At 41.8% G+C, this 144,179-nt stretch overlaps 1 protein-coding gene across 7 annotated transcripts; it reads right to left on the bottom strand.

The window, feature by feature from the left end:
• Nucleotides 1-68,001: 68,001 nt before the first annotated feature.
• On the bottom strand, nt 68,002-132,796 carry LOC147622086 (uncharacterized). 7 transcript variants are annotated; one of them, XM_086823190.1, is made up of 3 exons: nt 132,552-132,796; nt 132,376-132,471; nt 68,002-68,751 (listed from the first exon to the last, which is right to left on the bottom strand). In XM_086823190.1, the coding sequence occupies exons 1-3, from the start codon at nt 132,646-132,648 to the stop codon at nt 68,627-68,629; spliced, it is 318 nt and encodes a 105-aa protein (XP_086679316.1). In that variant the 5' UTR covers nt 132,649-132,796; the 3' UTR covers nt 68,002-68,626. The 7 variants fall into 7 exon arrangements, with proteins under 7 accessions (XP_086679316.1, XP_086679314.1, XP_086679313.1 ...); XM_086823188.1 differs by lacking the exon at nt 68,002-68,751 and adding an exon at nt 78,107-78,460 and having other exon boundaries at nt 132,552-132,795; XM_086823187.1 differs by lacking the exon at nt 68,002-68,751 and adding an exon at nt 105,007-105,286.
• Nucleotides 132,797-144,179: the final 11,383 nt, after the last annotated feature.

The following is a 144,179-nucleotide window of genomic DNA, read 5'->3' as shown; positions in this document are numbered from 1 at the left end:
GGAAAGGGGCAATGACAAGGGATGAGAGGATACCAAGTGTGGTGAAGAAGGATCGTAATTTTGGCAACAAAAAGAAGAGAAATAGACAAAGCAACCACACCACACCACAATATAAGGGAGTGGAAGAAAGTCAAATACAAGATTTTACCTAATATATGTAATAGATACAGTCAAAGAGGGTATTACACAAGAGATTGCTTTGTAGGAAAGCAACAGGACACTAGGTTTAAAAAACTCCCATGAAAGTTTCAACAAAGGAGTAGGAAAGTCAAGCTGGGATGAAAGGTGAACAAAAGGATCCACACATTGAGGCAGGGCATGTGGTTTCTCCAACTATATCAAAGGATTTTGAATTTGTGGAAGAACACGTTGAGGTGTAGGAGATGCTATTATGGGGCAATAACGGGGACCCGTAGTAAGAGACCTCGATAGAGGTCTTTTGGTTAGTGGTGCCTTGGAATTTGTATTGGTTTTGGAGGTTTTTTTTTTTTTTTTGCTCTTGTAATGATGGGGTTCTTTTTCTCCTAGATTTTGATTAATAAAGATGCTTAGGTTTATGAGTCTTTAAAAAATGAGGGGGGGAGTGGAAGTAGAAGCTTGTATGTCTTGCAATGGGAAATGAAGTCTAAAGTCAAAATCCTTGGATTTTATATATGATCTCTTACAAGAGATGAGCTAACCCTAATTCCACTACTACACCTATTCTCCAAATGGCCAATATAGGTCCAAATTGAGATCTGACTGTGGAAGTTTCTTCCTAGAATTAGGAATAATATAGAAGCCTTGACTGTTCTCCTATCTATTTTCAATAAATTTATTGTGCATATTTATGAGTGTTTTGGCATCTATACAAGACATGGTGCAAAAGTGTAAGTGGGGCCCACTCTTAAGCTAATGGGTTAACATGACCCCCTTCTTGATGAAGATTGAGTGCCTTGGACCTCTATTTGTATTGAAGGGCCTTCCAACCATTTGATTAGCTCATGTCATGCTAGGGCATGGGGATCTTTTTCAAAGATAACATAATGAGGGTTCCAAAACCAAGTCTCATGCATATCCCCATAGGAAAGTATATGGTAGGAGTGTACATTGCAAACTATGTATTATACCCTAACCATTTGCGTGAGAGTAGCACCTTTAATGTGATCGAAAATGACCTCAATGTCAATGAGATGTTTGATGTCCTCCTTGTTGGGTAATACAACACATAATGTCGTGGCTTGATGTTGAGTGTGCAAAAATGAAGCATTACTATAAGCACAAGATCACGTACCTTACGATATCAAGTACAAAATTATTCTAGTACTACAGAACATAGTTCGAGACATGATCTTTCTAATGGGATGCTTGAGACACCTTCCATAACCATTATCATGGCACCAACATGTACAAGGGATCCTCTTGACTACATACCAGTTGGTGCGTATAGAGCTTCTGTCCAAAGTAATTCATTATCCCACGTGTGACATCATTGGGGATGAATGCCCATGTCTGTTCTAGTTTGTGTGCCATTGGGTCAAGTGGTTTTCCTCCGCTACATGTTTGCCATGGGTGGGCCAATTCCATGCCCTGGTTTTTGCAAAAAGAAAAAAAGCATAAGGGATTGGGCATACCAAGGCAAACTTCCTAGATTCTCATTCTTACCCTTCCACTTTGATACGTGTGAAATCAAACTTCATGTTATTGAGGGTTGCATCATCCTCCAAAGTGTCTTCATTTGCCGGTAATGGGATGCGACCACTATTACGACTAGGGATGAGGTTGTTTCCAAGCTTGCAAGGGGTTTTTGAATCGTGACAATCATCGTAGGGAAGCTAGTGGTGCATGTTGTGGTTGTTGCATCAATGTGTTATCATTCATGGCATCAAGCAAATCTAGTTCAATTGTTCTTGGCTCCTCTATTGTGTTTGTAAAATTGTGTTAGAAGAGTGGATAGAAGAATGTGGAGGTGAGGTGTTGGGTGGTCCTCCCATCCTTAGAGTCATGGGATTTTTTGTCTTCAAGTAGTCATCATCTTAGAGGTTTTTGAGGTACGAAATGTGTGTGTGATAGTAAGAAAGTTGGAATCAATGGTCTAAACATCCTAGAGTACTTTGCACACTCAATTATATAGTACCAAAATTCCAACCGGGCAATATTCAATGGAATATAATATCTAAGATGCTAGCTTGTTTCCACTGTCATCTCCCTACCCTTTGTTTCACCTATTTTAATACAACAGCTAGAAGATTTAGGTGAATAGGTAATCTGGGGAGTGATTTTGGCATTCTAGTTCAATGAATTCAGAAGTATAAAACAGTTTGAAGATTTAGAGGGTCTAACACCATATACATAGGTTTAAGGCTGTAGGATGCATAGTTGAGTGATAGATATTAGTGAAGAGTTGGATGGTATGTTTATCAAGGCAAGGTGGGATTGGCCTTATGGGGAGGCCACATGAAAATCGTGGGGTTGGAGAATGGCAACTAGAGTGATGTCATGAGGGTGAAGGGTGAGTATGAGTGGTTGGAAGAAAAAGGAAAAGGATTGGGTGGGGTTACATGGACCCCTTCTTCTTGACATCATTCGCGACATGCAAACATCATTTGTTTAGGATCAAAGTATCCTAGACAGTGTCTCACCTTTTCAAAGGCAATAGAGTGGGATCAAAATAGTGGGCAACATCATCTAGCTTGCTCCTTGACTTTGAGAAGGTGCATGCTAGAATAGATTGGTCCTTCTTGGAGGGTACCTAACGACGACGTACTAATCCTACACTAATCACAATGCTAAACTAAGGTGGATAGAAATGAAAAAAACTCATAATGAGAGTGTTCAAATTAAGATGCACTCAAGTACAATTAGACACCAAGATGAATTAGCTTGGATACATAAAGACTTGAGATAAGTGCAAGTGATATATTTGCATTACTTGAAATGTCCTCCTTTTATATGAGGAGAGTACAACTTGGCTTTTCTCTTGCATGTGGAGCAGTGGATCACATGTGTCTCAACACTTTACATGACCACTACTAGTAGGTTCATCATTGGAGGGAGGATGGGGAAACATTTCAGCTTGGAGCGATATGTCAGGTAGGGTTGCCGGGTCACTCCCTATCTTTGCTATATTTTGCTAAGGAGATGGCCTACTTGCTTTGTACTCATGCCAGAAGACTTCTGGATGTCCGCCGACCTATTCGAGATGCCACAAAGCTTCACGATTTGGAGTATGTAGATGATACAACTTTATATGTGTAGGACAACAATACCATGCTTCCATGCTTGAGAGGATGCAAATGGCCTTTGATACTTTTGGCCTAGCAGCTAGCGAAATGATAAAATGGCATAAATTAGTTAGTTTTCTACAGACCCAAGTGCCACCTCACGGTGGGGAGTTTATATCAAATTTTGATGGTCCCCGAAGCAGATGACTCGGTATTTAGAATTCCCTATGGGCCTTGATTTGTCCCTAGCATTGTAGTTTCTCCTGTTCCTCAACTCCATCCATACAAAGCTAGAATTTTGTAGCAATTCTAAGCTTTCCTTTAGTAGGCCATGCTCTTGTGGTGAACCAAGCTCTTCTCGCCTATGGCCAAGTATGTGGCTTCATGTTGGTGCTTCTTGCAAAGCTTGTACAGTTACATGAATTGATCTGTAATTTTCTCTGGGCAAGTACCAATGGGATGAGAGATATGAGGGATTGAGTCACCTGGCATACCATCATTTAGCCTTAGGCTGCAAGGGGTCTAGGTATTATTGATCTCAAGCTACAAACCCAAGCCATAGTGAGCAAGCTCACTGTCCATGGTCTTGATCCCAAGAGGCTTGGGCATGCTCCCCGAGGCGTGGGGAGAGTGATAACCCTCTCTTTGTTGGATTTTCATGTTAGCACCCACCTTGCAGGCTTGTTCATATTATATGTGCAGCCTTCTCTCAATTTGTCAGTGCCTTTGGCACATTCTTTCTCAGGTTCCCTTCAACAACCATGAGGAGATCAAGAGGTTGCCTCTCCTTTGGAGCAATTGGGTGTTGGACAGTGAGGACCATCAACCTGGCAAGCACTCATACTTCCCTTACACAGTTTGGGTAGGCAGATCACTGCATTCCTTATGATCCTGCCATGATGTCTTCTACTAGATGGGCTTAGTGGTGTAAGTGGTGGTGGCTAGTGGCACTAGATGGACAACACCAAGAGAGGAGATAGAGGCTGCCATCATGGTAGTTTGGTTTGCTCCCCTCCTCTGACATAGAGGGAGACATAGCTTGGCAATGAGTGTTGGCTTAGATAAATTTCCTTGATGGGCATCTTGTTTATGGTAGTAGGGCTTCTAATGAACTCCTATGTCACTTAATTTGGGACACTACCACCATAGAGAGGTGTTCTCTTCCCTAGCAGTGCATTCACGTCATCGACCTACAAGGGGAGGAATGGAATGTGAATTCGATGATAGAGCTTGATCATTTGCAAACTTGGCGACTATGGCTTTGGGAGGAGTAGGTTCTTGTAGATTGCGCCAGATTTCCATTAAGACCCAAGCCATTGATAGTGACTCCTTGCCTAAGATATGCATGCAATGGGGCTTCCAAATGTGCCAACCCACAATACTGCCACAATAATGTCCCACACCAGTGTCTTTGTGAGGACCAACATTTGGCTCCACATACTATAGTGGATGTCCTCCAATCAACCCTAGGTACCCTAGGTGACATCATAAATGGGATCCTCAGGCTCAAAAGCTAGATGCCAGCCCTTACTGTGCTACACCAACAAAAGGCACCCCAGGTAAAAACACCTAACCTAGGGGCGCCCTTGCCACTATCTTGAAGGCGTTGCCCCAAATCTCCTAAGCCCAAATTCAACAGACAGTGATGTGCTGTCTCAATGTTATGGCTTTGATACTTTTGACACTCTCCCTCATTGTTGGGGGTAAAGGCTCATGTGCCTGAACCCATGTATACTGGGTTATGTAATACATACCCATCATGATATATATATATATATATATATATAAAGAAAAAAGTGAAGATTAGGCAGCTTGTAGCTGCCACCAGGCAGTCTTCTCTCTCTGGTGAGCCTCCAGTCCACAGAACTGGTATCAAAGCTCAAGAGGAACCCGATTTCATATCTCTAAGTGAAGCTCCCTCTCTTGCTGATGAATTAGTAGATGATCGCCCACCATGGATGCTTGCGCAGAGCTCAAATTTTGAGCTTAGAGAGAAGCTCCTGATGTTGTTCAAGCTTTTCTTGCTCTTCTTTCACATCGAATGCAACCACTTTCAAGTTTGCAAAGTTTCGTGGATTGAAGGCCAGATAGAGTGTCCCTCACATTAGCACCAGACCACGCAGCCAGTCAACATCCCAGACACCTGCTTTCCTCACCCACTTATTGGCTCTCCCACCGAACATTTCGTGGGAGATCTGCCCATGTACCTGTACCTGTCGGATCGTTCTACTGTTTCTCAATTGGAAAGGTGATAAGAGAGAGATGCCCAACAAATGATCAAAGTGGCACCCAGAGCAGCATGAATTGCAATAACAGTGCAGGGGATGGAACACGATCTGGGTTTGTCCACGATCAATCAACAGAGGCTGAACGACAGATTGTGCATTGCACTGCATTCGGGTATTGCTTGAGTAGGCTGTTCAGGGACTCAATGGCCTCATCATAAACACCTTCAGCGTGACCCATCTGGAAAAATTGTAGCAGAAGTTGCAGGGCAAAAGCATTCTACACAGACAGAGAACAGAATCGCATTTCGTAATATAAAGAACCACCAAAAGATTGTTGCCCCAAAAACGACGATTCTGTTTTGCCCCAACTCATTGTTTTACCATTTTCAATTGTGTGTGTTCCATTGGATTCGAGACGGTCCAAAACCTTTGCCTACAAGTTTTGATTATGTGAAGGCGTGGTGAATCTGTCTATAGTCGCCTGTTGCAGCTCATAATCACAGTCTTCACACATATGAATCTCCTTTTTTACAAACCTTTGATTCAATTTATCCAAAGGTTGTGGCAATAATAGGGAAGTTATTGGCCAAAAGTTACACAGGTCCTTTTTAACCCCTCTTTTGCAAGGATTTTAGTGCATTTTTTGGGGAGATTTCAAACACCATTTTTTCAAAGCAAACTGTTGGGCTGGAAACGCAAGTGCTACAGGCATATCTTGAGCAGAGTTTTGTCATTTTTGAAGTTGAAAAAGTGATGCTTTTGTGAGCCTCCGTTTAATGCAATTTGGGTGCAAAGTCAATGTCATTTGGGCCCCATTTGGATGCTGTATGCCATGATCAAACACTGCACTTGTTTGCAAAGTTTATGCAGTTACATGTGATGCTTTTGGCATTTGTTTTGAGAGCAGACTTGAGTTGATTTTTGGTCAGCAGCATTTCTCTTTCTAGTCAGTGGGATCATATCTCTTGCAGGTGGGTACATCAAATTGGTAGTGACACATGCGAGTGGATGTCAGCACACGTGCATGCATGACATGATAGTTTTATCAGAGTGCAGTCATCAGTACATGCTGTAGTGGTCTACACATTTGTGATTGGACACTTCAATACTGATTTTGCCACTTAGTTTGAGGTGGATATACTGAGGTTTTGTAGCAGAAACTCTATTTAATTTTTGTCAGGATTTGTGATCTTTGCTATTGGTGTTATGCATCATGTCTTTGTCGCATTCAGAGCGTGAATTGTACAACATAAATCTGAAGTTCAATGGCATGAACTTCTCACTCTGGAAAGAGCAGATTCAGGATGTGCTCATTCAAAAGAAGCAGTTCAAGCCCTTGAAGGGGATAATTGCGAAGCCAGAAGACATGGAAGATAATGATTGGAATGAGTTGGATGCATTCGCAAAGTCTACTATCAGACTTCATCTTGTTGAGTCAATCTATTTTACAATGGTCAATGAGAAGACTACGCATGAACTGTGGAACAAGCTATGTACCACATATGAGAAAGAGACTACGTCAAACAAAGTCTATCTCATGTAGCAATTATTTGAGCTACAGTTGAAAGAGGGTGGATCCATTGCATCACACCTGATTGAATTCAACATTATTTTGAATCAGCTTCAAGCACATAAGTTGATCTTTGAAGAGGAGGTTAAGGCAAATTTTCTCGTGTGTTTGTTGCCATCATCGCAGGATACATTCCGCACTACTATCAGTAACTTTGCACCTGGTGGCAGAGGACTGATCTTTGATGATGTCGTTGGAAGATTGGCTGCAAAAGAGATTAGGAAGAAGTCTATGGATCATGGCAAGCAAGATGTAGCTATAAATGTTGACCGTGGTAGAAGGCAGTTCAGGGGGAAGTCTCGTGATAGAGGCAACTCATGCAGTCGCAAGGATATCGAGTGCCATCATTGTGTCAAGAAGGGGCACATAAAACATGACCATTATGCATGGAAAAGAGATCAAAGGGAAAAGAAAAAGAATGCAAATAAGAATGAAGATGGACCAAAAGATACTGACCGGAAAGGCAAAGTGAAGATTGAGGAGATCAATGTGGCCACCATTGACAAAAACCATGAGATATTGTTTGTCTAGTCTACTGCAGAAGCACTTGCCACATCAGATGATGTATATTCACATGATTGGATCCTTGATTCCGGTGCTTCATTTCATGTCACTCCCATAGGGATTGGTTCACCACTTATGATAGTGGAATGCATGGTCGTGTTCATCTTGGAAACAACTATGCACGTGACAGTGGGAGTGGGTGACATCAAGTTCTCGTTTGCCAATGGTTCGTCATTTACTCCAAAGAATGTACATCATGTACCGAAGTTGACTAAGAGTCTCATCTCAACTGGTCAATTGGATGATAGTGGTTATCAGACCAACTTTGGATCTCAGAGTCAGAAGATTCAGAAAGGCTCTATGGTTTTGGCTAGAGGTGTGGGACGTTATATCCTTTGCATGTATTAGGTGCTTCTCATCATGTTATTACTATAACCGAGCAGCCAAGTACTTCTTTGTGGCATTGTCGGTTGGGCCATATGAGCCAGAATGGAATGAAACGCTTATGTCGTTTGGGTTATGTACCGAGTTTGAGCTTTTCAGATTTTGAATTTTGTGAACACCATGTGTATGGCAAGTAGTCTAAATTAGCCCACAAATGATAGGCTAAGAAAGATCTTGGCAAGTTAGATTTGGTTCATTCAGATGTATGTGGTCCTGTCCCTACATGATCATTAGGCAAGGCTGAATACTTTGTCACATTCATTGGATGATGCAACCAAGAAAGTTTGGACTTATCCTATGGCTCGTAAGAGCAATGCATTGCATAAATGGTCAACTACCTCTCCTCTAAATTCAGGTCCATTATCTGATAGTATCTCCAGAGGAATACCAAATATGCAGCATATATGTTCATACACAAAATCAGCCACCTCTTTACTATCCACTCTCTTTACTGCCTTCACTTCCGCCCATTTTGATAGGTAATCTACCGCAGTAAGCACATAACACTTTCCTCTGGCTGTTCTGGGAAATGGTCCAACTGCGTCCACTCCCCATCTTTAAAAAATGTCATATACCAGCATGATATTTCTTGGCTCCATTTTTAAGATCCTCTTCCCCATTCTCTGGCACTCATGGCAAGACCTGCACCAGTGTTGAATATCCTTCTGGATGGAAGGCCATACATAACCCTCCAGTAATATCTTCTGCAAGGTGATCTTAAATGCATAATGACCCCCACATGCTCCCTCATGATTTGAAGATAGAATATAATAAATCTCTTCTCTCCAGGGAATTCTCCTCAATACCTGATCAGCTCCCTCCATGTATAATTCATCCCCAATCATGACATAATGCTTACTTTTCCTGATAAAATGATACTTTTGGCCTTTTTTGAGCTCCTCAGGCAAGCGTCATGAGAGTAAATAATCCACCACTCTTGACAGGTATTCTCTCCCTCTGTACAATGGCTCTTCGATTTTTGCAATCACTGGATCCTGATTAATTGCCTCCTGAGCCAACTCATGTGCCATATGATTTTCCTCCCGCCGCACATGTTGAATACTCCATGCTGTAAATTGATGTAGCAGCTTTCTAACATCGGCCAGACATTCTTTTAATCTCGGATTCTTTGCTCGCCAGCTACCCAAGACCTGCTTTACTACTAATAGAGAATCTCCCTTTATGATTAGCTTCTGAATTTTCTGCTTTAAAGCAGCCTGCAACCCTTGAAACAATGATGTGTATTCAGCCTCATTATTACTTTCAGCTTTCAGAAGTATTCCATTCTTTAGAATCAGCACACCTTCTGAATCCTGGATTATATATCCCCCGGTGGCCTGATGTATACTCCTTTTATATGAACCATCAAAGAATAAAACATGAGCTCCAGGAATGATAATCTGTTCCTCTTTTTCTATCTTTGAATCCACTTCCTTCACCAGTATTATCGGGCCATCTTTGTATGTTAGAAGATCTGCCAGAGTTGCCTTACAAGTATCTTCAATCAAAAATGAGAAATCATACTCTTGAAGCTCCACTAACCATCGCATCATACCTTTTGTGAGTGAAGTACCATTCACCAGCTGAGGGAGTAAAGTATAATTTGTCAGCACCACAAATGGTTTCATCAGGAGATATGACCTGAATTTCCTGCAAGCATACACCAGACTTGACAAAACCAATTCAGCCTCAGTATATTTCCTCTCTGCTTCTGTCTTCACTCTACTTGCATAATACACAGGCTTCATATATCTGGATTCATCTCCTCTCTGCATTAAGATTGCTCCAACTACATCCGGGCCAAAAGATGGATTCACATAAAAGACCTGAGAGAAATCTGGAGCTTTCACACTGGAAATACCTCCCAATACCTCCTTTACTTTCTCAAATACTTCCTCGCATTCTTCATTCCATTGCAATGGTTCCTTCTTCATAGCCTGCTGAAGAGGATAAAGCAGTTGAGACATTAAAGGAACAAATCTTGCCATATATTTTACCTTTTGGACAAAAGTCTGCAGCAGCTGCCTGGATGTTGATGGTGCAGATAATAAGACAAGAGCTTTTATCTTCTCTGGATCAGATTCAATTCCATTCTGAGATATCATATGCCCCAATAGCTTCACCTTTGAATGTCCTAAATGACACTTCTTTGGATTGAGCTGTCCACCTACATCATCCATTTTAGAAAATACTTGCTCCAACTTATTACCATGCTCTTTTTGAGAACTATACACACATATATCATCCAAAAAAGCTCTCACAAAATGATCTGTAAGAGGTGCAAGTACTCTATCAGTGTTCCTCTGATACCACGAGGGTGCATTTTTCAAACCAAATGGTACTACTCGGTAACAGAAGCAACCCCACGGTGTAATGATTGTGGTTTTAGCCTGATCTTCCTCGGCAATTGAGATCTGAAAATATCCAGAGAAGCCATCGCATACACTATACCTCTCATATCCAGCTACCCTGTCCAAAATATCATCAATAAACGGCAGAGGATAATGATTGCTTTTTGTTGCAGCATTCAGAGGCTTGTAATCAATACAGACTCTCCAACCACCTGTATGCTTTGGAGTAAAGACCACTGGATTATCCTCCTCAGTTTCTGAAACACTGGCCTCACACCCTCTTTCAATACTATAGGCATTGGCTCACATTTGAATCCTCGGATCTCTTCATATGAAGTAATAAACAAATGAGGGAATTTATGTATTACCTTTGTATATTCTTCTTTCTCCACTGGCTGCAATTTAGGATTCAGCATGCCCTGTAACAGCTTCTCTTTCTCTGCACTGGGTGATGGAGGCTGCATCAGACTGTCCATATCTTCAAGTCTGCTTTCTTCTTCCTTCTTTAACTCCTCTTCACACATGCTCATTTTCTTCCTTCATTATAAATGATACCTGGCTCTCATCATCAGAAGTAGAACTCTCTTCTTCAGTTTCACTATCTGAATACCCATCAGCACTTGTTTCTTCAGGTTCACTCTTCATTTCCCGCTTACTACTCATGTTGAATTTCCTGGCTCTCCCTCTCCTATTATGTACTGTTATGGTTCCCCTTTTCCAGTTTTGGATGACACCCACCTGTCTGAGCCAAGGTCTGCCCAAAATCAGCGGATAAGCTCCCAAACCAGCCGGCATAATATGGCAATTTATATTGCAAACCACACCAAAAGCAGTCTCACTGGCACTTCTGTGCATATACCCAGACACTTCACTTTTGCATGATTTGCCAGACGGAGTCTAAAATCTGAATTAGCATTCAGTTTTAACCCCAATCTCTCCATACAGGACTGAGTCATCACACTGATTTGTGCACCGCCATCAACATATGCTTCTCCAACACTCACACTTCCACACCAGGCGGACAAATATCAGGAAGGTCTTCCACACACAGACATCAACTCCATTTCGCCTTGTGTGGGCTCCTGCTCATTTACTTTCCTCGGATTTGCCAACTTTTTCCACTCTCTCTTAAGCTTCGGACACAATCCAAGCAATTGGGCAAATGTTATATTGGCTACCCTTCCCTTTAAATCTCCCATCAATGTATACTCCTCTTGGCCTTGACCAATATGCAAATCTGAAGTTTTATAATGTTTTCTTGGTTTCCTCTTCTTCTTCTCTGGTTGAGGGCTTATATCAAATTGGACATGCTTACCTTTCTTAGAAGATGGTTCAGGCTCTGCCATTGTACTCCTCGTCCTCTTTGCCCCACAGGCATAATCTCTGGAATGGTCTCCACTCCTATCAAGCTGAGAGCCGGTCCCTTTCCTTTATCCTCCCATTTGATTCCACTGGTAGAGGGTTGATTCGGATATTTTACTTCAACACTATGATCCCCCGATCTATCATTAGTCCTCTACATCACAGGATATATTCCACCACCTACTCTGGGCAGCTTGTCACATTGAGGGCTGATATGTCCCCGCTCCCCACAGTTCCAGCATTGGACATTACTCAAATAGTAGCCCCGTCCTCTCCCTGTTCCTCCCATGTTCCCTTCACCTGTTGACATACTATCCCTTCTATTATTTGGTGCACCTCGGCTTCTTCCCTTTCCACCTGCTTCCATCCAATTCAAACTTAGAGACTTCATGAGCTCCACTGCATCATGTATGTCCCTCTTCAAAGTGTCTTCCTGTTCTGGAACAACAGCAGCTTCCCTTTCAGGATGTATAATCTCAATCTCTGGCATCTTCACAAACTTCTTTGGCTCTTCCTGTATTCCCATCTGCCTCAGACGTTTTACCTTCCACTCCTTCTCACGAGCTACTCTGACAGCCTCCTCAAAGCTATCCAGGTTCTTCAGCTCCACCTTCAGACGGAGGGTTGGCTCCAGACCAGCCACAAACCGGTCTCTCTTTATCATCTGCAGGGGTACTTCAGGAATCAGAGCCTCACACCATAGACTCCACAGTCTACCAAACTCTATCAGGTACTGATCCACATCCTGACCATCCTTCTGCTGAATGTTGCACAACTCCTTCCACACCTCATTTGGACTCCTCACTCGGGCAAACTGTGCCAAGAATGCAGCTTTGACTACACGGTACTCAGGATCCTGCTGATGAATGTTCTTGTGTGTAGTCACAAACATCTGTAACCATGTTTTTGCATCACCCTGCAAGCAATAAGCCAGAATCTGAGAAAGGATCTCCGGGGTTGCCCTATCTTTCATCAAGGCTATAAATTCCATCTTCTCCAGAAACCTGACTGCACTTTCCTGTGGCAATCCCCAATACTCTGGGAAATCTTGAGCCATCTTTCCAAATCTTGCTTCACACAGCCCCTATCCTCTTTCACAAACCAGAGGAAATCTGTTCCTCTGTGGAGGCACCAAAAAGTGATGGCACGGAAGCGGTAAAGCTGTCTACGCCCTTATAGCATGCCACACTTCCACTCACGCATGCAAACACACCAGAACACCAGACCAAAGAGCATGAACAAGACTCATATTTCAGAAAGAACCTTGACCTTTACAGAGTTGGTCAAAAAAAACAGTAGAGCCTAATCCGCCTTCAGTCACCCTCTTTCAATGTTAAAAGCAAGTGAACAACACTAACAGAAGGCAAAAGGCATTCAGTCAACATCCTAGCCTCTACACACCTCTTTATATAACTCATACTCTGGCCACTACCATTATTTCCCATAGTTCATCAACAACACTAGAGATGATGCAACCCGCCTTTCTTGCTCTGGTTAATGATGTTCATTACCAGGCATGCTTGATAGCCAAAGGCTTTGCAGTATAGTGTGAAACAATGTGCCCACTCTCCACAGCGACCACTTCTTGTCTCTAACAGCTTTGTTGTGTTATTGTAGCGAGGGAAGCGAGTAGTAGTATAGCACCTTTTACACCTATAAAGCTCAACACGACCTGCCCCATATTGAAGGTCCTCAGAAGTCGCCTTGCCTATTTTAGCACCAGCCGTTTCTGCTCCACAGAGAAAACAGGGTACTGCATTTATCCACCTTCCCGTTGCCAGCAGCTGCACTAATACCAAGAGCCAATTCTCTGCTGTCGTCCAAAGTTATCTCTTTTAGCTAGTAGCCACCATCAGCCATCCCAAGTAAAAGGCGACTCTTTAATCCTCTCTGCACACACCAGAAGCTACCAGCCCGTCAACCCAGACTACATCTTCAGACGGCATCGGGAGCAACACCAATCGCTACTGGCCTCAAGACTTCTTTAATCGCCAACTTCTGCGCCTACCAGCCACTGCAGCCAATTCTCTCTCTTCTTATGCTGTCCACCCGTCAGCTTGTCGGCCAATGCTTCCACGTCAGCCTATAATGTTAGCTCCTCCACGCGCCAGACCACTCTGTACCATCTTCTCTGCAAGCCCACTACCTCTACTTTTACACTGTTGTGGCTGCGCCTCACAAGGGAGTCCCCTAACCTTTACGCGATGGCCACACACCCTCTAGCGTCCCCCTCTGCTCATACACACAGCAACGCCTCCTTCTGCAATCACAGTTGTTGCACCTCAGAGCCTTCCTCTCCTAGTCGCCAGCATCTCCACACTTCTCCCCTGCGTTAGCCTCCCCCTTTTTGGTTCTCTCTTGCGCTACCTCCTAGAAGTCCCTCTCGATAACACAACGGCCTCTCTCCTTTTTCAGCAGCTCTCGCATCACCCGCCTTTTCCAAAATTTCGTATTTTCTGGACTCCTTTGTTGGCGGCAGCATCAACAGCCATGTGGCCACATCAATATTCTTATTATTTTTATTTTCCTCCTCTTCTAATGGATGGCCGCCCTTCCCTCCATTTTACATCAATCTAAAGGCCCACTTTATTATTAATTGCCTTTATGCTTTCCACACACATTCCAAAGCAACTTCCAATGCCCATTGTAATTCTTGGATGCCCTCACACCTCAAGACGACCGAACAGCTGAAATCAACCCCAGCGAACCTCTCACCGGACAGGCCTGTACATGCTCACATCAATATCATCTACTCTGTACACCTGACAATGCTCACAAAAGCAAAACTTCACACACGCCATGTACATGTATGTACACACTATCAGCCTCTATTTTTGTCCACACAACGCGCTATCGGATTTGATGTAGTACATTGTGAAACTCAATGACCTTTGACATGCTTATGATTAACATAGCAAGGAATTCAAGGGGTAAAAAATCAATGCAAAATTGTGAATAATGATGGAGTTCTTAATAGATCTTGCGAGATCTTTGCACATGGTAAAATTGTACATTTTCAAATTCTTCCATTCTAAAGGGAACCAGGATGCAAATAATCATTAACTATCATGTTTTGAGACCACATTAAAAAAGTCCCATCAATGTGGATTCCATTTTTTCAATCCGTTTTGGTTTTCAACAAGCCAAAAAAAAGTTATTGAGTGTGCACTCAAATGGATATGCAAAATTTTAGCATGATATTGGAGTCCCCTTAAACCATACCAGATGTTCTCAATTGGATGTGTCCATTTAGTATCTTGGACTTACTGTGACCCTCAAGTCTAAGGTACTAAATGGGAGTAAACAACTAGTTATTAGGTGGATAGTTAGGTTCACTAGCAATCTTGATCCATACCAAGCTAGAAGGGCATAACAATTCTCCTACTTTCCACATGTGCATGTGTGTATACGTATAAAACATAATATTTCTTTTATTCACATTCATCTGTAACATTTTACATATATGAAAAATAAAAATCTATTACTTTTGCAAAAATAACATGCAATGATGAGTTGACTCATCATTGCAAAAATAACATGCAATGATGAGTTGAAGCGTAAAATTGAAGAATTCAAATATATCAATGATACACTAACCTTAGGAGCTTGGGAAAAAATTTGAGGGAAAGATGGAAACATTGCCTATTCGTACAATGAGTTTAATAATGTATTTGTTGATTTGCAACAGCTTCAAGCTATGATTTTGTTTTATGGCCTTCTTGATCAATGTGAGGAAATGTAAAATGATGGTTCATCATCTTCAAATATTGTACTTTTGTGTTGCAAGGACTGACTAATCTTTTTTTCTTCACATGTTAGGTGAAAAAGTGAGTTTTGTTCTTAAGATGGATGAGTGTCAGCTTGTGAAGAATAAGAGATTAGAACGAATGAGTATTCCACTCATGAATGATGCAATGGCATATGCAAAGGTGTGAGACATCTACATTGATTGATGATACCATACAAGAAACTAGTCCCACATTTAGTGTTGAATCTGAGAAAGAGTTGTGGTGGATTGGAGCATTTCAGGTGCCAAAAGAGTCAAATGAGGTGCTTAGTTGGGTTTTTGATAGAACTCCTTGGATTACTAATGTCATGAAATCGCAAATTCAAGGGGAAAGATTGGAGGTGGAAGGATTGGGAACTTTTACAGTTGATTGGCATTTGGGAGGCGACTTGAAAACAATCAACTTGGTTGTGAACAAGGTGCTAACACTCTTAACCCTTGTCCATTTTGTATGAAAATGGTAAGAGAAAAAATCAAAGGGAGGTAAGCAAAGTAATCCTCAGAACCAAGGTGATAAGGACACAATAAATGGGGACACTGACAAATGGATTGGTGTGTTATTGTTGAGATATCAAGCTCTAGTGAGGCGGTGGACACTGATGACCCGCCTGGGGGATAGGCCCCACACTTACACCACTGGCATGGTTGGTGAGATCTTGGGTGATATGCGGCCAGTGGGATGACAGGCTGTGTGACAGCCATTCTAGAGACTGGCATAGTTATAGCGCCAGCTCATTTAGTCGGGTTCACACTATAGAGAACCCGTGTATGTATTGGTTGAGTACCTTTCATATTGTGTGTACTCTTATTCTTGTATATGGTGTGTTGAGTGTTGAGTAAAGAAGAAGAAGATTTTCAGCCTCTCACCTTGTGTGTTCTCTATTAGGGTTTTGTGAGTGTGTGTGTGTGCTTGCAAGAGCTCAAGCTCTCTTCCCCCTTGCATCTTTTCATGGTATCAGAGCCTGGTTCGTGCTAAGGGCTGAGCTGCAAGCAAGAGAACCACAGGAAGCGGTACGAGGGTAAGAGCTTCAACTACTCTTCCCTATTGTGTTGGTGACTACACCCTTGTCGGGAGCTCTACGGGAGGCACCGGCAACAAACGATCTCCGATTGAGGAGCTTTCTTCGCGAGAGTGAAGCTATCGGGCAACTATACAGTCCTACGGACTAAAATTCCCGGGCCGAAAACGCGTTTCGGGCGCGTCTGGACCTCCGTTTTTCAGAAAGCAAGCGATTTCGAGCACTGCGGGTAAGTCATCGATTCTCTGCAGAACTCTGTTTTAAGAACTGCAGGAAGACAGATTGACTGTGCAGACACTGTGGGTGCTGCAAAGAGGTCTACAGTTGCCATTGGGTGTATGTATGTGCATTGAAGTCACTGGTTGTGACATTTGAGAGTATTGCAGTACCGCTGTGCAGAAAATACAGCATTTGTGCAGAAAAACCAGAGTGCAGTTTCTGGTAAAGTTGTGTGTTTGGCAAGATGTCAAATGATGGGATAACTCAGATTGTGGCTGAGAAGCTGGATAAGAATAACTTCCATGCTTGGAGGTTCAGGTTGACGAATTTCCTGATGGGAAAAGGTTATTGGGACTACATAGAAGGTGAGCATGAAGAGGCACCGGAGATACCGGATATAAATCCGACTGCTGCAGATGTGAAAGAGTTTAAAGACTGGAACCAAGGAGCTAGGAAAGTAATGTATTGGCTTTCCATTAGTATACAGGACACCATGATTGGGCACATTCAGGATGCCAAGTCCCCCAAGGAGGCGTGGGACACCTTGGTAAAGCTTTATGAAACAAATACCAAGGCACGTAAGATACAGTTGAAGAATGAACTTCATACTGTGGAGAAAAAGAGCATGTCTGTGAATGACTATGCGTTGAAGATAAAGGGTATTGTGGAATCCCTTGCATCTATTGGTGTGTCAGTAGATGATGATGACAAGGTGGAAGTCTGTCTACGTGGTCTCAGGCCACAATACAAGGCGTTTAAGACGTCTATTCAGACTCGGGAAAACATTCCCAACTTTACAGATTTGGTGTCTATGCTGATTATCGAAGAGAAGAACTTGGGTGAAGACCAACAGTCTTCACAAAGCAAAAACAGTTCAGAGCAACAGGCCTTCTACACGAGTTCAGGAAGAGGACGAGGTAGAGGAGGCCGTGGACGCGGTCAAGGAGGTGGCCGAACAGGTAATCAGAATTATGGCCAGCAGCAACAACAACAGTCCCAGAATCAACAACAACAACAACACGCAGGTGGAAGAGGCAAATTCAGAGGAAGGGGGAGTCAAAGAGGCCGTGGAAATTGGCAAAGGCAGTACAATGATGCACGTGAATGCTATTATTGTGGTAAGCCTGGACATGTGCAGGCAGAATGTTATAAAAAGCAGGCTGACATGCAAAATGGGAAAGTGCAGCAAAACAACTATGCATCCTCAAGCAGAAATAATGAGGATAATGAAAGGTTGTTTGTTATGCAGCATGTCGTGAACGCCATGTCTGAAAATGTTGATGCAGCACAAAAAGATAATGTATGGTATGTGGATTCAGGCGCTTCGAACCACATGACAAGTCATGGGGAGTGGTTCAAGGAGATGAAAAACCCGGAAAGACCAGGTTTTGTGGAAACAGGGGATGACACTGCTCATCCAATTGCCCACGTTGGAGATGTGCCATTGTCTATGCAGGATGCCAAAGTGAAGTACCTTGCAGATGTACTTCATGTACCGAACATAACAAAGAATCTGGTTTCAGTTGGCCAGATGATTGAGCAGGGTTTGCAGGTTCGGTTTAATCCTGATGGATGTTATGTTGAAGATTTTAAAGACAAGTGCAGGTTGGTTGCAAAAGGCAACAGAGTGGGCAGAATGTTTACGTTGGATGTGGACATGCCTGAAATGAGTGCTGCAATGTTTGCAAATGGTTCAGGAGTTGTTGCAGACACAGACATATGGCATAAAAGGATTGGTCATGTGAATGTGTAGAGATTGAAGTCCATGCAGACAAAAGGAATTGTGACAGGGCTGCCAAAATTTAAAGTGGAAGGTATGCAGAAAATATGTGAAGCATGCCAATTTGGGAAGCAAACAAAGCATGTGTTTCCACGTAACAGATATGTGAGCAGAAATGCACTAGATCTTGTGCATTCAGATGTATGGGGTCCTACGAAGACCATATCTATGGGAGGCTGCAGGTACTATGTCACTTTTATTGATGACCACACAAGGAAAGTGTGGGTATATTTCATGAAGGAGAAGAGTGAGGTGTTCACTCACTTTCAGAATTTCAGGTTTTTGGTTGAAAAGCAAACAGGAAAATATGTAAAGTGCCTTAGGTCAGATGGAGGGGGAGAGTACTTCTCCAATGAGTTCTCTGAATATCTGAAGAAGAATGGTATTCGGAGACAGTATACATGCAGATACACTCCGCAGCAAAATGGAGTTGCTGAGCGGAAAAACAGGCACATTGCTGAGATTGCGCGAGCATTGATGGAAGAGAAGAATATGCCGCATTGCTATTGGGCTGAGGCTGTTTCTACAGCACTATACATCATGAACAGGACTCCAACTGCAGCCATACATGATGTAACTCCAGAGGAGAGGTTTACTGGCAGAAAACCAGATTTGTCTCATCTGAAAGTCTTTGGATGCATTGCATATGTGCATGTGCCAGATGACCTGAGAACTAAGCTGGATCCGAAAGCTGAAAAATGTGTGTTTATTGGATATTCCCTTGAGCAAAAGGGATACAGGTGTTATAACCCTACTACACGTGAGTTGAGGGTAAGCAGGGATGTTGTCTTTGATGAGATGAGCAGCTGGTATGCTGCTGAAAAAGAAGCTGTTGGGGCTGATGTGAGTGGAAGTGTGGTTGCACAGAATGCAGGTCAGCAATCACAGTCTTTGAGTGGACCAGGAGAGTCCTCATCTAGTGGGTCTGTTGATAGACCATGGAGTGGCAGGCTGCGTCATAATACCAGCCCTGCAAATGTGATTACTACATCACGTAAAGGAAAAGAGAAAGTGGTTGAGCCCCTTGGTATGCCTGACATTTCTGCAGGGCATTCTCATGTTGATGGAGAGTCTAGTGGCTCAGATATGAGCCTTGATGAGGAGCTTGGGATCCCAGCTATGAGAACACCTGGTGTAAAGAAGGCTATGGAAGCCATGAATGAAAAACTGCGAAGATCAGGGAGAGTGAAGAACCCTGTGCAAAGATTTACATATGATGGTTATGTGGCACATCACTATGCATATATGGCAAAGGTTGTGCAGGTTGTTGAGCCCACATGCATTGATGAGGCTGTTGGAAATGTGTGTTGGGAGAAAGCTATGGATGAGGAGATGGATGCACTATATGGAAATGAAACTTGGGATTTAGTGCAATTGCCTGAAGGCAAGAAAGCCATTGGATGCAAGTGGATGTACAAAGTTAAACATAACAGTGATGGAAGCATAAACAGGTACAAGGCTAGATTGGTAGCCAAAGGATATGCGCAGACATATGGGATTGATTATGAGGAAACTTTCAGCCCAGTTGCCAAGATGGCAACGGTGAGAGTTGTGATAGCAGTGGCTGCGTCAAAGCAATGGTCTTTACATCAGATGGATGTAAAGAATGCATTCTTGCATGGTGATTTGCAAGAAGAGGTGTATATGTTGCAGCCACCTGGTTATGAGGATGTGGGTCACCCCGAGCATGTTTGCAGGTTGAAGAAAGCCTTGTATGGCTTAAAGCAAGCACCAAGAGCATGGTCTGACAAGATTTCTGAATATCTTGTCACTATTGGCTTTCATGTAGCCAATGCAGATTTCTCGCTGTATGTGAGACATGGTGATAGAGGAGTTGTGCTTGTTGTCATCTATGTAGATGACTTGATCATTACGGGGGACCATGATGCAGAGATCTTCGATGTAAAGATCTTGCTTAGACAGAAGTTCGAGATGAAGGATCTGGGGGAGCTCAGATATTTCTTGGGCATTGAGGTGATTAGGTCACCACATGGTATTGGATTACTGCAGAGACAGTATGGCTTGGACATGTTGTCCAAGTATGGTATGACAGGCTGTAAGCCTATTTCCATGCCATTGGATCAGAATGGCAAGTTGAGTGCAGATTCAGGAGAGATCTTGGAGGATCCTACTATGTACAGACGCATAGTAGGAAGTTTGATCTACATGACGATCACCAGACCAGATTTGAGCTATGCTGTTGGGTTGGTGAGTCAGTTTATGCAGGTTCCACGGAAACCGCATTTGGATGCAGTGAGACGCATACTGAGGTATGTGAAGTCTACTTTGCATTGTGGACTATTCTATGAGACTGGGACAGAGATATGTGTACATGGGTACACAGATGCTGATTGGGCGGGTAGTATCTCAGATAGAAGATCTACCAGTGGATTCATGTTTTCTTTGGGGAGTGCTGCTGTGACTTGGAGCAGCAAGAAGCAGCCTACGGTTGCTCTATCAAGTACAGAGGCTGAGTACAAAGGAGCTGCTATGGCAGCATGTGAGGTAGCTTGGTTGAGAAAGCTACTTGGGGATTTGGGTCTATCAGTGGATAGACAAGTTGTCATTTTCTGTGACAACATTAGCAGTATACAGTTGGCCAGGAACCCAGTCTTTCATGCTCGTACGAAGCACATAGAGGTCCACTACCACTTCGTCAGAGAGAAGGTCTTGGCAGGAGACCTTGACCTTGTTTATGTCAGCACAGAGGATCAGGTAGCTGACATCTTCACCAAAGCATTGGGTATAGAGAAGCTCCGCAGATTCAGGGCTTCACTTGGTGTACATGAGATGGAGTTGAGCTCGAGGGGGAGTGTTGAGATATCGAGCTCTAGTGAGGCGGTGGACACTGATGACCCGCCTGGGGGATAGGCCCCACACTTACACCACTGGCATGGTTGGTGAGATCTTGGGTGATATGCGGCCAGTGGGATGACAGGCTGTGTGACAGCCATTCTAGAGACTGGCATAGTTATAGCGCCAGCTCATTTAGTCGGGTTCACACTATAGAGAACCCGTGTATGTATTGGTTGAGTACCTTTCATATTGTGTGTACTCTTATTCTTGTATATGGTGTGTTGAGTGTTGAGTAGAGAAGAAGAAGATTTTCAGCCTCTCACCTTGTGTGTTCTCTATTAGGGTTTTGTGAGTGTGTGTGTGTGCTTGCAAGAGCTCAAGCTCTCTTCCCCCTTGCATCTTTTCAGTTATGTCAGCCAATATGCTAGTTGAGCCTAACATGCATTTAATTGATAGAAATTGGAAACCCATTATTCCTTTTGAGTAAAAAAATGTTCACTTTTTCACTTTACATGCATTGATGCGAGTATTTGACTACCTATTGAAGTGTCACATTGATTATGCTTTTGTATTGCAAGGTAAAGAAAGACAACATGCAGCTTTTTGAAAGGTAGAGGATCTCCTAAACTCAATTGACTGCCATGGTGGAAATGTGTGGATTGTTACTAATAAGAAAGCCTTTGGAATGAGATATTAAATTGCACAAAAAGTATCGAAGAGAGGGATGCATGCATGGCAAAATCCTCTCTTCGCTCTGTGGGTGGAGAGAGAGTTTGGAGAGAGAGATCCGTCCATGGAAAAATCTAAAAAAGCTTATGAGGAGCAGAAACCTCATTGTGCTTTGGCATGCAAGGGCTAGTGGAAGGAAGTTTTGGAATTGTTTGCCATAGGCCTCATCAGTGAAAGAAGGTTCTAGGATATTGGATGTGTATTTTTTGCTACGTAGTTCATATAAATCCAAACATGGTCTTTGTGATGTTAAATTTGAGCAAACAAAAGGCCTTAGATTTTTAAATTTTCAAACAGAGAAAAAAATGTTTCTTTAACTCATTGCCCACCATGAAGCGAAGAGACAAATTCATTGAGAGCCAAGGGTCCTCTTTGCTTTGTGGGTAGAGAGATTAAGTTTGAAGAAGGGATTTCTTAATACCTATGCTCGTCTCCTTATAAAGACCACGGAGTGAAAATACATCCATTTCACTAGCTTCAGCCCTTATAAAAACCATTTCAATGTCTCATTGTCCATGGAGCGAAAAGAGAATTTCAATGGAAGCCAAGGTTCCTCTTCGCTCCATGAGCGGAAAAAATGTTTCTTTAACTCATTGCCCACGGAGCAAAGAGACAAATTCAATGAGACTGCAAGTCCATCTTCGCTCTATGGGCAGAAATAAAATGTTTCAAAAAAAAATGCTTCAATACTACATAGTTATTGTCAAGTCCTTAAAAACACATTTCTTTAATTCATTGCCCATGAAGCAAAGATACACATTCATTGAGAGCCAAGGGTCCTCTTCGCTCCATGGGCAGAGGAATAAAGTTTTGAGAAGAGATTTTTGAAAGTTTGAAAAAAGATTTATAAAAAGAGCCAATATCACAAGATCCCATGTAGAGACGACATCATACTTGTGTGGCAAAAGGAGACACCAAAGAGCAGGAAAGTGGGGAGCAACAAAAGAACAGGAAAGTCTTCAATAGCACGAGGCAATAAATAGATTTGGAAAGTGGGGAGCAACAAAAAAAAAGCGGACCACGAATAAGGCCTTTATATAGGACTCGAATGGAACGGTCATACATGTCATCATCAACGGTTATGCACTTGTTAGGCAACAATAGGAGCAAATCTAGGGCTGACATCATAAACATGTGTAACTAACCATTTTCCCATGTACGAGTGACATCAATAGCCATTTTTTTCCCACGTGCGATCTGTAAAAGGGCTTTCTGGGCTACATTTGTTGTTTTCTCTTTTGACTCCTGTATTCCTTGTCAGAGACCAGAAGTTCTCCCTTGTGACAAATCATCCCCAAATGCCTCCTTGTTGCCGACACCCAAGAAAGGTATACCATCTTTTACTCTCCTTCATGCACTCTTTCAATTGTCATATCGCCCATGAAGCGAAGAGGAGCCTTTGCCCTGATTCATTAAGCTTCATTGCTCCATGGGTGATATGACACATGGAGGTAAACATTTCTTAAGATAATGCTTCTTTTCACCCATGGAGTGAAGAAGCCATTTCTTTCAGGGCAAAAGCCCCTCTTCGCTCTGTGGGGTGATAAGGCCTACTTTTTGGAAGTAGGTGACTAAAATACTGTAATATAAGAGATGTGGTGTATTTTAGTTTCTAAATGTACTCACACTATCGTATTGCCCACAGAGCGAAGAGGGGCTTTTTCCCTGAAAGTAAAGGTCTCTTTGCTCCATGGGCAATAAGGCCAAATTTTCCTCATTTTTCTTTCCAATAATTTTTATTACCACTTATATTTGAAACATAATAATCTTTTTCAAGTGTTATCGCCCACCACGGAGCGAGAAAGGGCTTTTGTCTTGAAAGAAAAGTCCTCTTCGTTCTGTAGGCGATTAGGCATACTTTTGACTTGAAATTTGAAGCTATCATTTTTGCAAGCAAATGCAAAAGTTCTTAAGTGGATTCCAATTGTCTTATCACCCACAGAGCGAAGAGGGGATTTTTCCTAAAGGAAATGGCTTCATGGAGCTCTTGAGGATTTTCAATAAGTCACTCTTTTTGTCATTGCTTTTTAATTTTGAAGCTTATGCTTTTCCTCCAACAACTACAAATTTACAATAATACTCTTCTATCGCCCATGGAGTGAAGAGGGACTTTTGCCCTTAAATAAAAAGTCTCTTCACTTTGTGAGTGACAAAGCACATTGTTGCTCATTCTAAATCAAATATTTTTCCATTGTTGATGATATCTGAAGCACATGTTATTTCAATTTTGCAAAAGTCTTTTGCATGAGTTTTGAATATGCTTCCAAGTGTCTTATCCCTCACAGAGCGAAGAGAGGCTTTTGCCCTTAAATAAAAGGCCTCTTCGCTTTGTGGGAAATAAGAGTTGATTTAAGTAGTTCAATTTTGCACGTCTTATGTATGAGTTGTATATTTGCTTCCAAGTGTCTTATCACTCACTGAGTTGTATATTTGCTTCCAAGTGTCTTATCACTCACTGAGCGAAGAGGGGCCTTTGCCCTTAAAGAAAATGCCTCTTCGCTTCGTGGGCGATGGCACAATGTTGCTTCTTTCTTTTCCGATAGTTTCACATTTGTTTGAAGCACATATTTTTGCAATTAGATGAATTTTGTACAAGTGGTTTTGCATAGGGTCTTTTCACCAACAGAGCGAAGAGAGGCTTTTGCTTTGCCATGAAAGAAAAGTCTTTTTTGCTCCATGGGCCATCAGGTTCACAATTTTTTTCTTTGTATTGCAAGTTTTTATCATTTATATTTATTTATCTTTTTGTTTAACATATATGGCTCACACATAGCAGAGCATGTGACCAATGACTAACAATGAGAAAAATATTGCAAGAGCTAAATTGGAGGAGGAAGAAAAGAAAAAGCACAAGTCTCAAGAAAAAGAAAAGATGCAAGTTTCCATTGTGGCAAAAGCAAAATGAAAGCGAGATCCCACCTTTTGCGCAATAGAAATTATTCAGGAAGATTAGGGATGCACAGACAGCTTTGGACCTAGCTATTCCTAGGGCCCCTCTCATGAGGGTCATTAGAGACATTGCCCTAAGAGTCAGAGGCCAGGTTAGATGGCGAATTGGAGCTATTCTTTGTCTTCATGGAGCTCTTGAGGATTTTCTAATTGATTATTTGATTGATAGCAATATATGTGTGGCATATACTAGAAGGGTGACACTGATGGATAAGGATATGGTTGTGATTAGAAGGGTAAGATATAGATTTGACACTATTCCTAAGCCTTTACCAACCTTGAAAATCTTAAGTATCCCTCTTGCTTTAAAAAGGAAAAGAAGCACTGAAGTCAAAGTTGAGAATATAATAGAGAATATCCCAGCTCTTCAAAGTACATGAGGTTACAAACTGAAAGAGAAAAGAAAGTGACAGAGTCTTAGCTTGAAAAGAAGAAAGAAAAAGAGAAAGAATGCAAATCTCAAGAAGACATAATAAAAGATGAAATATTCACGTTGGAGAAAGAAAAAGAGAAAGAATTCAAATCTCAAGAAGACATAATAAAAGATGAAATATTCAGGTTGGAGAAGGAAAACAATGCGAGGATTGATAAGATTCCAAGTCAACTTATTTGTAAGTATCTTGTGGCTGGCATGTTGTAGCTAATGCATGGAAATATATATTATGCAAGTACAAGAATTATGATATTAATGTAAGTTAAATTCCAAAAATGTTTATAATTAAAGATATTGAGGGTTTGAGTATTTTGTAGTTGCAAGTATTTGGGTATTCTAAACTTACAAATGTATTGTGGTTGTAGGCATTTGGATCTACTAAAACATATGTGTGGAGTGTTTGTGCCAGATCTATAAATGGTAATTAGCCTTTCCTAATGACGATAATTAGCAATGAGCCAATAGGGTTGAAGGGATGTGCGCTTCTTGTCTCCTTGGAATATAGGAGCGGACTAGTATTGTTAAGCTTTGTTAGTCCTGTTGTTACCTAAAGGTGTCAACCCTCTACTCATAATTGCCAGTCCTCTACCTACATTGTTAGTCCTCTACCTATAAGTGTTAGCCCTGTACCACCTACAATGGTAGAGTGGACATCATGTTGGCTCTCAAAATTTGAAAATTTTCACTCATTTCCTATCGGCTCGAATCCCTTCCCTTTCCCTCTTTTCCCTACCCCTTTCCCTCTTTACCTATTCCCTTCCCTATTTCCCTACCCTCTTCTCTCATCCCTTCCCTTCTCATATGCATATGCATTTGCTTTCCTCGAGCTTTCCCTTACCTTCTCTCCCATCCCCATATGCATATGCATATGTTTTCCCCTCCCCTTTCCCTCTTTCTCCTACCTTCTTCCCTACCCCTTTCCCTCCTTACCTATTGCCTTCGCTCTTTCCCTACCCTCTTCCCTCCTCTTCTCATATGCATATGCATATAGAATAGGCAATACGAATTTGCATAGGCATTATGCATATGCTTTCCCCCCCTCACCTCTTCTATCCCCATATGCATATGAACAAGGGCATGCATAAGCACATGCATATGCTTTCCCCTCCTCTTTCCCAATTTTCCCTACCCCTTTCCCTCTTTCCCCACCCTTTTGCCTCTTCCCTTCCCTTCTTATATGCAAATGCATATGCATCATGAATTTGTATTATGCATATGCCATACACATACACTTCATCACCTTAACAAAATTCATTATAGGAGTGGTTTTCAAAACAATTTCGAAAAAATGAGTTTTAGTAAGGTTTATTAATTTGAAATTGAGGGAAATTTAACGAACTTACATTCATAGGAGGGGTTTTTTAAGTCAAATTTGAAAATGTCGTAAGTTTATAAAGAAAGAAGGCCATAAAAACCTGTTAAATAAGGGTTTCTTAACCCTTGAACGCATGCGATACATAGGGCTTCTTCGTAGTACACCCTTCGAGTATGTTGTCTAACATTTTCGATGGTGTATCAAGCTCGAAGTGTAATTTACTTTTTGAAAACCTTTTTTAACCCATCATTTCTCTAAAATGTTTCATGATATTTTACACGGTGCACCAAGCTTAAAGTCCTTTTTATTTTTTGTAAACTAGTTTGGACTACCTTTTGCTTGCTTTATATGGAACTTACTTTATTGATGTCAAAAGTAGTGCCCTAACATTAAATTTGAAAAGATTAATTGATAGAAGAGAAGAGTAGGAAAATTCAAAGTAGCACCACACTTTAAGAAAAACTAAATAGAAGTCACTTTTATCATGGAAACATTTATTATAGATGTGATTTGCAGAGCAAGCTCATATTCTCATGCTACGCTTTTTTCCCATTGACATGATTGTAAGATTTGGGTCACGATTGTCACATTGGGGGCCCCTACATTCAACCCATGCATTATTTCACCACCAATTGCATCAATGATTATGACATGACAACACACATGGGCCTCTCACAATTTGTCGAGACCAATAGTTCATCTCAAGTCCTTGTTGTTTCTTACGTATGGCACATGGTACTCCAAGGCTTCTTGACACGAGACCCATGAATCTACTTTGTAGGTGCATTGGCACACATACCAAACTGCTATTGGACATCGTACTAGTACTTCTTTAAAGCTTTTTAAAAAGTGTCATTACTATTGCATACATAGACCATTCCAATAGTTGGCATGTGGACCACCACATCAATGTCATTAGAGCTATTTACTATGTGATTACTACTCGATGTAACTACTACTAAATGTGCTATCAATAATAATTGACCATCATGTTCAAGGTGCTTCTTTCAAGATTTTTTTAAAAAAATTGGTGCGTCTTCCAAGCTTTATGTATATCTTTTTTTCACAAAAAGATATTTTTAAATAGCAACTAATTTGACTATATCCATGTACAAGGGACTAGTAAGACTTAGACTAACATTCATAGACCTAAAAAATTACATCCATATGACTAAAAAGACTAAGACACACAATAGTAGATGTATGTGTATTTGAGCTCGCTCTTATAGAGCTCAAAAACTTTGAGTATGGACTTCCACCCCATGATGCTAAATTGTACTTTCTATTAGTTTGGTAAAATTTTTCAATGTCATTATTGTTGAGTCCAGTATATATAGACCACCCAATAGCCCATGTTGACCACAATAGTGATTCTTCTTTAAAGCTAAGGTAAGTTGGATTTAATGTGCCATTCTGTAACAATAAATCATTGAACTAGTGCTTCTTTAAAGCTTTTTTGGTCTTACCAAGGGGTGGGTGATGTATTTGTTGGCCCTCCTAATAGAGTCTTACAATTATGTTGCACTTTTTTTTTTTGTGGGAGGCCCGATCTTCGAAAGAGAGTTCAAATAGTCAAACATCTGAAAGGTTGAATAGTCTAAATATAGGAACTTTGTATTTTCTAGCCTTTGCCTAATCTTTTTGTGCCATAAATTCCTGTTCAGGCCATGTAGTGATGGTATCATAGTCTACAACGACCTCTCGGATAGTTGCTTGCTTTATGTGCAGTGAGTGGAGCACGTCTTTAGTGGATTCTCCACCTTGACATATATTTCTTTTCATTTGTTTCTATTCAAGATGACATGTTAGAAAGTATGTTAGTGTATAATTGTGCATTAGTTTCTAATGGGCATTAAGGGTTGCCTTAGAGCTATTGCTTTAGTTAAAGCAAGACTTTTTTTTTTTTTTTTGTAAAAGCACTTCGAGTTTGAATGATATTTTTGGGCATGGGCTAACCCTCCCCGCTCTGGCCTTCGGGTGTAGATGAGGAAGGCTGTGTTGTGGCTTTAGGGGAGCTGCTCTCGCCACATTCAAGCGTGGTCTTTGCAGTAGCGGGCTTGCCCTCCCTCCTTTGTGCCAGCTGGTTCAAAATGTCCCACAAAAAAGAGTTTAGTGACCATGTATGTTTATAAACACACCTCTAAATCATAGCTCATAATTGCTAATAAGATGATGTGCTCTCACCCATTGCTGGACTTGCTGCATGTTAAATATCCATCTCACAACGTCGTCTTGTGTCCAAGAAGCCATCTAGAGTCATGTAATCTCTGAAGCTTGCATCCTATACTTGCTGCACTATATTAAGCTCCAAGCACATTCTCATTGTGCTTTGTTGTTCCAGTATTATCTACAACATAGAAGGAAAATTAGCAAACCTTAATAATGCAGACTATGCGAAGGGATTGCATGAAGCGCTCGTAAGTTTTTTTTTAAAGTTGAGTAAACGCGTCTATATGTGCACGTCTGTAGGTGCTTTGTATTGTTGTGAAAACTTGTTGAGGATGTATGGATGCAAAGTGGGAATGCCATCATAAATTGCACACATGGGTGAATGCTAAAGGTAAGATTATGGCGAGAAAGACGATGAGATTCTTCCCTGTCCGGAAAGACCTTTTGCAAGACTCCGTAAGATCTGTGACTCAATCAGCTTTACAAAAGGTACCATGAGATTGTTGCAAGAGGCTGCTGAAGTGAATACAGCTATACCACGAGATTATTGTTTGGGCTAGCTTCACTAGCGATCATGATGCTACAAAAACCCCGCTAGTCAAGTCTGTCATTCTGAATTTCTGCTTCCTGGCTAGGGAATTCTGATAGTAGATACCACAGGGTTTCCAATGGATCTCTCAGGAATCGTTGGCAAACATGTAATCTACATATACGGCAACGGATGGAAGTACGAGCTTTACTACAAGAACGAAAATACGGTGGATTATCGTGTTCATTCAGGACTCGTGGCAGGTCGATGGGTGAAGGATCAGCAAGTTTGCATCAGGCAAGTGAGCGAAGGAGAGCGCCGTTATCAAATCTCTTGGACGGAGCCTACGGGAACCTGTGTGTGCAAGCTTGTGGACATGGACAAGCGCGAGGTGCACACAACCATCTTCTTCCCAAGGTGGGTGTATGAAGAACCTAGCAAAACGGTATGCTTCCAGAACGAGAATCTAGAGAGCACGCAAGCTTACAGAGACGCTGGGCCGGCGTACCCAATACAGATGGTGATTGAATCAGCTCGCATTTTATTCATTGAGGATTGTGGCCCTAACAACGAGCAAGTGATCTGCTAATGCCATAGCCTTCAATGAAGGCCTAGAACAAGATGAAGTCGTGCGCAATACCTGCATTTGATTACGACAAACACTTCATCGATCGTCTACAGTTATGTTCTTGTGTTTACTACTATGGGCTTGTCTTAGCCACAGTATGCTAATTTGAGACGTCGCCTTGCAAACCAACAGAGCTTCTCTTCTAAAGATATGGGCTTCTTGAACTCTCTTGTTTTCGGAGCCCGGGCTTGTCTGATTTGCCAAACCCTCCCGTTTTTGCTTAAATAACTCGTGGACGTTATGATCTATGATTCTATCAATGTATGCACGGGGGGTGTGTGTGTGTGTGTGAGAGAGAGAGAGAGAGAGAGAGAGAGAGAGAGAGAGAGAAAGAAGAAGAAGAAGAAGAAGAAGAAGAAGAGTATTTTTAACGAAGTAGGAACTCCCCCCCCTCGTGTGTGTGTTTTGTGTGTGTATGTGTGAGAGAGAGAGAGTGTGTGTGTGTGTGTGTGTGTGTGTGTGTGTGTGTGTGAGAGAGAGAGAGAGAGAGAGAGAGAGAGTGTGTGTGAGTGAGTCAGTGAGTGAGAGAGAGAGAGAGAGAGATGTTTCAATTGAATTACTTCATTTTCAGAGTATTTTTAACACAGAAGGAACTTTCCCCCTGCATGTGTGTGTGTGAGAGAGAGAGAATAAGAAGAGTATTTTTAACGTAGTAGGAACTTTTTCCCTCGCACATGAGAGAGAGAGAGAGTGTGTGTGTGTGTGTGTGTGTGTGTGAGAGAGAGAGAGAGAGATGTTTCAATTGAATTACTTCATTTTCATAGTGTATCAAACAATATGTTCACAATTTAATATTAAATTATGTAATTTATTGTTCATTTTACATTTTGATCATTCATCATCAATGCTAACTTTGTACACAAAACTATTTCTCTTGTCAATCTGCATTTTATCATGTTTATGTAATTCACTTTCTGGTTTCCTTTATCCTTCCTTTAAAGTACATAGACTCTGATGTCAAAATCTTTTACTAAGATCATGGCAACATTTGCTTCATTCTTTTTTTATATGCATATATGTATTATGCATCAATATTATGTTTCGTACAATAGGTTCAAATCCCTTCCTTGGGGGCTCACATAGCTTAACTATGACTATCACATGGGTTTAACAGAAAGTCATCCTTAAATAATGTTTTCAACAATGGATTTAAAGAAAACCATTTAAAAAATATTTACAAACTTGTGAAGAAAAGAGGACCTTTTGATCATAAAATAATCAGTGATAAGGGATTTAAGAAATTAATTTTTAACGCATGCGGTATATAGGGTTTACAGGTAGTGAAACCCCCAAGCCATTCCCTAAGAGAATGATAAACCCTCTTGTTGTGCACTCTTTTCTATAATTTTCTATGCATAGAACTTTATCAACCATAATACTTCATGCACTTTTTGAAATTCTCTCCCTCAAGAACAAAGAGCTTTTGTTTCGTTGTAACCTCAACTTCCATAATCCATCTCATTTAACTTAAAGAGACAAGGAAGAGTCATGCATTAGAGCTTTGTGCTCTTTTTTTTGGTTTTGCAATGGGTTTTGTAATAAGTCCAAACTTTCATATAATTAGTCTTTGTTTGCAAAGAGCTTGAATTAAGCATATGATGTTACAATAATTTCAAAATTTACATCTATTGTGGAAATAGCATGAATTAAATACATTTGACCTTTTTTTTGCATGAGTAAATGTATGCTTGTTATAGCTTATAACGTCCGATCAACTCATGAATGAGTCATTGAAGTTCATAACTTGACACTAATAATCGAACACATGCTATAACGTATGATCTATGATTCTATCAACATACGCACAGGCGCATGTGTGTGTGTGTGTGTGTGTGTGAGAGAGAGAGAGAGAGAGAGAGGGGGGGGGAACGGGCCTTGTAAAATCTCTCTTTCTTGTCACAAAATAGCTGTCCTCCTCCTACGAGAAATTTACTAGAGCTTACCTACAAGCATTGAAGTAGACTAGAACTTTTAAGAGCAAGCATTGAAGTAGACATGAGCATCAATAAAAGAGAGCTAAACAAAGGAACAAGGTATTTCAGGGACCTATTCAAATCACATGTGCAATATATATGAGAGTCTACACACCTATAGCTTATTATTTTCCTCTATGGGTCATGTTTCTAAAGAATAGGAGTTTAGGAAATGGTTTGAGATTTAACTGAAGGTGTGATCTACCAGCATCTTGTTTCTATGGAAACTTCAAGGGTTTCCATTTGGCAATTGTAGAATCAAGTGTGGAACGAAATTGGATCGCGATGGATTAAGGGGAGATATTGTGTATTCTCTCCCATGATCTGCATCACTCTTTGTTGATGAAGGTTGGTTGTAAGCTAGGGGTGTCCACCTTTGTCTCGTTGCCCAAACTTTTGAGAGGCCAAAAACATGTCATCTTGGACACAAGTTTGGTAGTCTGACCTACTTTCCTAATGATTTACCTCTTGAAGTCTTCAGACCTTCAAACACAACATCAGACATAATTTTGTGCACACAATGGTATGGTCTATCAAAAATTAGAGATATGCATTAAAAAAATTCCCACGGCGCATTGTAGGGTCACCTACATTTTTGGTGTGGCTACTGGGATGCGAAATCTCCATGGCTAGCGGCACTGACAAAAAAAATTGCTCCACATGACCATAAAGTGCGAGACTACAACTATGATGAATTTCTTAGCTGAATTATGACTCGACAATTGCATTTTCATGGCCGTGTGAGGTGACTACGGCCATCGTACATGGGTTCGACTGTAATTTCACGATTGTGTGTCCGTGTGCGCACGGATGTGTTGTGTGCGACTGCGATTGCAGCTTTGTTCTGTGTGGTTGCAACTGTATGTCTGCGCATTCGTGGAGGGGAAAAGAATTATGTGCCCACATTCATACCTTTCGTGCCCCTTATCTTCTTCTCTTTCTCTTTCTTTTTCTCTTATCTCATCCTCTCCTCTCCTTTTATATACTGTAGGAGTGGGATTTGAAACCAAGACCTGTCACCTCCCTAATGGTAAAAAGCTCCCTTACCACTAGGCCAACTAGAGCAGTGATTTAATTATGAAGATATTGCTTATATGTTGAGGCTCTTGGAATCACAACTTTCTAACCGTGAAGAATTTTCTCATGCTATAAAAAACAAAAGTACTTTATTCTATGTGCTCTCTTTAAATATCAAAATAGATTTTGAAAATTTGCAAGATCACTCATTTAACGCACGCAACATGAGGAGAGTGAATATTTATGTCACTTTTCAATGAGTTCAAGGACTTGGTGCTTAGGCCCATAGAACCAATTGGCATGATCTATTCTTTGATCTCCACATCGATCTTCAACACATCATAATCGAGCACCTTTCTCAAGGAGATGATGAATGAGATTATTCATCTTGGATGGTTTAACTTGCGCCCTCATTGAGCTCCTTGCAGCATCCGACGTGATCAAAAGGTTAACCTTCTTCCAATGTTTGACTGACCCAGAATACTGGGGGGAGATCTTGTGCATTTGCTTGTTAATACTTGTGGACAAGCTCATTTTGAATGATTTCTTTTCAATTTCACTTCAACGGTTCTTAGGAATTGGCTATGGTTGGTTTTATTCCGTCTGAGAAATCCATATACCTAACCAACCTTTTCAACCGCATTTTGAGCTGCATGTTGTAATATTGTTTGGATTGAAGACTAATCACTAACAATGCATTGTTATCCTCTTTGGTGCCGAACGTCTTGCAGAGGACTTGAGATCTCCTCATCCTCTCCTTCTTCCCATCTTGGACTGTAGGAAAACTTGGGATGTCTGCATTTTGGTTTTGGTGTAATGGCATCTTGGATTTTGCAATTTGACGGAGCATACAAGTCCTCGACCAAGGTTGCTGGTGCAGGTGTAAAGCTCACTTTACTAGGGGGTGAGGTATATTGTTATAGCATGTCCATGCCTGCAAGCACTACCAAGCTGAGTACTCGACACTTATTTTTGGGTTGCAGAAAGCTCAAGAACATCACATCCAACAACTGCAAGTGCGAGGAGACTCTCAACTTGCGTGTGAACAAGTTAGTGGAAGGTGGAAAGTATGGAGTGAAGGCTTGATTTCACGACATCAACAAGCATTGGAACTTGCAAACAATTTGCTAAGGTAAAGATTCAATATATCCCTTAATCTCAAAATTTAGTTGCTGATTTCTTGGCACATGTTGCTGTACTTTAATCATGCATGAAATAAGTGGTAGCACTGCCTCAACAAAGCCACAAGCCATGAATGAGTGATCATTTGTAAGGAGTGCAGAGGTTGTGGTCATCGAGAAATAAAGAATTATGCATATTTGATGCGAGTTTACCGACTTCAAATGATCATCAAAAGAAGGATGCTAAATTGCACACCCCTTGAATAAATAGCCTGGCAGTTAGAAGAGTTGGAAGAAGTTGAAGGTGATGTGCAAGATCTCCAATTGTTGACACTTGTCATGGCATTTTTGTTCACTTTGATGAACAACCTCGTGCAATGTTGTGTTCCTAATCCTTGCCTATAAAGATCAGTTTTAGGATGAATGCAATATCATGCCTCGACCAATAAGATTTGATCCTAAGGTTGTTTATGAGCTAACCTATGCTGAAAATTCATATCAAATAGTGTACCACAATACGCCGATTACACCCTACCTTGCTTATGTGTGCATTGTGGATGTATCTTCACCTAGTTTTTAGTTAAAGCTACATCTTTCCATTATTCGACAATAAACCTCATCTCGCTACTCTTTGTTTTTCCCCATTTCCAATGGCAGACATCCCCATATTCTGTGGGAGGATGGATCAGAATCCAAAAGAGTACTTTGTTGCATTTTAACACAAATGTGTCTTTTTTACTTTCTTGAAAGAAGGCCATTGGTTAGTGATCCTACCAATCTTTCTAGAGGGCCTTGCATAAGTTTGGTATGAGAAGCAATCAAAGGCTACACAACAAAGTTGGCTGAGGCTATTTGTAGCAATGGTGGAACATTTCTAGACAGAGGTGGATTGTGAGTATGTTCATCAATTGGTGGAAAATTTAGGATAGTCAAAGGGAGAGTCAGTGTGATAGTATGTGGACTGGGCGATTGATCTACTTGATCTTCTCATTGCCATGCAATCGGATAATGAAGTGTTCCAATTAGGAATGACCACTTACTTGCTGAGTTGCTTGACCAATGGATCGTCAGATGCATTCCAATTGAAGTTGAAGTATGAAGAGCCTACGACTATGGCAGAGGCGCAAGAGATTGCTTAGAAGGTTGACAAGGTACTCTCCGACCCTGCTTCCAAGAAGAGCTTCATGCCACCTCTCCATCATCCACCTACTCATCCTTGTCCCCCTTCATCAGCTAGACCTTCTCACCATCCATCCCCTCCTTATTCCCAACTGCCCCATCAAGGTTTTCCTCCACCTGCAATGTAACCTCAATCCCAATTTCTTTTTCCCAAGCTCCAATACTTCCCATTCCTCCCCATCATGCATCCGAAGATCCAGCTATTAAGGAGATTGTTAAAGCTCTCAATGACTTACAATTGGAAGTAATAAACATGAAGAATCATGCTAATTGACCCCCACGGGATCGTGCCAATGTGGTTTGCCATGGATGCAATCAAAAAGTTCATTACAAGAATGAATGCCCAAATGGTCCACGATTGAATCTACTTGGTGAATTAGAAGCTAAAGATTCAGACATAGAGGTGCTAGACCTTGGAAAAAGAGCATGTGATGAGGATGTTAGATATCAATGCTCCACTCTCGTGTAACTACGCTACGCGAGAACTAGCTAACTCTACCTGTGAGCCCCTCAAATGAGGAGAAGGCATCAGAGTAGTTAGGTACCTGCTGCCGGTAGAACCTGGTTTAGACACCAGATGGAGGCCATGTGTGGCCTGATGCTGGACAGCGTTAGAAGGCATTCCATGACTGACCGCACTAAGGGTAGATGGAGCATTTCCTGGGGAAGCCCACCCTCAGGTTGCGGGGCTCGTTTGGAGCACTAGATGATCCCAGATGGCTCTAGCCCAGAAAAGGGTGTCGGCCATTTGACTGGGCCAGAAAAGCAAATCGGCCATTTGACTAGACTAGAAAAGGACGTCGGCCATTTTTGACATGGTAGACTGGGCTCTATATAAGAGCAAGCCCATAAGGTCCATATATCATCACTAGCTACAGTAACCCTGATTCCTTAGCATCTAGCCTCTATCCTCTACTGTTTCCAACACGCCATCAAAGCTTCTCACACAGGAGCGCACGGCTGGGAGGCAGCGCCATCTATTGTACCAGTTCTACAGTAATCAAATTTTTTATTCTCCATACTGTTAGCTTTTCTCTCTTGCATACCAGATCCTGTTATCTGTTGAGCACAGATGTTGCATTGTTTTCTTACATGGTATCAGAGCTTGGACTCTAGCAAGAAGATTTGGTAGTGTGTTTCTATTTGCAAGCAGATTGTGAGAGATGGCTCAGCCCGCAAGACTCTGAATCCCACCATTCGGCGAAAGCAGAAAGTTGGATGGCTCTAACTACCCACTTTGGAAGTTCAAGATGAAGGCCATCCTGAGCACATACGAGCTTTGGGATACTGCTACCGGGGTGGATGTGATGCCGGTCATGAGGCCGGATCCAGCCAATGCAGGACAATAGATAGTACCAATTTTGGATGAGATTCTCGCGTGGACAAGAAGAGATGCAGATGCGCTGTGTTCTATTGTCTGCAGTGTAAGCGATTCTATCATGTCTTTAATTCAACATGTCACCACAGCGGAGGAGGCATGGACGATCTTGAAAAATCAGTATGAGACCACAAATCAGATGTAGATTCAGAATCTAGACACTCAACTTACAAACGAGAAACTGTCTAAGTTTGAAACAACAGAGAAGTTCATCACCAGGACGAAGAGAGTGCGCGATCAAATGACTGCAATTGGCATCACCATCACTAGCGAGGATCTAGCAGGAAGGTGCATACGGATTCTCCCACCAAAGTACGATGGACTTGTTACGACGCTAAATACATAGAACAGAAATGCGCCCCTCAACTTTGAGGATTTCAGCGCGATGCTTTTGGAGGAGGAGATGCGTCAAAAGACGAGGACTGGAGAAGATTCAACTTTCTCGGCTAGATCAAAGAAAGGTAAGGGTAAGGATTCTAATAACCCATCTTCTTCAGAGGACAAAAGGAAAAAGAAGAAGATCAAGTGCTTCTATTGCAACAAGGCAGGGCACAAACAGAACGAGTGCTAGAAGAAGATTGCAGATGAGAAGAACGGAGTAAAGAAAGAGTCCAGCAACAGTGTGCAAGTAGTACCAGTAGAGCTGTTTGTAGCGATTGAGGAGATTTGCAATGGAGGCAAATTCATGTACCTATGAATGAACCTTGGATTATTGACAGTGGTGCATTGCGCCACATGACCAGTCGTAAGGATTGGTATACCTCTCTACATCCAGTAGGGAATGACATCCTGGTAGCAGTCTCGGCAATGATGCAAAATGTCTAGCAAAAGAAAAAGGTACAATTGCTCTCAAGTCAGATGGAGTTGTAAAACAGTTGTCTGATGATCTTTATGTGCCAGACATCAAGAGGAACTTGTCCGTTTCTGCGATCACGAATCGGGACCTCAAAGTTCACTTCGATAAGAATGGCGCACAAATTTTGGATCTTCAAGGGAAGGTTGTTGGTAAAGGTACACGGCGCAACAACATCTACGAACTCTCAGCTTTCAGTGCTCGAGCCAATGTGAGCAACAATAAGCTGTGGCATGAGAGGTTTGGTCATCTAAGCCTTAGTTCTTTAAAGGAGATGCATAAAAGTGAAATGATTGAAGACCTACCAAAAATTACAGATCTGTCCGATGTATGTGAATCTTGCATGATGGGCAAGCAGAATCAGCAGCCCTTTCCTAAAGAGGCCAGCAGGGCAACGGCTCCTCTAGAGCTCGTTCACACAGACCTCTGCGAAAAGATGGAGACGAAAGCTTTGGATGGTTCCTACTACTTCATGACGCTGATCGACTATACAGTAGAAGGATATGGATATACTTCCTAAAGACTAAAGATGAGGCCTTTGGTAAGTTCAAAGAATGGCATGTAATGGTCGAGAAAGAATTGGGGAGGAGGAAGTTGAAGAAGGTGAGATCAGACAGAGGTGGTGAGTTCACATCAGGTGAATTCGAAAGTTACTACAAAAGTCACAATCAAGAGGCAGAAACCCCCACCACATACACCACAAGCAAAATGTCTATTTTCTGCAAGACGGGTTCAAGGAGCCCATCTGATTCAAATTTGTATATCTACAAAGAAGGAGGTAGGTGTATGATCGTGGTCCTCTGTGGACGACCTTGTCATAATAGGGAACCATGAAGAGAAGATCTCGCAGACAAAGAAGATGCTAGGAAGAGAGTTTGAAATGACAGACCTCGGACTGATGCATTTCTGTTTGGGGATTGAAGTTTGGCAAGAGCCAAAATAGATCTTTATCTCACAAACAACTGAAGTATGCTGGAGAGATACTGAAGGCATTTGGCATGGTTGAGTGCAAGACAGTTGGCACCCCTAATAAGGTTGACGTGAAGCTCTCAAAAGAGGATTCATCACCACTGCTGGTGGATGAAGCGAACTACAGAAGGCTTGTGGTGGCAGTTTGATTTACTTCTACAACACGCGATCGGACATGAGTTTTGCGACTGGTATACTAAGCAGGTTTTCCAATAATCTTCGGGAGAATCATTGGAGGGCAGAGATGCGGGTGCTGAAATACATCAACACTTGATTATGGCATCACCTATACCAAGGGCAACACCTTGACCAGATTTTGTGACTTGGATTGGGTAGGAGACGTGGACAGCAGGAGATCAGTGAGACAGGTTACTGTTTCTCACTTGGATCTGGAGTGCTGTGTCATGGGTCAGCAAGAAGTAGCCTATAGTTGCTCTTTCTTCTATCGAGACTGAGTACAAATCAGCATGTTTTGCTTCTTGTAAGGTAGTGTGGTTGAGGAGGATTTTAGGGGACATGGGTGCAATGCAGAACAAGCCTACTTAATTATCATGTGACAATCAGAGTTGCATGGCAATTGCCAAGAACCATGGGTTCCACGCTCGCATAAAACACATTGAGATTCAATATCACTTTGTACGCAAGCTCATCATGGATGGAGAGGTCGACTTGGTGTATTGTCCGACTACAGAGAATGCTGCGGACATCTTCACAAGAAGGCTCTTGGAAGAGACTTGCTGGAGAGGCATCTTCATCAACTTGGCATTGGGCCAAAAAAGTAGTTCACTTGCGGGTGACATTGAGGGGGTGTGTTGTAACTACGCGGGAACTAGCTAACTCTACCTGTGAGCCCCCCAAATGAGGAGAAGGCATAGTCTAAACTTTGGTCTTGATTGGAGGCAAAACTTTGTTGGACATAGATTCTATCTAAATGTTACATACTTTTGTCTTTATATATATATATATATATATATATATGAATATTTTGATATGTAATCTTTTATTTTATATTTTAAATGCCAAAAATAGGATGCAAAAAAGAAGAATCAAGTCATAACAATAGCAATGGTGGTTGAGTTTGGTGATGGCTAGAGCAGAGTTGGAGTGATCATGACTCATGCATTATGACAAGGATGATGCTAGGTATTCTAGCCATAGATCCAATATAAGTGTAGTTTATCAAACATCCAAGTCTACAAGATATTTGATCATGTTGAAAAAGGTAATTAATTAGGTTTTAAAATTGTTTGAGTTGGTTGACAATCTACTTCTAAAGCTATTTCAGTAGGTTGAAAAATGAAGTGTAAACTATCAGGTAATAAGTATGTTAAGGATGATGAATGCTTTTTTGTTGACCAAATCAAAGGGAAACAATTTATTGCCAAGGACGAGTGCGATGAAATGCTTGTTTTACCTTGCTTTCCATCCTCCCAACAAGAACATGGGTAAGGATTTAGGGTTGACTTGGTGATGCACTACTTGTTCTACCTTGCTTGTTGTCCTCCCTACTTGTTCCCCCATGCTTGCAGTCTATCTCGAGAAATTGCATGTTATGGAACCTAAGCAAAAAAATAGGCACAAGGATAATTGAGCCCCAAGCAAACTCTATCTCTGCTCTTCAAGGTACCTCCTTCCTACAAACAATTGTTAATGTCTTCTCAAAGTTATCAAAACAGAATGGATAAAACAAGTGAATGCAAAGACATGGTTGTCGACGAACTTCAAAGTTTTCAATTTGATCCAACTGAAAGTCCTTTGGCAAGTCATTAATGTCATCACCATGGTCACAGTTTGGCTCAGACTTCTAATCAAGGTCATTCATAGCATCATTAGGGTTTGGCACATGCTCAACTTGCACCACGATATCAAGGGATAGTTCCATAGTCAGGGACAAGTTGACAAAGTATCATTGTTCTATACAATGTTTAGTTTCCATTCTTGGCATTCCTCCCCTAGAAAAAGTTGCACTCTTGCTTTCCTTTCTCCTTATATAAGTTTATATTGGTACTTCTTGTGTGCAGACATGATTTGCATGAAGAAAGTATTATTTTCCCAATAAAAGTTGTACTTGAAGCATAAAGAAACTATAATATTTAGTTATGCATGACAACTTTCTATAAAGTTTGATTGCATTGATGGCTTGCATGACAACATTATTCATTTTCTGCTCAAACCCATGAACTAGAGCATATTCCCCAAACCCGCATTCAAGACTATGTTGTTTTTACCTTGTGTGTGCTTGTCCTTGTACTCCATTTATGCGAAGACTTTTTGCATGAAAAAAATATTTACTTCTTGCTCAAACCCTTGAACCAAATCATATTCCCCCAAACTTGCTTTCTATACTACATTGGTTTCACCTTGTGCATGTTTGTCTTCATATTCCATGTGTACGGAGATGGTTTCCATGACAAAAATATTCATTTTGTACTTAAACCCTTGAACCTAAGCATATTCCCCCAAACTCATTCTTAGTATTGCATTATTTTTCCTTCAACAAGCATTTTCTTCATTTCCTACTCAAATGTCTACTCGAAGCATATTCACCCTGAGCCCGCTTTTAATATTGTGTTGCTTTCATCTCATGCAAGTTTGTCCTCATACTCCATGTGTGTTGAGATGGTTTGCATGACAATAATATTCATTTACTATATCAAACTCCTAAACTGGAGCACATTCCCCCAAACCCACTTTCACATTGTGCATAAGAGTTCTTGTTTTCTCTCACGTGTATGTTATGCCCAAAATGTGTCCTGCATCTCCCAAGTCCTTCATGTCAAATGCCTCATGCAACTTGGCCCGAATGCCATCCAACTCATAGCTATTCCTGCTAGCAGGTAGCATATCATCCACATAAATAATTAATATAACCAGACTGCCATCTACGCGACCTTCTTAGTGTAAAAACAATGATCTAACTCACTACGTCTGAAGCATTGAGAATCTCATCAATGCATTAAGCTTGTGATACCATTCCCTCACAGTGCCTGCTTAAGACCGTATAGGCTCTTCTTAAGCTTGCATACCAACTTCTCTCTGCCTTTCTACACAAAACCCTCAGGCTACTGCATGTAGATGTCCTCATGTAAGTCACCATGAAGAAAAATAGTTTTGACATCCATCTGCTTTAACTCCATGTCCTCAGGCTACTGCATGTAGATGTCCTCATGTAAGTCACCATGAAGAAAAGTAGTTTTGACATCCATCTGCTTTAACTCCATGTCCTCTTTCGCCACCAAAGCAAGCACACATCTGAGTGTAGTCATCTTCACGACGACTGTAAGAAGATTTCATCAAAGTCCACACCCTTTTGTTCCTTGAATCCCTTGGCAACTAACTGCATCTTATACTTAGGCACTGCATCACTTGTGACTTTCATCTTGAACACCCACTTGCATGGAAGTTCATGCTTCTTTCTTGGCAAAGAAACAAGATCCCATGTGTCATTCTTCCTGAACGAATCCATCTCTGACTGCATAGCAAGCTCCCACTTGCATGGAAGTGCATGCTTCTTTCTTGGCAAAGAAACAAGATCCCATGTGTCATTCTTCCTGAACGAATCCATCTCTGACTACATAGCAAGCTCCCACTTGCACTTGTCATCATGAAGCATAGCTTCCTTATAGCATGACGGTTCTCTAGAGTTAGTCAACATAACATAGTCTACACCTGGCACAAATCTATCTAGTGGCCTTGACATTCTAGTCAACCTTCTCAAAGGCATATCAACTTACTGTCCATCATGCATATCAGCCATATTCAGCTCATCATATCCATCGGCTAATGAACTATCATCTGCCCTTTGTTGTGAACCATTGTGAATATCTGGTTGTACCAATTGGGTGCAAGAACAACTTGCCTTCTACCATGATGTGCTGGTGGATTAACATCCTGAAAGGTGACCCTGCGCATTTCAACATGTTTGATGGGTGTCTTATGCATCTTCTTCTCATTGAAGACCACATCACAACTGTTGGGAAAAGTATAATAAGTGATAATGCAAGCTTAATGAGAGCATGGAGTGATGAAAGAGCTATGGAGGTTCAACATAAGACATGGTGGTCACATGAACAAAAGTGTAATTAATTAGTACTTAATCAAAGATTAAGAGAGCATAATGAAAGCACAATAAGGAGCATCACATAGCATATAAATTCGTGTATTTCTCATTAGGAGGGCCACCATTTTATAGGCAAAGTGTACATGCTTGAATGACATCATTGCTTACATCTCATCAAGCGCATCCAAGGCCATCTCCCCCCACATGGCTCCCTAGAATATAGCCTCCATGGAATCTTCTGAAACTCGCCTACTTCAAGTGGGGTTTGACCCTTACATTCACCTGGATTCTCTTCACATTACATGGTCCTTTTACATTTTATTGTGTGCTTTAACCTTAGACCATGACATTGATCATAAATTCCAACATATTCCAATACCCTCCCTTGATCATGGCATGGTATATTGCCCTCCCTTGATCCAAACATTACATGAAAGAAAAAGCTTAACTCATAAGGAGTATAGCTCTACAGTACATAAAAGAAATTAGCATCGCTCATAGGGAGCATAGCTTCTACATTGCGAAAAGAAAATGACATGACATGAAAACATTCCTACATGAAAACATTCCTCTCCCATACCCCATCATCATCATAGCATCATCATCATCATATCCATGGGCATCATCATATCCATGGGCATCATCATCATCATTTGTTGGTCATGGAGACCCAACTCCCCATCAATCCCCCCTTGAGGGCTACATGGCCTACTGAGAGATATTGTGGGCATCATAATAACACATAACCTACATCATCGGGGTGGTTAGAGGTGTCCATACATAAACATTTGGGTAAGAGAGGGCATAAACATTGTTGGCTTTAGAAAGCCCATTCTGTATCTACCGCTTCATCAAAAGAGGTAGTAACATTGTTGCATGCTTGAATTGCTTCTTCGGAATCATTCGAAGTGCTTACCATATTTGCCTGGTTGGTGTAACATTTGTCGGCGAGGTGACCTAGTTTTCCACATTTGGTGCATATTCGCTTTGGCTTGTCTTTGTGGTAGCAATTCTTGGCAAGATGTCCTGTCCTTCCACAATGTGTACATTGGAGTGATTTGCCGGTTTGCTTTTGAACAAGGTATGCCTGGTTTGAGACAAGATCAATGGCTCTTCCTTTCAACTTCTTCTCTTCTTCCAAGAGAACACTCTCTATTCCCTCCAAAGTGGGATCCTGCATGTACTTTAAGGTCAGCATGAGTGTATCATACTCGGATGGCATTGACTTTAGGAGGATGGCTATGGCATCACTCTCCTTGACTGGTTCATTGATGGCTTCGAGCTGGGCCATCAAGCTCTTCATGGTGTTGATGTGAGATGCAAGTGTCTCATCAATCTTGTACTCTAGACTGTAAAAGTCTACTTTGAGACTGATTTTGCTGTGGAGGCCTTGAGCACCAAAAGATTTATCCAGTGAATTCCAAGCAATTTGTGAAGATGTTCCATTACCAATGTAATGTATATAACTATCTTCAACTCCAAGGGCAATGAGAGCTAATGCTTTCTCATCCTTGGTTTGCCAAGAGATTTCTCCTTCTCGTGTGGCAGGTTTAGGTATAGTACCATTGACTATGCCCCAAACTCCTTCTTTCATTAGTAAAAATCTCATTTTGACTTGCCAAGTGTGGAAGTCATGACCGTTGAATTTCTTGATGAAAGAGGATGATATGTAAGTTGACTCCATGATTGAAACTGAACAATGCAATAGATTAAAAGCTAGAATCCCCCATCACCATATAGATGCATGAAATTACTCAAGAATTTCCCAAACCCATAAGCCTTTGCATAGTGATAATAACTGGGCCTAGACTTGATTTTCATCCTAGGTTTTCTAGTTTTGCTTTTGGGTTTTAATGATTTCTTGATATAATCTTCATTAGATGATTCAGCATCCGAATGCATGACTACAAAGAGATATTCAACTCAATATGCATATTAGAATGTCATCTCAATAGATAATTACTATTAATTATATGATGATTAGTGGAGATGATTAATTCAAAGAGGAAAAACTGCCCCCAAAAATAGAGTGAGCTTTGAGCAATTGAATGAAGCTCTTCCCAAATGAGAAACATAAAATGCTTTAAACCAAGTGAAAACCAAGGTATTGGCTCTAAGCTCAGCACTCAAACATGCCAAGATGTTGCTTCAATCTCTGTAAATCTGCTCTGCAACACAGCATGTACTGTCACTGATAAATTAGTTCAGCTACAGTGGACCATTGCTCATGAAAATCAATACGTGGGAGCTTCATAGCATCAATGTTATGCTCACAAGAGGAATTAGCAAACCATTCATTGTACGGCATCAATTTGATGAATTTTGCAGCGTAGAGGCGGGCTGTTTGCAGAGTTGATTTCGCCGCGTGTGCTTCGTGGGAGCTCAAATGGAGCTAGGTGTAGATTGCGCCGGCTGTTAGCTCTCTTTTGAATCAAAAAGCTTGAGATTTGATGTAGTATAGAGCTCATATGAAGCAAAAGACTAGCAAGGGGTGCAGTGAAGCTTTAATGGAAAGCTTGAAAAAATGAAAAACTAATCAATGTGGTTAATTACTATGCCTAGGGATAACCTGGCTCTGATACCATGTTGGGAAAAGTATAATAAGTGATAATGCAAGCTTAATGAGAGCATGGAGTGATGAAAGAGCTATGGAGGTTCAAGATAAGACATGGTGGTCACATGAACAAAAGTGTAATTAATTAGTACTTAATCAAAGATTAAGAGAGCATAATGAAAGCACAATAAGGAGCATCACATAGCATATAAATTTGTGTATTTCTCATTAGGAGGGCCACCATTTTATAGCCAATGTGTACATGATTGAATGACATTATTGCTTACATCTCATCAAGAGCATCCAAGGCCATCTCCCCCCACATGGCTCCCTAGAATATAGCCTCCATGGAATCTTCTGAAACTCGCCTACTTCAAGTGGGGTTTGACCCTTACATTCACCTGGATTCTCTTCACATTACATGGTCCTTTTACATTTTATTGTGTGCTTTAACCTTAGACCATGGCATTGATCATAAATTCCAACATATTCCAATAACAACTGCATAGGATCTTCTTGCCTTCTGGATCCTAGAGACAATATCCCATCTCTCCACTTTCACCATAACCCATAAAGATGCATTTCTTGGATTTCGAAGCTCTTTTGGCACATGTGCAAATGCCTCACACCCAAATATGCACAAGTGATTGTAAGAGGGCTTTTTGCCACTCCATGCCTCTTCAAGAACACCACCATCCAAATTCTTATTTGATGACCTGTTAATCACATGCGCTGCAATCTTCAGTGCCTCAGTCCAAAATCAACCCGACAAACTAGCATGAGAAAGCATATGACGCACCCTCTCCTGAATAGTCCGCTTTATTCTCTCTCTGCAACTCCATTCTGAGCTATAGTACGAGGAGTAGTAAGCTCCCTCTTTATGCCACGTGTGTCATAAAAATGACGGAACTCATCAGAGACATATTCTCCACCATTATCAGTCTGCAAGCATTCTCAGCCAAAGCCAACCATTTCTGAGACACATTGAATGCATTGCTCTTACGAGCCATAGGATAAGCCCAAACTTTCTTGGTTGCATCATCAATGAATGTGACAAAGTATTCAGCCCTGCCTAATGATCATGTAGGGACAGGACCACATACATCTGAATGAACCAAATCTAACTTGCCAAGATCTTTCTTAGCCTACCATTTGTGGGCTAATTTAGACTACTTGCCATACACATGGTGTTCACAAAATTCAAAATCTGAAAAGCTCAAACTCGGAACATAACCCAAACGGCATAAGCTTTTCATTCCATTCTGACTCATATGGCCCAACCGACAATGCCACAAAGAAGTACTTGGCTGCTCGATTATCGTAATAACATGATCAGAAGCACCTAAATACATGCAAAGGATATAACGTCCCACATTTGGCACCTCTAGCCAAAACCATAGAGCCTTTCTAAATATTCTCACTCTGAGATCCAAAGATGGTATGATAACCACTATCATCCAATTGACCAATTGAGATGAGACTCTTAGTCAGCTTGGGTACCTGATGTACATTCTTTGGAGTAAATGACGAACCATTGGCAAACGAGAACTTGATGTCACCCACTCCCACTATGTCACATGCATAGTTAAGTGGTGAACCAATCCCTATGGGGGCGACATGAAATGAAGCACCGGAATCAAGGATCCAATGCTGTGAATATACATCATCTGATGTGGCAAGTGCTTCTGCAAGTAGACAAACAATATCTCATGGTTTTTGTCAATGGTGGCCACATTGATCTCCTCAATCTTCACTTGGCCTTTCCGGTCAGTATCTTTTGGTCCATCTTCATTCTTATTTGCATTCTTTTTCTTTTCCCTTTGATCTTTTTTCCATGCATAATAGTCATGTTTTATGTGCCCCTTCTTGCCACAATGATGGCACTCGATATCCTTGTTGCGACTGCATGACTTGCCGCTATCACGAGACTTCCCCCTGAACTGCCTTCTACCATGGTCAACATTTATAGCTGCATCTTGCTTGCCATGATCCAGAGACTTCTTCCTAATCTCTTCTGCAGAGCCAATCTTCCAACGACATCATCAAAGATCAGTCCTCTGCTAGGTGCAAAGTTACTGATAGTAGTGCGGAATGTATCCCGCGATGATGGCAACAAACACAGGAGAAAAATTGCCTTAATCTCCTCTTCAAAGATCAACTTATGTGCTTGAAGCTGATTGAAAATAATGTTGAATTCAATCAGGTGTGATACAATGGATCTTTCAACTGCAACTCAAATAATTGCTACATGAGATAGACTTTGTTTGACGTAGTCTCTTTCTCATATGTGGTACATAGCTTGTTCCACAGTTCATGCGTATAGTCTTCTCATTGACCATTGTAAAATAGATTGACTCAACAAGATGAAGTCTGATAGTAGACTTTGCTAATGCATCCAACTCATTCCAATCATTATCTTCCATGTCTTTTGGCTTCGCAATTATCCCCTTCAAGGGCTTGAACTGCTTCTTTTGAATGAGCACATCCTGAATCTGCTCTTTCTAGAGTAAGAAGTTCATGCCCTTGGACTTGCAGTTGAGAGACATGCAAGACCTATTTGTTTATTAGGAGTTTGTTTGCAGTAGGAAGAGGTGTTTTGTATATGTTTTTTGGATAAAATAAGTGGAAAGAAGCGATAAATATTGGCTATATAAATCTGCAGTAAAGGAATCTAGTTCAGTTGCTTACAGAGGAAGAAGAATTGTGAAGCTTTCTCATGTATCTAGTGATAGAAGCTGACCCAAATGTACAGTTTCTGAGGTTTAACTAGGAGTTTCATTATGAAGTGATTCTGGATGTAAAAGATGATGTTATATAGCATGTAGTTTTGCATGTAGATGAGGAAGAGTGGATGAACTTTAACTTACCCAAAGATTGTGATTTGCTAGATGAAGTTTATTAATTCAACTTGTGTAAGAAGAGCTTGAATGAATGAATAAAGTTCGTACAGTTCTTTGGATGTCTGAGTTTGAATTCGTAAATGTTGTCTGCTATAAAGGTGTGAACTAGCTCTGCCACTTTTTTTGCATTCTCAACAGTCCTAGATAATAATAATTCAATGTATACATTAATCAATATGATTGATCAAAACAATCCCTTTTAATGCAAATTCATTCCCAACAAAATTAAACTTTTACATACTTCACTTTGGGGAAAACTAACCACGTGAGCTTGTATGGGGCGCAAAGATTTTTTGGCCATTTTTTTATGGAGGCCATAACTTTGTCATATTGCATTAGAACATACTCATGTTTATACTTGAATTTATCGGAATGATGGTGGTCTACAAGCTTACTTTTTAGGGACTGAATTTTCATTAAAAGAGGTTGTTTTGATCAATCATACTAATTAATGTATACACTCAATTATTTTTAGTGTTCATCAATCATAGTTAATAATGTATAAAGTCACTTATTTCTGGGTTTACAAAATTCTATTAACTTTATAGTGATGTCTTTACGCAATCACATTTTAACAATCTAAGACATCATATCATCAAGAAAAGCATTTAAAATTGTCTGTGTCATTAAAAGAGCGCTTCATGAGACAATTGAGTAATGCTAGCATTGTGTAATCTATTTATGAAGTGTGTGTGTGTGTGTGTGTGTGTGTGTACTAATAAGCTATTAGTTTGATTCAAAAAAATAAAATAAAGCTTTTTTTGTTTGCAAAAATATCTCCTAAAGGAGGACATCGATGCCCTAGCGCCACTTTTGCACAAAAAAAAGGACATTAGGGCTTCGTTAGGGTGCTTAGAGAGACAGAGAGATTAACAAGCAAGAGAGAGAGAGAGAGAGAGAGAGAGAGAGAGAGAGAGAGAGAATGTGTGTGTGTGTGTGTGGAATAACTGTACTAAGTGGAACAACGATTAGGTGCTTGTCGAAGAAAGCTCGCTCGAAAAACTCACTCCATGCACAGACTCATCCACCCCGATAGGTGCTTCTCTATTTGGAATCCTTGACATATGGTCAAGCAAGAACATGGGTTGTTCCCTTCCTGACTGCTACAATAAAATCAAATTCCTTAAGAATCAACAACCATCATGTGATGCGGCCTATGAGGGATGGCTTATTAATGAGGTACAATAATGCTTGATGATCCACAAAGAAAACAAACTCATTGGCCAATAGGTAGTGCCTAAATTTCTTCACAACATACACCATGGACAATCCTTCTCTTTCCATAGTGGCATAGTTTTTCTCCACCTTGTTTAGTTGTTTGTGGGCAAAGTAAATAGGATGATCTAATTTGTCATCGCCAGGTTGAGCTAACACACACCCAATAGCAAAAGTTGAGGTATCAATATGAACATGGAATTCAAGATCCCAATTTGGAGCCCTTAAGATTGGTGTCATAGCTAATGCTTTCCTCAAAGCATCGTGCAACTTTTGACACTCTTCTGTCCATTCAAACTCACTGAGTAATCTGTACAATGGATGTGCAATCTCAGCATACATGGAAATGATTCTTCTATAATATCCTATATGCCTAGTAAATCTTTTAACACCCTTAAAATTTATCGATGGGGGTAATTCCAAGATTAACTTTATTTTTCCATAATCCATTGAAATTCCATTTTTGGACACAACATGTCCAAGACAAACACCATGCTTAACCCAAAATTGACATTTAAGTGGCTTTATTGATATCCTATAGAGTCGACATCTATCAAAGACCATTTTCAAATAGATTAGATGCTTTATTTTTCCATAATCCATTGAAATTCCATTTTTGGACACAACATGTCCAAGGATAACACCATGCTTAACCCAAAATTAACATTTAAGTGGCTTTATTGATATCCTATAGAGTCGACATCTATCAAAGACCATTTTCAAATAGATTAGATGCTCCAACCATCAAGAATAAATGCACAAGCTGTCTAAGAAGATCTCAAGCCATATGCGCAAATACTCCCAAAATACTTTACTCATGAACCATTGAAACGTTGCTGGGGCATTAGTTAAATTGAACGGCATCTTTCCATACACAAACACTCCCCATGTGGTGGTAAAAGCTAATTTGTGTTGATCTTTAGGATTAATGGACATTGTATCCAGAGAACCCATCAAGAAAATGGTAAGCTTCATGGGTTGCCACTCTTTCAAGCACATGTTATGTAAATGGCAATGCATAATGATCCTTGATTGTGGCTGCATTGACCTTTTAAAGGTCCATGCATACATAAAACTTACTGTTATTTTTTGTTAAAAACACTATGGGCGACACCCATTCCATGTGCTCAATCTCATATATGAATCCTACATTGAGAAGTTTATCAATCTCCTCTTTCTGTTGGAATTAGGGTTGCAGGAAAGCACACAAAGCGTGGAGAAGAAGAAGCAAGAATGCACACAACACAAAGTGTATTAGATTGTGTCAATGTACAAAAGATAAGTTAGCCCTAGAGTGATGGGCGTATATACAAGCCGGGGGAAAAAACCTCCTAAAGAGGGAAAAAGTGCCCCGGCGGTCCTAAGTGTGCTCACACACATCACTGCCTATATATATATGGCAACAAATCCCCCCTGGGAGTGATGGTGTGAACGAGAGCTGGCACTCATGTATAGGGGAGTGCGATGCTCGAAGTAGATCAGTCCACAAAGGGGAGAAAGCCCAAAGCTTTGCGGAAAGCTTCGAACTTCTCACGAGGAAGCGCCTTTGTGAAAAGATCGGCGAGGTTGTCCTGTGTTGGCACATAGGCCAAGCTGATCTCTCCTGCTGAGAGTCTCTCCCTGACATAGAGATAATGCACCTCAATGTGCTTTGTGCGAGCATGAAAAACTGGGTTTCTCGCAACTGCCAATGCACTCTGACTATCAGTGAAGATAGAGATGGCAGACTCCTGTCCAACACCCAAGTCAGCCCCCATAAGCCGTCTGAGCCACACACACTCAACCGTAGCTGTGAAAGCTGCCCTGTACTCAGCTTCACAACTAGAAGTGGCCACAGTAGGTTGCTTCTTGCTCAACCAAGATATGCATGAGCTACCGAGCATGAAACAAAAACCACTTGTGGACACTCTTGTGTCATAGCAACCAGCCCAATCTGAGTCCGAAAAAGCATGTAAATCTGGCGGCAACGATCCCCATTTGGGATAAAACAACCCAAGATGTATGGTGCCACTCAAGTAGCAAAAGATGCATTTAACTGCCTTCCAATGCTGAGACCCTGGGCTATGCATAAGCCTGCTCACCTGTGAGACTGCAAATTGAATGTCCGGCCTCGTAATGCATACATAAATGAGGCAACCAACAGCTGTCTGATAAAGTGTGACATCAAAGTGATCTCCAGCATCATGAAGACTCAACTTCAAACCTGTCTTCATTGGAGTAGCAATAGGCTTGCAGTCTTCAAGGCCAAATCTCCGCAACAATGTCTCAATATACTTTGTCTGACACAAAGTAATACCTCCATCACACTGCTTAAATTATATCCCCAAATAATGATGCAAATGCCCCAAATCTGACATCTCAAAAGAGGCATTCAAATCAACCTTAAAATCAGCAATATGACTCTCATTTGGTCCTGTGAGCAGCATGTCATCGACATAGAGAGCAATGATTAGATGTACACCATCCACATGTTTAACGTACAAAGTGCTTTCTGTTGGACTATTCTGAAATCCATGTGCAGTCAAATATGCATGTATCTTTTCATACCAAGCTCGTGGAGCTTGCTTTAAACCATATAAAGCCTTTTTCAACCTGCACACTTTGTTTTCCTGCCCTCTTTGAACAAAACCACGAGGCTGCGATACATACACCTCCTCATGCAAATCTCCATTTAAGAACGCAGTCTTTATGTCCAGTTGATGTACATTCCAACCATTATGAGCTGCCAATGCAGAAATGCTACGAATGGTAGTCATACGGCAAGTGGGAGCAAAGGTCTCATCAAAATCAATGCCCTTTTCTTGAGCATAACCCTTTGCAACAAGTCTAGCCTTATAGCGATCAACACTGCCATCTGGCTTTCGTTTCAACTTAAAAATCCACTTACATCCAATGGCCTTTTTACCAATAGGCAAATCACACAAAGACCATGTACCATTCTTCATTATAGCATCATATTCACTTTGCATTGCAGCCAACCAATTTTCTGAATTTTGTGCCTCTTCAAATGAAAGAGGTTCTGCCTCTTCACACATACTAGACACAGCCAAAGCATAACAATCTGATGCATAAGAGGCATGCTGAAAACCTGAACGAGTACAACTAGTCATAGGTGCATCAATCTTACTATCACGCAAGGTTTGCACCGGCCATTTAGGCATACCTCTAGCCTGCTCATTTTCAGCCCTATCCTCATGAATTACATCCTGTAAATCTGCATCAGAAATAGGCTGATCTATGATGTCGTTTGAAATCTGCATAGGCTGAATATTTACCTCATTAGGACTTACATTTGAATTTCCACCTGTAAACAGAGGCAACAATGTATCAAATACATCCCGTGAGCTCACACCTGTCTCTTTGGTACATGATAACAAAGGCTGCACAGCATCTTCCACAAAAACAACATCTCGACTAATCAAGATACGCTTTGACTGCGGATGATACAATCTGTAACCCTTGCTCTCAGCACTATAACCAACAAAAATGCATTTGACAGCCTTATCATCCAATTTTCTACGTTGTTGCACAGGCACTAAAGCATAGGCCAAGCAACCAAAGACACGCAAGTGACTAATAGAAGGCTTCCTGCCATGCCAAGCTTCGTATGGAGTAATAGACTGCAAGGCCTTAGTGGGACACCTGTTGAGTACATATGCAGCACACATGACAGCCTCAAGCCAAAACGCATGTGGCAAAGCTTGGCTCTTGACCATACATCGTGCCATCTCCATAAGTGACCTGTTCTTCCTCTCAGCAACACCATTTTGCTGAGGGGTATACGGCACTGTACATTGGTGTTTTATCCCATGACTAGCCAGAAATGCATCAAACTCTTTGGACATGTACTCCCCCCCTCGTCGATCAGAACGGAGGGTGCCCACAGTACAATTGGATACATTTTCAACCATAAGAAAAAACTGTTTGAAGCACAAAAACACTTCGGACTTTGCCTTCAGTGGATATACCCATGCATGCCTTGAGTAATCATCAATGAAAGTCACGAAGTACAAATGTTTACCAAATGACGGAGTTTGCATAGGCCCACATACATCACTATGTACAAGCTACAATTTGCGAGTGGCCCGCACAAAACCATCCTTTGGAAACGCAGAACGCTGCATTTTGCCCAAAATACAGCCTTCACAAACATGTTTCAATGGTGCCTCAAGAGGAGGCAATGAAGCAACCATATCAAATTTCTGCAAACGCAGCAAACTAGCAAAGTTCAGATGACCAAAACGAGCATGCCATAGTTTTGCATCTGACACTACCATTTCATCAGAAACTGCATTTGCTGAATCTTCCACACACTTGTCATAAGAATTGAGCCTATACAGCCCACGAAATAAGGTGCCAGATACAATAATCGTATCACCAGAAGTCAAACAGTACATCTGTCATCCACAAATTTGACTACAAGTCCAAGTCTAGTAAGCGCAGAGACAGACAATAGATTCTTCTTTATCCCTGGCACATACAAAGCATCTGAAAGTGTGAAAACGTTGCCATTTGCAGTAGTAAGCATAATTTTACCAATGCCCTTCACTGGGTAAGAAGCATTATTGGCACATGTGATAGTATTCCCATTAGGGACAGCCTCAAGAGAAGTGAACATATCACGATGCGAGGTAATGTGCTTTGTAGCACCACTGTCAAAATACCATACATGAGAGTCAACAAAAACTGCCAAACATGCATCATGTACAGATGGGTCATACTGGCAATACACGCTAAACGTCCATTCTGTATCCTGCACAACATTTACAGAATCTACATTTGTAGAAGCATCCGCTATTGTGGCTGCATTTGACTCTTTCTTCTTTGCCTCTTTAGCCTTTAGCTTAGGGCAATTCTTAATGACATGATCATTTGTCTTACAATAGTTGCACCTGGTCTTTTTCTTGCCTTTATCAAGAGCCTTCTCAGACTTATTGTTGCTACCTGTGGAAGGAGAAGAAGTTGCAGACCTACTAATAGGAAAAGAAATAGTGGAAGAGGCTGCCTTACCACTTCTTCTCTGCTTCTGTTGGGCAGCAATAAATGCTTGATCAACTGCACGCTACCTGGCCCTGTTTTGCCTGGACTGCGCTTCTTGCAAGAGCTTGTTGACTAAAGTATCATACTTGACAGCATCAGGTCTGTCCTCATTAAGAAGTCTCCACGTGGAAGCAAAAGTCTGATATGTCTCAGGTAAAGCATCAAGAACAATCTGCACAAGAGAATGATCAGGAATAATCTCACCTGCAGAAATCAACTGTTCTTTAAGATCTTTAATCTCAGCAAGAAAAACATTCATGTCATCATCTTCTTGCATAATCTTCAATTCTACCTCTTTACGCAAGTAAGCGATTTTTGCCTCGTTACGACCTGCATATACAAACCAGCTAGAATATCCCAAGTCTGTTTTGCTATTTTAGCTGAACGAATATGTAGAGTGATGTTATGTTTGACAAAAAGTGCAATCAAGGCATGAGCCTGTGCATCTTTACCATCCCAACGAGCTTGTTCAGCAGTGGGTAAAACAGCAGCAACAGTAGAGCTGCTAGAACCTGCAACATCCTCAACAGATCCTACATCCACAGAACCTGGACATACATCCGTACCATGCACAATGTTCCACACTCCTTTTGCAACCAAAACATGCTGCATCATGTATGCCCAAAGTGGGTAGTTACTGTCTCCATCCAGTTTGTCTTTCAGCAGACAACATGCGAAATACATCATTGCTGTTATCAGCCATGGCCACTGACTGAAACTGATGCAAAAGCTACCTGTAATGAAGCAAAGACTGAACAGAAGACAACTTGTGCTATGTAGCACGGTCCACAATAGAACACGTATGCCTGTTTTGCAAAAAACTGCACTATCAAAATTTCTGCAGAAAATGACGAAAACACCTGTGCAGAACTTGAAATGCAAAAACGGAGCCCGAAACGACCTCAGATGCAAATTCTAAGAACGTGAGTCAGAGGGTACTGGCGGCAAGCGCTCGTGAAAACTCACCTCAATCGGAGAACGTGAGTCGGAGGGTGCTGGCGGCGTAGCCCTGGGAGCCGATGCCTGCTCTGATACCAATTGTTGGAATTAGGGTTGCAAGAAAGCACACAAAGCTTGGAGAAGAAGAAGCAAGAATTGTTACCACATTATAGTAGTGATGTGTGTGAACACACTTAGGACCGCCGGGGCACTTTTTCCCTCACTAGGAGGTTTTTTCCCCCGTGCATTGTATATACGCCCATTATCTTCTAGGGCTAGTTATCTTTCATTTTTGGCACTCATAATACACTACAGTGTTGTGCTCAAGCTTCCTCATCTTCTTGAAGTTGTGTGTGCATTCCTGCAACCCTAATTCCAACAATTGGTATCAGAGCAGGCTTCCTCCTCCCGGGCAGCATCACCGGCACCTGCCGCTTCATCTCCTCCGATTGCAACGAGGTTTCACGAGCGTCTGCAGGTTAGTATATGCCGTGGGAGGGCCCATAGGGCTCGTTCGTTTCAGAATTTTGATCTGAAGTCATTTCGCCCTCCGTTTTTGCATTCCAAGTACTGCGCAGGCAAAATCGTCCCACTGTGCAGATTTTCTGTCAAGATTAAAATCTGCAGGACAGGTGCCCATTCGTCTGTTTTGGGCTGTGCTACATAGCACAGGTCGATTTTATACAGGTTTACCTCTTACAGACAGCATTTACATCTAATAGTACAGTCATTGGCCATGGCTGACAACAATGATGTATTCCGCATGTTGGCTGCTGAGGATAAGTTGGATGGCACCAACTATCCATTGTGGGCATATATGATGCGACATGTATTGGTAGCAAAGGGGTTATGGAACATTGTGCAGGGTATTGATGCACGTCCTATTGTGGCTGGGAATGCTGCAAACACATCAGAAACAGGTACTGTTGATGATGGTGCAGGCACAAGTGCTGTAGCAGCTGTTCGAGAACCACCACTTTCAGCAGAGCAGATTCGTTGGGATGGTAGAGATGCGCAGGCTCATGCCTTGATTGCGCTGTCTGTCAAACGTACCATTATCCCACATATTCGCTCCTGCAGGACTTCTAAGGATGCTTGGGATGTACTTGCCACATTGTATCAGGCAAGAAATGAGGTTCGTGTTGCTTATCTCCGAAAATAGTTGGAGAGTGAGCATATGAACGAAGGTGATTCTATGGATAGCTTTTTGACAAAGATCAAGGATTTCAAAGAGCAGCTCATTTCTGCAGATGAAATCCTGTCAGACAGTTCACTTGTGCAGACTGTTTTGAATGGTCTACCAGATTCTTATCAGGGTTTTGCTTCCACTCTTCGCTTGATGATGAAAGGCAATCCCAATGCCTTATCATTTGAGGAGTTAGTTTCTGTTTTGCTGCAAGAAGACCAGTCAAGGCAAAACAGGAATATTATGCGTGTCGCAGATCAAGCTTTCGTTGCTAGTCAGAGAAGCGGGAAAGGTAAAGCTGGCTTTTCTTCTAGTAAGCAGAAATCTGCAAATGCTGCGCAACCAAAGAAGGAAGACAAAGATGAGAAGAAGGGTGACAAACAGAAGACATTTTGCAAGTACTGTAAGGGAAATGATCATGTCATCAAAGCGTGTCCTAAGCTGGCTGCGAAAGAGGCTAAGAAGAAAGAGGCTGGTATGGCTGTTGCAGATGCCTCTCCTTCTAACAATGAATCTGCTAATGTTGTGCTAGATACAGAATGGGCATTCAATGCGCAGTGCAGTTATGACCCATCTTTGCATGACACATGTATGTCTGCAGTAGATTCAGATGTATGGTACTTTGACAGTGGTGCCACTAAGCATATCACCTCGCAGCGCAGTTTATTCACTTTCCTTGAGTCTGCTCCCACAGGGAATACTGTCACTTGTGCCAATAACTCCTCTTATCCCGTTGAAGGAGTTGGACAGATTCTGCTGAATGTTGCAAATGGCAACACCTTTACACTTTTTGATGCATTGTATGTGCCAGGGATCAAAAAGAATCTGCTGTCAGTCTCCGCATTTGCCAAAACAGGTTTGGTTGTAAAATTTGTGGATGACAGATGTACTGTTCATGATCTCTCTTGTGGTGACATCATTGTAGCATCTGGTTCACTATGTCGAGGGCTGTATAAGCTCAATATGGATGGCAAATGTGTAGAGGATTCAGCATGTGCTATTATGGATACGCAGGCTATTTCAAATGCAAAACTGTGGCATGCACGTTTTGGTCATCTGAATTTTGCAAGTTTGCTGCGCCTGCAGAAATCTGAAATGGTGTCTTCTTTGCCTAAGCTTGAGGCACCTGTCAAGCATGTTTGTGAGGGCTGCATATTGGGTAAAATGCAGCGTGCTTCCTTTCCCAAAGATGGATCAGTGAGAGCTGAACGCAGATTGCAGCTTGTTCACAGTGATGTTTGTGGTCCCATGCAAACTCCATCATTTGGAAACTACCTTTACTTTGTGACTTTCATTGATGATTTTACCAGGCATGCATGGGTATATCCTTTGAAGGCAAAGTCCGAAGTGTTTTTGTGCTTCAAACAGTTTTTGGTTATGGCTGAAAATGTGTCAGAAAGTAAGATGGGCACCCTCCGTTCAGATCGAGGGGGGGAGTATATGTCTTCAGAATTTAATGCATTTCTGGCTGAGCGTGGGATAAAACACCAATGTACAGTGCCGTATACACCACAGCAAAATGGTGTGGCTGAGAGAAAAAACAGGTCTCTCATGGAAATGGCAAGATGTATGGTTAAGAGTCAAAGTCTACCACATGGTTTTTGGCTTGAGGCTGTCATGTGTGCCACTTATGTACTAAACAGGTGTCCCACCAAAGCATTACAGGTTGTCACTCCATATGAGGCTTGGCATAGCCGCAAGCCATCTGTTGGCCATTTACGTGTTTTTGGTTGCCTGGCATATGCATTAGTGCCTGTGCAACATCGCAGAAAATTGGATGACAAAGCTGTCAAATGTATTTTTGTTGGATATAGTGCTGAGAGCAAAGGCTATCGTTTGTATCATCCACAGACAAAGCGCATTTTGGTTAGCCGTGATGTTGTATTTGTGGAAGATGCAGTTCAGCCCTTGGTTTCATGTACTAAGGAGACAGATATCAGCTCACGTGATGTCTATGATACATTGTTGCCTCTTTTCAGTGGTGCACAGTCAAGTGCAATACCTCATGAGGCAGTTTTTCAGCCTATGCAGGTTTTAAATGATGGCACAGATCAGCCTATATCTGATGCAGATGTGCATGATGCACTTGAGGATGAGAGACAAGAGATTGAGGGCTCTAGGAATATGCCTAGATGACTGGTGCAGACTTTGCGTGACAGCAAGTTGGATGCCCCTTTGTCTAGTCGCACTCGTTCTGGCTCTCATGGTGCCTCTTATGCGTCAGATTGTTATGCATTGGCTGTTTCTAGTATGTGCGATGAAAGTGAGCCTGTTTCATTTGATGAGGCACAAAGTTCAGAAAATTGGATGGCTGCTATGCAAGCAGAATACGATGCTATTATGAAGAATGGTACATGGTCTTTATGTGACTTGCCCCCTGGCAAGAAGGCCATTGGCACTAAGTGGGTATACAAATTGAAGCGTAAGCCTGATGGCACAGTGGATCGCCATAAGGCTAGGCTTGTTGCAAAAGGTTATGCTCAAGAGAAGGGCATTGATTTTGATGAGACTTTTGCTCCCACATGTCGTATGACCACTGTTCGTAGCATCTGTGCATTAGCAGCTCATAATGGTTGGAATGTACATCAGCTGGACATAAAGACTGCGTTCTTAAATGGAGATTTGCATGAGGAGGTGTATGTATCGCAGCCTCGTGGTTTTGTTCAAAGAGGGCAGGAAAACAAAGTGTGCAGGTTAAAAAAGGCTTTATATGGTTTAAAGCAAGCTCCACGAGCTTGGTATGAAAAAATACATGCATATTTGACTGCACATGGGTTTCAGAATAGTCCAACAGAAAGCACTTTGTATGTTAAACGTGTGGATGGTGTACATCTAATCATTGCTCTCTATGTCGATGACATGCTGCTCACAGGACCAAATGAGAGTCATATTGCTGATTTTAAGGCTGATTTGAATGCCTCTTTTGAGATGTCAGATTTGGGGCATTTGCATCATTATTTGGGGATACAATTTAAGCAGTGTGATGGAGGTATTGCTTTGTGTCAGACAAAGTATATTGAAACATTGTTGCGGAGATTTGGCCTTGAAGACTGCAAGCCTATTGCTACTCCAATGGAGACAGGTTTGAAGTTGAGTCTTCATGATGCTGGAGATCACTTTGATGTCACACTCTATCAGACAGCTGTTGGTTGCCTCATTTATGTATGCATTACGAGGCCAGACATTCAGTTTGCAGTCTCACAGGTGAGCAGATTTATGCATAGCCCAGGCATTAAGCATTGGCAGGCAGTGAAGCGTATCTTTCGCTATTTGAGTGGTACTCGGCATCTTGGGTTGTTTTATCCCAAGGGGGGATCATTGCCGCCAGATTTACATGTTTTTTCAGATTCTGACTGGGCTGGTTGTTATGACACACGCGTGTCCACGAGTGGTTTTTGCTTCATGCTTGGAAGCTCATGCATATCATGGTTGAGCAAGAAGCAGCCTACTGTGGCCACTTCTAGTTGTGAAGCTGAGTACAGGGCAGCTTTCACAGCTACGGTTGAGTGTGTGTGGCTCAGACGCCTTATGGCTGATTTGGGTGTTGGGCAGCCATCTGCCACCACCATCTTCACTGACAGTCAGAGCGCATTGGCAGTTGCGCGGAACCCAGTGTTCCATGCTCGTACGAAGCACATTGAGGTGCACTACCATTATGTCAGGGAGAGACTCTCTGCAGGAGAGATCAGTTTGGCTTATGTGCCAACACAGGATAACCTTGCAGACCTTTTCACAAAGGCTCTGCCTCGTGAGAAGTTCGAAGCTTTTCGCAAAGCTTTGGGCTTACTCCCTTTTGTGGATTCGTCCACATAGCTAGACACTTCCCTATACATGAGTGCTAGCTCTTGTTCACCGCATCACTCCAGGGGGGATTTGTTACCATATTATAGTAGTGATGTGTGTGAACACACTTAGGACCGCCGGGGCACTTTTTCCCTCACTAGGAGGTTTTTTCCCCCGTGCATTGTATATACGCCCATTATCTTCTAGGGCTAGTTATCTTTCATTTTTGGCACTCATAATACACTACAGTGTTGTGCTCAAGCTTCCTCATCTTCTTGAAGTTGTGTGTGCATTCCTGCAACCCTAATTCCAACAAGAATGCACACAACACAAAGTGTATTAGATTGTGTCAATGTACAAAAGATGAGTTAGCCCTAGAGTGATGGACGTATATACAAGCCGAGGGAAAAAACCTCCTAAAGAGGAAAAAAGTGCCCCGGCAGTCCTAAGTGTGCTCACACATCACTGCCTATATATATATGGCAACACTTTCACTATAGTTTCATACTTTGGATTCATATCATATGGTCTCTATTGTTCTAGCTTTGTGTCAAATACCACTGCTAGTAGCACTCCTTTTATTTCCTCACATAAGACCAAGCAAAGCAGTCTTTGTAGTCCTTCAAGAGTGCTATCAGGTCACTCTCTTCTTCGTTTGTAAGGTCTACTGATACGAAAATTGGCTTTGGATTTTCTCTTGGTTCGGCTAGATTAACTTCTTTCACATTCACCGGCCCTTCATAGACTCTGTCATCATACATGCTGTTGTCCTTTTTGCCTTTTCACAAAATATATCCCGGTCGTCCTAGATGGAATAAGATTTGAAGTGCTTGGGCACATCCCTTAAGTCTCATCATCCACCACAGACTTGTCTGATTCCTTATCTGATGATGATAGTCTTGGTTCCTTATCTCCCTTGGACACTATATGTTCTAAATTCTTGGGCTTTTTTCCAGGTTATCTCTTAGGCAAGTTTCCAACTTTTTGGTTTGACCTTTTTAAGTGGCAGGTATCCTTATCCTCCGTTGCCTTATTTCCCTTCATTGAGTCTCATGATTTATCTTCAGCTTTCATTGATCCAACTAGAATCAAGATCTCCTTCATTCTTTTACCCTAGTCTGCCATGAACTTGTGATCAACCATGGTCTCATGTTTATCTGAACGTCCGATTCCACATATACAACCCAATCATCACTCATTTTGGGCTTCGTGTAAGGTAGGGTTGGTATAATGTTGTTTCTGAGCTTAACATGTTGCAAATTTAGCTTTACTAGCAGTGTACTGGTAAGCTTCTTCTCATGTTTTACTAAATTGATCATTCTTAGAGGGATAATTGTACCATCCGAGCCAATCTCATCTTGAACCAAACGAGTTCCACTTTTCTCAGGTATATCAATGGTTGCAAATAAATGCATCCAATTGTGCGAGTACAGTGGTTCTGGTAGAGGTGCATACCATGTTTTGTATGTCACCTCCTTGAACTCTCTCGTTTCTGGCTTCAAATTGATTTACTGGAGTTATTCTTACTATTGTTTTAGATTCAGTAGCAAATAAAACGCTACCTAATGGATGAGATTTCCATGTAGTTAAGTCCACTTTCGTCACTAAGTTATCCTTTGTGAGATATATTGTATTATTGAACATCCAATCGTGTACTATTCCAGCTGATCTCAGACATGGTCTTCCAAGGATTATATCATGAGTCAATTGGATTCCTAAAATCCATCACTACAAACCAAACATGGTAGGTGATTCTAAAGGCTTTGATCTTAAGATCTTTTACAACCCCTACTGGTCTTGTAGTATCTCCATCTGCCAATTTGACTATCTATGAGGTTTTCTCCATAGGCGGTCTTCCCCATTTTTTCCAACACTGTTTCGTCATAATACTCACTCCTTCTCCACCATCAAGGATAGCTTCCACTTTCCTGTGATGATAAGATATAGGAATGACTGTGTTATAATCATCACTTCCAAAATTTTGCCCCAACTTGTTGATAGGAACCATCGGTGTCTTCCTCCAAGTTTGGCCCTTCTTCATTTAGCTCTCCATCAGGAACATCTGTCATTGAATTTAGGTGTCCGTTCATCCAATTTGACAAGTAATGAAGCAATAGGCATATTAACTTCCATGGACAAGAAAGTTGCACATCCTGTGACATTCCTTGGTCCATCTGGCATTGTTATTCAATCAAATTGTCTGTCCATATTATCATGAAAGTTGTTCAAACCCTCATGTCTCAATTGTTCCATGACCAAACGTTCTTTGAACATATGATCCATCGACAAAGGACTTTCATTGGACAAAACATCCTTGTCTTTCTCTGCTATTATGGAAGGTACTTTGATAGCTTTGTTCTGGTTTGGGCATGACTGGTAATTTGGAAGCCTTGTGTCAAACTTAGCCTTGGTTTCAAACTATGCATCTTGACATTCCTCTACTAGAGCCTTGGCTTTAGCCAATCTCTTTTTCTCCTGGATAGGATTAGGGTACTCCTGGAGACCCTTTGGCGTGTTAGGTCTTGGTTCTCGCACATTCTGGTCAACATGACTATTCTTTTGACTACCTCTTTGGCTAAATTCCATCTTAGAACTCTCTGTTGTCCCTGAGGTTGCTACAGTAAGCTGTCTCTTCATCTAATCCACTTTGGACAATCACTTTATCATTTCCCTTACCCAACTTAATCACTTGCTTCTTTGGTGGGTTATTCGACTGTTTGGGAGCTTGCAAAGTTCTAGCTTGACCTTCCTTCTCTTCCTTGCACAATTCTTGTGATATCGCTTTCGCTTGCATGTGCATGATTGCATTCAATGATACTTGAGCAATGCATCCACGTTCAATCCCTAACAAGTTAAGACTTGTTGTTTTCGGATTGGCAACATCCATAAGTGCTGTTCTCATGGAATAATCCTTATAGAGATGGTCTATCCCGCAACCACTACACAATAGAACATTAGTAGCAACTATTGTGATGGTCCGTTGTTATGTCTGTATGGACAATCCTTGTAGTAACAAGGTACTGCACACCCGTAGCATTGGACAAGTTGTCTCGCTGGTGCTTTATGTGGACACTCGTTAGCCTTGTGTGGTCCATTGCATTTGTAGCATTGAATTGGTGGTCTTTGAGTCATGTTGTTCATATCCCTAGCCTTTGCATTGACTAGTGTTGTCTGATAGACAAGAATATGTTGATCACCTTGAACAACGTAATGGCTAAGGTAGCTCATGTATTTGTATTCCTCTTGATTGGGTAACAATTGTTTGGCGTATGTTTTTGTGATTCTAGGATTAGGTTCAAGCCAATCCTGGGGCATCTCTTCTACCATCACTTAATTCATTGGAGTGATTCTTGGTGGAGGCAGTTGAGGCCCTAAAATTGGTGGTAGTAATGGCACATTTCATGCTCAGTATGGTGTTGGATTAGAGTTTGTTGCTCCTTGCATCATTGGTGTCAATTAAATTGGTGGAGTGGGTTGCTAGTTGCGGTCTCGGTTGATATGATTGGGCTTGTGCTGGAGGCAACATTCTAGGATATCTACATTGAGATGTTTCATTGATCACCCCATCTTACACAATGTCCACACCACAAGGCTTGCTGCCTCGCACATAATCTAGGGCACTCGTTCGATGGATGATTTGATGCGCACACTCCACACCAAACCATGTCTCTTCTTGGATATAAATGTGTGTTACTTTGGGTATCTTTTTGAGTAGCACCTTTGGCTTGAGGATTCAATCTTACTACTATAAGGTTTCGGAGCTCTTCTACACTTATATCCTCCACATCCTTGGATGTTTCTTTTGAATTTTTGGATAAAACTACATCTGAATCTTTAGATCCCACAATCGAGGGAATTGATGTTATGCTAGTCTTGTCACCCTCTCTCCTGTTATCTCCCAATTTGAGTGCTTCCTTACTGCCTGCCTCAAACGACGTAATGTTCAACACTATAAGTTGATCATGCAGTTTAGGACTTCTTAACCCCAATAGGAACCGAGCTAAGAGTTGTTTGTCACTAAGCCTTTCATGGGGCTCGCATCTTGCATTTAGGTGTTTGATTTTTGCAATATAATCATGCAAGGAACACTTTTTCTGCTTCACTTAATTCAATTGGTTTATAGGACTCCACTTTAGACCACTTGGAGAATACTCCAAAGTAAATCCTCTTGTGAGTGTGGCTCAAGTATCTTTTTCTTCAGGTTTAAGAGCTCGATACCATGCTCCTTCCTCGCCATCCAAAATAAATCCTCTTGTGAGTGTGGCTCAAGTATCTTTTTCTTCAGGTTTAAGAGCTCGATACCATGCTCCTTCCTCGCCATCCAATTGTATTCCGAACGCTCCTATTTTGTCACCCAAAGGCTGCACACACTTCTTCAAAGTGCTCCACGTAGGTAATGGAATCACCTTTTCCTTGGAATTTTGCTACCAATTTTGCCATGGCTATGGATCTATTTCTAGAACCATGTTTCTCTGTTTCTGTAGGCACTGCAGCTTGTGCTAGCACCCCCCTTCCTATAGCCTAGACTAACACTCTTCATTAGAAAGTACTGTCTCATGAATAGAAGGTGTCTGAGGATATGGCATTGTTGTTGACCATAATATTGAGGTGGTGGTTGAGGTCTAAATGATGGTTGAGGTGGAATTGGCATTGTCTATTGTCCAACACTAGGATCTACAAAGAATGATCATTTTACACATTAGTCGATGGAACTATCGTTGGGCGTGTTGCAACAAATGCAAGACTCAATGTTATAGGATTGAACCTCCTTGATATGCCATTATCGTTAGTGGAGGTCTTGGGGCTTGAGGTCCACCAAAGTCTTGGGTGGCCTTGGTCTGATTGCGAGAACCTTGAAGCAAACCCCGCAGGTTGTTGCACTTCTCGGTACTATGGGTAGTCTCTTTGCGGTTCAGATGGTCCTACTTTCAAATCAAATTGAAAGGCAGTTTCTTCCATTGCATATGCAAGTTTTGAGACCATAAGTCTGTTTTAAAGGGTGGCATCATCACCTTATGGTTGGTTCTATGACAACCATGTGGTCCTGAGGTCACTAGGTTTACATGAGCAAATGGATTTATGTTTTATGTAGTTTTGAACAATTGTGCTCGAGGGTCAAACCTTCCAAAGAAACTAGATATTCCGTCGTATATTTGGTTGGAAGTTGATTGAGTTGGGGATAGAGTTCCTGAACTTGGAGCAATGGACACTTGAGTGTCGTTAGGGTTTTGTAAATTGCTCTCCATGCTCAAGGTATCATCTGTACTTGATTCGCTCAAAGTAAGGCCCTAATACAAAAGATGTACTGTTTAGAGAAGACCTATCTCTTAAAGATCCGATGCTTGGGCCCAACATGGCCTCTAAATCAACGTTTGATGCACTCTCTTCTAATGCTACTTTAGATCGGCCGAAGGCACAAGAGAAGCAGCCATAGTTTCGTATAGAGAGTACCTTGCCTGTAGTAGTAGCTGAAGCATCACCTGCAAAGGATCCGATTGATGATCAACTTGTTGACTACCGTGCCAGCCGAGATGCTCCCTACAACTCAAATCCCTATGAGTTGGCTCAAAATCTAGGAGTTCTATCGACAAACACATATGATGGTCCTATCCTTCTCAAAGTACAGATCTGTGACTATGAGGACCAGCTTCCATTTATGATTGGATGTCATCTTTGGCATTCCTTAGCATCAGCAATGCCAACCAGAGATGGATTTTCAGCGAAGTAGCATCACCATTAGGCACCAAGGTTGTTCTATTTGTCTCCCTCTAATAGTTCCTCTTCACCATAAATTTCCATGAGGGCTCCAAGCCTAAGACGGAGGGCAACAAAGATAGCACCACGCCAATAAGTAATGGTTAGTGTTTGAGAAAGCCCGATTGAACACATTGGTGAGTACAAGTACAAAATGTTTTGAATCTTACCACCCTTTTCAAGTGATAGAGGTGATGGACAAGGTCACTGCTCACCTCAAAGTGCCTATCAAAATAGAAGATGTTTTTCCTCTTAAGATGGTCAAGTTGTATCATGGCCCTTTGCCACTTGCAACTAAAGATTTAGTACCTCCCAAATTCTGGGATGATGGATTTATATTAACTCCTAAGCAAGTCATTGACCATGTCGTTGTTACCAACAGGAGAGGAACCAAGCGAAAACAATACTTGGTTAAATTCCAAGGAATATCTGCTCCCATCAGATGGATGAAGCTGTAATGAGTGCTTTCCAACAGCTTGTAACAGCATATGAGCATGTCTTTTTTAGTTGAGGACAACTGAAAATAAGTCAGAAAGAATGTGACTAACCTATAGACATCTCCACTTTGAAAAGAATTTCCCTTTCAGTTTCATTTTATCTTGTTATTGATATAAATGAGCTTAAGCTTTGATGTGATCCAGCTAGAAACTGGAAGGCTAGATAACGAATCAATGAATAAGTTAGAGTCTATCCATGAGGAGGTCTAGTTGATATTTGTGTTAGGTCAAGTCGTAGGTCAAAGATCTTAGGTAGCTAAGAACTGGAAGGCTAGATAACGAATCAATGAATAAGTTAGAGTCTATCCATGAGGAGGTCTAGTTGATATTTGTGTTAGGTCAAGTCGTAGGTCAAAGATCTTAGGTAGCTAAGATCTAGTTGAGCTGTTATAAATTTCTGGGTCCCAAGGCCTAGGATTCAATCTCTGCAATAAAGGAAAGCCTGGATAAGGGGGGGCGGGGGGGGGGGCCATCTTTGCCCCTCAGTACCGTGTACTTGTGTAACTTTGTGTTTATCTTCTTTCATCATCCTAGTTAAGTATGGTTATCCAAATCCTATTGTTAAGTAAGTTAAGTGTGTATTGTCTGGCTAAGTTCCAAGGAATTTCTACTCCCATCAGATGGATGGATGTGTCTGTCTAGCTAAGTTCCGAGGAATTTCTACTCCCATCAGATGGATGAAGCTGTAAAGAGTGCTTTCGCACAGCTTGTCACATCAAATGAGCATGTGTTTTTCAGTTGAGGACAACTGAAAATAAGTCGGAGGGAGTGTCACCAACCTATAAAAATCTCCACTTTGAAAAGAGTTTTCCTTCCACTTTAATTTCATCTTGTTACTAATATATGATTTTAAGCTTTGATGTGATCCAGCTAGGAACTGTAAGGCTTGGATGAGGAATCAATGAATAAGTTTTGCTGGAGATTTGTGTGAGGTCAAGTATTAGGTAGCTAAGATCTAGTTTTGTTGTAAATATATGGGCCCCAAAGCCTCGGATTCAATCTCTCGAATAAAGAAAAGTCTAGATAAGGGGGAGGGGGAGGCCGTCTTTGCCCCTCAATACCATGTACTTGTGTCACTTTGTGTTTATCTTCTTTCACTATCCTTGTTAAGTGGGGTTATCCGAATCATGTTGTTAAGTAAGTTTAAGTGTGTATTGAATACGGTTTAAGTGTGTATTGAATAGGGGATTAGTGAAAGTGAGCTAAGGGTGAGAATAGCAGTGGGTGGTTCCATTGGCATCAGAGCATTTGCTAGTGTTCCTAGCATGTGAGTCCATGTGTTCCTCTTACCCTTGGTAGTAAGTGTCATGCATTGAGTCATGGCTACCCCACGTCTACAATTATCTTTCTTATCAAAGTCTAGTCATACCCAAGTTATGGATTACTTTGCCCTGGGTCCCAACCTCCAAAAGAAAGGATGGCATGCAACCTCAAAGTAGAGCAGCTGCTTATTCAAGCTCTTGGCACTGATTTGGATCCCCAGTTTCCTAAAATGATGACAGCCGAGATGAAGATTCCATGTAGAAGGAAGGGCATTCAGTTGAGTCCCATAAAAGTATTCCGTTCCCAGGTAATAAGAGATGCCTATGCCAATTCTTTAAGCTATAAGTACAATACGAGAAAATAGGCCTAGACTTGAAGTAGAACAACCACTCCAAGCTAAGAGGCCAAAGGCACAAGAGAAGCAACCCCTGTTTCATACAAAGAGTACCTTGCTTGTAGTAGCTGACGCACCACCTACAGAGGATCCGATTGATGATCAGCTTGTCGACTTCCTCGCCAACCCAAATGATCACTACAACTCAATTCCCTATGAGTTGGCTCAAACTCTAGGAGTTGTACTGACAAATACATATGATGGTCATATCCTTCTCAAAGTAAAGATCTCTAACTATTAGGATCAGCTTCCATTTATGATTGCTCCTAAAGGTGGTACGGATGTCATCTTTGGCATTCCTTGGCATCAGCAATGTCAACCAAAGATGGATTTTCAGAGGAGTATCAACACCATACGGCACCAAGGTTGTTCTATCCGTCTCCTTCTGAATAATTCCTCTTCACCAGAAAATTCCATGAGGGCTCCAAGCCTAAGACAGAGGGCAACAAAGATAGAACTAGGCCAGTGGGTATGGTTGGTGTTCAAGAAAGCCGATTCAACACGTAGGTGCGTACAAGTACAAAAAGTTTTGAATCTTATGGCCATTTCAAGTGATACTGATGGATGAGGTCACTGTTCGCCTCAAAGTGCCTATCACCTTGCAGATAGAATATGTTTTTCTTCTTAAGATGTTCAAGTTGTACCATGGCGCTTTTGCCACCTGCAAAAACTGAAGATTTAGTAGCTCCAAAGTTCCACGATGATGAACTTATATCAATTCTTGAGCAAGTCATTGACCATGTTATTGTTACTGACAAGAGAGGAACCAAGCGAAAAGAAAACATGGTTGTCCCAAGGAATATTTGCTCCCATCAAATGGATGGATGAAGCTGTAATCAGTGCTTTCCCACAGGTTGTAACAGCATATTAGCATGTCCTTTTCAGTTAAGGACAACTAAAAATAAGACGGAGGGAATGTCCCCAACCTATGGACATCTCCACTTGAAAATAATTTTCCTTTCAATTTAATTTCATCTTGTTGCTAACATATGGACATCTCCACTTGAAAATAATTTTCCTTTCAATTTAATTTCATCTTGTTGCTAACATAAATGAGTTTAAGCTTTGATGTGGTCCAGCTAGGAAATCTAAGGCTGGATAAGGACTTAATGAATAAGATTCTATGAGCAATGGCACACAATAATTGTGCCTGGGCATCCATGAGCAGTACCAGAGCTGCTCAGAGTCCTTTAGTTATAAAGGCTTTAAAGGCAACACTAGTATCCTTGTCATTATAAAAAATAGATATTGTTGTGTATTTAATATTTTGAACTATTTTTCCTTATTGTTTCAGTTAGGTACTAGCGATCTAAGTCTAGCTCTTGAAGGTGGGCTCTAAATTTAAAGTCAAGGGTATAAGTGTCCCACAAGGCAAGAGTTTTAAGTTCATATTCCATCTGTGTATTCTCTTAAGGAAACAATCAAGAGCACACATTGAAATAGATCTCGTCACTGAGCAAGAGAGCTTTCCCATGCCTAGGGTGTCGGCTGCGAAGCTCAAGGGATGCAGAGATTGAGTCAAAGACAGCATATTTGCAGAGTCATCAAAGTCAAGGTTTAAGATTGCTAGATTGTAGAGCTCCATCTCACAATCGTAGAGCCGTGTCTTCATATCTAGAATCTGACAAGTATAGGCTGAGATTTTTAGAGTTAAAGTTTGGTCAAATTAAAGTTGGTCAAAGGCTGGTCAACTCCCGTCAAACTGGTCCAAGTCAAGGTCAAGTCAAAGCTATGGACATGTATGAATGGAATTAAGTTTGCATGCATCTAAGAAAATTATAGGCGTGGCAAAGTACATAGACACCCTGAATTCTTATCCAAATTGTGATAGAAATTTGTGGTTGGGAAACTGAAGTCGCGGCATTTGCATGGATCCTTTGAATGGGCAGGTGTGAACATTCTAAATCAGCAATTAATCGTGGCATTCATTCCCTAAGGTAGGAGCAACTATTTAAGTCAACTGATTCACGTTGGGCAACACGTTCAAGAGAGAAAATCCACGCAGACTTTTGGAAGAATTCTCAACACTATTATCTTCCTGGAGTCATCACTGGAAGGTACTTAGGACCAGCCCTTAAAAGTACTTCATGGCCTTTAGAATTAGATATACGTACATCGCCTTGGTCTCGAGTGCCTGGATGAGTCCCCTTTCTGAACACGAACACTTTCTCAACTGCCCATGCTGGGAGCCCTTCTTGGCTGCAACAGTTCTTTCTTTGGTTGGCTGAGCAAGCTTCTTCCTCGCCCCCCTTATGGCTGATTATTTTGCCCCTCACCGCTTTACAAATGTTGATCTTCTTACCCTGCTTCCAGTCTGAGAATGAGCAGCCTGTAGTCTTAGCAATTCTGAGATCTCTGCCCCTTGTAGCTGCAGCAAGCACTTTTGTCCATATCTGGCTGAATACAGTGCACAGTCTTCTGATAATAATGCCTTATTAAGTAGGCTGGTAGTTGTGAGAATGAGCATGTTTCTCTAGCATGAAGCACTGCTTTTTTCTCAGCCACAGTTAACCTTCATCTCTGATCTGAAAAATTCAGTCCCTTTCCTTAGCTGCTAAAGAGTCTTTTTCAAGATTTGGAAGAGATTACAATTGCAAACTGTCATTTCTGTCAGAGGCAGTAAGATTGAAGACCTGGAGTGGAACGAACTCGAGCATTTAAGAATCAAAGATAAAACTTGCTACTGAAGGTTATAGCTGCTGGAAATTCTAGACAGGACTGAGGTGCTTTGTCAGGACAGAGATAAGTGGCACAATCATTCCTTGACCTTCACTTGTTATTATTGATTCCTAAATCCAGTTGTGGATCAAGCATATTTAGGGTATAATTGGACACACCCATTGATGACTAAAGGTTAAGAAGTTGCTGGTCACATAGTCAGAAAGTGCATACTGATTTAATAGTCAGAGTTAATGACTGAATCATTCATGAATACTACAAACATAAAATCAGATTATCCTTTTGACAGAAACATGCTGGGCTGGAGCAAGTAATAATGCTTTTGAAATAGCAAGATTTGGAACTAAAAGTTTGTAACTAACCCTAGTATGAGCACTGGTGGGATGTGGTTGGTTGGTTGTAGGTTTTTCTCTCTAGAAGGTTGGACCCATGAAGGATCTAAGGGGCATGGGCGAGCTATGAGTTAGAGTCCAGCCATGAGGACTTTTGGTTGAGATTTGTGTGAGGTCAAGTCTTAGGTCAGAGGTCTTAGATAGCTAAGATCTAGTTGAGCTGTTGTAAATTTGTGGACCCCAAGGCCTGGGATTCAATCTCCACAGTAAAGAACTTGAAGAAGGGGGCGAAATTTTGTAGGAGGCAAAACTTTCTGCCCTTGCTTTTGTGAATCATGGAATGCCATAAGGCTATTTACATGCGCATGATTGTCGATCCGAAAAAGAAGTTTGAGCTTTTATTTTCCTATGCCATTTAACAATCTTGATCAACTGCTAGAATGTGAGTGTGCTCTTAGCTAAACCAAAAATTATGTTGAATCTTGGGTGATGTCAACATGATACGGCATGGAGAGCAGTGTATATTCTTGATCGAAATTGTACTTCCATTGTCTATGGAGAGTTTCTAAATCGTGGCTATAATATGCAAAATCCTCAAGTGCTAGTGACGTCCATTGCTAGTGACGTCTATCGTATACGAATGTCTACAGCTTCATGTGGAGCTTTGAAAAGTCTGAGCAATGTTGTGACCGGATCGTCTATGACCTAATTAATAATGGAGACGCGTTGTTGCTCTTGTAAAATAGCTACATTGTGAGTGATTGGATTTTGCAAGTTGTTCTCAATCTTCTCACAGTCCGAGCATTTCCAATAAAGTCTTATACTTCCTCTTTAAATCCTAGGCGAAGTGACTCACTATCTGATTGTCGAAAGCTTCACCTCCGAAGTGACTACTGCAGCTCCAACTGCATCTTGTCTTCATAAAAACCCTAAAGCACAGTTGGCGAGAACATGTTCTCTTATTTGATTTAGGTGGTGGAACCTTTGTCATCTCTCTCCTCACAATTAAAGAGAGTATATTTGATGTGAAATCAACTTTCATAGACCCTATTTTTGACTAAATGCAAATACTTTTTTTCCAATTTGCCCAAATCGATGCACAGGTTTATGACTAGTCATTAAAGTAAGGAAGTGTGCTTACTCCAACTGAACAGGTAGGCCCAGACCACCTTTTTTCTGCATCCCAACCAAATAAGGAAATTTGTCATGGTGGAGGATAATAATTGTAGCTGCCATCGCCGATCCTTCAATCATCGACATGCATAGCGCCCTAGAACCAACCACCTCTTCAACATTGGGATTGTTAGCTCGAACAGTTACATAAGTCAAAGCCCTCTCTAGCTAGGCAATCTTCTTGGGCAAGACACCATCCAATGTCCCTACTGCTTCACCCACATTGATGACATTGGAGTTTCCTTTACCTAAGGGAGTGACTTGCTGGAGCTTTGCTGTGGACACCCTTGATCTTGGCTCAAGTGACTCGCAAGTTAAAGGAAAGATGGCATGTTCAATGCCCTGTGACAAAGAAGGCAGTGTGAATACTGTTACATAGTGTAGCAAAACGAATCAAAGAAGGCAATGTTAAACGGCATAGCGTAGCAAAAGGAATCAGAAGCCACGTGCATGCCTTTGCAGTTTAGTGACGCATACCATGATGGTGGAAGTGGAGTGCTTCATAGCGGTCAAGTTTTCAGCCCACCCATGCACATAAAAATCGATTTCCAGGTTCTCAGCTGATGTCTGGCTCTCAACCGATGCTGTTGGGGATTTGCCCTTGCCCTTGCCTTTATTCTTGTTAGCTTCCACGTTTAAAAAGTCATCAATTTTTATGCCAAGAGTGTGGACATCATCGAGCTTTGCGGCAAGGAAGAACCCCGCTTGCATGATGAGCATGTTGACGAATTCTTCCTACACTGCCATGCGAGCAGGTTTTCTGGACTTCGATAACAGAAGTGCGACTCCAAAATGCAACTTATTTTTTACAACTCGGCTATCGGCATCAGAACCGTGCCTTGAGAGATCATCATGTTGTTGCACCTCCATGCCTTGACCCTTCAGGAAATCTTCCCCTCGACTACCTCTTGATAGTTCAGCTTTCCCGTGGTATCGTCTCCAGCAGCCCTGAAGTTTTTAAGCCCTTTAGATGCAAATACTTATGATTCAAGCCCTTTTTGTCCAATGAAGTGACACATGCAAGACGTCGTAGTTTTGAGAGCACTTTGCACAGGCAGTTGTGCACTCTTTTTTACGATAGGCAGCCGTCCTTGAATGCTCATAACCCAAGTGTCTCAATGTGAGACGTTGATCTTCTCAGGATCTAGCGGTGTGAAATCTTAATTTGCTGTTAAAAAAAGTAGGATTGCTTTAGAAAAAGTCATACTTTCCTAGCTTGTCTTAAAAGACACAAAATAGCGCAGAACAACTTTGTAAGTAATGCACTCTCTCGTATAAATTAAGCCGTACATTCCTTATACCAATTGTCATCAGGGAAAGACGTATTATTGTGAAAATTTCACAGATAGATTTTCCAAAGTGGGGTCCATAAACTGGTATGAACATCCTTGGCAATATGTTAAAAAAACAAACTAAACTCTACTTTAGTGGAATTCTGTTTAGATTGAGCTTCCAGATCATATTGTTTCTTGTAGCATACGCATTTGAATTGTGCGATGAAGAGCAGAGCAGAAAATAAGGATAGAAAAGCACCAACGTGATATTCTTCTTCACACAGATTCTAAATTTCAAGAAAGCAATTCATGATCCATCCTAGAGAGCATGAAAGTTCGAGTAGTAAGCAACCAAGCTCTACCAGTGAGACATCACCGGATATCTGAGGGTTTTGACAAACAAAAGTAAGACCCTTGAGTCAATCGGTCACATTGTCTAAATTCAGAAGTGATCTTTCAAGATGGCTCACGATCTGTTTGTCCTCTGCAACTCCCACATTGTTGCCATAGTTTGCTCAAGCAATAGAAAACCTTGTTTCATGATAGATGAATGTCCAACAAATAAATATTGTGAGACTAAGGATTTAAGTATTGTAATCCATATTTTTCAGTAGATCCTAGTCAATAGAAAGCTTGATCATAATAATTAAATATTTCTTATCAGTAACAGAGTATGAATCACGTAGTGATTGAGCGATTACAGCTACGTTGTGCTAATAACCTAGGTTAGGAGAGAGCAAGAATACGAGATTTTGCTAAGAATTTCTTGATCCATAATTGTGAGACGCACCATTCGATGGATTTGTGTGGGAATCATTTCTCTTAGCACAGCAAGACGGTGTAGACCTTGTGAAAGTTTTGAGAAGACTTGTTCAAAAACAAGTACGAGGAAGAGTGGATTTGTTTATTTTTCCAAAGCAGCAATAGAGTGCTTCCTATTGATGCTCAACTTGTAGCGTGCTAAGAGGAATGATTCCCACACAAATCAATTGAATGGTGCATCTCATAATTATGGATCAAGAAATTCTTAGCAAAATCTCGTGTTCCTACTCTCCTCTAACCTAGGTTATTAGCACAAGGCAACTATGAATCGCTTAATCACAATGTGATCCGTGCTCTGTTACTAATAAGCAATATTTAATTATTGTGATCAAGCTTTCTATTGAATAGGATATACTGAAAAATATGGATCACAATAATTAAATCCTTAGTCTCACAATATTTGTTTGTTGGACATTCATCTACGATGAAACAAGGTTTTCTATTGCTTGAGCAAACTATGGCAACAATGTGGAGTTGAAAGACCAAATTTGAATTTGGACAACGTGACCAACTAACTCAAGGATCTTACTTTTCTTTGTCAAAACCCTCAAGTATCTAGTAACGTCTTACTGTGGTAGAGCTTGGTTGCTTACTATTCAAACTTTCATGCTCTCTAGAACTAATAATGAATTACTTTCCTGAAATTCAAAATCTGTGTGGAGAAGAATATCGCGTTGGTGCTTTTCAATCCTTATTTTCTGCTCAGCTATTCATCGCACTATTCAAACGTGTATGATCTAGAAGCTCAAACTAAACAAAAGTCTATTAAACTAGAGTGTGATTTGTTTGTAAACATATTGCCAAGGTTGTTCATACCAGTTTTGGGACGCCATTTTGGAAAAGCTCTCTTTGAAATTTCAGTACAATATGTCTTTCCCTAATGACAATTGGCATAGGGATGTACGGCTTAATTTATACGAAAGAGTAAATTACTAAAAAAGTTGTTCTGTGCTGTTTTATGTCTTTTACAACAAGCTGAAAGTATGACTTTTTCTAAAGCAATATTATTTTTTGTAAAAGCAAGTTAAGATTTCACACTGCTAGATCCTGAGAAGATCAATGTCTCACATTGAGACGCTTGGGTTGATGAGCATTCAAACAAGGCTGCATACCGTAACCAAAAGTGCACAAGTGCCTATGCAAAGCGCTCTCAAAGCAACGACGTCTTGCATGTGCCACTTCATTGGACAAAAGGGCTTGAATCGTCACTAAAGCATTGTCGTTGGTATTTGAATCTAAAGGGCTTTGAAGCTTTAGGATTGCCGGAGACGATCGCCATGGGAAACCTGAACTATTAAGAGGCAGTCAAGCGAAAAGAGTTCTTGGATTTCCTGAAGGGTCAAGGCATGGAGGTGCAGCATCGTGACGATCTCTTGAGGCAAGGTTCTGATTCCGATAGCGGAGTAGTAAAAAATAAGTTGCGTTGCGGAGTCACACTTTTGTTATCGAATTCCAGAAAACCTGCTCGTATGGCAGTGTAGGAAGAATTCGTCAACATGCTCATCATGCAAGTGGGGTTCTTCCTTGCCGGAAAGCTCGATGATGTCCACAATCTTGGCATAAAAATTGATGATTTTCTAAACGTGGAAGCTAATAAGAATAAAGACAAGGACAAGGGCAAATCCCCAACAGCATCGACTGAGAGCCAGACATTAGGTGAGAACCTAGAAATCGATTTTTATGTGCATGGGTGGGTTGAAAACTTGACTGCTATGAAGCACTCCACTTCCATCATCATGGTATGCGTCACTACATTGTAAAGGCATGCATGTGGCTTCTAATTCGTTTTGCTATGCTATGCCATTTAACATTGCCTTCTTTGATTCGTTTTGCTACACTATGTAACAGTATTCAAATTGCCTTCTTTGCACAGGGCATTCAACAGGCCATCTTTCCTTTAACTTGCGAGTCACCTGAGACAAGATCAAGGGTGTCCACAGCAAAGCTCCAGCAAGTCACTCCCTTGGGTAAAGGAAAGTCCAATGTCATCAATGTGGGTGAAGCAGTAGGGACATTGGATGGTGTCCTGCCCAAGAACATTGCCCAGCTAGAGAGTGCTTTGACTTATGTAACTGTTCCAGCTAACAATCCCAATGTTGAAGAGGTGGTTGGCTATGGGACGCTATGCATCTCGATGATTGAAGGATCCGCAATGGCAGCTACCATTATTAACCTCCACCATGACAAATTTTCATATTTGACAGGGATGCAGAAAAAAGGCGGTCTGGCCTACCTGTTCAGTCGGTGTAAGCACACTTCCTTACTTTAATGACTAGTCATAAACCTGTGCATCAATTTGGACAAATTGGAAAAAAAATTATTTGCACTTTATTTTCATTTAGTCAAAAATAGGGTCTATGAAAGCTAATTTCACGTCGAATATACTCTCTTCAATGGTGAGGAGAGAGACGCCAAAGGTTCCACCAGAGAGAGTTCCAAGTTGTGGGTGAGTGTGGGAGTGGGCTTGAGAATAATCCCACATGGGAAGTTTTGGGAGTTTTAGGAGTTTTAGTATAAATAGTGGCTCATTTGAGAGCTCACACACATTCGGCTAAACTCATGCTTGAGCTCTCTTGAGACTAGCTCTCCCTCTTGTTCATAGAGGTGCAAGCTCTTCTCTCTCCCCATCTACACTATTGTATGAGCAATGCTCTTCTAATTCAATGCAATGAGATGATGTTTTTCTCTTCTCATTTCTATTCTCTAGTGTGCATGCTTCTTTGTTGATGCTTGTGGATTCTCTATTAGGCTTTGTGTGGTAGTGGATTCAAGCTTAAGCTTCTCCATAGCTTGTAGCTTATCCATGGTGGGCAAGGCATTGCTTGAGTAGTTAGCTTTTGACAATCAGATAGTGAGTCACTTCGCCCAGTATTTCACCAGGAAGTATAAGACTCTATTGGAAATGCTCGGGCTGTGAGAAGATTGAGAACAACTCACAAAATCCAATCACCGACAATGTAGCTATTTTACAAGAGCAACAACGCGCCTGCATTATTAATTAGGACATAGACGATCCGGCCACAACATTGCTCAGACTTTTCAAAGTTCTACATGAAGCTACAGACATTCGTATATGACAGACATCACTAGCAATGGAGGATTCTACAAATTATAGCCACGATTTAGAAACTCTCGATAGACACTGGAAGTACAATTTCGATCAAGAATATACACTCCTCTCCGTGCCGTATCATGTTGACATCACCCAAGATTCAGCATAATTTCTGGTTTAGCTAAGAGCACACTAACATTCTAGCAGTTGATCAAGGTTGTTAAATGGCATAGGAAAATAAATGCTCAACCTTCTTTTTCGGATCGACAATCATGCGCATGTAAATAGCCTTATGGCATTCCATGATTCTCAAAAGCGAGTGTTGAAAGTTTTGCCTCCTACAAAATTTTGCCCCCTTCTCCAAGCTCTTCTTTACTGTGGAGATTCAATCCCAGGCCTTGGGGTCCACAAATTTACAACAGTTCAACTAGATCTTAGCTACCTAAGACCTCTAACCTAAGACTTGACCTCACACAAATCTCAACCAAAAGTCCTCATGGATGGACTCTAACTCATAGCTCGCCCGGGCCCCTCAGATCCTTCATGGGTCCAACCTTCCAGAGAGAAAAACCTGCAACCAACAAACCATATCCCACCAGTGCTCATACTAGGGGTAGTTACAAACTTTTAGTTCCAAAACTTGCTATTTGAGAAGCATTATTACTTGCTCCAGCCCAGCATGTTTCCGTCAAAACTATAATCTGATTTTATGTGTAAAGTATTCATGAATGATTCAACCATTAACCCTGACTATCAAATCAGTATTCACTTTCTGACTATGTGACCAGCAACTTCTTAACCTTTAGTCATCGATGGGTTTGTCCAATTATACCCTAAATATGCCTGACACAACTGGATTTAGGAATCAATAATAACAAGTGAAGGTCAAGCAATGATTGTGCCGCTTATCTCGGTCCTGACAAAGCACCTCAGTCGTGTCCAGAATTTCCAGCAGCTATAACCTTCAATAGCAAGTTTTATCTTTGATTCTTCAATGCTCGAGTTCGTTCCACTCCAGGTCTTCAATCTTTTTACTACCTGTTACAGAAATGACAATTTGCAATTGTAATCTCTTCCAAATCTTGAAAAGGACTCTTTAGCAGCTAAGGAAAGGGACTGATTTTTCAGATCACAGATAAAGGTTAACTGTGGCTGAGGAAAAAGCAGTGGTTCATGCTAGAGAAAGAGGCTCATTCGCACAACTACCGGCCTACTTAATAGAGCATTATTATCAGGTCAAAGGAAGAAGACTGTGCACTATATTGAGCTAGATATGGGCAAAAATGCTTGCTGCAGATACAAAGGGCAAAGATGTCAGAATTGCTAAGACTACAGGCTGCTCATTGTCAGACTGGAAGCAGGGTAAGAAGATCAGCATTTGTAAAGGGGTGAGGGGCAAGATAATCAGCCATAAGGGGGGCGAGGAAGAAGCTTGCTCAGCCATACGGGTAGAGGGTGACCTGGGCTGTAACCATTCTCCATCCTCTGTGGATTCTGATTACCTGCTCTAATCTACCAAAATCATTGCCTTCACCTGCACCTGTTTAATCTCTGCATCATCGTAGTGCAACATACAATTATGGCGATGGAAATTTCTGTGCACTCGCTGAATTGCAAAATACCAGATTTCGAATTCTCTCTCTCCCTCTCTCGGACACCACACTGAGGCCCAGAGCAACTTGCTGTCTGGACCCCCCCCGAAGGAATTTATTGCTCAAGAAAAATTTAGTTCATACAGGTCCTGTGGAAGAGCTCTGTCATCCATAATGCACACGCTTCTTTCATACGTGAGGATAACTCACAATTCATGTACAATTAGAAGTGACTTACATGTCACAATTCTATTCAACTGCTTACACAAAGCTTATCAACTAAGGCTAGCTAGGTTTTTTAATTTCCGGCCCTAACTAGTCTCGGCCCTATGGAGATGCGGCCCCTAGGTAGGTACCATCGCCTGGCACCTAAGTAGCTTCGGCAGACTCCGGTGAGCTAGGGGGAATTTCAACCCCTCTTTGTACCTACACATTTAATACTTGCACCAAAACATGGCACCCATTAAATGTTAGCTTTTCCTTTTGTTTTTGCATGCAAATAAAATAATCATTTCTTTGACTAATCCTAGTCACGTGTGGGCGTCCCCACTGACCACGTGTGTACACAACATATAACATATACTGCTGGGTCAATCCAACCCTCATTGATCTGAATCCTCAAGATCAATGTCTTTTGACCGAAGTCAACACCGGATTCTCGGTTGACTGAAGTACAACCCTTCGGCCAGTTCCCATATTCTTCCACGTTTCTGGAGTGGCTACTGCCAATCCCTTGGGCCGGTAGTCCCATTTAATTTCTTCCGGTTCTTTGGATTTAATCCACAGGGGTTCCAGCTCCCCTTGACTCGGAATCCTCCAAGTATCTTCCGGTTCTTTGGACTTAATCCACAGGGGTTCCAGTTCCCCTTGACTCGGAATCCTCCAAGTATCTTCCGGTTCTTTGGACTTAATCCACAAGGGTTCCAGTTCCCCTTGACTCGGAATCCTCCAAGTGTCTGTTAGACTAGGTCAATGCTTTGACCATGTCCGCACATTTTTCTTTTGTTGATTAATTAAATCCTTAATTAAACAACCAACTGGGCTCCTTTGACCATTTTATCAAGTGTTGACTGAAAGTCAAACCTTAGTCAATCTTTATTAATCCAATGATTAATTACCAGCTGGTGACATGGGCATCATTGATCCAGAGCTCCAAAGCCAAGCCTTGTTGGGCCACCTTGTAATCTGCGGGTCGGGTAGACGCGGAAACTTTTGCTTCAGCAGGGGATTAGTGTTAGAATAGGCTGGAAATAATCAGTGTTTACCCTACTCTGTGCAGCGGAAAGGATCATGCTAATATGCTGGAAATACAGATCTGAAACTTTGCAACAATCATACACAACCAATAGAACACTTGAAGTAGAGATATGGACGGTAGAAATAACCAGCGATTGCCTCCACAAAGTGTGGGTAAAAGGTGCTCCTGACGGAGACACAAAACAGCAGCAAGGCTGCCTACAATCGCACTATGCTGGTGCACTCCTCGTGTGATCTCCATGCTGCCCGTGCTGGCTTCAGTAGCGACCTGACGGAGGATGCAGAATGCTGAGTGTACAACTGAATGTGCAAGTGAGAGAGGCAGGGGCAAGACCCCTTTATATAGGCCCAGGGGAGGGGCAAAAATAGCCGCCCCTCCCAGGCGGTCCAGTCTGCCCAAGGGCAGACTGGGGTCGGCCCAAAACAGGCCGACCACTCCTGGCCGACTTCCCCCCTTCTTCTGCCCTGGCCATGCCCCCCCCCCCCGGCTTCTCCTCATTTGGGGGCCACATGTGGGGGCATTGACCATTAATTCTAACACCCCCTCTCAATGACTCAATGGTGGGCCCACACCCATCCTTCGAATGAGATGTTCCATTTGCTCTCTAGGAAGAGCCTTTGTGAAGACATCGGATAGGTTGTCTGAAGTAGGGCAATACATGAGCTCGATGACGCCGTCGGTGATGAGCTCCCGCACGAAGTGATAATGAACTTCGATGTGCTTGGTGCGCGCATGAAACACTGGATTCTTGGCAATGGCTATGTAGCTCTGGTTGTCGCACATGACCACCGTCGAATCTTCTGGAGTCACGTCCATGTCCTCCAAGATCCACCTAAGCTACACTGCCTCACATGCTGCTGTGCAAGCAGCCCTGTACTCTGCCTCTGTAGATGAAAGGGCAACGGAAGGTTGCTTCTTGCTGAGCCAAGAGATAGCCCCTGACGCAAGTACAAAGCAATATCCTGATGTGGACCTCCTGGTGTCGAAGTCCCCTACCCAATCTGAATCACAAAATCCTCCGAGTTCTCCACCGAAAGTGTACGAATGCACTGTATTGTTATATGCAAACTCCACCAGTGGGAGATACCTTTCCCACTTTGATTTATAATCAGCCACATAGCATTTCAGCATATCCAACACTATTGAATTTGCTATCTCGCTCTGACCGTCAGTTTGGGGATGGAATGCAGAAAAAAAATCCAACTTTGTCCCCATGTTATCAAACAATGCTCTCCAGAATAGGCTGGTCATTCTGGGGTCACGGTCACTAACAATGGACTTTGGCATCCCATGATGTTTAAAGATCTGTTTGGCAGAAAAACTTTTGCCATATGATCTGCCTTGATTGTCTTTTTGACAGGCAGGAAATGGGCTTGCTTACTGAATCTGTCTATGATGGTCCAGATACCATCATTCCCATTTCTCGATGTTGGCAGCTCAAAAATAAAGTCCATTGCAATACTTTCCCACGGTGCCTGTGGGATAGGGAGAGGCATCAATAGACCAGGTGTCTTATGTCTGTCATACTTTACAATCTGGCAGGTAAGACATTCAGTAACATACTGGAGTATGTCTTTCCGCATAGCTGGCCAAAAGAAGTACCTCTCTATTGCCTTAGTAGTGGCTGCAATTCCTCTGTGCCCAGCATAAGGCGGTGCATGGCACTCATCTAAAATATTTTGCCTCATCTCTTGGGTAATACATATACAGTCATCTTATATAAGATATCCTTCTTTGACTGAATATTGACTTGAGGACTGTCCTTCCTGCATTTGCTGCCATATTTCCTTAAAATCTAAATCAGTGGCATAATGTTCTATCATCCTTGCCAAGTCCTGATGGTAAGCAATAGTAACATTGCTAATCTGAGGCCTTCGGGACAGAGCATCTGCCACTTTGTTCTGGGTTCCTGGAGTGGGTATAATCTGAAAATGGTACATACCTCGTATGCTTTTCAGATATCTTAGTCTAAGGAAATATCTCAAACTTTGATGGTCAGTCCTAACCATAAAATTTGCACCCAAGAGATAGTGCTTCCAGGTGGTTAAGGCATGAATTACAGCCAACAGTTCCCCTCATAGATCCCCATATGCTTCTCAGCATTCTGTAACCTTCGGCTTTCATAAGCCACTACATGTCCGTCCTAATGGAGAGCAGCCCCAATGCAATCCCCACATGCATCACAGTGCACTGACTTGTATAAGTCAGGAACTACCAATATTGGCTCGGTAGTCAACTTTTCCTTCAGTGTGAGAAATGCTGACTTTTGGCTTTCTCCCCATTTGAAAACTGAATTTTTCTTAGTCAGATCATGCAATGGTGCTGCAATCTCAGCAAAATGTCGGATAAACCTCCGATAATAAGAGCATAGGCCCAGAAAACTTTGTACTTCATGTACCGTTTTAACCTCGGGCCATTCCTGTATGGCTCTTATCTTTGGAGGAGTCATTCTAATTCCCTCTTTGGAAATTATATGTCCCAAGTAGTGGATTTCTTCCAGGAAGAATTCACTTTTCTTGGCATTAATGAAGAGTTTATGCGCCCGTAATTCCTCGAACACAATTTCCAAATGCCTTTTACGCTCCTCTTCCGTCTTAGAAAATACCAAGTTATCATCAAAGAAGGTACCAATAAAGTGTCGATATTGACGGAAGATTCTGCTCATCATTCTATTGAATGTAGCCGGGGCATTTGTTAACCCAAAAGGCATAACCAGATACTCATACAGACCAAAGGTAGTGCGGAATGCAGTCTTAGGCACATCCTGTGGTTGAATTCGAATCTGGTGATACCCACTCTTGAGATCAATCCTACTAAACATGGCTGCTCCATTCAGTTGATCCAACACATCATGAATCCTGGGTATTGGGAATCTATTCTTGATGGCCATCTTGTTTAATGCACGGTAATCCACACACATTCTAAATGAACCATCCTTCTTCTGTACCAACAGAAGGGAGATGAACTGGGTTGGATTAATCCCTTGCTCAACAATTCCTAAACCTGAGTCCCTGAGTCAGGATCTCTTCTCTCTGAGCTGCACTCACCCTGTAAGGACACTGGTGAACAGAAGGGAGATGAGCTGGGTTGGATTAATCCCTTGCTCAACAATTCCTAAACCTGAGTCGGGATCTCTTCTCTCTGAGCTGCACTCACCCTGTAAGGTGGTCTATTAGAGCGGCTCACTGCCCGGAATCAGATCAATACCATGATCTTCCAGTCTCTCAGGAGGTAACTCTCCTGGTAAGCCATCACAAAAACAATCTTGAAACTGTTCTAAGAACTGTAATTTCTGATTTCCAGCATTATTAAATTCAGCAAAAGAGTCCACTGGCTTGTCCTTGACAAAAACTAGGAACACAGAAACAGCACTCTTTATTGACTTACCAACAGCCATACTATTTACAAGGGGAATAGTTTCTCCCTTTTCTTGGCTTCTAACTGAATCTCTCTGCCTTTATGTACAAACGTCAGAAACCTATCAGGATATACAATTTGTACTTGCTTGTGGTGAAACCATGGAGTTCCCAATACGGCATCATAATGTCTGAGGGGTGAAATCAGAAAGTCCTCTTGGTCCACATACTCCTGGATATGAACCCTCAACTTCCCAATCAGAGGAGTGACAGGTACTAATTCCCCTTGGAAGATCTGCTCAGCATCCAATGCTCTTCCAAGCTCCTCTGCCTTAATTCCCAATTTTATGGCAAGATCCTGTGTAATAAAATTATCTGTAGCCCCTCAATCAAATAAAATCAAAGCAGGCTGATCACGGATCTTTCCCCATGTCAGTAAAAGTCCTCTAGCTTCGGGGTTGGCATTGCTTCCCAAAATATCAGGGATTCCTCCTGCTGCTGTCTTAGATGGGCCTCGTGACTTTTCTGTCCTTGTTCCCCTCGATGTGGAGGGCTTTTCGGGGCACTCCGCAGCCACATGCCCCTCTTTGCCACATCTAAAACAATTGCCCTCCTTGCGGAAGGTCTCTATCTGTTCAGGAGTCCATTGGGCTTCAACTTTAAAATCTCTAAAAGGCCTTTTGAACCGACCACCCCTCGGCTTCTGAAATGGGAATTCTCTTTTCTCCCCTCTCGACTCAAACCTTTTCTGAAATCTCCCTACATCAGGTTTTCTTTTCTTAGGGAGTCCTGCTTGCAGTGACACAAGAGTGGAAGGATCTTCCATCTGCACCAGACTAGCCACTGTAGCAGCATGCATTAAACTTTGGATATCCTTAAAATGCTGAGTATTCACCTGGGTTTGAATCTTCATATTTAACCCAGCTCTATACTTTTCTAGCTGCATTTTCTTGGATACCTTTTGGAAGGGTAGGACCTATAAGTAGTAGTCCCAAAATTTTTGATTGTATTCATCAATAGTTTCCCCACAACGGCTTATACAGGTTACATGCCATGCTAGTCCATGGGGACCAGGGAAGATCCAGATTGTGGCATGAGCGGTTCGGGCACACTAATTATGGGACTTTGACAGAGATGCAAAAAACAAAGATGGTGGTTGGACTTCCACCCATCACAGCCGGGAACGGTGTCTGCAAGGCTTGCCTGGAGGGTAAGCAACACAGGGATAAGTTTCCAAAGGAGGCTACATCGAGAGCTACGGCCCCACTGGAGTTGGTTCATTCCGACGTATGCGGGCCCATGTCAACCAATGCATTCGCAGGCTCCAGGTACTCTTTGTTGTTTATTGATGATTTCAGTCGCATGACCTGGGTATATTGTCTTGCCAAGAAATTTCAGGCCTTCGACAAGTTCAAAGAATGGTAGGCAAAGGTTGAAAAGGAGACCGGGAAGTCCCTCAGCTTTCCGGACAGACAGAGGGGGAGAGTTCACCTCATAAGGATTCAATGAATACTGCAAGCAACACAGGATCAAAAGACGGCTCACCACAGCTCGCACCTCACAGCAGAATGGGGTGGCAGAACGCAAGCATAGAACCTCAGTCGAGATGGGACTTACTATGCTCCAAGGGAAGAGTCTCTCCAAAGCCTATTGGGGGGAAGCTATTAACACCGCCATCCACATCCTCAATCGAATCAACACGAAGGCGGTTGATAACATTACTCCCTATGAGGCTTACTATGGTAAGAAGCCCACCATTGCTTATTTGCGAGTTTTCGGTTCTAATGCATATGTTCATGTGCACAAAGATGAGCGGAGAAAGTTGGATTCCAAGAGCAAGCAGTGCATCTTCGTCAGCTACAGTGACGAGTTGAAGGCATATCGACTTTTCGATCCGGTGAAGAGACAGGTTCTGATCAGCAGGGATGTAGTCTTCGAGGAGACGGAGGCAGAGCCTGCACCAGAGGTCGAGCCACTTCCCCCCTTCCTTGCATGACGGTTGACTATCAGAGAGACTGAGCCACCCGTTGAGGAGGCGGCTCCGCACCATCGACACCAACAACAAAAGCTCCTGCCACAGCGAAAAAGCTTCCTATGTGGTACCTGAAGACTCTACAGGATTCTCAGGTGACAGACATTCCCGAAAGCAGCTATGGCAAACGGCAGTCTCAGAGAAACATCAAGACTCCTACAACCAATTTTGCTATGGTTACTTAGATTGAGGAATCGCGGTCCTTTGCTTCCGCGAAGGATGACCCAGAGTGGCAGGCAGCCATGCGGACAGAAATGGAAGCCATTCTGAAGAATGACACTTGGGATTTAGTGGACAGGCCAACCAAACGGAAGGTCATTGGTACTAAATGGGTGTATAAACTAAAATATAAAGCTGATGGTACTTTGGAAAAGTATAAAGCCCGGCTCATGGTCACTATTCGGAAAGTGATTGCCTTGGCTGCCCACCGTTAGTGGCCCATCTATCAGATGGACGTAAAATCAGCCTTCTTGAACGGTACCCTGGAGGAGGAGGTATATGTAGAGCAGCCACCAGGCTTTGCAGTTCCAGGGTCCGCTTCAAAAGTGTGCAGACTAAAGAAGGCATTGTACGGGCTGAAACAGGCCCCTAGAGCATGGTACCAGCGGATCGACGAATTCTTTGGCAGGATCGGGCTAGAGAGGAGTCCTTCGGAACCAAACCTCTATCTATGTTCAGAGGGGGCAGCAGACTTAGAGGAGGAACTTGAAGAGGAGCAGGCAGGACCCGTCCCACTGGCTCAGCAGGGTACCGCATTGGCACAGACACTTCCGCAGTGGTACTTGAAGACTTTTCTTGATTCAAGAGTCACCGAGTTTCCTACAGGTATACACAGGAATGTGGAGCCGTCGGAATTGACGACACAGGTGATCGAACCTAGATCCTTCAAGCAGGCGAAGGATGTGCCTCCGCGGTAGGCAGCCATAAAGGCAGAGTACCAGGCTGCATGTATTACAGCTTGTGATGGCGTCAACGACAAGATCATTGTGCTACTGTATTGGTACAACCATGGATGTGTAGCCCAGGATTGTTTCGAGGCTCTCTCACAAGAGCAAATGGAGCATTTGATACGACACGTTGGTATTGGGCCCACCATTGGGTCATTGAGAGGGGCTGTTGGAATTAATGGTCAATGCCCCCACATGTGGCCCCCAAATGAGGAGAAGCCGGGGGGGCATGGCCAGGGCAGAAGGGGGGGAGAAGTCAGCCAGGAGTGGCCGACTGTGTCGGCCAGATTTGGGCAACTGGATCGGCCTGTTTTGGCCGACCCCAGTCTGCCCTAAGGTAGACTGGGCCGCCTGGGACATTCATACAGGCAGTTTGCAGCCTCCATTAGGTCTCTTATGTTTGATGTGCCTGCTTGCCGAATGTATCAATGATGGTGTAGATACCATCAGTTTTTTGCTTTGACCTCGGAAGATCAAAAGATGAATCCATGCTATCCTCTCCCAAGGTGCGTGAGGCACGGGGAGAGGTATCAACAATCCTAGTGTTTTGTGTTTATCATACTTTATTTTTTGACAATTTTATGAATGTCTTTGCTCATCCTGTCCAAAAGAAATACCTTTCTAGAGCTTGATAGTCGAAGTGATACCAGAAGAGCACTGACTTGGATTGGGTGCTACTAAAGTTTGCAAAAGCTAGGCTCAATAAGATGAAAGGAAAAAAGAAAGTGTATCCCAAGCTGTTCACTAGATATTATGGACCTTTCCATGTCATTGAGGAAATAAACGGAGTCACATATCCCCATGTGCATCACATTCTACAAGGGGAAAAGCCCACGACACGCCCATACACTGCAGAGCATGAATAGTCGCCTGGGTGCTCCTTCACCACTACAATTTGTTGCTCTGTCAAGGTAATACGGTAGGCCATTGGAGATGGGATGTCCTGAGGGACCTTCTGGTCCCAACCAAGAAGCCACCATGTTGCAAGTACAAACTTGGGCTCACGCTAAGGAAAGGAAGGGGATGAACCAAAAGTAGACGGAGTGAAGAGGAAGGCTGGTTTAGCCCGGGGATGAGGAGGACGCGGGGGAAGGGAGGGATGAGGGGCTGCAACCACTTATCTCATAGTAGACTGGGCAGAAGCATAGGAAGTGCTCCTCTGTCTCGAACTCCCCTAAAGTGCATAGCCTGCAAATTAGCCTCTCTGTGGGTATACCCATTGCTCTCCCAGTCTCAATCTCAAGTTGGTGGGACGAAACCCACATTTGTCCGATGGCAATCCTTAGGGCATGGGAAACCCGCCGATCCTCGAGATATTGCGGTCTGATGATGAACCCTTCCTCAAATATCCTCAGGAAGTGATTATGATAGAAGCGCGTTTTGGTGGGAAGCTTGGCTTCGATCCAAACTTAGGATATGTGTAGCTGGAGAAGGTCGAACTGTATGATACAGTTAATCTCATCACGCGAGGGGAGTAGTGAAGGTGGGGAATCTAGTTTGTATTGAAAAGGTAGTAGTCGGTCTATATGTAAACCAGTTTTGGTGAGCCACAGAGATATTGTGCATACCATCTTGTGGTGTCTCCACACTCTGCTTGTCACATGGAGGAGGCTAGCGCTATATGTTAGATTTTATGTGGGCAATGCCCCCCATTGTAGGGCTCCCAATGAGGCAGGCCGCGCCGGGGGTGGGGGGGGGCAACCTAGAGGGAAAAGGGGGGGAAGTTGAGGGAGAGGGGGGGGGGGGGGGGGGCTTGGTCTGCATCTAACAGGAGCAGCAAGAGCTTGGTGGGAAGCATGATTGCGGGATGGTACTGCACCCAAGCACTAGAAAGCCTTTAAGAAGGCATTTCATAAACAATTCCTGCCTAAACCTTTCAGGGACCAAGTGGTCAGAGCCTGGGATAGCCTACATGAAACCGGCCTCTGATAGAAACCAGAGTGCGGTAGACTAGCAGTCACCCGTCCACTTGTAGTCTAGATGTGAAAACAAAACAGATTGGAGCTAGAGTGCCCAAATCTGAAAACAAAGCGCCACCTGTTGGCCCCAAAGCTTGGCGCCCCTTGCGGTATTTCTTTATTCAATTCCAAAAATATGAATGGCTGAGTACAACAAAAATCAGCCAAGAGATTACACCTGTATGTCCAATCTGACGGCCCACAATCCCTCTTAGCACAGAGGATCTATGCACACAGATCTGTGTCTCCGAATAACACACTGTGCCTCCCTCTGATCAACCAAGACCACTAAGCACGGCAGCCATGAGCATACATCTGGCATAACTCAAGTACATGATTCAACATCTCAGCTCATACATACACGTACTGTCCAAACTCTGTCTCAACCCTTGTCAATCTGCCATACCCCTCCTCTCACAAGGGGCCAGATAGCTCATATCTGCAACAGACATCAAGCAGTAGAAAGAGAGATAGATGAACAGATGAGGAGCTTACCAAAATCAGCTCGTGAAACAGCACTGGAGGAAGCAACGGTACCAATCTGTACTTGCAGGCACTTGTTTCCACAATCCTGCTTCACATGCATGCACGTACTTGTCTGTACCCTCCTCCTTGTGTTCACTTCTATGCTGTCTTTGAATGTACAGATCTGAAAAACAGCCCCGTACTTGTATGTACTTGACTGTACTTGCTTGTACTTGACTTAACTTGCTTGTACTTGACTGTACGGACTGTTTCTACAGAAAACCAGAAGTAGCCGCCTGCTGATGTGCTGCTGGTCGCCTGCGCCGTCTGCAACAGTGTTGCCCAGCACCTGTACTTGCACCAGAACTGGCCGTACAGTGTACCTGTAGAAAGTACAGAACTGTACATGCAGTCGTACAGCCTGTACAGCCTGAATTCAGCAGTTGCAGCCGCCTGTCTCTATCCCACAGCTCTACGCAGTCTCTGTCCACAGCAGTACCTGCTGTCGTACAGCACTGTACGGCTGCTGTACGGCCTACTCCAGCACACAGGTTTCAGCAACAGCTCCCCTCAGCAGTCGACCAGAGTTTTCTTCAGCTTTTCCACGCATGTACACAAGCGCATCAATCCTCCACGACTCCTTTTCCCAAAAGCTAGAGAGAGGGGGAGGAGAGAGAAGCACTCACTCCAAAAGTGGAGTGGCCTCCTCCCCATAAAAATCCTAGGGCCCCAAACTTAAAAAGTCCCCTAGGGGCCACTAAGACCTAGGGGCAACTTTAATAAACATTAAAGTTTAATGTTCTAGTTCCCCCCTTCACACCTAGGAATGTCCACACATCTTTAACTCTGTCCGGGCACCCCCCATGTGAATCATTCAATATTCTGACTCTGCAACCACCATGCCCACACTTGTGCTGTTCCATTTTCATAGGGCCATGACATACCCCCCTCTTGAAAAATGGCAAGCGTCCTCAATTGCATTCTGGTGATGCATCAAAATATCCAAAGTGAAATATACAATATGGCAAGATCAGTGTCCCAATCTCTCTAAGCCATACACATGTATCAACATTCACTGCAAACCAATGGCATAGTAAGAGTCCAAGTTGTATACCACTGTGAACCATACATATCCACAAAATCTCATGTGACTAGTACACATATATCATAGAAGTCCCATAAACAGATTCATTGTCAGCCTCAGTACCTTCGGGTGAGATAAAAACTGCACCAAGCGACCTCTAGATGTCATCTGAGCCTGTCTATATCAAGAGAGTGGAGGTGCTACCCCCCTCTTGAGCATCAGGTAATGCTCCAGACCCATGCTCTGCTGAACCTGAATGAGCCACAATAAGAGTCGGCTCTAACTCAAAGGCATCAAGATAAAGCTGCAAAACCTGAGATGAATCTGTTAAGTCACCTTCCTCCATCCACTTCGCATCCATCAGTGAATAGTTCTTGAACTTCACAAGATAGCGACGGGAAACTTTACCTCGTACCTTCCTTTCTTTATGTGCCAGTATCTGCTCTGGAATCAGAACCTCATCAAGTTCCTCAACTTCCGACTGAGCCTCATCTGATACATCCTCAGGCACATCCCCACGGAAAGGTCTAAGAAGACTCACGTGAAAAGCATTGTGAATCCTCCAGTGATCTGGTAACTTCAAACGATAGGTTACCTCACCAATCTTTTCCAATACCTGAAAAGGCCCATAATAACGCATGCTCAACTTAGGGAATAAGCGCTCTTTACCCTTCATCTTCTTGAGTCTAGCCTTTTCAAAGCGCAAAAGAACCCAATCACCCAATGCAAACTGTAAATCACGTCTGTGACGGTCTGCGGCTTTCTTTTGCTTCTGCTGAGTTTTCTCGAGAGCCAACTTAACTCTCCGATAAGCTTCATCCAAGCTCTCCACATACTGATCAGCCTCAAAGATCTTATCCTTTGTATGCAAAATGGGTGGAACCTTCTTCCCTCCTTCCACAATCTCAAAAGGCGCCTTGCCTGTCGAGGTATGTTCAGTGTTGTTATAGGCAAACTCCACCAAAGGAAGATACTTTTCCCATTGTTGCTTATGCTCTGACACATAACACTTGAGAAGATCCAATACTGTCAAATTAGCCTCTTCTGACTGACCATCTGTCTGTGGATGAAATGACGATGAAAACTTGAGAGTTGTACCCATGTTGTCAAACAACCCTCTCCAAAACAAACTCGTCATCCGTGGATCACGGTCACTAATGATAGACGTAGGCAAGCCATGATACTTGAAGATGTTCGCCATGAACAACTTCACCATATGATCCACTTTGATCGTCTTACGCACGGGAATGAAATGAGCCTGCTTACTGAACCTGCATATGATAGTCCAGATGCCATCGTTTCCCCTTTGTGTCCGTGGAAGATCAAATACAAAATCCATGGCAATGCTCTCCTGAATGCACAATCATATCATCAAAGAATGTGCCCACAAACTCTCTATGAGGCCTGAAAATCCTGTCCATCATTCTGTTAAATGGAGCAGGCGCATTTGTCAAACCAAAGGGCATAACCAAGAACTCATACAACCCAAACGTGGTTCGGAATGCTGTCTTATGCACATCCTCGGGTCTAATGCGTATCTGATGATACCCGCTTTTCAAGTCAATACGACTAAAAACTGTGGAGCCCTGTAAGCGGTCCAAGATGTCATCGATCCTCGGTATGGGGAATCGATTCTTGATGGTATTCTTGTTCAGCGCCCTGTAATCAATACACATGCGCCAAGAACCATCCTTCTTCTGCACTAAGAGCACAGGTGAGCAAAAGGGTGATAAGCTAGGCTGTATCAACCCTTTATTCAAAAGCTCCTGCACCTGACTCATAATCTCTTCCTGTTGGGCTGCACTAACACGGTACGGCGGTCTATTCGGTGGAGTACTACCAGGAATCAGATCTATGGCATGATCTTCTGGCCTCTCAAGAGGAAGTTCTCCTGGCAATGACTCGGAAAAACAGTCTTGAAACCCACATAAGAAATCAGTCCTGTCCTTATCTAACATAGACAAATTAGACTTAGACGCATCATCCTGTGCATCCTTTACATAAATCAAGTACGCGGAAAGATGCTTTTTCATTACTGATGAAATCGCCAAAGCGGATACAATAGGAACAGATTCCCCTTTGAGTTTTACATCCAATACATGTTCTTTCTCTCTATGAGTCAGAGTGATTTTCCTATTGTAAGTATCCACCACCGCATGTACCCTGTGGCACCATGGCATCCCCAACAAAACATCACAGCCATCCAAAGGCATGATGAAGAACTCTTCGCTGTCCACATAACCCTGCAAATGAAGCCGAAGCTTCCCAATGATAGGAGTAACGGGTTCTGCATACCCTGGACAAGCCATATTAGCCTCATGTAACGGCCACATCTCCTCTGCGCGAATCCCTAATCGGCCAGCCAAATCTGGTGAAATGAAGTTGGCTCTAGCACCTGTGTCAAAGAAGATCAAAGCATTCTGATCTCTCACTTTGCCCCATGCCCTGCACAACTCTGTAGCTTCACCACCTGGCTGTTCCCCCACAAGATCAGGAACTAAGCCTGCAGAAGGTTTTTGTTTCTTTGGCTTGGGCTCTCCTTTATTGTCAGAGTCCTTTTGGGACTTCCTCTTGGGACAATTGAATGACATATGCCCCTCTTCAGTACAGTAAAAACACTTATGAGCATCTCTCAAAACCTGTCTTTCCTCAGAAGTCCTCTTGGGCATTCGCAATTTCTTATACTTCGTCTCTGAAGACCCTTTAGCATCACGAGAAGCATGCCCAAATTTTTCAGCTTTTTTGCTCAATTTCTTACTGCCTTTAAACCCAGATGAACCACCAGTGAGTAACGCATTAGCTGTCATAGCATTTTCAATCATCTGTGACATGTTCGTTACTCTTGTCTTTATACAATAATCTCGTACCTCTTTGGGCAGCCCACAACAATACTTCTCTACCTGCTCAGATTATGGCACGGCACGGTAAGAAGTCACTGGGAGTAAAGCTTCCCAAAACTTCTTGTTATAATCCTCCAAACTATCACACTTTGAAGCATCCAATTTGTGCCACGCGGTCATAACATCCACCTCAAATGTAGATGTGAGCCATACGGAAGAGAAAACCTGTTTAAATTGGACCCATGTAGTGGGTGCTATGCCCTGCAAAAGAAGAGTAGACCACCACTGCAAAGCATTGCCCTTGAGAAAAGTGGCAGCTTTCCTCACCTTAGAGGACTCTGTGTGATTCCCACCAAAAAAAGCAGCATCAAACTGCTGTAAAAAGGTAAGTGCTTTCAATTTATCCTTGGCTCCACTGAATGTATCAAACTTCACTGCAGCTCCCCCTTCCTTGTAATCCTTTGCCTTTCCCATAGGCGTTAGATTATCATATGGAAGTGGTTTCGCAAGATTGCTGCTCCCAACATTCATACCCATCATTGGGTCAACATTTCCCATTCCCATACCAGGCATACCATACATCCCAGCCATGTTTCCAAACATTCCATTATGCATACCTGGCTGCATACCACCAAACATATTGCCTTGCATTCCAGGTTGCATGCCTCCAAACATATTTCCTTGCATACCGGACTGCATACCACCATACATATTCCCTTGCATGCCGGGCTGAAAATTGGCTCCAAAAGGCCCGTACATACCCATGAGGCGTCCCCAAATTACTCAAGAGGGGATAAATAATATTTTTCTAGAGGACTTAAAATATATTCTCATGACATCCCTCTTGCTTGAGTTTGCAATTGTCCTCAATTGCGGATTTGCTGGGTTTGAAAAGAATGAAGAATTTCAGGGTAAACTCGGAAAAATTTCTCAGGCATCCATTTAGCATCTTCTTGTGGATGATTCTTGAAAGTCAAAAGATACTTGAAGTATTGATTACCTGTTCTTGTTGTTGTTATCTCTTGGTCAATGATAGCATCAGGAACTAGTACTTCTTCCTCTCCTTCAATAAGAGGTGGTTCCTCATATGTTGGGTGAGTAGGAAGTGTTCCTCGAAAAGGTTTTAAGAGATGGATATGAAAAGAGTTGTGGATATTCCAATTAGATGGAAGCTCTAGTCTATAGGCCACATTATTAATCTTTTGAAGGATTTTAAATGGCCCATAATATCTAGGCGCTAGCTTCACTGCAGGGAATTTTTCCACGCTCTTTAATCGACGTTTTTCAATTCTCAAAAGTACATAATCACCTTCTTGAAATGAAAAATCTTTACGCTTCCTATTTGCTTGAGATGTATACTTTTCTTGAGCTCTTGCAATACAATCACGCACTTCAGATAAAATGCGATCAAAGTCTCTAACATATTGGTCGGCAGCTTCAATCTTATGAGAGAGTCTAGTAGCCGGAATAGGCAAAGCTCTACCATAGATAATCTCAAATGGTGCTCGACCAGTAGCAGTATGAGGAGTATTATTATAAGCAAATTGGAGTAGGTGTATGTACTTATCCCATGCACTAGGTTGCTGGGAAACATAGGCTCTAAGCATATCTAAGATAGTGCTATTTGTAACTTCGGTTTGTCCATTCGATTCCGGATGAAAAGCCGTGGAAAAATCTAACTTAGTGCCTAAGTTTGAGAAAAGAGCAACCCAAAAGTGACTACAAAATTTAGAATCTCTATCAGAAACTATCACTTTGGGTAGTCCATGATGAACAAAAATTTGCTTAACAAATATGTTCGCGGCTTGCTGAGAAGTTAGTGTCTTTTTACATGGAATGAAATAGGCTTGCTTACTAAATCTGTCCACTATTGTCCAAATCATGTCATGGTGACTGGAAGTAGTACGAAAGCCAGTAATGAAGTCCATAGACACTTGTTCCCATGGTCTATCAAGAATAGGTAGAGGCATAAGCAATCCTAAAGCTTTGCCTTTGTAGCTTTTAATTGTTTGGCAAATGTTACATTCAGCTACAAATTTAGCTACATCATTCTTCAAATGAGGCCAATAGAATTCTCGAGAAACTACTTGAAGTGTTGCGGAAACTCCTCTATGTCCCACAAATGGTGGTTGGTGCATCTCTTCCAAGACAAGTTGTCTATAAGGTTGAGTAACACACAATCTTTTCTCAAAGAAAAGATAGCCATCATTATGAGAATAACTTCCTTGAGGTGTCCAATTGTTTTTTCACGCAATTTGATCCATATTTCAGAAAAATCTGGATCAACTTCATAAGTTTCTTTCATAAGTACAAATGGTTCACTTTCAATAATGGAAATGTTGTTGATATTTGGTCTTCGACTCAAAGCATCGGCAACAACATTTTCTTTTCCAAGTTGGTATTGAATCATAGGTTGGAAATTTTGAATGAAAGATGCCCATTTGATATGCCTATCTGAAATAAGAGGTTGCGTAAGCAAATGCCTAATGCTTTGTTGATCCGTCTTAATAAGAAATTCAGAACCCATTAGGTAATGCTTCCAGATTTTCAAAGCATGCACTACTGCTGCTAATTTCTTGTCATATGTGCTATAATTTTGCTCTGCAGGCATAAAGCTAATAAAGAAATACTCTTGTGTGGGGAGAGGCCACGCACAAGAGGGGAAGATTGCACCCAATATGGTCTATTGAGCTAAGTATTTTAATTTTGTTAAGTGTTTAAATTTCAATTGATTTGATTTAGTTAAAGCTTGCAAAGCAATGGTTTTTATGGTTGAATCAATTCTTGTGAATTCTCTACTCTTCCACAATCAATTCCTAGAATAAGATTCCGGTTGCAGTGGTATCAGAGCTTGGGCTAGCAGATTTGTGGAGAAGGTAAGAAAGGGCTTCAACTTCTCAAAAATCAAGGAAGTGTAGGAAATTATCCAGTGGACAGAAGGGTGTTTTGTAGGTCTTTACCCAAAGGTCAAAGATTCAAAACTAGATCTACTCTCAAACCCACTCACCACCCTGCAAAACCATCCCTTTCTATCAAAAAGTGGTTTTTCCAAATACTCAGTGAAATCAAAATCTGACCGCATGGATGAAATCCTCATAGCCAAAAACCTCACGGGATTCTCTCAGAAATCAGAAAGCTTCAAGCATGAGTAAACCCATAATGGACGGAGCAGATTAATCAGTGTAAAGCCAACAAAAAAATCATCAAAAGAAAACCCAAGGAGAAGGCGCACGGCGGCAGCCTGCCGGCGCAAAACGGGGAGTGGAGAAGAACTTTTAAAAAAAACATAAGCTTAATTATCATAAGCTTAATCACTTTGTTAATTAAATCTTACTTTTCCCAATCCCTATACAAGTCACATCATTTTTTTTTAGCCTTTACTTCTCCTATTTTCAAATTTGAAGAGCAACACAAAAGGTTTCCAAATCTGAAATTTCTGGGTGCAGAAAAGTGATTTACAGGTTCTAAAAGGCTTAAAAATTGCCTAGAAAAGGCCAGAAAATTCCGAAATCGCTTTTGAAAAATTCTGAAAAATTTCAGAAAATATTGCAGAGATTAGGCAAGGTTTACAGGACTGTTTCAGCAGGTTTCAAAGTGCAGAAAAATTATTTCATCAACAATTCGACTAGCCCAAGTCTCTTGAATCACACGGAATCGTTCGGGATTTGTTTGAGGCGACGAGAATTCAATTCAGCCATTGAACAGCGTCTTTGTTCAGCTTCAACCAAGATCAAATTGCGGGAGAAAAACAAGATAAGTACTTACTTTTGCTTTATTTATTTACATCAAATAAAGTAAAATTTTATTTATCTACATCATTTGCACAATCACTATGGCAGATTTGCCTATCTCGCCATCAATTCAAGAGCAACTCCTTTCTTTACAACATCAAATTGTAGAAGAAAGAGAGAAGCGTATTGAATTAGAGAGACAGCTCACAAGTCGTAGACGCAAGCGTGACTCTTCGCTATCTTTTGATGACGAAGATGACACTATTCAAAGGGCTGTAAATGCTACATTGCAAGCACAAAGGTCACAAAAAGAATCCAAGATTAGTCGGAAAGCTTTCACATTTCAAAATTATGACGGAAAGAAGAATGCTAGGGTCATTTTAGCTTGGCTTAGTCAACTAGATGACTATTTTTTTGGAGAAAAATTTTCAGAGAGTGATAAGATTAAATGTGCAGTCAATCATTTGGTAGACAATGCAGCTTTATAGTGGAGTGTAATAAAGCAAGGTCGTGACAAGCCAGATTCTTGGAAAAGATTTCAACGGCTGGTTAAAAAGCACTTTTTACCCTCACAATTCAAGTCCAAAGTTAGGCACCAATGGGACACTTTGCATCAACTGGAAAAGGAAACTATGTCACAGTATATAGAAAAGTTCTGGAATACTTTATTACACGTGCAGGTTGTGGATAGAGTCAGCGAGAAGGACCAAAAAAGGAAATTCATATCGGGCCTTAGATCTACCATTAGGATCGATGTGAATATGTTTCGACCTCATTCACTATCTTCTGCAATATCTTTGGCAACTAATTCAGAACGTAAAAATGGTTTTCCTAAAGAGATTAAAACACATGAGGGAACTTCTTCTAAACCATTTACTAAATCTTTTTATGCTTCAAAGAAGATGTATAAACCAGGTTATGACAAAGGCAAGGACGAGGCTAAAGGCAACATGAGTACCAATAAGAAAGTCAATGGTGGCAAACCGAAGACATCTACTATCAAATGTTTCAAGTGCCACAAAGAAGGACACATAGCCCCGAATGGTCCGGAGCGTACCAAGAATTCGACACCAGCAGCAGCAACAGCTCGAGTCAATATGATTGAAGAAGACGACAATGAAGAAGAATCATTCAAGCAAGAGGGTAATTCCGATCCAAATTACTCAGAACAAGAAGGTAAACCTCATGTTCATTCTTTGCTTAAAATAAAAGGAACAATAAATGGACATGAAGTTCTTTTTTTGCATGATGATGGTAGTACACATGATTTCATTTCTGAAAAGACACTTAGAGCATTAAATCTTCATTCTTCACCTACGCACTATAAAGTCAAAGCAGCATTTACTGGAACAAAGTATAATTGCATGCAAGAGGTGAAAGGTTTGGATTTATGCATCAAGCCTTCAATAGAAAAGAGGGATTTCTTAGTTGCACCTTTACAAGGGGTAGATATAATTTTGGGTATGCCTTGGAGACACAAATACAATCCTATTATAGACTATGACACTCATAGTATTTCTCTAAGGAAGGACAATGAAAATATTATCCTCCACAGTGTCAAGTCAAAGGAGAAGAGAGTCCTTTGTTGAGTCACACTCAAGCAAAGAGAGCTCTAAGAACAAGAGACAAGACTTATATGGTATGGGTTAACCAGCTTGATGCTGAGTCTGACACATCCAAAAGTCCAAAGTTTGATCTTTTTATCTCCAAAATTTAGCGACTGTTTCATGGAAGATCTACCTCCAGGATTACCTAAGTCTAGGCCTGAGGATCATAGTATTGACTTATTGCCTGGAAATTCTCCGCCTTGTCAAGCTCCCTATAGAGTCAACAATTTAGAGCAAAAAGAAATCCAAAGCCAAATAGAAGACTTGCTAGAGAGAGGCCTTATTCGACCTAGTAGTTCACCTTTTGAAGCTTCAGTACTTCTTGTTAAGAAGAAGAACGGAACTTACCGAATGTGTGTAGACTACCGTGCATTGAATAAGATTACTGTCAAGAACAGATATCCTATTCCTAGGGTAGATGATCTTCTTGACAAGCTTAGAGGATCAAAGGTCTTTAGCAAGATTGACCTAAAGTCTAGGTATCATCAAGTTCGTATGACTCAATCTGACATATTCAAGACAGCCTTTAGAACCCAAACTGATCATTATGAGTTTTTGGTTATGCCATTTGGTTTGACCAATGCTCCAGCTACTTTCAGCCGTATGATGAATCGCATATTCCTTAAGTTTCAAAGTTTTGTTATAGTGTTCTTTGATGACATTCTTGTTTTCAGCAAGGATCGACAAGAGCATGAACAACACTTGGAACAAGTGTTCAATCTTTTGAGAGAAAATGAATTGTATGTCAATCCTGAAAAGAGTTCTTTCTTTCAAGAAGAGATTGAATACTTAGGTCATATAGTGTCGGCTGAAGGGATTTGTGTAGATCTTAAGAAAATTGAGTGTATTGCTTCTTGGCCTACACCTAGAAACATACATGATCTTAGATCTTTTCTTGGTCTATGTAGTTATTATAGGAAGTTCGCGTCAAGAATTTTGCTTGTATTGCTCATCCTTTGACTGAACTCCTTAAGAAAGCTACAAATTTCAATTGGACTGAAAAGCAAGATAAATCTTTTGCAACACTCAAGAATGCTTTAACACAAGCACCAGTTCTAACACTACCTGATTTTCAAAGACCATTCTTTATAGTAGTGACTGATGCTAGTGGCAAAGGATTTGGAGCTGTTCTTATGCAAGACAACCATCCTATTGCTTATCAAAGTAGAAAGCTTAAGCCTGCAGAGCAAAATTATAGCACATATGACAAGGAATTAGCAGCAGTAGTGCATGCTTTGAAAATCTGGAAGCATTACCTAATGGGTTCTGAATTTCTTATCAAGACGGATCAACAAAGCATTAGGCATTTGATTTCGCAACCTCTTATTTCAGATAGGCACATCAAATGGGCATCTTTCATTCAAAGTTTCCAACCTATGATTCAATACCAACCTGGAAAAGAAAATGTTGTTGCCGATGCTTTGAGTCGAAGACCAAATAGCAACAACATTTCCATTATTGAAAGTGAACCATTTGTACTTATGAAAGAAACTTACGAAGTTGATCCAGATTTTTCTGAAATATGAATCAAATTGCGTGAAAACAATTGGACACCTCACGGAAGTTATTCTCATAATGATGGCTATCTTTTCTTTGAGAAAAGATTGTGTGTTACTCAACCTTACATACAACTTGTCTTGGAAGAGATGCACCAACCACCATTTGTAGGACATAGAGGAGTTTCCGCAACACTTCAAGTAGTTTCTCGAGAATTCTTTTGGCCTCATTTGAAGAATAATGTAGCTAAATTTGTAGCTGAATGTAACATTTGCCAAACAATTAAAAGCTACAAAGGCAAAGCTTTAGGATTGCTTATGCCTCTACCTATTCCTGATAGACCATGGGAACAAGTGTCTATGGACTTCATTACTGGCTTTCCTACTACTTCCAGTCACCATGACATGATTTGGACAATAGTGGATAGGTTTAGTAAGCAAGCCTATTTCATTCCATGTAAAAAGACACTAACTTCTCAGCAAGCCGCGAACATATTTGTTAAGCAAATTTTTATTCATCATGGACTACCCAAAGTGATAGTTTCTGATAGAGATTCGAAATTTTATAGTCACTTTTGGGTTGCTCTTTTCTCAAACTTAGGCACTAAGTTAGATTTTTCCACGGCTTTTCATCCAGAATCAAATGGACAGACCGAAATCACAAATAGCACTATCTTAGATATGCTTAGAGCCTATGTTTCCCAGCAACCTAGTGCATAGGATAAGTACATACACCTACTCCAATTTGCTTATAATAATACTCCTCATACTGCTACTGGTCGAGCACCATTTGAGATTATCTATGGTAGAGCTTTACCTATTCCGACTACTAGACTCTCCCATAAAATTGAAGCTGCCGACCAATATGTTAGAGACTTTGATCGCATTTTATCTGAAGTACGTGATTGTATTGCAAGAGCTCAAGAGAAGTATACATCTCAAGCAAATAGGAAGCGCAAAGATTTTTCATTTCAAGAAGGTGATTATGTACTTTTGAGAATTGAAAAACGTCGATTAAAGAGTGTGGAAAAATTCCCTGCAGTGAAGCTAGCGCCTAGATATTATGGGCCATTTAAAATCCTTCAAAAGATTAATGATGTGGCCTATAGACTAGAGCTTCCATCTAATTAGAATATCCACAATTCTTTTCATATCCATCTCTTGAAACCTTTTCGAGGAACACTTCCTACTCACCCAACATATGAGGAACCACCTCTTATTGAAGGAGAGGAAGAAGTACTAGTTCCTGATGCTATCATTGACCAAAAGATAACAACAACAAGAACAGGTAATCAATACTTCAAGTATCTTTTGACTTTCAAGAATCATCCACAAGAAGATACTAAATGGATGCCTGAGAAATTTTTCCGAGTTTACCCTGAAATTCTTCATTCTTTTTAAACCCAGCAAATCCGCAATTGAGGACAATTGCAAACCCAAGGAAGAGGGATGTTATGAGAATATATTTTAAGTCCTCTAGAAAAATATTATTTATCCTCTCTTGAGTAATTTGGGGACGCTTAGGTTACTCTTACGTCATGCCGGCTAGGTTAATATCGTGGGTGATACCACTATAAATATTAATACGTGCGGTATATGACGTATGTTTGAGACCACCTATGATTATTTCAGTTAGGTTTGTATGGCAGGATGATTCCTGGGGTACTTACGCCTGGTAGTCATGAGTTGGTGATAATTTGTGCCTATTTAATATTTGTGGGATTAATTTAATAATTAATTGGGCTTATATTTTCAGGTGATAAAGACTATGGGAATTGAAGAGTTTACTTTGGAAGAAATGTCTTGGTTCATCACATTTCATTTTTGGCAAGCATAGTAGCTTGCAACCTTAGCAAATGATTTTTCCATTTTGAACTTTAGGAAAGATACATTTATTATGTGGAATTTATTAAAGCCTATGGCTTTACCCTAGTCCCAATATTATACACTCTATTTTTGTTAAAGAAGAGTGACGTGCTCTCTAAAAAGCACATCTTGTATATTTTGGGGGCTATGGCCTAATTTTGGTGGAAAAGAAAGCTAATAAAGAAATACTCTTATAAGGGGAGAGGCCACGCACAAGAGGGGGAAAGATTGCACCCAATATGGTCTATTGAGCTAAGTATTTTAATTTTGTTAAGTGTTTAAATTTCAATTGATTTGATTTAGTTGAAGCTTGCAAAGCAATGGTTTTTATGGTTGAATCAATTCTTGTGAATTCTCTACTCTTCCACAATCAATTCCTAGAATAAGATTCCGGTTGCAGTATGGTACTGCAGCCGGAATCTTATTCTAAGAATTCACAAGAATTGATTCAACCATAAAAACCATTGCTTTGCAAGCTTCAGCTTTCTACTTTGATAGGCACTAGGATGGTTGTCTTGCATAAGAACAGCTCCAAATCCTTTGCCACTAGAATCACTACTATAAAGAATGGTCTTTGAAAATCAGGTAGTGTAAGAACTGGTGCTTGTGTTAAAGCATTCTTGAGTATTGCAAAAGATTTATCTTGCTTTTCAGTCCAATTGAAATTTACAGCTTTCTTAAGGAGTTCAGTCAAAGGATGAGCAATACAAGCAAAATTCTTGACGAACTTCCTATAATAACTACATAGGCCAAGGAAAGATCTAAGATGATGTATGTTTCTAGGCGTAGGCCAAGAAGTTATACACTCAATTTTCTTAGGATCTACACAAATCCCTTCAGCCGACACTATATGACCTAAGTATTCAATCTCTTCTTGAAAGAAAGAACTCTTTTCAGGATTGACATACAATTCATTTTCTCTCAAAAGTTTGAACACTTGTTCCAAGTGTTGTTCATGCTCTTGTCGATCCTTGCTGAAAACAAGAATATCATCAAAGAACACTATAACAAAACTTTGAAACTTAAGGAATATGCGATTCATCATACGGCTGAAAGTAGCTGGAGCATTGGTCAAACCAAATGGCATAACCAAAAACTCATAATGACCAGTTTGGGTTCTAAAAGCTGTCTTGAATATGTCAGATCGAGTCATACGAACTTGATGATACCCAGACTTTAGATCAATCTTGCTAAAGACCTTTGATCCTCTAAGCTTGTCAAGAAGATCATCTACCCTAGGAATAGGATATCTGTTCTTGACAGTAATCTTATTTAATGCACGGTAGTCTATACACATTCGGTAAGTTCCGTTCTTCTTCTTAACAAGAAGTACTGGAGCTCCAAAAGGTGAACTACTAGGTCGAATAAGGCCTCTCTCTAGCAAGTCTTCTATTTGGCTTTGGATTTCTTTTTGCTCTAAATTGTTGACTCTATAGGGAGCTTTACAAGGCGGAGAATTTCCAGGCAATAAGTCAATACTATGATCCTCAGGCCTAGACTTAGGTAATCCTGGAGGTAGATCTTCCATGAAACAGTCACTAAATTTGGAGATAAAAAGATCAAACTTTGGACTTTTGGATGTGTCAGACTCAACATCAAGCTGGTTAACCCATACCATATAAGTCTTGTCTCTTTTTCTTAGAGCTCTCTTTGCTTGAGTGTGACTCAACAAAGGACTCATTTCTCCTTTGACTTGACACTGGAGGATAATATTTTCATTGTCCTTCCTTAGAGAAATGCTATGAGTGTCATAGTCTATAATAGGATTGTATTTGTGTCTCCAAGGCATACCCAAAATTATATCTACCCCTTGTAAAGGTGCAACTAAGAAATCTCTCTTTTCTGTTAAAGGCTTAATGCATAAATCCAAACTTTTCACCTCTTGCATGCAATTATACTTTGTTCCAGTAAATGCTGCTTTGACTTTATAGTGCGTAGGTGAAGAATGAAGATTTAATGCTCTAAGTGCCTTTTCAGAAATGAAATCATGTGTACTACCATCATCATGCAAAATAAGAACTTCATGTCCATTTATTGTTCCTTTTATTTTAAGCAAAAAATGAACATGAGGTTTACCTTCTTGTTCTGAGTAATCAGGATCGGAATTACCCTCTTGCTTGAATGATTCTTCTTCATTGTCGTCTTCTTCAATCATGTTGACTCGAGCTGCTGCTGCTGCTGCTGCTGCTGGTGTTGAATTCTTGGTACGCTCCGGACAATTCGATACTATGTGACCTTCTTTGTGGCACTTGAAACATTTGATAGTAGATGTCTTCGGTTTGCCACCATTGACTTTCTTATTGGTACTCATGTTACCTTTAGCCTCGTCCTTGCCTTTGTCATAACTTGGTTTATACATCTTCTTTGAAGCATAAAAAGATTTAGTAAATGGTTTAGAAGAAGTACCCTCATTCCGCGTGATTTACGAGACTTGGGCTAGTCGAATTGTTGATGAAATAATTTTTCTACACTTTGAAACCTGTTGAAACAGTCCTGTAAATCTTGCCCAATCTCTGCAATATTTTCTGAAATTTTTTCAGAATTTTTCAAAAGCGATTTCGGAATTTTCTGACCTTTTCTAGGCAATTTTTAAGCCTTTTAAAACCTGTAAATCACTTTTCTGCACCCAGAAATTTCAGATTTGGAAACCTTTTGTATTTCTCTTCAAATTTGAAAATAGGAGAAGTAAAGACTCCAAAAAGGTGATGTGACTTGCATGGGATTTGGGAAAAGTAAGATTAAAGTAAAGATGGAGTAAGCATTGATTAGGCTTATGGAGGAGATTAGCACTTTGGGATTTTTAATCACATCCATGCGCCGTTTTTGCGCCGGCAGGCTGCCGCCGTGCGCCTCCTCCACGAATTTCTTTTGGTGATTTTTTGTTGGATTTTACACAGAAAAATAGGCTCCGTCCATTATAGATTTACTCATGCTTGAATCTTTCTGATTTCTGAGAGAATACTGTGAGGTTTTTAGCTATGAGGATTTCATCCATGCGGTCAGATTTTGATTTCACTGAGTATTTGGAAAAACCACTTTTTGATAGAGAGGGATGGTTTTGCAGGGTGGTGAATGGGTTTGAGAGTAAATCTAGTTTTGAATCTTTAACCTTTGGGTAAAGACGTACAAAACACCCTTCTGTCCACTGGATAATTTCCTGCACTTTCTTGATTTTTGAGAGGTTGAAGTCCTTTCCTACCTTCTCCACAAATCTCCTAGCCCAAGCTCTAATACCACTGCAACCGAAATCTTATTCTAGGATAGATTGTGGAAGAGTAGAGAATTCACAAGAATTGATTCAACCATAAAAACCATTACTTTGCAAGCTTCAACTAAATCAAATCAACATTCAAGGACATGCAGGAAAAGTGATCACATGATAGCAGCATAAGTGTGACAGAAAAATTTTCAAGCATGTTTTAAAACCAAAACTCTCCAATAAATATGTGCATCTTTTTTCACAAACCTAAATTCTCTTTTCTAGTAGCAAGGGAATATTGGGCAAGAGCTGAACCCCGGTCTGAAACTGAGGGCCTTATATGTCTGCACTCGCACTCGGGTTTCCATAAGCCTAGCAAATGTAGTCCACGACTTTCAAGGAAAGCACATCGAGTAAGCATGCCCTTATCAATCTGCATTGCCACTCTAGCATGATCAAAAAGGCATTAAAAAGGCATTCCTCACAAGAACCAGAACAAACATCCATAAAATTATCAACACATCTGAAATTTCCACAAGGGATGTCGAGCATTTATAAATTACAAGAGTGGAAACCTTTGCGACACTCTGAAAAAACCCTATTGGACACATTCCAGATAAGTCTCTTTATTGGACACAGATAGATAAATGCATGGGTATCTGATCAAGAACCCAGAGTAACTATCACAGATGGGCATTATTAAATTTAATTGAAATGCAATGTACATACCATGCTGAATGTAAATTGGCTTTTTCCTGATGCTGGTTAAGAAAACTTTACATGTTGTCACACAACTAAAATCCTTGAAGTGGAGTTTGATTGGCATGGATGATTGCTGACAAGGGATCATAGGATGATCTCCATAGCTACTTATCGTTTAGTCTTGAAATTCAAGAACATGTATGCATTGTTAAGTTGCAGACTCAACACAATGCATCAAAAACCAATCATGAGTCCTTTGTCTATTCAGTGGGATTCAAATAGTGCACCTTGGGATTATTTTATTTCAAAGACAATGGGCATAAATGTTGCAGTTAATATCACCGCAAACAACTGAAAATACCCACAGCAACTCCTTGTGTGAGAAAACACAAATTGCTTTTCTTCCAAACTGCAAAATTGTTTGATCCAAACAGAAGGCTTTCAAAACTACACCATTATAAAACTGGCTTACAATGTCTAAACAACGAGTGAAGCACCAAAAAACACTCCATTTTAGGTCTTCGACATTCTATGCAAACAAAAGCAACAACAATAGCTGCAGACATGGCCACATGGACTGAAACTTCCTGTGAAAAAATAACGATGCTGTGTCAATGTATTGTAATTTTTCTATAACTCCATAGCTGTTAACCCAAGCTAATCCAAATTCTAATCACCATACTGTTAGATTTATATGGGAAATGCCCCCCACTGTAGGGCTCCCAAATGAGGCAGGCCCTGCGGGGGCAACCCAGAGGGAAGGGGGGGAACTGAGGGGGAGGGAGGGGCTGGTCAGACCAGCCCCTGGAGGGTTGTCGGCCAGTTACTGGCCTACACAGTGTCGGCCAGTTTGGCCGATGCAAGGTCGGCCAGGTAAGCCAAACAGGGCCGACCGCTGGCCGAGACCTAGTCTGCCCCAATCTGAGGCAGACTGGGCCCTATATAAGGGGCCATTCTCCCCCTATCTTGGAGTCTCCCAGTGGTCTTTGTGGCATCTTCGGAAGTCTTCTCCTGGAGGTCATTTTGCTGCTGTTCCTGCTGATCCTCCTTTGCTCCCTAAAGGTGACTGAGTTGCAGCTGAACTTGCTGCTGTTGTTCCTTGTTTGTGGGCACCCAGTGTCTATTGTTTGCCTCTGGTTTGGTGGCTATAATATAGGAGTATTTGTTGCCTTCTGTGAGTTCTCTTGCTGTCTATTTCTGAGTTTATTTCCAGCACTTTTACAGATCAGATTCGTACGCTTCCGCTTGTTATATGTGTGATCTCTAACATGGTATTAGAGCAGTAGTTGCTGAAGAGTTCCATCGCGAAGAAAATGTTCTTCTGGTTCCTGAAGAGCATCTGGTGCGTGGATCTCTGTGTCCTGGTGTTGTTGTAAATTACAGCAAGGTAAAGACTCAGCGTTTGTGGGACAGGATGGTGAACTCTAAGACATCTTCTTCAGAGGCAGTTCTCTCTCTCTCTCTTCTTCTTTTGCCCCCACATATCTCATCCCCAACTTCGGTGTCCGGACAGTTGGATGGAATGAACTTTCCAATTTGGAGAGTGAAGATTCACAACCACCTGGTGGTACGAAACTTGTGGCAGCTTGTGACGGGAGGAGATCCAAAGCCAAAGTGAGTTGTGGATCAAAATGGCCAGTTGCTACAGATGGTTGATAGAGACGAGTTGGAGACCTGGGAAGATCATGACTCGCATGCTCTTGCGATGATCGTAGGCACGACAGTGGATGCTGTGATTCCGCATATTCAGATGGCAAAGATCTCGGTAGAAGCGTGGGCCACTATAATGGATCTGCATGATACAGATGACGTGCACTGATACTGAAGCTTCAGCACCAGCTCTCCTATCTGAGCAAGAATGAAGGCGACAATGTGCAAGACCACATCACGGTGGTGACAGCGGTGAGGGACCAGTTGGCTCTTACTGGTCACAAGGCTGATTCAGTCCAGTTAGCACCTATGGTGCTGCACCGGCAACCCCAGAGTTACATGGATTTTGTGATGACAGCTACTGCAAGTGAGAGATCTAATATGTTTGAAGAATTTGAACCTTCGCTCATACAGGAGGAGGAGTGGTTCCAGTGCCTGGAGGCTGTTCTTAGTGTCTTCAAGGTCACAAGGGGGGACAACCGCAAATGCCTAGTTGTGGTTGAGGGTATTGGCAATATTTCCTTCATCACTGTAGGTGGTGAAGAGATGATGATTTCAGATGTGCTCTCCCAGTCCAATGGTAACGTAAGAGATGCCGGTTCTCTTGTTGAGGATGGAAAGGTGGAGGTCCGCTCTACAAAGACGGGTGATCCGGTTGCCCATGGTACAGAGGAGGAAGGCTTCTACTGGTTGAGTACACTAATGTCCACGGGGATTCACACTCCAGACTATGACATGGCAAGTTCGGGTCTGTCAAAGATGGCCCTCTTGCAGAGGCAGCTAGATCTCGGATGGTGGATGCTCTTCCACCAGTTGTGGTTTTAGAGAGGGATTACCAGGTTTCAGAGGGGACAGCAGACTCAAAGGCGGAACTTGAAGAGGAGCAGGCATGACCCGCCCCACCGGCTCAGCAGGGTACCGCACTACCACCGACACTTCCACAGTGGTACTTGAAGACTCTTCTTGATTTAAGAGTCACCGAGTTTCCTATAGGTATACGCATGAATGTCAAGCCCCCAGATCTGACGACACAGGTGATCAAACCCAGATCCTTCAAGTAGGCGAAGGATGTGCCTCCGCGGCAAGCAACCATGAAGGTGGAGTACTAGGCTGCATGTATAGTAGCTTGTGACAGCATCAACAACAAGATCATTATGCTACTGTAATGGTTAAACCATGAATGTGTAGCCGGAGATTGTTTCGAGGCTCTCTTTGGAGAGCAAATGGAGCATTAGGAACGATGCATTGGTATTGGCCCTTCCATTGGTTGAGGGGGGGTGTAAGACTTATATGGGCAATGCCCCCCACTGTAGGGCTCCCAAATGAGGCAGGCCCTAGGGGTGCAACCCAGAGTGAAAGGGGAGGAATTGAGGGGGAGGGAGGGGCTGGTCAGACCAGCCCCTAGAGGGCTGTCGGCCAATTTCGGCCAGAATTGTCCTACACAATGTCGGCCAGTTAGGCCTACACAGGGTCAGCCAGGTCGGCCAAACAGGGGCAGACTGGGCCCTATATAAGGGGCCATTCTCCCCCTATCCTGGAGTCTCCCAGTGGTCTCTGTGGTATCTTCGGAAGTCTTCTCCTAGAGGTCATTTTGCTACTGTTCCTGCTGATCCTCCTCTGCTTCCGAAAGGTGACTGAGTTGTAGCTGAACTTGCTGCTGTTGTTTCCTGTGGGCACCCAATGTCTACTGTTTGCCTCCGGTTTGGTGGCTGTAATACAGGAGTATTTGTTGCCTTCTCTGAGTTCTCTTTTGCTGTCTATTTTTGAGTTTATTTCCAGCACTGTTACAGATCTGATTCATATGCTTCCGCTTGTTATATGTGCGTGATCTCTAACACATACAATCATGAACACTCAATAATAACAGAAACAGTAACAATCTCGACCACCGAGCACGTGGGCTAAAGCTAGACTCCCAAAGGCCCAAGCCTAGCTCTAGTGTGCCATAACACCAAAGCCCGTCCACAGGGAGCTTTCAGCATGCCATACCACAATCTGCCATGTAGATGGCCACAACCTTGGCCTCTAGTCCAATCCAGACCTTCACTTGAGGAGCGCTCAACTAAATGACTGCACAATAGCCTTGGCCACTCTTATATAGAAGAGCAGCCGAGTGTTGGTCAGGTAGAGAAGACTCCCCACCAATCGCCTGTACAAGGATGCATCCACGAGCAATGAGACATCCTCATGTATGTTGAACTTTAGTCCCATCTCCATCAGTGAAACCGCGTCCTTGCAGCCATCCATCTGGAACTTCTTCAACATCTCTAGACAATACTTTTCCTGGGAGATAAATATCCCCTCCAAAGATTGCCTCACCTCGATGCCCAAGAAGTAATGCAAGGTACCTAGGTCGGTCATCTCAAGTTCCCTCTGAAGGAGGGCTTTCACTACTGAGATCTTCTCTGTATGGCTACCTGTGATAATCAGATCATCCACGTATAGAATTAGTGCCATCATCTTACCTTCTCCAAAGAACACGTAAAGATTGGCATCAGACGGACTCCGGACCAGCCCTATCCTCAAAAAGAAAGAGTCGATGTGCTGGTACCACGCTCAGGGAGCCTACTTCAGCCCCTAGAGGGCCTTCTTCAACCTACATACTTTGGTGGCAGCCCTGGGATCAACAAAACCAGCAAGCTGGTCTACATAAACCTCCTCATCCAAGTCTCCATTCAAAAATGCAGATTTGACGTCCATCTGATAGATTGGTCACTTGTAGTGAGCAGCCATGGCAATCACTGTATGAATCATAATCATCCGCGCTGTCAGGGCAAATGTCTCATCATAGTCAAGACCTTCAACCTGTGCATACCCCTTGACCACCAACCTAGCTTTGTGCTTCTCCAGACTGCCATCGGAGTGGAATCTCGGTTTGTATACCCACTTAGTGCCAATGACCTTGCGTTTCTTCGGCCTGTCCACTAGCTCCCAAGTGTTGTTCCGCATAATGGAGTCATACTTAGCCTTCATGGCTGCCTGCCATGCCGGCACATCCTTTGCCTCCGCGAAGGATCTGGGTTCTATCTGAGCTCGATCTGGGTTCTATCTGAGCTCGATCATCTAAACAGTCTACATCCGCATGAACTAGTAGTGCCTGTAACCTGTAGAGACCTGCATCCTTTGTACCTTAGGCAACCAGGTCACCCGTGTCTTTGGAACGAACCTCCACCTTTCCATCCTCAAGCAAAATGGACATCCTATGCTTTGCCATCTGACTGACAAACGACAAATTCTTGCATAAATCTGGCACATATAGTACGTCGGAAATCACTGTCTCCCTGCCACCTGCAATGAAAAAGGGAATCCTGCCAATAACCTTGACAGGAACTTTGCGGTTGTCACCCACTGTCACTCTGGACTCGGCAGATACCGCCTCAAGGGACCGAAACCACTCCTTCCTGTTTGACATGTGCTTTGATGCTTCGCTATCAACATACCATCCCTGTTCCCCTGCTGTGGCTGCGTAGGCGGAGCAGTACTCGGTCAGAAATAACTCGCCGGTGGTGACGTTGGCTACCTGGGATTTGGAATTTGTATCTTTTCCATCCTTCTTCCGCTTCAGATCAACCTTCTTCTCTCTGCACTCCTTCGCCGTGTGACCCAGAACCTCACAATACCAACACTTGATATTATTCTTCCAAGACTTGTCTGCATCACTGGATCCTGGCTGGGAGGTCTTGGGCTTACCTTTGCCCCCTTTGTCCTTCACCGTCAAAGCTTTCTCATCCGACTGGTTGAAGATATGTTCACGAGCTTCCTCCTGCATCAACAAGGGTGCAAGCTCATCAAACATCAGAGGTCTGGACCTCTCACCTACTGTCACCGTAGTGACAAAGCCTCTGTAACTCTTTGGTAGGCGGTGCAGCACCATGAGTGCTAGCTGGGCTGAATCAACCTATGCTGAACTGTAGTCCATCTTTTCAGGTTCTCAAGACACTTTGGTTTCTTTTCAAAGCCCTGAACAAGATCCCACAGACCTTTATGGATGAACTAGATCTTTAGTTGAAGCTTCTAGTGAGTGTAATTGGCGTTGATCAAGTTGTCCTCTTCGTTGGTGTACAGAGGAACCATGAAGTATGACCTGGTGAACTCTAAATCTGCCAAAAACAAACAACTAACAACTCTGCCAGAAACAATCTGGATAAAGATGCTCGGGTGAAGACAGGAGCCAGCCCAATGCGCGATGAAGGAAGGGGAGAGTAGCTCTTGATGAAGCAATAGGACATCAATAGCTCACGCGACTTTGGAGAAAATACCCAAAATTTGCAGCAACAATGCCTCGATCAATCTGAAAAACCGCAACAAAAGGTGCTCGAAAGCAACCTTCACGTCACTTCCGCAACCCCCAAGTTGTGCTTCAGCCGTGTCCTCAAGAAGACACTGAAAATTGGCTGATCTGCTTCCCAGGAACTCCTGAAACCCTACCGACTAGAAAATCACCTCTAGCCCTCTATATTGACATAAACTCCCGCTGGAAATAGCCTCCAAAATGACCCTAAGTCACCAAGAAACGAAACCAACTGCGGATCTCTGATAGGCTGGGCACACAACCACATAACAACCCTCTCTCAGCATCAAATGCCCTAAATCTTAACATAGAGCCACATACAAATAGCATCACACTTATAGAACTTGCTATGGATGATATTCCTCTATTTATGAAGTCCCTAACTAAATATAGCCCTTGACCACTTGTTATTTTAAATTACTTTTAGACCCACATCAGCCCTTCTTGCCTTAATCCCAAGATCCCTAACCCTACTAGATTAAGTCTGCTAATCTCAAGATTAGCGATACAAATACATAACATACTTCCCCTCTTCAAGCGTTTACTCACACAAATGGAATTGGAAAAGTCCAACTAAACTATGCCTCCTAGAGAGAACTCCATGACTTCTCAATCAAAGACAAGCTCGTATCAAGCTCTCTATCTTTAAAAGCTTGCACATCGGAAAACATAACAATTCTATCAATCTAAAAAAGGTTAACATGTCCCTCGAGGCAGAATTGATAACTCATGAATCCATAGAGTTAACTCTCTTTACCTATACTCACTCGAACATGTGAAAATTTTATTTGTACCTAGAAAATAGCATAATATACCTCCCTTCTAAATCTCAAAACAATAAGGTATCCATATATATATGAGTCTTCTCATCTTGAGTAGTACTCCTCTAAGAATATTTACTCACTCTATTGAAGTTAACCGTGTTTAATCATGTGTGTGTGTGTTTGTGTCTCTATATGTCTGTCTCTCTGTGTGCGTGTGTGTGCACATGTGCGTATGTACATATGTGTGTGTGTGTGTCATTGCTGCTGCATTTTTAGCCCCTCTTCAGCCTCGACTTCCTCTCTACTGCAAGCTTTCGCTCTTGCTATTGTCGCCCTCTTTTTCTCCAGCTTCCTTGTACCTTCTTTCACCTTTTTCATCAACTTCTTGGACATTGAAACTTCTATGAAGGCTTATGCTCGACGTGACCGCTCTAAGGATCCCAAAAGAAGACAAATGGATGCCCTGCTTGATGCCGATATGGACAACGCAAATGCACAATATGTTTTTGATATGTTGTAGGATGAAGTTCAACATAATAGGCAAGATTGGAACAAGCCTACACCGACCTTGAATACAAGCTGAAGTTACCTTCATTGGTGAGTCCACTCAGAAAGCCTGCACAAATGGCAATCATTATCTTTTTCCTTGGGAAGCTCCCTTCCACTAATGATGTGGCACAGTGGATCAAAGCACTCCTTGGAGTGGAAGGGGTCTATTGTGCTTCAAGAGGATTTTATGAAGCGAACCTTTCTGATGCAATTTATAAGCAAAAGTAATTGGAATTATCTCCTCTTTTCTATGGCAAACAGATGGTGCATGTGATGCCTTGGTCTCCTAATAAAGATTATCAGAATCTGATTCGGCATCATTGCCCAGTTTGGGTTGAAATGGTAAATTTTCTTGATCATATGTGTGAGGAGTTACAAAGATTGGCGTCATCCTTGTTGGGACAGGTCATTTGCCCTCCACGGGCCCAATAGGGATCGTTCTAGATTTTGCATTTTATGAGATATAGACAAGCCTAACCCTCCTTCCATTGCAGTTGAAATTGAGGGTGTTCCAATGGGTGAGAGATATTTTGAGTTGAAATGGAGGGTGTTTGCACGAGCTAGCTTTGCCTGCCATAAATTTGGGCATTTGGCGACTGAATGCCCTACGGTTTTGCATCCCCCATGTTATGCCACCGACCAGTGGTCAGCCCATGCCTAAAAATGGGGGGCAATCAATCAAGAATGCAATGGAGAAGAATGTGGACAAAAATGCCAAATCAGCCTCTCAATCTCGAATGCTGAATAATAACCCAGCAAGGGGGAAAGATAAAGGGAAAGAAAAGATGCAGGGGCATGATGCATCTATCGAGAGTACTTGCCTTGAGGCAAAGACCTATGCACTCTACACATTGGGATGCCTTCTCTCCTACCCAAGGTCAAGCATCTATTTATGTTGACTCTCAGCTTCCAAGATGTGGGTCACTATATTGAAAAAAAGTATTCATGTTTGTGACTTAGCTAAGGAGGATAATCCTCTTGCATATGTGGGTCAGGAAGATATTGATGACAGGGTAGTTGCATGATGCCTGTATGCTGCATTTTTGTAGTTTCTCTGCCTTGTAAATAATCTTTGTCTGCATCAATCAGTTGTTTTACTTACAACATACAAGGCCTTTGTAATGCTAATAAATGGAGGCCATTTTGGCAACATGTAAATACCATGCATCCTGATGTAGTGTTTTTGCAAGAACGCAATTAGCATTCTTCGGCTAGTCAGCAGGCTTCTTTGCTGGATATAACATATTCTATGCTAGATCTATGTGGTACTCAGGGGTGTGTGCTCTGGTCAGACATGAGTTACAACCTTCACTGACATTCAATGATAATAATGGCAGATGGATGGTGATTCAATGCGGGATTGGTGATAAATCTTTATGAGTTAGCGTATGTGTATGCCTCACAGACATCCACATATAGAGCATAGATGTGGGATGCTCTTTGTCATGAGGATGTGAATTCATGGGAATTTTATTTTTAAGTTCTCAACACTCATATGTGAATACTTCAGGCACCGGAGGCACAAAAACTAGGCCACGAGAGTGGGCAACAGGGAAATAAAATCCCTCACGGGCCCTTGGCAAGAGTAAATGTGCAAGTTACTTCCCTAGGCATTAATTCCATCGTCCAAGCAATTAATTGAGGGGTACATAAGAGGGGTGCAATCAAAAATTCTATTTTAGGGCACCCAAGCCAAGAAAAACAAAAATCGGCTTTTACGTCAACACGTGGTGTAGTCTTGGATTCCCTCCTTTCTCATTAATATAAATCTCGCCTTTTTTTGATTAAAAAAAAAATCGGCTTTTATTGGGGAAAAGCATGTGAAAAGCACTAAGTCCTAATAAAACATTCTCAGGGAAGTTGGGCGCCTCATTTTGTGCACTTTCGGACACTTGTGGAGCAAGGAGCAGTTTCGTGAAAGCCAATTCGCCAAATTCAATCACCATAGTTTGCTGCTGAAACTGTGCCAAAAGAAAAGCTTTGATTATGTCACCATAAATTGTTGCCAGATTGCTGCCATGGCTCCCCACCATAGAGATCGCCTATGTTTCTGATGCCAAGGATGTCTAGGAGATGAGATCAACTTGTTTTGCTGCTGGTTTTTGCCAGAAATCAACCGCAAATTGCCAGAGAAGTGAGGCACACATGTTCTTCCTAGTTGCTGGCTATTGTTGCGTGATCTGAGACTGTATGGCCTATTTTGGGCCATCTGCTACTATTATGTCAAGACCTGAAAAAGTGTGAATTTGTTCTCTGGGCCTTCTTCTTCCACGATTGTTGTGTTCTGATTGCATCACAATCATTAAGCTGGCTAAGCCTACACTTGGGCTGAATTTTCGGTTCCTCGGAGGTGTTTGGCTATGTTTTCCTTGGTGAGCGCCTGAGATTGAGCAGAAGCACAAGATTGTGGGCTATGGGGTAGCAGAACCTCAAATTGATTGCTTGGATCAGTGGTTGGTGCCTTAAGGATTGCTTACACTACAATTGTGGGGGCAAGACTATGATTGCTCTTTGTGCATGGTATCGATTTGCCTGTGGGCAAGTGCATCAATTCTTTGGCCTATTTATGCAATAGTAAAGAATAGGCGTGTTTGGTCTAAATTTTTGGTTCCTTAAAGGTGTTTGGCTGTGTTTTACCTAGTGAGCACTTGGGATTGAGTAGAAGCACAAGGTTGTCGATTCCGGGGTCGCAATACCTCAGATTGATTGCTTGGATTAGTGGTTGGTGCCTTGGGGATTGCTTACACGACAATTGTGGAGGCAAAACTGTGATTGCTCTTTGTGCATGGTACTAATTTGCTTGTGGGCATTATTTGGCTTGTGTTTGCCAGGTTTCAAATGCACTTGTAATTAGTTCTTTGGCCTGTTTATGCAATATTAAAGAAATACCGCAAGGGGCACCAACGTTTGGGGCTATCAGTGTCGTCATTTTTTAGTAGGAGCACTCTAGCTCCCATTGTGATTCTCTTTGCAACCTGTGAGATTGTTATATGTTGCAATTGTTGTGTTAAAATTCAGATTTACCACCCTTTATTGCGTGAAGGCTGGCTTCACTATTAGGCGAGATCCATGGAGTCAGCAGACCTTTCTATGTGGTGATTTCAACAATTCACCCTCTCCACATGGTAACACACCAAGAGTAGATCTCAATGATTCACCCTCTCCACATGATAACACCAAGAGTAGATCTTATATGCTCCCTATTGAATTTCAACAATGGGATAATATGCTCGCAGCCCTGAAGGCAGAAAATCTCTGAAAATCAGTACAGCCAAGCGTATTGTAATATACATATCACCATAATGCAATCCACATTACTGGGCACACATTATTGGGCATGGTTGGATAGGTGGTATTTGTTGTATGCTCGGCACTATGCTGACTTTACATGCAAAATATGGATTGACCACTCACTCAAATTGTCAGACCACGTTTGGGATGCATGTTGATGATATGCCCCTGTCTTTGATCCAATTGCTTCACATTAACAATCCCTATCTTATGCACTCTCAATTTCAGCAAATGATTCGAACCACCATTGCTCCACAAATTTTGGATTGGCTGTTGGACTTAACATTAACTTTAATAAATCCAAGCTTTTACCCTTAAAAGCTTGTGATTGGTATGCTTTACTATAGCCACATCAGATCTTGCAATCGGATGAGGTTGTTCAACACTTGGCCTATCCACTAGGCTGAAATATAACAATGAAACAAAAGTTGAATCACGAGTTGGAATACTACAAAATTATCTACTTGGCCATTGCATGTTCGTCTAAGGATAGTCCAATCCATTATTACGGCTTATGTTCAATTTTACTTGCCACTGCTTCACTAGACAAAACGAATATTTCAGCTTACATGTCTCAAACCATGGAGCTTCTGTGGAGGACTAAGCCCAACAGAACGGCTTTGTGATTGCTAAAGATGGATCTCATTTGCTCTCCCAAGATGCATGGGGTCTGAACATTCTAAATTTAAGGTTTCACATGTTGGCCAAGAAAGCTACTAGGATGTCTACCTTCTTTCATCAGTCTCAGCCATGGGCAATCGTGTTGGCAGCTATGTGTGTATGCATGTCGACCCGTGCCTATGGACAATAGATCACTGATCATTGGGAGGTGGTTTTGACATGATTGGAAGAGGGTGCTCTCTAGGGTTCGCAGGTCTAGAGACTCTTCCCTTCAACTCTTTGCATTAAGAAAGTACACACTGGAGTGCTGTTTTTGACACCCCATTAGCCCTACAAAACTAGCTAAAGCATACAATCTCATGAAGTTGGGCATGAGATGCATTGATGATGTGGCAGATCAATAAAGTCATGTGCTCTCTTTCCCAACTACTTGTCACAACTATGCATTGGGCAGCATCACGGGCCCATTTGGTGAAAGATTTGCACTCTAATGCAATCGTTTATTCATGTGCCTCCTTTGCATGCACAGCATAGATTGCAAGATTGACAATTATTCCGTCAGACTCCTAACTCAAATCTTCTTTTACTCCATGCTCTAACATCTATGAAGGTGTCGGCTCATTATTCCATCGCCTTGGATTGACAAACATGGAAATGCACTTTGGCATATGGCTCCATTCCCACATTGGTGGGTAAGGTTACTGGAAATCAAACTACCAATAGGAGAGGAGATTGAGAGGATTGTGGAGAGTTAAAAACTCAAAAGGAATCATTGGCGAACTAGGGAGTGTTAGATTTTCACTAACCCATCTATACAAGCTCCCATATGAGGCCACGCGTCAAGTAGATAGTAGGCAGCCCACTTAGGGGCTGCCAAGGAGGAGGTTAGCCAGCCCCATTCATGAGCAAAGTCGGCCATAGAAGGCCGACCTGATGTCGACCACACATGGCCGACAAGGCCGGCCATAATTAGGCCGACCCAACCAGTAGGCAGCCCACTTTTGGCCGCCCAACTCAACAGCAGTCCGCCCCAGCATTTGGGGGCAGATTGGGCCTTACATAAGGCAACCCCCTCCTCCATTTTGTGTATCTCTGTTGCATCCTTTCCCCCAGTTATGACCCAGCCAGTAGGCAGCCCACGTTTGGCCTGTCATGTGCACAGTGTGTATCTACCGTGTGCTACACGCACACAAGACTAGTTTCGAGGCTTGGGGAAGCTTGGAACTAGGGAGGCTGATTGACGAGCTAAGTTAGGGATATACTAACGGGCAGGCACCCAAGTATGGATGGGCGGGCGCCCACCTGACTCACCTCCCAACCATGACAGCCGTGGGCGAGCCCACAGTCTTGGCTGTCCCCACCGAGCCACGAGCTGAGCTAACTGGGATGACGTACCGACCAATCTCCTCCTCGTCTCGCGACGTCCCATATACCGCCACGAAGCTGCCCTTGCAGGCCTCGAGACTGTTGTCGGCCTCGACTGCGTAAAGCAGGTGCACGTCTGCACTAGATCCAGGCTCCAAGACCATAGAGCTCCCACAAACTCGCGAGATTCTCTATATCCCAATAACTAACCTTGGCCACCCTTTTATAGGCTCTTAGCCGGTCATCGGGCCTGCACCCCCTTGTTTGTTTGTTTGTTTATTCGTTTGTTTGCAGGATTCGAGTCTCGAACCAAGATCGATCACGAGGAGATTTGTGGGGATTTGACAGTGGTATCAGAGCATACCTCGTGAACGAGCAAGTCGGTAGGTAGAGAAGATGAGGTCGAAGAAAGGTATGTGTTAAAAAGCTTGCTGTTTTTTCTGTGCATACTGTTGTTTTCAGATTCAGTACGTGTTTTTTCTTCATCAAAGAAACCCATGTTGATGGGGATGGTAGATGGTAGGGTCGTTGCTTTGCAAAGAAGAGAAGAGTTTGTTTGTGCAGTCGCATGAACTGCAGGGAGAGAAACAGAGGAAAAAAAAAAGCACGATGCTTTTTTTGGTTGAACGTAAGAGAGAGAGAGAGAGAGGATCGCCGGCTCCGATGCACGTGTACAGGCGCTGGTGCGCAGGCTGGCAGGTGCAGTCGGCCAAGTATACGCATACGCACATGCACATGTGCAAGACCAGTGCGCAGGCGACACCAGCCAGGCAGATGCAGGGGTGTACGACTAATTCCTTGCGCAGAAACGCTACAGGCTGCTAACGTGGGCACTCGACGGGTGATACATAGGCAAACAGGCGGCGCTCCTGTCCGTGCGCGCAGGCGTGTGGTACATGTTTGCAGACGGGTAGCACCGCCAGGTAGCAACCAGACTCGCGCACAGGATTCGCAGGCGGGTACACGCAGCGCATGTGTGGCGGACAGGTGGGCGCAGCAGGAATTCGAAATGCAAGCAAGGTTTTTTTTTAGTTTCTTTTTTTTTTTTAAGGAAGAAAAAAAAAACATACACTATGCTACCTTGCTTTTGTTTTTTTTGACTAAACCTAATAAGAGGGGTTTTAAAACTTATGCTTTAAAGGTGTTTTATCTTTTTTTAAGACCCTAGAATATATATATCCATACATATATATATTAATATATATATATATTTATTTATTTATTTATTTAAAAAAAACACAAAAGCAAAGCAAAAGCTAAGCCTAGCTTTTGGAGATTTTTAGCTTTTGGGAAACCTTTATAAACCCCCTCTAGTGGGCTTCTTGCCACACACCTCTCAAGTTTTCAAGCTCTCAAGCTCTCAAGCTCCCTCGCACTTTCATTGTGCAAAGATCGAATTTTCTCTCCACGTACCCTCTTCACGATGTCGACCCAAGCATCGGAGCTGGAGCCCGTTGTGGAACACGAAGGCTTGCCGGCTACGGAAGGTACCAATGCCAATCTTTTTGACGATTTTGTGTCAAAATCAGATTTCCAAGAGTTCAAAGTCGCTCTCGAAGCTTCTTCGTCAGAACGTCAGGCACAAATCGCAACCCAGATGCAAGCTTTGCAGAACTCCATTGCTCTATTGACCACTACCCTCTCTACTTTCTCGGGTATGGATACCTTGGCTTCAGCTTTAGGCCCCAACATTACTCCGGAACCGTTCAGGGGCGAGCAAAAGCAGCGCACCAAGGAGATTGTGGACACGTGGCTACATAAGTGGCAAGTTCACTTTCAGTTTCATCCATATGATGATGGAAAGAAGATACAGTTAGCAGCAGGTTTCCTGTCCGGCAAAGCTTTGCTTTGGTGGAAGGAACTCAACCCTAAGCCAATGACTTGGGCACAATTCGAAGACGTCTTCAAGAAGGAATTCCTCAAGAAAGAGGATGACTATGATGTTGTTGCCCGGTTTTCAGCTTTGACCACCATGACCTTGCAGCACCTCACTTATGAGGTCTACCTCCAGAAGTTTCGTGACTTGCAGATGAAAGCTACAAAGATGGATCCCACTACTCTTTTGGGATTTTTCGTAGCTGGTTTACCAGACTCGTACCGTTTACAGGTTAAAAATAACAAATGTAAAACATTGGACGAGGCCATTCATTCACCTCGTATCTATGATGATACAATGGTCTCTTCCAAGTCGAAACCCGTTACCGAGCAGGGGAACAAGCATAAAAGAAAGTTCTCCGCACCTATGGCTAACACGACAGAAGGAAAGTCTTCAGACCAACCTTCGAAGAATTCCAGTTCGACACCAGCGAAGAAGAAATGACTCCTTAGGGCTTTAAAGCTCAAGAAGGAAGGACGTTGTTTTATCTGCGAAGAAAAAGGACACATGCGTAACGAGTGCCCAATGTAAAAGGGTACCAAGACAAACATAGGATCCAAGCCAAAGGTAGCTAATCAGTTGTCTTTGACAGGTACGTCAATTACTGTACTTTCTCGCCCTAGTACTTGTTGTGATTGTCTGTTCAATTCTAAAGTATTTGGCTTACATGATCTTCTCCGAGTTTATGGAGAAGTGAATGGCCATAAAATTCACATTCTATTAGACCCTGGCAGTTCACATAACTTTGTTAACTACAAACTTGTGCAGAAATTGAGTCTTGATCTGACACTCAGCGACCATACCTATGAGGTACGTCTACCTGCGGGAAGGCAAGTTTGGGATCGCAAGGTGGAGATGCTTCCAATCCATATTCAAGACTACAAAGATACTCTGGAATGCTATGTAATGCATCTGGAAAATGTACACTTGTTATTAGGGATTGAGTGGTTTAAGACTCTTGAAGTCCAGATAGATTGGTCTAGTCATATTTTTTCTTTTCAGCATAAGGACACCAAGTATAGTATTTTAGGTGATTGTATTCATCCCTCTCAGGGACCTCTTGTAAATACAATTGATTTTGGAAATATAATGGATTCTTCTTTGTATACCGCTTTCCATTGTGTATTGATTCCACTTTCTTCTTTTCTCATCCCTTCCATGGATGTAAATGAATTAAGTGTGTTTGAAAGCAAAGAATTACAGAAGATACTTGATTCATTTCAAGATGTATTTCCTAAGAAACTGCCATCGGGTTTACCACCTGAACGGGCAGTAGATCATCGTATTGACTTGATCCCTCGTGCTCATCCTGTGAGTATTCCACCTTATAGGATGAGCCAAGCTAAGGAAGATGAGTTGGCTAAACAACTCGAAGATTATTTGAGGATGGGCCAGATCCGTCCAAGTAAATCACCTTGGGGTGCACCTGTGTTGCTTAGGAGAAAGAAGGACAATACCTGGAGAATGTGTATTGATTACAAGAGATTGAACAAGCTGACCATTAAGAACCATTATCCTCTCCCTAGATCAGATGACCTGATTGACCGGTTAGCAGGAGCGAAATATTCCACGAAGATAGATTTACGTACTGGCACCAGATACGTATTCATGCAAGGCATGTCAAAAGAACCGCCTTTCGGACTAGGTATGGCCATTACGAGTTTCTCGTATTACCTTTTGGGTTGACCAATGCTCCAGTCACTTTCCAGCAAATGATGAACGATCTTTTTCATGAACATTTGGGGAAATTTGTGGTGGTGTTCCTGGATGATATATTGATATATAGTCGTACTCTTGAGGATCATGTCAGACACCTCACGATTAACTTATCTATTTTAAGACAAAATCGACTATATGCTAAGTTAAGTAAATGTGAGTTCTTTATGACCGACATCATTTACTTGGACACAAGATCACTAGAGATGGATTGAGGGACTGGCCTATACCGTGAACAGTGAAACAACTTCGTTCTTTTCTCGGTTTTGTTGTTTTTCTTCGGAAATCTGTACGGGAGTACTCTCAGCTCATACTACCGATGACCGACTTATTGAAAGGTCGTGGACGTAAGTGTTGGAATTAGGGTTGCAGGAAAGCACACAAAGCTTGGAGAAGAAGAAGCAAGAATGCACACAACACACAATGTATTAGATTGTGTCAATGTACAAAAAATTAGTTAGCCCTAGAATGATGGGTGTATATACAAGCCGCGGAAAAAAACCTCCTAAAGAGGAAAAAAGTGCCCCGACAGTCCTAAGTGTGTTCACACACATCACTGCCTATATATATGGCAATAAATCCCCCCTGGGAGTGATGGTGTGAACGAGAGCTGGCACTCATGTATAGGGAAGTGCCATGCCCGAAGTAGATCAGTCCACAAAGGGGAGCAAGCCCAAAGCTTTGCGGAAAGCTTCGAACTTCTCACGAGGAAGTGCCTTTGTGAAAAGATCGACGAGGTTGTCCTGTGTTGGCACATAGACCAAGCAGAGCTCTCCTGCTGAGAGTCTCTACCTGACATAGTGATAATGCACCTCAATGTGCTTTGTGCGAGCATGAAAAGCTGGGTTTCTCGCAATTGCCAATGCGCTCTCACTGTCAGTGTAGATAGAGGTGACAGACTCCTGTCCACCAACACCCAAGTCAGCCATAAGCCGTCTGAGCCACACACACTCAACCGTAGCTGTGAAAGCTGCCCTGTACTCAACTTCACAACTAGAAGTGGCCACAGTAGGTTGCTTCTTGCTCAACCAAGATATGCATGAGCTACTGAGCATGAAACAAAAACCACTTGTGGACACTCTTGTGTCATAGCAACCAGCCCAATCTGAGTCCGAAAAAGCATGCAAATCTGGCGGCAACGATCCCCTCTTGGGATAAAACAACCCAAGATGTATGGTGCCACTCAAGTAGCGAAAGATGCGTTTAACTGCCTTCCAATGCTGAGACCCTGGGCTATGCATAAACCTGCTCACCTGTGAGACTGCAAACTGAATATTATCCGGCCTCGTAATGCATACATAAATGAGGCAACCAACAACTGTCTGATAGAGTGTGAAATCAAAGTGATCTCCAGCATCATGAAGACTCAACTTCAAACCTGTCTCCATTGGAGTAGCAATAGGCTTGCAGTCTTCAAGGCCAAATCTCCACAACAATGTCTCAATATACTTTGTCTGACACAAAGCAATACCTCCATCACACTACTTAAACTGTATCCCCAAATAATGATGCAAATGCCCCAAATTTGATATCTCAAAAGAGGCATTCAAATCAGCCTTAAAATCAGCAATATGACTCTCATTTGGTCCTGTGAGCAGCGTGTCATCGACATAGAGAGCAATGATTAGATATACATCATCCACACGTTTAGCATACAAAGTGCTTTCTGTTGGACTATTCTGAAAACCATGTGCAGTCAAATATGCATGTATCTTTTCATACCAAGCTTATGGAGCTTACTTTAAACCATATAAAGCCTTTTTCAACCTGCACACTTAATTTTCCTGCCCTCTTTGAACAAAACCACGAGGCTGCAATACATACACCTCCTCATGCAAATCTCCATTCAAGAACGCAGTCTTTATGTCCAACTGATGTACATTCCAACCATTATGAGCTGCCAATGCACAAATGCTACGAATGGTAGTCATACGACAAGTGGGAGCAAAGGTCTCATCAAAATCAATGCCCTTTTCTTGAGCATAACCCTTTGCAACAAGTCTAGCTTTATAGCGATCAACACTGCCATCTGGCTTTCGTTTCAACTTAAAAACCCACTTACATCCAATGGCCTTTTTACCAATAGATAAATCACACAAAGACCATGTACCATTCTTCATTATAGCATCATATTCACTTTGCATTGCAGCCAACCAATTTTCTAATTTTTGTGCCTCATTAAATGAAAGAGGTTCTTCCTCTTCACACATACTAGACACAGCCAAAGCATAACAATCTGATGCATAAGAGGCATGCTGAAAACCTGAACGAGTACGACTAGATATAGGTGCATCAATTTTACTATCACGCAAGGTTTGCACCAGCCATTTAGGCATACCTCTAGCCTGCTCATTTTCAGCCCTATCCTCATGAATTACATCCTGTAAATCTGCATCAGAAATAAGCTGATCTATGATGTCGTTTAAAATCTCCATAGGCTGAGTATTTGCCTCATTAGGACTTACATTTGAATTCCCACCTATAAATAGAGGCAACAACGTATCAAATACATCCCGTGAGCTCACACCTGTCTCTTTGGTACATGATAACAAAGGCTGCACAGCATCTTCCACAAAAACAACATCTCGACTAATCAAGATGAGCATTGACTGCAGATGATACAATCTGTAACCCTTGCTCTCAGCACTGTAACCAACAAAAATGCATTTGATAGCCTTATCATCCAATTTTCTGCGTTGTTGCACAGGCACTAAAGCATAGGCCAAGCAACCAAAGACACGTAAATGACCAATAGAAGGCTTCTTGCCATGCCAAGCTTCGTATGGAGTAATAGACTGCAAGGCCGTAGTGGGACACCTGTTGAGTACATATACAGCACACATGATAGCCTCAAGCCAAAACGCATGTGGCAAAGCTTGGCTCTTGACCATACATCATGCCATCTCCATAAGTGACCTGTTTTTCCTCTCAGCAACACCATTTTGCTGAGGGGTATACGGCACTGTACATTGGTGTTTTATCCCACGACTAGCCAGAAATGCATCAAACTCTTTAGACATGTACTCCCTCCCTCGATCAGAACGGAGGGTGCCCACAGTACAATTGGATACATTTTTAACCATAAGCATAAACTGTTTGAAGCACAAAAACACTTCGGACTTTACCTTCAGTGGATATACCCATGCATGCCTTGAGTAATCATCAATGAAAGCCATGAAGTACAAGTGTTTACCAAATGACGGAGTTTGCATAGGTCCACATACATCACTATGTACAAGTTGTAATTTGCGAAGTGGCCCGCACAGAACCATCCTTTGGAAACGCAGAATGCTGCATTTTGCCCAAAATACAGCCTTCACAAACATGTTTCAATGGTGCCTCAAGAGGAGGCAATGAAGCAACCATATCAAATTTCTGCAAACGCAACAAACTAGCAAAGTTCAGATGACCAAAACGAGCATGCCATAGTTTTGCATCTGAAACTGCCTTTTTATCAGAAATTGCATTTGCTGAATCTTCCACACACTTGTCATAAGAATTGAGCCTACATAGCCCACGAAACAAAGTGCAAGATATAATAATCGTATCACCAGAAGTCAAATCATGAATAGTACATCTATCATCACAAATTTGACTACAAGTCCAAGTCTAACAAGCGCAGAGACAGACAATAGATTCTTCTTTATCCCTGGCACATACAAAGCATCTGAAAGTGTGAAAGCCCTGCCATTTGCAGCAGTAAGCATAATTTTACCAATGCCCTTCACTGGGTAAGAAGTATTATTGGCACATGTGACAGTATTCCCATTAGGGACAGCCTCAAGACAAGTGAATATATCACGATGCGAGGTAATGTGCTTTGTAGCACCACTGTCAAAATACCATACATCAGAGTCAACAGAAACTGCCAAACATGCATCATGTACAGATGGATCATACTGGCAATACACGCTAAATGCCCATTGTGTATCCTGCACAATATTTACAGAATCTGCATTTGTAGAAGCATCCGCTATTGTGGCTGCATTTGACTCTTTCTTCTTTGCCTCTTTAGCCTTTAGCTTAGGGCAATTCTTAATGACATGATCAGTTGCCTTACAATAGTTGTACCTGATCTTTTTCTTGCCTTTATCAAGAGCCTTCTCAGACTTATTGTTGCTACCTGTGAAAGGAGAAGAAGTTGCAGACCTATTAATAGGAGAAGAAATAGTGGAAGGGGCTACCTTACCACTTCTTCTCTGCTGGGCAGCAATAAATGCCTGATCAACTGCACGCTGTCTAGTCCTGTTTTGCCTAAACTGCGCTTCTTGCAAGAGCTTGTTGACTAAAGTATCATACTTGACAACATTAGGTCTGTCCTCAGTAACAAGTCTCCACGTGGAAGCAAAAGTCTGATATGACTCAGGTAAAGCATTAAGAACAGTCTGCACAAGAGAATGATAAGGAATAATCTTACCTGCAAAAATCAACTGTTCCTTGAGATCTTTAATCTCAGCAAGCAAAACATTCATGTCATCATCTTCCTGCATAATCTTCGATTCTAGCTCTTTACACAGGTAAGAGATTTTTGCCTCGTTACGACCTGTATACAAACCAGCCAGAATATCCCAAGCCTGTTTTGCTGTTTTAGCTGAACGAATATGTGGAGTGATGTTACGTTTGACAGAAAGTGCAATCAAGACATAAGCCTGCGCATCTTTACCATCCCAACGAGCTTGTTCAGCAGTGGGTAAAACAGCAGCAACAGTAGAGCTGCTAGAACCTGCAACATCCTCAACAGATCCTATACATCTACAGAACCTCGACGTACATCCATACCTTGCACAATGTTCCACACTCCTTTTGCAACCAAAACATGCTGCATCATGTATGCCCAAAGTGGGTAGTTGTTGTCTCCATCCAGTTTGTAATCAGCAGACAACATGCGAAATACATCATTGCTGTTATCAGCCATGGCTCCCACTGACTGAAACTGATGCAAAAGCTACCTGTAAAATGAAGCAAAGACTGAACAGAAAACAACTCGTGCTATGTAGCACGGTCCATAATAGAATACGTATGCCTGTTTTACAACAAACTGCACTGTCGAAATTTTTGCACGAAAACACCTGTGCAGAACTTGAAATGCAAAAACGGAGCCCGAAACGACCTTAGATGCAATTTCTGAGAACGCTAAGCCCTACGGATCTATTTGTAGAGTATAGGGACCTGCAAGCGCTCGTGAAAGCTCACCTCAATCGGAGAACGTGAGTCGGAGGGTGCTGGCGGCGTAGCCCTGGGAGCCGATGCCTACTCTGATACCAATTGTTGGAATTAGGATTGCAAGAAAGCACACAAAGCTTGGAGAAGAAGCAAGAATGCACACAACACACAATGTATTAGATTGTGTCAATGTACAAAAAATTAGTTAGCCCTAGAATGATGGGCGTATATACAAGCCAGGGAAAAAAACCTCCTAAAGAGGGAAAAAGTACCCCGGCGGTCCTAAGTGTGTTCACACACATCACTGCCTATATATATGGCAACAGTAAGTCAAATCAGCCTATCACTTGGAATAACGATTTGGATATGGCCTTCAGACTTTTGAAAGATAAAGTCAAGGAAGCACCTATCTTAGCATTGTCTGATCCTAGTCGGCCTTGTTCTTGAAATTGATGCCAGTGACTATGCTATCGGGGCTGCTTTATTTCAAGATGGTAGACCGGTTGCTTTTGAAAGTAAAAAAGCTAGACGACACTCAATCTCGTTGGCCAACCCTTTAGAAAGAGCTTTATGCTGTGATTCATGCTCTCAAGGTTTGGAGACATTATTTATATGGCTCCAAGTTTGTGGTATTGACTGATCATCAGTCAATCAAGTATGTGTGATGCGGATGATTTGAGAGGAAGGAAAGCTCATTGGGCGGAGTTAATGCAAGATTTTGATTTTGAGATCCGTTATCGAAAAGGGTCCATGAATAGTATTGCAGATGCGCTTAGTCGGATTAGAGAGGTGAATACTTTATCGTTCACCGAGATTTCTACTGACTTATTTCAGTCATTGAGAGGGCTTTGCAGGACTGATAGTTATTTTGGTCCATTTTGGCAGAAGATCCAGGACGGGAGCTCATTGATTGACCAAAACTCGGTGACTGAGCAGTCTACCATTCATGCTCTGCAGGAGGCCAGTTGGATGATTCGGAATGGTTTACTATTCCGTAATGACAAAATTTGTGTACCACAAATCCCGGACATTAGGTCCAAGATTCTTAAGGAGTGTCACGACGCCCGTTCTGCTGGACACCCTGGGGTACACAGGACGTTATCGTTAGTGAAACACACTTTTTATTGGCCGAGGATGAAAGGGTATGTAGAAGATTATGTTCTCAAGTGTCAAATTTGTCAGGCAAATAAAGCTGAACGCTTTAGACAGGCTGGGTTGTTGCATCCTTTGCAAATCCCAGGTAATAAATGGGAAAGTATTTCCATGGATTTTATTACCGGATTGCCAAGAACACATCAAGGCCACGATTCTATTTGGGTTGTGGTAGATCGCTTGACAAAAATGGCTAGATTTTTACCGACCCAGAAGACTATTACAGCTACGCAATTAGCACGGCAGTTTATCGAGCAATTGTTTAGACTGTACGGGTTATCGCAGGACATAGTCAGTGATAGGGACTCTAAGTTTACGAGTGATTTTTGGAAACTTGTTTTTAAAAAGTTGGAAACAACTTTGAATTTGAGTTCCTCAGATCATCCTCAATCTGATGGCCAGACTGAAAGAGTGAATTAGATTTTGGAGGATATGCTTCGAGCATATGTATCCAAAAGACAGAGCTCATGAGAGGATTATCTTCCTATGTTAGAATTTGCATATAACAGTACTAAGCATACGAGTACAGGATTTAGTCCTATCATGCTTATGTATGGTTTTCAACCTAGATCACCTGTTACATGTTACAGTAGGATTCTCAGGACTTCAGCATGATGCAGCACGTAATTTTTTGCAAGATATGCAGAAAATGTTACAAGTTGCAAAGGAATCTATTAGAAGTGCTCAAGACCGAGACAGGTTTTATTCTAATAGACATCATTCACCCAGAGAGTTCTCTGAAGGAACGATGGTGTATTTGCGAGTTCCGAAAGATTCCGAGTCTTTTCGGACAGGTAGATCTCCAAAATTATCCCCTAGATACTGTGGACCATTTCATGTTACACGACGGATTGGTTCAGTTGCATATGAATTGGATTTGCCTTCTCATGTGAAAGTTCATCCTATATTTCATGTCAGTAGACTTAAGGAAGTACTGGGTGGAGCAGATCAGTTAGTTACTCCTCAAGAAATTATAGATGTCGAGAACATGACATTTGTTCCGCACGAACCTGAAAAGATTCTTGGATTTCGTGAACGAAGATTGTGTAATACACTTATCAAGGAATACAAGATCAAGTGGAAGGATCGTGTTGAGGAGGACGCTACATGGACTACTCTTCATAGAGATTACCCTGGCTTTTTAGTGAGCTCTTAGAGGAAGGGGAGTATGTCATGTGCACAATGTGTATCTACCGTGTGCTACACGCACGCAAGACGAGTTTCGAGGCTTGGGGAAGCTTGGAACTAGGCAGGCTGATTGACGAGGTGAGTTAGGGATATACTAACGGGCGGGCATCCAAGTATGGACGGGCGGGCGCCCAAGTGTGGACGCTCGATGACCAGCCAAGAGCCTATAAAAGAGTGGCCAAGGTTAGTTATTGGCATATAGAGAATCTCGCGAGTTTGTGAGAGCTCTATGGTCTTGGAGCCTGGATCTAGTGCAGACGTGCACCTGCTTTACGCAGCCGAGGCCGACAGCAGTCTCGAGGCCCACGAGGGCAGCTTCGCGGCGGTATGGGACGTCGCGAGGAGGAGATTGGTCGGTACGTCATCCTAGTTAGCTCAGCTCGTGGCTCGGTGGTGGGGACAGCCAAGACTATGGGCTCACCCACGGCTGTCATGGTTGGGAGGTGAGTCAGGCCTACACCCCCTTGTTTGTTTGTTTGTTTATTCGTTTGTTTGCAGGATTCGAGTCTTGAACCAAGATCGATCACGAGGAGATCCGTGGGGATTTGACATGGCCGCCCAGCTCGGCGGCAGTCCGCCCCAGCATGGGCCTTACATAAGGCAACCCCCTCCTCCATTTTCTTTATCTCTGTTGCATCCTTTCCCCCAGTTGCTATGCACAGTCTCAGCCTATTGCTGCAGTCTACTGAAGTTTCCAACCAGCATGGATTGCTCCAGGTGTAGCTGTCAAGAGTATGCAGCAGAAGATGCAATAGAACTAAAGCAAAAAGAAAACACAAAGAACACCATATGCCTGAAATAAATCTGCTGCAAATCAGCCCACAAATCGGGGCAGCAACCATCTAGAAACAATCTCAGAAAGAGAGGGAGAGTGGGGCTACCAATAGGCTGAACTAAAGCAGAAACAGGTTGAACCAAAGGTGCTGTAAACAAGGACAGCAAACTGAGCCAATCACAAGAGCTGAATTGGTACGAATCTAGCACAAGAGGAAGGTGACCCTGGAAGAGCAAGATCTGCAGCAACAAGGCCAACATGAGCAAGGCTGAAGACAGGGCACCAGGGCACAAGGAAGAGGCGATGTGCTAATCTGTAGATGAAAGGAGGGGACAATATATATAGGCCCCCATTTGGGGGGGGGAGCTCCCACTGGGTTCACCATAACTGGGCCAACCTGGTCGGCCGGTTATGGCCGACCAAATTGGGAGAGATGGCTCCCTAGGTGGCCCCCCTTGGATGCCTACTGGGTGGCCCCCTTTGTGGCATTGTTGGTCCTCCCGAAGCAAAAAAAGAACCTAATGCAGGAGCAAAGCCGGAAAGAACTATCCTCACATATGGGTGGGCACACCCACAACAAGGGGCCTCACTCTAAACAAAATGCACACAGGTATTCTGTCGACAAGAGATGCACAGAATGCTAACAGAAACAGCCTTGTAGGCACCTATTTGGGTCTATTGTTTTCCCACATCTATAAGTATTGTTGCACCCTATCTTAGCTTTCTTTTGCTGTCATATTTCTGAGTTTATTCCAGCACTATTTTTCGATCCCTTTGCTGCACGTATGCTTGTTCTTTTGGCATGATAACAGGGAGAGGCCAAAACGATACTGGAATGCCTTCCTGCACTTGCATGTAGCCTAGTTGGCGGTGTACCAACTCTATCTAAAGCCATCTAGCCATTAGGCCACACATGGCCCCCATCTGGTGTCTAAACCAATAGAGTACCAAGCTACTCAAGTGCCTTCTCATATGGGGGCTCAAAAGTAGAGTTAGCTGGTTCCCGCTTAGTTACACGAGAGTGGGGCATTGATATCTAACACCAATCATAATCAAATCCCCTCTCATCTAAGGGATGCTCCATGCCTTGTAGAGGGAAAAAACAGAATCCCCCACTTCCTAACCCAGGCGCACCTAACAGAAAACAGCAGCCACTTCGTGTTCATGGAGCAATACTAAGCCAAATCATCCATGAACCTTGTCCCAATGAAAGTGCAGCAACGCCTTTCTTTTTCCTACGTACCCGAACAGAATTTGGTTGTTCAAAAGCAATAATCACGAGCAACCAAAGACCACATTCATACCTCCAATCCAAGAAATCATCCACTCTTAATAGCCAACATCTAAAGGGACTTCAATCCCTACGAGTTCCTCATCGTCCACCCCAAATCCACCCAACAATTGGATTACCATAACAAGACATATCTACATCTTCCATGTTATTTGACCGAGTTGAGCATAGTCTTTTTTCATACCATCACCCTACTTCAAGAATCAAATTCAACTCCTACGAGACAACCGTAACATGGAAGTCAATATCAGAAATCTAAAACAGAGAGCCCCCCAGATACTTCGTCTTAGTACCATCAATGAAAATACCACTATGACGACTCAAGCTAACCAAAGCCCTAATCACAACACAATTAATGTTCAATTATAATAGGACCACTAACATGTGCATGCAATCTCGATCACCCGACCACTCCTAAGCATGTGGACTACTGCTTGACTCCCATAGGCCTACGCCTAGCTCTAGCATCCCATATCACCAAAACCTGCGCACGAGGAACCTTTAGCATATTGCCCCATCATCCACCGTGTAAATAACTAGAGAAAGATTGCATTATAGCCCATGCCAATCTTATATAGAAGAGCTCTAGAAAGCGTACTGCTATAACTAGAACCTCTTTATAAATAGCATCCCATTAATTATGAAGTCTTGCAAATAACACCCCTCTACTTATAGAGTCCTTGGCTATATATAGCCAATTGGCCCCTTGTTATTGCCCACGTTAGCCTGCTAATCTTAATTCCAAGGTCCCCTAATCGTGCTAGATTAAGTCCACTAATCTAAGGATTAGCAATACTCGTACATAACAACAGGGATCCACATGTCCGATGACAAAGATACCACGCAACTCATGACATAATCCTTCATTCGAGCAAGGAAAATGGTCCAAACATTAGGGTATCATCAAACCACCAGTGACTAGAGATCTACAAGGAATTTATTAATATATAATTGTCAAATCTTGAGCGTAACTTTCTTTTCTAGTGACCACTTCAAAAATGTTAAAATTTTGTCCTGTATTTCTGTTATAAAGAGAGAGTGACTCGACTCCAATTCGTAAATCTTGCGTTTTTACTACAATTACACCATCTTGTAATGAGAAATCAACGTGTAAGGATTATAACTCACATGGAAAGTCGACTGCTGAGCGAAACTGAAGGGGAAGTCGTGTAAAACAGCTCCCAACCTCATTTGATTTGCCCAATGCTCGATCCAGTGCAAACGCTGAAAGTCAAACAACTATGTCAAGACAGATGATACGCAGCAAATAGGTCACGAGAGAGGGGCAAATGGAAGAAAGGAACCTGGTGGAAGGGAGAGCAATAGCCAACGGCACCCCAAGAACCACAAAGGATGGAGGGGGGGCCTGTGCAAGAACTGCCCAAATGCTTGCCTGCGCATTCCCTACTCGCCATGGAAATTTCCTTAGGGAAGACTTGTTATTGCCTAGATTTTAACATTCCCTTTTTTTAACCCTCACTCACACCTAGCTACGTACATGGTCTTTCCCTCCATAAGCTCATGATGTTGTGGTAATGCAAAAGCTCATGATGTCAGTCCACAAAAAACCTTTTTTTAATAATAAAACTTGGGGCTTTTAATTTTATACAATCATTCTTGAGAATTTGTAGCTAAAATATAACTAAAGTGCCTAAAATTTTGCCTTTGAGTAAAATAATTTTGCAAGCGAAAATGAAGTTCGTTGTATATAGTTTTTAGGTTTCTCTAAACAATAGGGGTGCCTTGACTAGTGTGGTTTCGCTAGTTGTCGTGTATTCTTTTTTTTTTGTGCTCTCTCTCTCTCTCTCTCTCCACACTAAGTTTAATTGAAGTGCATGCAAATTTGACATATGATAGTTGTAGATAAGATAGTTGATAGTTGAAGTGCATGCAAATTTGACATATGATAGCTGCAGATAAGATATGTGATGGGGATCTCATAAGGAATATAGTATTCAAAGCATTAATGAAGTTTTAAAAACCAATATTCAAAGCAGATTTCTTCGTTTCAAAAAGCAATACCTTGAAGATCTTGCTATATGGCCATCAAGTATATTATAACCTAATAGTCATATTGTGTTGTATTTTCTAATGTAATACTATTCCAATGTGCATGCTTTTTTGATGTTTTAAGTCTTCTCCAAAACATGTACTTCAAAATTGTTATCAAATGGTTGATTTTGTTGTGCATCAACTCACATTCTTGATGGCACCTTCTTCCTATGTGGGAAAATCTTTTCCTTAAAATTGGTTGTGCTTCCTATGTACTTCATTCCATTGGCTTTGCAAGTAATGTTGTAGACTATGTGTTTTGATAATGTTGCTTCATCTGCCTCTTCATTGGCAGTTCCTCTTTGATGTCATTGATACTTTCTAGTTGAGCTTTCTCTGCGGCAAACAATTTGATCAGACATATTTTTTTTGTGGTTCTTAACGTGTGGTAAAAGTAGAAATTGTTTACTTGCAGTGATCTTTGTCATCGCTTTTGGTCTGTTGCGCCCGTGAATCACTGGATGTATGTTTTTGTCTAGGTTGTTGGTAATGCTTTGAGTACAAGTATATTAAAAGTGCGCATTTTGTGAGTTGTTCTGAAGTATTGATAGCATTGGTGTAAAGTGTTGTGGCGTGGGGCAATTTAACACTCTCAAGTTTCTCCTTTCTGTTATGCATGAAAGCATAACATAGCCTAGCCCTGCCTACAAATGCTTGTCGAAAAATGAGCAGCACTTTGCCTAAAATTATGGCACCTTGAGACTTGTGTCATGTGATTGAGTAAGCTAGCATCAAAGGAACTGTGGACTTGTGATACGATGTTTATAGCTTTTCGTTGATGCTTAGATCTTCTTATTATTATTTGTGATCTAGTTGCATCGATAGTAACTACTATTGCTCGTATTGAACCTGTGCTTGAAATCTTCATGTTTGTCCATTATTCGACACGTCAGTCTGTTTGCTACATCGATAGTCCAGTCGATGTTTTTTCTTGACCATTGCTTTTGCACTGATGCTTGTCTCGTTTATTTCATGAAAATTTGGGTCTTGGAGCCAATGTTGTAGCACAGGTTTACTTTCGGCATTTGTTTTAATGTGGATGCGCACAATAAGAGTCAGTGGGACTCTAGAATTTGTGAATCATAGTTTATTGTATGTACTTACATCTACTCTATGCATGCATATGATTGCTGTTGCTTCGTCAATGAATTGAAGTGCTTCCTTCTCATTCACAATGCATTCGCTCAAGCATGTAATGATCTCTACTTCTATTGGCCTCCTTTCTCTTATTACATTTAGAAATACTAGTAATGTCGTGTCTTGAGCGTGGCATATAGAGAAGCTCATGTGGTATGTATTTGTGTGCATATGATTGTTGTTGCTTCCTTCTGACTCACAATGCTTTCACTCAAGCATGAAGTGATCTCTGCTTCTATTGCCCTTCTTTCTCTTATTATGTTTAGAAATGAACTGGTCAACGTAGCGTTGCAAATAACTAGAATTGGTACTATTCACAATCAGTATTGCTTGCTTCAATTGATACAAGATAAGCAAGTACGGCTTGTATAGAGTGTACATTGAAAAAGTGCTCTTACTCTCATTTTGATGTACTCGCTAAACTGTAAGGAGCCTTTGTATTGGCCATGGTTGCATGGGAACAGAAATTGGAATAATGCTAGCTCTATTGTGATGTCTTTGAAAGCGCTATGGTTTGAAGGAAGGCCATCAACACAAAATTCAGCTACCCTCTCAGTAAGCTACGCATTGTCACGTAGTCATATTGATACGAACTTCTGCTTGCTCGTAGCTTTGAAAGCATGTCATTTTGTTGGTTTACACATAGTTTCAAGGAGGCAAAGCTCTGGTTGAGTCTCTGCTACTGACATCAAATCGAATGGTGATGTTTATCATGCAATTGCATTATGTTTTGAATCGCATCGAGAGGTAGTATGCACATACCATCCTTGATGTTTGGTCACTCTTCCATAGTTTGATATCTTTGAATTGTGGCGTTGTTAATCATATTATATGCAAGCACTTTAGAAACCTCTCTTGTCAACACCTTGGTTTGTTGTTACCCTTTTCAGCCATGAAATTAGTGGGTTGTCTAGTAGTGAACTCCTATCAAGTGTTCCCATTGCAATGGCATTTGTTGTTGAGGTGACTGAAATGGAGATGTAGATATTGCTCAGTAGCTGTGCTTTTATATGGTCTGACTTCAGTATTCGTCGCACATAGTCCCAGTAGCCATTACAAAATGAAGGAGCTTCATTTTGCGGTTTGCTTGCAACCTTGGCACGTAGAGAAGAATGTATCAATCCCCATACTACCACAAGCATCCAAAAGAATAGCATTGCTAAGCACAACTCATTATTTGTGATCGTGCATTTGTTATTGGTTGTTCGTTGTTGCTTTTTGCTTGGATAGACATGGCACCGCATATTTGAATATTGGAGTATATGGTTGCGCATTTTTTATGCCAATGATCATAAAGATTGGCAATCGATTACCATGATAAGCAATTGGGTCTCAACATTTTCTTCCTCCATGCTAACTCTTTGTTCTTTGGCCTCAATATCTTTTCAAAAAGTGTTGATAAAGCATTGTCCGAACACTCAGGTCATGCATCATGCACGCTATGTTGTATGCCATTTGACATATGTGCAAGTTATTTCAAGCGAACTCTTTTGGCCCACTTTGGATGGTGTTTTGTTGTTAGATGTTGAGTCCATTTCCTACATTTAATAGTATTGTGATAGTAATAGGAAGAATTAGTTTAACATACCTTGTACAAACCTATGTGAACACAGCAGAAACAACTTTGCATTGCTTAATTAGAACATCATTTTCTCTATTACTTTTTTGCGTAATTGCTAATCAAATATTCTTTGACAATATGGAAATGGGTGTTCGAAGGAACCATCCAAAACCATATTAAAGCTCATACCGAGCAAGAACAAAACGTTGCAACTCATTCATTACACATTTAAATTGAATGAACTAAATGGAAGATGTTTCACATGATTATTTTGAATTTACAAGTAGAGATATAGCTATAGAGCATTGTATTTCAATCTCAAAATATGAACATAGCCATGCCATTAGTATGTCAATGTGTCCTGGCATAAAATTTCCAATAAAAAGTAATCCGCAAAAGGTATATATGAGATCAATAGGGGTCAACATTCTCCACAAATGTAAGTTTGCTCTTTGGAATGATCTCACCAAACATTGCAAGAATGTGGCTACTATCACATCTTCTCTCATATCAAATACTTCAGAATTGGAGCCATCATGCCTATACGTGACATTAGAATATGTTTGAACATGGACTTTACTAAGGTAAGGTTGGAGAGCACAAAATTGCAATGTTGTAACTTCCTCTTGACACATTTCCATGATGTCTTTCGCTTCTAATATACCAACAAACCTTTTTCGTTATCAAATTCCCACTTCCAACTTGAGTCTTATCATTATTTGAAAAGGCTCATATTAAAAAAGTTTTGGAAGTTCATCAAAGTACTTTCTATAAAGAATGCTTTGAACTAGGTGAATTGATTCTATCAATAGTTTGAAGAACTCATATTTAAAACACTCCAAAAGCTTATCAAAGTACTCTCTAGCAAGAATGCTTGCAGTTGGCTATGGGGTAGCATAGCTATTACTCATTGGATAGGATGGTTAGCATGCTATGAGAAGATGCAGGGCATTAATTACAAGAAAGAAAAATTCTTAAATAACAATACTATTGCAAGAAGCAGTGTTCGAAAAAAACTATTTTCCCAAAAAGTAAAAAACCTTCATCTAAAAATTGTGAAATTATTTATAAAGAAAATTTTCAAATTTTGAAGGTTTTTATTCTACAACCCCTCAAAATCTGCAGGTTTTTGTACCCTTAAGTTTTAGATTTGAAGGTAATTTTATAAATCTGCAAGTGCAAATTACACTATACTCGGGTTTTTTACTCGGGTTTTTTTCGAACACTGGCAAGAAGCAAACTAATTTGAAGCTCAGTACATTGCACAACATGATTCAAATACTCCAATGCATAGCGAAAATGGTTTAATTGCATGCCTCTATTTTACCATGATGTTAAATTAGGTCTAACATGGATATAGGGCTGTGAACCTCTCATTAACTTTCGTAGTAAAGTAAAAGCTTAGAAATTTTCACAACAAGCGTTTGCGGGCTTCTATGTGCATGGTCGAAATCTATAAAAGTTTATTCTTTTACAAAAAAGAAAAAGTGTCATTCTACCTTGTACAAACCTATGTGAACAAGATGTGTTCCGGTATCCAATTTCCATAAATTATCAAGGTCAACTACTAATAGGAATCTCTAGGATAGATTTAGAATAGTCATTCATGAACCTAACTTTGCAAAGTTGTACTCTTTTTCCAAATCGTGCATGGAAACAAGTTTTTGGAAGAACACAGTGTCTTGTTAAATAAGTTTCAAGCACTCTATATGCAATCAATGAAAATGGATAAATTAGAGAAAATTGAAGCACTATATAATGGATGCTCGTATGCCTTGGGTCTTGAATCAAAATTCCTATTGCTATTCTTGATCCAGGCACAGAACCAAGCAAAAGCTAAAATTGGAAATGAACAAAGTAGCATCGTAGAAAATATGTGAGGTGGTCCTTATCTATGCTTTTCTCCTTTTTAAATTCCAAAATCCCATCTAGTGAAACTTGAGCACAAAATTAAAAAGTTTTTTTTTGCTAAAGCACAATCTGGCATGGTGGTGACTCCTCTTGCCAAGCCCAAAGTCATAAAGAAATTTATGTAGCTTCACCTAACAGATCTAGTATGGCTATGAATCAATGTCAAGCACATTAAAAATATTACTCGACCATAGCAAATATTAGTCATCAAGACCACTCTGGAAGCAAACCCAACAACAGCTTGGTTAAATGAAGCTACTTAAGCTGTTGCGAAGGATCGAGACCCACCCACCCAATTCCATGTGTTAATGTCATGGAGAGTATCTTGCAGAGCTTTATAGAGATAGATGCCAATGCACACTAGTCACTAAATTGATCACATCATCAATCATTTCCAAGAACAATTGCAAATTCTACTCAGTCCAAGATTTTTGAAAGTTACACGATCCAAATATAGATGATACGAGCAACATGACCCATCTACGATGGGTTAGAGACCTACTCTGCTAGGTCTCAAGGCGGGAACTTAAAATGTGTTGAAGTTCAATGAATAAAATTCTATAAATATCAATGATTCAATGAAAACTTTTGGTTAATCTTAGCATGCATCTCTCTCTCTCTCTCTCTTTCTCTCTCTCTCTCTCTCTCTCTCTCTCTCTCTCTCTCTCTCTCTCTCTCTCTCAACTTGGCATCTTCCATCGCATTTGTAGGTGCGATCCTTGTAAATCTCATTTTAAAAATGGGATTTAGTTTAAGCTATAGCATTTCTTTAAGTTGGGATTTGGAATCTCTCTCTCTCTCTCTCTCTCTCTCTCTCTCTCTCTCTCTCTCTATAAAAAAGATTGACATTTGTATCCTTTTCAATGAATTTTGTAATCAAATCCAAAAGAAGCCTAAGCAATAAAAATCTTGGCAATTTTGATCAATGATTTTACTTTCAATCTTTGTAATTTAAAAAAAAGAAAAGAATAAAAGGGATGATATAACACCTTCATTGATATTTTTAACAAACTTATTTCTAAACTAAAAACCTATGTGTATTATTAGATTGATAAAATAATTGCGTGTCTCACCAAACCTCATTATGGAAACTCAAATCTCAAATTGGAATTCCAAGACAGAATTTGAACATAAAAACATGTCTTAAACTATTTGATAACTGCCTTTGCAATTGATGTGGATATTATTCAAGTCATGTAAGAGTGTCCCATGACTTATAGATATTCCAAAATATGATCATTTTCACTCCATGGTAAAGTATTGAGGAAATGGAAATTTACAACTACAACTTTTGGTAGGATCAATCATTCGATCACTTGTGGATGAAGTACAATGCCCAACTCGTAGAAGTTTGACAAAGATGTGTGAGAAGCTCAAAGGCGAGTTTACCACAATTGTGTAGGTGCCTCGAGCTATGATGTTTCCTTTCACACAATTCTTAATGCTTTTGTTTGAGCCTACCTTCAACTACTTGATTCCATTGGTACACAACCCTAGTAAATAATCAATGAACAATGCATCATCTTGCAAAATAAGGCTAAGCTCAATGAAAAATGAGGGGCAAATATTCGCCAAATAACTTTTTTTTGGGGTCCTTAGAAGTCGAGCTATTTTAGAGCGAAAAAATGATACTTTCATTAATATCTTACCCCAAAATTTCATTTTTTGTGTGAAACTCACTAAATCTCGGCATGTATCCTTAAAACACTAAAAGATTTTCCCAATTCGTGTATAGCTCTCACTTCATGTTTGAAAAACCTTTGTCAACTCATTTCTACTTATGACATATGATATGCCCCTTATTTCCTACCCTAGCTAAGCTTGTCATCACAAAAGAGGATGCAGCTGTTCGTGTGATCTAATATTGAGTACATCACCAAGCATCCCAGATCATTTAGCAACATCAAGTTTCAACCCCTTTGCTTTTGATTATGATTCCACTTATATATTAATCTAGGCATGCATACTAATTTGGCATCTTCTTTGTAGTACACTTGTTTGGACTCCTTTTTTGGGAGAAAACCACTTAGACATACATTATGACTAATTGAAAAAGGGAAATGTGTCGATTGGTGGATCCGATGGTGGTGGTGATTGAAGTAATGCATCTACACAATTGGTGTGAATCATACCGCTGTGGTTGGCATGACAACCCTTGCTCACATTCATGGTTTAGGGAGCAATCTTGATCCAACCATTAAAATGTGAAGCAAGCCCTACAATTGAGGATTCGCATGCAAGAAAAACTAATTTAGACTTTGCTTGTGTGTTATGCATGACCCATTTCTTTCATTTCCTACACCAAATTCAAGTGTTGAAAGTCATGATTCTGGGAGAAGTTACTGTAAAGCAAGCCCTACAATTGAGGTTTAACATGCAAGAACATATAACTTAGAAATTGCTTATGTGTTTTAGATTAACCATTCCTTTGTGCAAAAATTTCATGTTCCAAATTTTATCGCTCCTCCCATGTCCTTTAATTGAAAAAAGGCTACCTTAATGCGAATGAACTTCTAGTGTTACTCCTTGCAATCAGCAATGGGGTGGTAGGCTGCTGCATGTAGATGTCCTCATGTAAGTCACCATGAAGAAAAGCAGTTTTGACATCCATCTGCTGCATGTAGATGTCCTCATGTAAGTCACCATGAAGAAAAGCAGTTTTGACATCCATCTGCTTTAACTCCATGTCCTCTTTCGCCACCAAGCCAAGCACACATTTGAGTGTAGTCATCTTCACGAGACGACTGGCGAGAAGATTTCATCAAAGTCCACACCCTTTTCTTGCTTGAATCCCTTGGTAACTAACTTCACGAGATGACTGGCGAGAAGATTTCATCAAAGTCCACACCCTTTTCTTGCTTGAATCCCTTGGCAACTAACTACACTTTATACTTAGGCATTGTATCATCTGACTTTCATCTTGAACACCCACTTGCATGGAAGTGTATGCTTTTCTCTTGGCAAAGAAATAAGATCCCGTGTCATTCTTCTTGAGTGAATCCATCTCTGATTGCATAGCAAGCTTCCACTTAAGCTTGTCATCACGAAGCATAGCTTCCTTATAGCATGATGGTTCTCCACAGTCAGTCAACATACCATAGTCCGCGTCCGCGCCTGGCACAAACCTACGTGGCAACCTTGACATTCTAGTTGACCTTCTCAAAGGCATGTCAACTTGCTGTCCATCATGCATAACAACTATATCCGGCTCATCATATCCACCAACTGATGAACTATCATGTACCCTTTGTTGTGAACCATTGGGAGTACCTGGTTGTACCATTTGATCCACATTGGGTGCAAGCTTTCCTTCTACCATGACGTGCTGTGACGGATTAACATCCTGAAAGGTGATCTTGCACATTTCAAATGTTTGATGGGTGTCTTATGCATCTTCTTCTCATTGAAGACCACATCATGGCTGCATAAGATCTTCTTGCGTTGTGGATCCCAGAGACGATATCCCATCTCTCCACTTTCACCATAACCCAGAAAGATGCATTTCTTAGATTTTGGATCTAGCTTCTTCCGAAACTCTTTTGGCACATGTGAAAATGCCTCACACCCAAATATGCACAAGTGATTGTAAGAGGGCTTCTTGCCACTCCATGCCTCTTTAGGAACACCACCATCCAAATTCTTATTTGGCGATCTGCTAATCACAGGCAATGCAGTCTTCAGTGCCTCATCCCAAAATCCACCTAACGAACTAGCATGAGAAAGCACATTGCATCATCTCCTGAATAGTTTGGTTCTTCCTCTCTGCAAGTCCATTTTGAGCTGGAGTACGAGGAGAAGTAAGCTCCCTCTTTATGCCACGTGTGTCACAAAAATGCCAAAACTCATCAGAGACATTCTCCTCCATTATCAATCCACAACCATTTAAGCTTTCCATCTGACTAATTCTCAAACAAAGCCAACCATTTTTGAAACATATTGAAAGCATTACTCTTATGAGCCAAAGGATAAGCCCAAACTTTCCTGGTTGCATCATCAATGAATGTGACAAAGTATCCAGCCTTGCCTAATGATCGTGTAGGGACAGAACCATACATGTGAGTTAACCAAATCTAACTTGTCAAGATATTTCTTAGCCTATCATTTGTCGGCTGATTTAGACTGCTTGCCATACACACATTCACAATATTCAAAATCTGAAAAGCTCAAACTTGGCACAACCCAAATGGCATAAGCTTTTCATTCCATTCTGACTCATATGGCCCAATCAGTAATGCCACAAAGAAGTACTTGGCTGCTCGGCTATAGCAATAACATGATCAGAAACGCCTGATACATGCAAGGGATACATCGTCGCGCACATTTGGCACCTCTAGCCAAAACCATAGAGCCTTTCCAAATCTTCCAACTCTGAGATCCAAAGATGGGGTCTAATAACCACTATCATCCAATTGACCAACTAAGCTGAGACTCTTAGTCAGCTTGGGTACATGGCGTACATTCTTCAGAGTAAGAACCATTGGCGAATGAGAACTTGATGTCACCTGCTCCCACTATGTCACATGCATAGTTGTTTCCAAGATGAACATAGCCATGCATTCCACTGTCATAAATGGTGAACCAATCCTTATGGGAAGTGAAATGAAATGAATCACTAGAATGAAGGATCCAATCCTATGAATATGCATCATCTAATATGGCAAGTGCTTCTGCAGACTAGACATAAACAATATCTCATGGTCACTATCAGTGGTGGTGACCACATTGATTTCCTCAATCTTTACTTTACCTTTCATATAAGTATCTTTTGGTCCATCTTCATTCTTATTTGCATCCTTTTTCTTTTCCATGCATAACATTCACATTTTATGTGCCCCTTCTTGCCACAATGATGGCACTCGATATCCTTGTGACTGCGTGACTTTTTGCAATTTTACAAACTTGATAACTTTTTGTGCGTAGCTCGAATTAAAGAACTTTCAAGAGCAAAGTTGTAGCTAGTCCACTAATCTCAAACTTCTCTATTCAATCTAGAGCCAAATTCTAGACAAGAAAAAAAGATTTCCAGTCCCAAAACATGCTGTTTAGTAGCAACAACAGTTTTTCTTTGTAAACTACAAGTTTGTGCAAATTTGTGAGCTCTATGACTCTTCGTGCATAACTTGAATGAGAAAAATTCTAAAACAATTTACAGCCTGTTCACTAATCTAGGACTTCTTAGTTCAGACCAAAGCTCAATTCTGCACAAGTGAAGAGATAATCAATCCCAAAAGTGATAGTATGGTTGTGAAAAAAAACAACAACATAAAATTCCAGCAAGGTCTTGCAATAACCACAAATCCCTTCTGGATTGCGAATGTAGCACAAGTAATAGTACTATGCTATGTATAATCCTCACTTTTAGCCAGAGGAGAAAGGCTCAAAGGCATCAAAACTAAAGCAAATTCTTGCTCAATAGGCATTCAAATCTAGTTTCTTGCAAAAGTTGTCTCCTACTTCAAAATAGCTTCCAAATGAATGAAAGAAGCTCAAATAGCATGAAACCATGAAGCAACAATCTCTAGTACTTGTAGCAGTAGAATCCTCTCAGAAAGCAACTCGTTTTTGCTTCCAAAAGGCCAGAAAACAGCAAACCATAAGCTAGAATCACACTGTAGAGCAGGTTGTTTTTGCTTCCTAGGGGATAATAGATGACTTTCCCCTCTCAAAACAAGCAACAAACTATCCGGGAAGATGGGACAAGGTGTTGTATATATACCAAATAGTAAAAACAACCAAGTGTATGTCAAAATATATCTCCCATGGACAACCACACGGGCACTGGCAAGATCTGACAGGCTAGGCAAAGGAACGAGGAAACTTCTCGGGCAAAAATTGAGCATTTGGAAGTATGGAGATGGCTAGAAATTGCTGCTATAGCCCAAAAACAATATATATTCTCTCCGTTTCGAAGCTCTAGAGGAGGAGAAACACTCCCACATGCAGTGGGCGATAGGAAAGCAAGGAACAATGGCTCTGATTCTAGTTGAGAGAGAGCTAAGCAGAAACACTCATAGGGTGAGGGAGAGAGGAGAGACACAGGTTTAGTCACCCTAATCTTCTACTAAGTCTATCATTATATATATGATGGGTATGTATTGTACATAGGGGTTTTAATAAGCATAGGCCTTTACCCCCCAATAGGAACAAAATGGGAGTGTTGCTCACCAAGTGTAGGAAGATCTTCATTGCAACAGCTGATTTCAATCTAGTAGGCTTGATAATCTCTATGGAAGCTAAATATTTGATCTTCCTACCTTCAATTTTTTGTAGC

The sequence above is a fragment of the Cibotium barometz genome, chromosome 29 (assembly GCF_041138505.1).
Source record: "Cibotium barometz isolate CiBa-2024 chromosome 29, ASM4113850v1, whole genome shotgun sequence".
In the NCBI taxonomy this organism is placed as follows: Eukaryota; Viridiplantae; Streptophyta; class Polypodiopsida; order Cyatheales; family Cibotiaceae; genus Cibotium; species Cibotium barometz.
Note: the sequence above shows the minus strand (reverse complement) of the source record. Positions and strands in the feature narration are given on the sequence as shown.

Excerpts from the sequence above, each read along its gene's own strand:
- LOC147622086 (XM_086823187.1), bottom strand. The coding sequence starts at position 132,662 with ATGGCGAGTAGGGAATGCGCAGGCAAGCATTTGGGCAGTTCTTGCACA. Across the intron at positions 132,472-132,551 it reads ATTGCTCTCCCTTCCACCAG|CGTTTGCACTGGATCGAGCA; the intron begins GTTCCTTTCTTC and ends TTTGACTTTCAG. Across the intron at positions 105,287-132,375 it reads CTCAGCAGTCGACTTTCCAT|ATTGATAAGGGCATGCTTAC; the intron begins GTGAGTTATAAT and ends GTGGCAATGCAG.